This window comes from Oncorhynchus gorbuscha, linkage group LG24 (assembly GCF_021184085.1).
Source record: "Oncorhynchus gorbuscha isolate QuinsamMale2020 ecotype Even-year linkage group LG24, OgorEven_v1.0, whole genome shotgun sequence".
Classification (NCBI taxonomy): Eukaryota; Metazoa; Chordata; class Actinopteri; order Salmoniformes; family Salmonidae; genus Oncorhynchus; species Oncorhynchus gorbuscha.
Genome location: NC_060196.1, coordinates 28,619,958 through 28,743,673, shown reverse-complemented (window position 1 = coordinate 28,743,673; position 123,716 = coordinate 28,619,958). Strand labels below are relative to the sequence as shown.

General features: G+C 45.7%; 2 protein-coding genes across 3 annotated transcripts in view; both read right to left on the bottom strand.

The window, feature by feature from the left end:
- The window catches only part of LOC124012091 (voltage-dependent calcium channel gamma-7 subunit-like), a 32,434-nt gene extending 894 nt beyond the window's left edge, over positions 1–31,540 (bottom strand). The window contains exons 1-7 of one of the 2 annotated variants that reach the window (XM_046325492.1): positions 31,409–31,540; positions 28,653–28,827; positions 23,989–24,184; positions 9,557–9,646; positions 7,327–7,467; positions 4,676–4,821; positions 1–3,422 (exon numbers count right to left, since the gene is read on the bottom strand). The exon at positions 1–3,422 is cut by the window's left edge and continues 894 nt beyond it. In XM_046325492.1, coding sequence (XP_046181448.1) covers positions 2,946–3,422; positions 4,676–4,821; positions 7,327–7,467; positions 9,557–9,646; positions 23,989–24,178 — 1,044 coding nt within the window. In that variant the 5' untranslated portion in view covers positions 24,179–24,184; positions 28,653–28,827; positions 31,409–31,540 and the 3' untranslated portion in view covers positions 1–2,945. The remainder of the gene's footprint in view (positions 3,423–4,675; positions 4,822–7,326; positions 7,468–9,556; positions 9,647–23,988; positions 24,185–28,652; positions 28,828–31,408) is intronic. The other variant, XM_046325493.1, reaches the window with a different exon arrangement.
- Positions 31,541–54,558: 23,018 nt separating this feature from the next.
- On the bottom strand, positions 54,559–123,299 carry LOC124012203 (glutamate receptor ionotropic, NMDA 2D-like). Its single transcript, XM_046325680.1, has 14 exons — positions 122,916–123,299; positions 107,035–107,653; positions 101,847–102,113; positions 94,795–95,126; positions 82,758–82,872; positions 80,285–80,493; positions 77,008–77,176; positions 76,347–76,500; positions 69,273–69,398; positions 68,801–69,030; positions 61,726–61,886; positions 60,998–61,185; positions 58,546–58,778; positions 54,559–57,612 (listed from the first exon to the last, which is right to left on the bottom strand). The coding sequence occupies exons 1-14, from the start codon at positions 122,969–122,971 to the stop codon at positions 54,559–54,561; spliced, it is 5,913 nt and encodes a 1,970-aa protein (XP_046181636.1). The 5' UTR covers positions 122,972–123,299.
- Positions 123,300–123,716: the final 417 nt, after the last annotated feature.

Sequence of the window (123,716 nt, the reverse complement as noted above, 5' to 3'; positions counted from 1 at the left end):
CTCTCTCTCTCTCTCTCTCTCTCTCTCTCTCTCTCTCTCTTACTCAACCTCTCACACCAAATCAGAATAGGCCTACTATATTTTACACTATAGAGTTAATAAAACTACACCACTACACTATTCTACCTATTGTGATTACAGAACAAGCTACAAATATTATTTTGTTATAGTTTTCCCTCCAGCAGGAGCCAGTCCTGTTTGCTAATGCGTTCATATATTTGACTCTATACTATATTATTGGCTGTACATCGCTGTCCTGGGTCCCAAACAAACGAATGCTACCACTCATCACATGTGTATGTGCATCTGCTACATAAAAAAAACAATATAGATATTAAAAAACATTTGATCAAGTTTTCTGGTCGCATGAAAAGATCTGGAATTCGGAGAAACAACCACATCATACTAGGAAAACAATTGGAATGCAATTCAATGTCTCAAATTAAAATGAATGTACATTGATCGGGAATTAGTGCACTATTTGTAGGCAGATATTGCAAGACTTTGTTATAAGTCGTTCTTCTGTCCCCCAAGTCCAGAATTGCTATCGGTTCGCTAGAAGAAATGAGCAATGTCATGACACAAAAGGCAACGTTCAACCTCGATGGAGAGCAATCAGACTCACAACAAAAGCACTAGGTGGCGCTACAGAGACCCACTGGACATGTTTTGCTCTCGTTTAGACCTTCATTCACTAAGAGACGCTATTGTGAAATTCACTGAGTATGCAAAGCATTGGGAATATCTGCTCTTTCCATGACATAGACTTGACCAGGTGGAAAACGGTGATCCTTTATTCACGTCACTTGTTTAATCCACTTCTATCAGTGTAGATGAAGGGGAGGAGACGGGTTAAGGAAGGATTTTTAAGCCTGGAGATAATTGAGACACGGATTGTGTGCGTGTGCCATTCAGAGGGTGAACGGGCAAGACAAAAAAGACGTACTGTAAGTGCCTTTGAACAGGGCTATGGGAGCAGGGTTATCCCACGCTCGACAGTTTCCTGTGTGTATCAAGAATGGTCCACCACCCAAAGGACATCCAGCCAACGAGACCCGACTGTGGGAAGCGTTGGAGTCAACATGGTTCAGCATCCCTGTGGAGCACTTTCGACACCTGGTAGAGTCCCCGCCCCGACGAATTGAGGAGGGGTTTCTAATGTTTGGTACACTCAATGTTGATTTCTGTGCTTTATATTAGACATTGTTAAAGTCTTATCAACCTCTCACTTTGTTTCTCACACATCCTCTATGGTTTTATTATATATTCATATATAGTTGCATTTACTTACATTATTATAATACCGATGTTTATAAACATAGATAATGATAATGGTCACAATCTTTCTTTTGATATTAGTAGTAGAAATAGTAGTAAATGTAGTTATAGCAGGACTGTGGCAGCTGGTTTGTGTGTGTGTGTGTGTGCGTGTGTGTTGCATTTAGTATAAGGATACCAATAAACATCAGAATAGAATGTAAACATGTTGTGCATTAGGTAGGCTACATAGGCAGCATGTATTACATATACCGAGTCACAGTCAGAAGGAGAAAAGTAAACATTTCAAAACAAACACAGTCTTTACTTCATCAATCTACTCCATTGCTGTATGGGAAGCTCTTTTGGTAACTATGAATAGAAGGAAGATACTCTACTGGTAAGCAGCCATGTGCTACAGAATATGAACACTCAAGCTAATTAGCAATCAAAGGAGGATCATATGTCTCATGGAATCTGCATCTCATTCTTCCTAGTAAAATGGGTGCTTTTTGTATACTCTCAGAAATAAATATTTCTAAATGATGGAAAGTTATGGATTTTCTTTGTTACCATGACATTTTAGTCAAAAACATGAAACAACAATTCAAGTGTTTTTTTTTATGGATGCTGAAGCCTATGACCTGGACATTTATACACACACACACACACACACACACACACACACACACACACACACACACACACACACACACACACACACACACACACACACACACACACACACACACACACACACACACACACACACACACACACACACACACACACACACACAAAAGATGCTAGCTAGAACCTAAAGACTGTCCTCATTGGAGAAGAACCCTTTTTCTTTCCAGGTAGAACCCTTTTCGTTCCAGCTAGACCCCTTTTAGAATCCATGTTGAACCCTTTTCACAGAGGATTTTACATGGAACCAAAAAGGGTTGTCCTATGGGGAAAGCCGGAGAACCATTTTGGAACCCTTGCGGAGTCTGAGATGTTACAGTATGTGCAGATAAGTCACAGAACCCTGAATGATCTTCAGATGTCTCAGATTTCCGTCTTCGTACTCACAATTCTTGCCTCTCAAATACAAACGATGAATGAAATGATAGAACTAATCATACAGGAATACACATCTCATGAAAGACAAACATGGTTAAGATTTCAACATTTGTTTTTCCAGGACTTAAGAGAAAGAAAAATGTCTATACAGTTTAAGTATAAATCTCTATGCATATACAATTTGTTCTTGATTCTTGTGTGTGTTAGTGCTTGAAATGTAAAATTATTTTTCTTCTGAAACAGCATCACCCTTTCTTATAAACCCCCCCTCCTCCCTCTTTTTCTTGTTGTGTAAATGATGATCATATCCCTCCCTCTCTCTCTCCCTCTTTTAAAATATCTGTCTTCATTTTAAGCACAGCATCCATTGTGAATCATCCTCCACCCATCTCGTTTTCTTTCCTTCGTTCATTCCCTTCTTTCTCTTGATCTCCTAAATATCCTTCCTTCCTCCCCTCTTCCATCTCTCCTCCCACACTTCTGTGTGTGCACGTATGTGTGCATGTGTGTGTGTGTGTGTGTGTTTGCATCTGTCTCTGTGTGTTGGATGTACGACAGAGCCAACCCCTGCTCTGTCTATCCCCCCCTCCCCTCCCTCCCTCATCCCTCACTCCCCCCTTCTAGCACGGCGAGGCACTCATGTGCATGTGTTGGTGGTATCGGGGAGGGGGCTGGGCAGAGGGGGGCATGGCCATGGGCATGGACTGGGGAGGGGGCCCGCTGGGGTGGGAGGACATGGTGTGGTGGCTGGAGTGGAGGGGGTGGGAGGACATGGAGTGGTGGGGGTAGGAGGAGGAGGAGGAGGACGGCTGGTAGCTGGCGCCCGAGGAGGGGCCAGAGGACGGGGCCTGCTGCTGCTGCATGGAGCTGCCCTTGGGCGGCGGGGGCGTCTGGTTCAGCTGGATGGAGATGTCGCTGGAGACTTCAGACGCGCTGCGGCCCCTCTTTGGAGGAGGCCACGACTCGGGATGAAGGTATTGGCCGCTGTAGTCGCTGCACTCGGACAGGCGGGGGCGGTAGAGGGATGGGTGGGGCCGGTACATCTCCTCCTCGGCGTAGCGCTTCATGAAGAGGTACACTGACATCACCCCAGCCCCCTGGGAGAGAGCAGCGCAAACACACTATGAGATACCATGACTCATATTAACGCATGACATGAAACTGAAACAACATCATAAAGAAGTCATAAGTGACACATTGGGCCATCATACATACATCAGGCACACTCTGAACCACAGCAAAAAGAAGTCTAACTAAAAATAAATCATATTATATAAAAATGACATACAGTACTGGGCCATGAAATACAATACATACTGGAACATTTAAAGGTCCAATGCAGCCATTTTTATCTCAATATCAAATAGTTTGTGGGTAACAATTAAGTACCTTACTGTGATTGTTTTCAATGCAAATGTTTAAAAAAGAAAGAACAATTGCTTCAAAGCAAAGAGCCATTTCGCAAGCAACAATTTTGCTAGGACTGTCTGGGAGTGGTCTGAGTGGGAAGGGGAAAACTGAAAACAACTTTCTTTCTGATTGGTATATTAACTAATTGATCACCAGGCAGGCCAAAACTCCATCCCACCCAAACAGGATGGCATTTCATGAGTTCTTTTCATATAGCCCTTACAGTAAAATGGCATTGTAATAATTTTCACAATTTCACAGTATTATTCCAACCTCACAGTTTAGAAATATATATAAAACACATGAAATCTCGTTTTTGACTGCACTGGGCCTTTAATAAAGCACAATACGCCTCAATACAACACGATGTAATATCGCATCCTGAAAGATCAACAAATATTTTTTTTGAATCAATATAAATTATGAAACATTTTAATAATATGATGCACAAACCTCTTAGTGTCTTAGCAACCTACCCTGCAATGCACTGAAGAGACAATAATGCTCAGACTCAACCAAATCGCTCCTCCGTGTAATAACTCATTATCAAAAATCCATTCATGTTGCGCCAAGCATTTACACCTCATCCACTATTCATCGCTGACATCTTGATACAACATCCTTGAAACTTGAGCACATCGGTGCTGGTGCTAAGCACTATTCCCTCTCTCCTCTTCCTCCTGCCGCCGCAGAGGGGCTGGAGAAAAACAAAAGCCCTCTAGTGAACTGTATATTCATGTGACGACAGCAGCGTTTTAAGCTGCCGCTGTGACAGAGCTGTCACCATAAAGTGTGCGCTATTAACATTTATGAATGTTGACGCGAGGTGGTTGGGGGGGGGGGGGGATCCTAACAGTGAAGTACTGCGCTAGACGTTGGTTAGCAGTTAGCAGAGGTTAGTGGTCTGGCGCTACGCTAGCAGGCACACTGGTGTGCTGACCTCTTTGAGGAGGAAGGAGCTGGCAGCGAAGGCGAAGGACCAGCCGTAGTGGTAGTGGAAGAAGTGCTCGGGCTCACGTGGCCGGTTCATCACCTCGTCGTTGATGCTGCTGATGTAGAGGACCAGGCCCACCACCAGGCTCAGCCCTGAGAAGGGGGAGAGGAGGGTGATGGAGAGAAAAAGAGAGGGAGGGAAAGCGGGGGAGAGAGAGGCAATGGAGAGGCATAGAAGCAGAGAAAGACGTGAGAAGGAGCAGGTGAAAGAGAGCGAGATGGAATGGAGAGTGGGAGAGAAGAGGGGAGAGAAAGGAGGAGGGAAGAAGAGGTGAGCCAGTGGAGGGTGAGAGAGGAAGAGGAGAGAGAAGGAGTGTACAGGGTTGGGAAGATTATATGAAACAGTGAGTGAGAGAGAAAGGGTATTGTAAATTAGAATTAGAGAGGGAGAAAAGGGTAGAGGAAAGAGAGAGGAAGGGAGGAGGGAAGGGACAAATGCCAGGGGCAAGAGTGGATGGGGGAATGGGTCAGAGAGTGTGAACGTGAAGGGGAGGGTGGGTGGTAGGGAGAGCGAGAGAGAGATTTGGAGACAGGAGGATACACAGTGGGCAAGATGGAGGGAGAGAGTTGGAATGTTCATATGAGTACATCTCTGACTGTTTGTTGCCTTGGCATCCAAATAGATCCTCTTGACGTAAAGGGCGAGACAGCTGGAAAGTGGGACAGTATGTGGCCTATAGTCACACCGCTGGAATGGGATCAAAAACACCATATTTCGAGCCAAAGTCAATAGTCTACTCAAAGGGCATAGGATACAGACAGGAGCTTTGAGGACAACCCATTGTTCCTGTTCTTTTATGAGAACATTATTTTACGAAAACAAGAATCATAAATTATAGATGGTAAATGTGATTACGATACACTGCAAATGACCAACCATTGCTACTACTACTACTACCACGGCTGTATTACACTAGACTAGCTAAAATAGTGTCAACACTGCAAAAAAAATATCATTGTTTCTCAAATGTTTTACTCAGTTAGCCTTCCAAAAGCCACCATTTTTGCTACGTGTTTCTGCCTTCACACGGAAAAGAGCTCGTATGGCCAAACATTTGAGCACATTTACCCTGACGCATTAAAAAGCAACAAGAAAACAACTGAATCATGTCCTCAAAACTTCCTCTTGAAGCACATGTTAACGATTCATTTTTTGGAATAAATTAGCCTCATTATACTAAATGGAAACCAAATCCCAACCGCTGCCTGTGAATCTGTGATAAACAAAGACAACAGACAAGAGCAGTGGTGGAAGAGAAAGAAAACCTAATTAAAGGACGTGTCTGTGCTTTTCCCCAGCCGGCCAGCCTCAGCTGCTGCTGTCTCTGACCCTGAAATCCTCCTCCACCATTAACCAGCACAACAGCCCCACTGCATAATCAACCCTGACCAGCACCACAACAACAACAACAGCAGGAGGAGATTCAGGCAGCAGGCTCGAGCAGGCAGCAGTAGCAGCAGCAGCAGCAGATGCAGTGGCCAAAGCTCTTGGGAACCAGCGACCTGGCTTCCCCTTACTGGGTCAGCAGGGGGAGCTGTGTGGCTAGCTGCTGCTAGCTCCTCGCCTCGCCTGCTTCCATCTCAGCAGCAGTCAGCCGTTCTGCGTGGGCGTGCTAGAGAACACTGTCCCTCTCTGAAGAAAGGCAGGCTGCACCGGGAGCCAGTTTGAAGCGTCGTCCATTCTGTTTCTTCAGAATAGTTTGGGTTAGGAGAAGGTGTATGGAGAGCTGGTCCTGAATCAGGATGTGAAAACATTTTGTTTGCGAGGACTTTTTTAGTCATTTGTGTTGTGAAATTATGATGAAATGTAATTCCATGGCAAGCACATTTTTATAGAACAGACATTGAGAACAATGTCATGCAGGAAAAACTAGAGAGCTGTCAGTTTGTTGAAATGGTTTCAGAATAACATAATATTTTCTCAAGTCCAGTGGATTTCAGCAAGTCGTTTTTTGAGGACATTACCTGAAGCCTTTGTGGTTTTACAATATTTTAAGTTTTATTTGTAAAAAAAAACAAAAATCTCAGCTCACAGCCCAGAAAGTTTCAAGTTGTATAAGTTGTATGTACATGATATACACGGTCTACACCGTCCAACGAAAGGCTTACTTGCAGGTTCATTCTCGACAATGCAACAACAATAAGAAATAAGAAAAGATAAGAATACGAACATAAAGTAAATGGCCCAGTAGAAAAATAAGAAACAGAAAATACCTTTCATCGAGTTAACTACTAGAAAAGACTGAAATTCGCGCCTGAAACAGTGCAATCGTTCACTGCTGCAGGTCAGTGACATGTAATAAGGACAAGATGGGCACATAACTGCTCTGTCAGCAGCGTCTCATGCTAGGCTAGCATCTGTGAGCAAGACATGCAAGACCCCCAAATAGAAAATGATGTAATCTTATAGACAACTGAGGATCAGGATAAACTGTTAGCCAAGCTACTAAATCAGAAACCCATCACGAGGGTTCCAGACCCAGATCACACTGAACGTATTTTAGATACCATTGGCAGCTTTCATCAACCAATAAGCATCTTGAATACTGAACATCATTAAAACAACAGCCAATAGGAAACGTTTATGTGGCTCCTTACCTGAGAGGATGAAGAAGATTCCAGAGATGAAGGCTAGGATGGTGCGCTGGGGCCGGATGTGTCCGATGTTACTGATGACGAAGGCGGTGAAGACGAAAAGCAGCGAAACCATGGGGAACGGTGTGGCCGTCCGTACCATCTCTGATGAAGGAAACCGGTCAAGAGAAATACAGAAGAAGAGGGAAAGATATATTGAGGGAGAGTTAAATTCAACATGAAACATTTCTTTCATCCGTTTTAATCCAAGTTTCAGTGTCCCACTGGGATAATGAAGCCGCGTTCAGTGAAAAAAAGCTTTATGTTACACGTGTCCTCTATTGATGAATAATTAAGTTAATAAATACAATACCAGTCAAAAGTTTGGGCACCTTCTCATTCAATGGTTTTTCTTTATATTTACTATTTTCTACATTGTAGAATAATAGTGAAGACATCAAAACTATGAAATAACATATATGGAATCATGTAGTAACCAAAAAAGAAGAAGAAAAGACTCAACACACTATTTGGGCTATAAGGGCTATTTGACCAAGAAGGAGAGTGACGGAGTGCTGCATCAGATGACCTGGCCTCCACAATCCCCCGACCTCAACCCAAGTGAGATGGTTTGGGATGAGTCGGACCGCAGAGTGAAAGAAAAGCAGCCAAGAGGTGCTCAGCATATGTGGGAACTCCTTCAAGACTGTTGGAAAAGCATTGCAGGTGAAGCTGGCTGAGAGAATGCCAAGAGTGTGCAAAGCTGTCATCAAGGCAAAGGGTGGCTACTTTGAAGATCTTCAAATATTAAATACATTTGGATTTGTTTAACACTTTTCTTGTTTACTACATGATTCCATACGTGTTATTTCATAGTTTTGATTTCTTCACTATTATTCTACAAAGTAGAAAATAGTTTTTTTTTAAGAAATAAAGAAAGACCCTTGAATGAGTAGGTGTTCTAAAACTTTACCAGTACTGTAAATGAATACACAGTACATAACACATGGAGAGAAAAAACAAGAATGGTCGAAATTGTTATATACGTGCACGAACGATTTGTAACTGTTATGTTTGAGCTGTTTTACGCAAACCAATAACTAAGGCTATGTGTCTTTTTTCATGTCTGTCTGCTTGCGCTGCAATTATTTGTTACCTTGTCTATTTGTCTATTCAGTAGTGCTATGTTACTTGTATTGTAGTCTGACACTTTTTCTTCTAACAGGGTTTTCCTGTTACACTTTGCTACCCGTGCTGCCTACTTTGTTTCTCGTGCTATTGCCTGTTCCTACAACGTTTTGCACTGTTGCCATAGATCTCCTGTCATGTAGTGTTGCGGTGGTCTCTATTGTCGTGATGTGCGTCGTCTCTGCCTATTTTGTGCCCCGTGCTGTTGTTGTCTGCGCTTAACAGTGTTTGTGCCATGTTGAGCTGTTGCCATGTTGAGCTGTTGCCATAGGTGTCGTATGATGGTATCTCTCCTTGCTTTATTTCCACTGTCTGTCTGCTGATGTTTCTGTGCTGTTGCCAAGTGTCTGCCAGGCCGTCATTGTAAATGATCATTTGCTTTTAATTGACCTGCCTTGGAACATAAGGTTAAAGAAAAAGAAAAGGACAATGGAAAACGTCACGAGTGAACACTTGAATTATACAGAAGAAGAAAAATCTTCCTTCACTTCCTTTCTTACGTGACTATAAAGTCTTTCTGGAGTAGTCACAGAGGTTGACTTGAACTGAGGTTGGGAGCAATTTTGTACCGACATAAATACTTTATGTAATACTAGCCCCCACCATTCTAAATTCAATTGTTTCACTTGTCAATCACGAAGAAAGGAAATCATACAAAATAAGGATCAAGTAACATTTCCCAAGAACACATTTCCTGCATCAGTTTATCCTTCCCTACAGGTTGTTATGCCTGCAGCCAGCTGTACAAAACAATACTCTGTAGTAATGATAATGTCCTTTGTCGTAGCGTGTCAGGTCCCATTGTGGTCTATATAGTCCACTTTTGGTCCACAATGTTCTACGCCTTACAAGGTTTTCCCAAGTTTCCATATCTTGAATCACTTAAATAGTTGATAAATAAAGAACGGGGATCTTCAGCAGTGTTCAACACAGGTTTTAAATGAGTGAGGTTGGGAACCATTTTGCCTCACCATGTTTCCTGGATAGAGCCATAAGGTGCATAAAGCAATGACACAATGACATGCAGGGGTTATTTTCCTGCACGTTTCTCGCTGTTGTCACTCACTTAGTATATTTGCAGTGTTTTCGGTCACGATGTCTATCTCAGCTTCAGTGGTGAAGTATTCCGATGCTACACATCTCCCCTTTTCAGGTCCTGAGAGAGACAGAGACAGATGAGCAGAAGAAACACTTGGGGTGGAATAGGGAGTAAGTCGTTAACCTGGAATTTGGACAGGGGGCGGGACACCTAATCAGAGTGGCACAGAGGTGGACAGTCGGCGAGGAAAGCCACATTCCACCTTGTGTACCAGGCACCAGCGCAAACAACGCCATTCTGCTGGAAGGCCACCAGTATAACTTTGGCTAAAGGAGCTGTGTGTGTGTGTGTGTGTGTGTGTGTGTGTGTGTGTGTGTGTGTGTGTGTGTGTGTGTGTGTGTGTGTGTGTGTGTGTGTGTGTGTGTGTGTGTGTGTGTGTGTGTGTGTGTGTGTGTGTGTGTGTGTGTGTGTGTGTGTGTGTGTGTGTGTGTGTGTGTGTGTACATTCTTCCTTAAGCGTTCCTTTCAACTTTAGCAGACTGATGCCTCTGAGTCATGGGTAACAATCATCGTCTTACGTCAGATAGCGCGTCGATTCCGCCAGCACTGATCTGTCGAATAAAATGTATCGTCGGACTGCAGTAACTACACGCTGGGACCACTAACCCCGACCATTACGCCATTAGCATTATGTCACTACATGCATTATGTCCAGTGGCGGCCGGTGCCATTTAAGATGCGGGAGGACAATTTTTGTTTTTCATGAGCATGGCCTTATTTATATTAGAGCATATTGGATGACTGTCATTCATATTCCACTCACCCAGTTCAGTGTAACGGTGATAGGTTTAGGCTACTACATGATACTACTACTACATGATAGATTTCCCTCTACCCATCATGAGGTTGCTACAATCTAGCCTATGAATGAAAGTTTACAATGTAGGTGCACACGAGTCTAGAGAAAAATTTGAGGCAACAGGCATTGATAAATGGACAGGTCTACAGTTTAATTTTAATTTTATTTTTTTTATTTCACCTTCATTTAACCAGGTAGGCTAGTTGAGAACAAGTTCTCGTTTGCAACTGCGACCTGGCTAAGATAAAGCGTAGCAATTCGACACATATAACAACACAGAGTTACACATGGAATAAACAAAACATACAGTCAATAATACAGTAGAACAAAAGAAAACAAAAAGTCTATATACAGTGGGTGCAAATGAGGTAAGTTAAGGAAATAAATAGGCCATGGTGGCGAAGTAATTACAATATAGCAATTAAACACTGGAATGGTAGATCGGCAGAAGATGAATATGCAGGTAGAGATACTGGGGTGCAATGGAGCAAAATAAATAAATACCAGTATGGGGATGAGATAGGTAGATAGATGGGCTATTTACAGATAGGCTAAGTACAGGTGCAGTGATCTGTAAAATGCTCCGACACCTGGTGCTTAAAGCTAGTGAGGGAGATGTGAGTCTCCAGCTTCAGAGATTTTTGCAATTCGTTCCAGTCATGGGCAGCAGAGAACTGGAAGGAAAGACGACCAAAGAAGGAATTGGCTTTGGGGGTGACCAGTGAGATATACCTGCTGGAGCGCATGCTACGAGTGGGTGGTGCTATGGTGACCAGTGAACTGAGATAAAGTGGGGCTTTACCTAGCAGAGACTTGTAGATAACCTGTAGCCAGTGGGTTTGGCGACGAGTATGAAGCGAGGGCCAACCAACGAGAGCGTACAGGTCGAAATGGTGGGTAGTGTATGGTGCTTTGGTGACAAAACGGATTGCACTGTGATAGACTGCATACAGTTTGTTGAGTAGAGTGTTGGAGGATATTTTATAGATGACATCACCGAAGTCGAGGATCGGTATGATGGTCAGTTTTACGAGGGTATGTTTGGCAGTATGAGTGAAGGATGCTTTGTTGACACATTCAATACCGCTACTCTAGACTGCATCTTGCTTAATTTGGGTGTAATTATTAATTTAACAGTTGCAACAAGAGTTTGCGTTTAAGAAACATTTTTCAACAGAATTGCCCATGATCACACGTAACACAGTTCACTTTCATAGCAGCCACGTTGTATTACTTCTGGCATTTACGCGCTCTACTCCTCTCACCTTTTCTCTTCGCTTGTGGGATTCAACACACAACACATCAGCTGTATGTGACCAGGCAAAAAAAAACATTTCCAAGCCAAACCATATCATAACCCCTACTCACAGCCTACATAATTTTCACCATATTAGCTAAAGTAACATCATTGTCAACATACCTAATAGAAATAACACGTTACAATCATGCACTAACGTTACAGTTACAGTGTACAGTCAGTAAGCAGTTTAGCACTTACACCGGCAGGCCAAGGTGGCATTGAATTAGTAAAACCAAAAGCTTACCTTGATTTGGAAAAGTTCCAGTGTTGTGTTGGATAGTCAGAGCCAGCTAGCTAACATAGCATCCCTTGGTTTGAGCAGAGTGTTTGAGTAGGCTAAACTAGCTAGCTGTATTTGCTAACTTAGTAAGTACAAAATGTTCTTCTCAGACCATTTATATATATATGATCACACTTGTAAAGAAGAGAGAGAGAGAGAGAGAGAGAGAGAGAGAGAGAGAGAGAGAGAGAGAGAGAGAGAGAGAGAGAGAGAGAGAGAGAGAGAGAAACAGCAGCAGAGAACTCCACTGAGTGCTGCTGATTGACTGAAAATGGGGCACCGTCTTCGAGCTGATGGCAAAAACTCGAGTCGCACTTCATTATTTCTGACACATGCACCAATTCATGTTGTTACTCGTCTGACCGGAGAACGTGAAATACTCATCGATATTAAATAGACACAAGCCGCTAACAATAACAACGCAAGTCAATCAATACACGTTGTATCGCGAGTGGACAGGGAGAGGGCGTTTTATGGCTTATAAAAGTATTCAATTAGTGCTTCATTTGAGCCGGATCCTGGCACTTCTCCGTTTTGGACTGTTTTGTTCAAGAAGCTATTTGGTCGGATCCGGCAACTCTTGTGGCATGAAAAATAATTGTCACTTTTTGTCATGTAAAAATCAAAGTTCATTCAAGTTGCCTCTTCATTAATTCTCCTGCCCCCACACAAAAAAAACGTAATGTTAAAAAGTAGATTTCTGCACAGGCATTGTAACCTACTGTAGGCCTATGTGTGAGACCAGCGCGTGGCTGTGATTGTGTTATAGAAGCGTGCCTGTACCTCTTACATAACTAAAATGAGATTCACTTTCTATGATCTCTCCCTCTCTGCCCTGATAGACATGAGCCTGTGTCTCTCATCCTCCAGCGTTGACACCACCCTTTATTTCCTAGAATCAAGGACCTGCAGCACCCCTAATAAATTGAAATACTGTCATGCAGGTGAAAGAGGACCCAAAAGCGACTTAACAGAAACAGAGTTTATTTAAGTCCAAACAGGGAATAACAAAAATCCTCTAGTCTGTAGAGGGGAATAACTGGAGAAGCGGCCACAGACTGCAGGTCGCTTCGGGTAGGCGCAGGCCGTAGTTGACAGAGACACCTGCTCACACGCAGCATCTGATGAAGGCAAAAAACACGACAGGACAGGGCGATACACAATCACAGCAAAAACACGACAGGACAGGGCGAAACGCAATCACAGCATGGTGAATACTAAACAAGGAACCGACGGGACAGGAACGGAACACAAAGGAATAAATAGGGACTCTAATCAGGGGAAAGGATCGGGAACAGGTGTGGGAAGACTAAATGATGATTAGGGGAATAGGAACAGCTGGGAGCAGGAACGGAACGATAGAGAGAAGAGAGAGCGAGAGAGTGAGAGAGGGAGGGGGAGAGAGAGGGATAGAAGGAGGGAAAGAACCAAATAAGACCAGCAGAGGGAAACGAATAGAATGGGGAGCACAGGGACAAGACATGATAATAAATGACAAACATGACAGTACCCCCCACTCACCGAGCGCCTCCTGGCGCACTCGAGGAGGAATCCTGGCGGCAACGGAGGAAATCATCGATGAGTGAACGGTCCAGCACGTCCCGAGACGGAACCCAACTCCTCTCCTCAGGACCGTAACCCTCCCAATCCACTAAGTATTGGTGACCCCGTCCCCGAGAACGCATGTCCATGATCTTATGTACCTTGTAAATAGGTGCGCTCTCGACAAGGACGGGAGGGGGAGGGAAGACGAACGGGGGTGCGAAGAAAGGGCTTAACACAGGAGACATGGAAGACAGGATGGACGCGACGAAGATGTCGCGGAAGAAGCAGTCGCACAGCGACAGGATTGACGACCTGGGAGACACGGAACGGACCAATGAACCGCGGAGTCAACTTACGAGAAGCTGTCGTAAGAGGAAGGTTGCGAGTGGAAAGCCACACTCTCTGGCCGCAACAATACCTTGGACTCTTAATCCTGCGTTTATTGGCGGCTCTCACCGTCTGTGCCCTGTAACGGCAAAGTGCAGACCTCACCCTCCTCCAGGTGCGCTCACAACGTTGGACAAACGCTTGAGCGGAGGGAACGCTGGACTCGGCAAGCTGGGATGAGAACAGAGGAGGCTGGTAACCCAGACTACTCTGAAACGGAGATAACCCGGTAGCAGACGAAGGAAGCGAATTGTGAGCGTATTCTGCCCAGGGGAGCTGTTCTGCCCAAGACGCAGGGTTTCTGAAAGAAAGGCTGCGTAGTATGCGACCAATCGTCTGATTGGCCCTCTCTGCTTGACCGTTAGACTGGGGATGAAACCCGGAAGAGAGACTGACGGACGCACCAATCAAACGACAGAACTCCCTCCAAAACTGTGACGTGAATTGCGGGCCTCTGTCTGAAACGGCGTCTAACGGGAGGCCATGAATTCTGAATACATTCTCAATAATGATTTGTGCCGTCTCCTTAGCGGAAGGAAGTTTAGCGAGGGGAATGAAATGTGCCGCCTTAGAGAACCTATCGACAACCGTCAGAATCACAGTCTTCCCCGCAGACAAAGGCAGACCGGTAATGAAGTCTAAGGCAATGTGAGACCATGGTCGAGAAGGAATGGGGAGCGGTCTGAGACGACCGGCAGGAGGAGAGTTACCCGACTTAGTCTGCGCGCAGTCCGAACAAGCAGCCACGAAACGGCGCGTGTCACGCTCCTGAGTCGGCCACCAAAAGCGCTGGCGAATAGACGCAAGAGTGCCTCGAACACCGGGATGACCAGCTAACTTGGCAGAGTGAGCCCACTGAAGAACAGCCAGACGAGTGGAAACAGGAACGAAAAGGAGGTTACTAGGACAAGCGCGCGGCGACGCAGTGTGCGTGAGTGCTTGCTTAACCTGTCTTTCAATTCCCCAGACTGTTAACCCGACAACACGCCCATAAGGAAGAATCCCCTCGGGATCAGTAGAAGCCACAGAAGAACTAAACAGACGGGATAAGGCATCAGGCTTGGTGTTCTTGCTACCCGGACGGTAAGAAATCACAAACTCGAAACGAGCGAAAAACAACGCCCAACGAGCTTGACGGGCATTAAGTCGTTTGGCAGAACGGATGTACTCAAGGTTCTTATGGTCTGTCCAAACGACAAAGGAACGGTCGCCCCCTCCAACCACTGTCGCCATTCGCCTAGGGCTAAGCGGATGGCGAGCAGTTCACGGTTACCCACATCATAGTTGCGCTCAGATGGCGACAGGCGATGAGAAAAATAAGCGCAAGGATGAACCTTATCGTCAGACTGGAAGCGCTGGGATAGAATGGCTCCCACGCCTACCTCTGAAGCGTCAACCTCGACAATGAATTGTCTAGTGACGTCAGGAGTAACGAGGATAGGAGCGGACGTAAAACGTTCCTTTAGAAGATCAAAAGCTCCCTGGGCGGAACCGGACCACTTAAAACACGTCTTGACAGAAGTAAGAGCTGTGAGAGGGGCAGCAACTTGACCGAAATTACGAATGAAACGCCGATAGAAATTAGCGAAACCTAAAAAGCGCTGCAACTCGACACGTGACCTTGGAACGGGCCAATCACTGACAGCTTGGACCTTAGCGGAATCCATCTGAATGCCTTCAGCGGAAATAACGGAACCGAGAAAAGTAACGGAGGAGACATGAAAAGAGCACTTCTCAGCCTTTACGTAGAGACAATTCTCTAAAAGGCGCTGTAGAACACGTCGAACGTGCTGAACATGAATCTCGAGTGACGGAGAAAAAATCAGGATATCGTCAAGATAGACAAAAACAAAAATGTTCAGCATGTCTCTCAGAACATCATTAACTAATGCCTGAAAAACAGCTGGCGCATTGGCGAGACCGAACGGCAGAACCCGGTACTCAAAATGCCCTAACGGAGTGTTAAACGCCGTTTTCCACTCGTCCCCCTCTCTGATGCGCACGAGATGGTAAGCGTTACGAAGGTCCAACTTAGTAAAGCACCTGGCTCCCTGCAGAATCTCGAAGGCTGATGACATAAGGGGAAGCGGATAACGATTCTTAACCGTTATGTCATTCAGCCCTCGATAATCCACGCAGGGGCGCAGAGTACCGTCCTTCTTCTTAACAAAAAGAACCCCGCCCCGGCCGGAGAAGAAGAAGGCACTATGGTACCGGCGTCAAGAGACACAGACAAATAATCCTCGAGAGCCTTACGTTCGGGAGCCGACAGAGAGTATAGTCTACCTCGAGGAGGAGTGGTCCCCGGAAGGAGATCAATACTACAATCATACGACCGGTGAGGAGGAAGGGAGTTGGCTCGGGACCGACTGAAGACCGTGCGCAGATCATGATATTCCTCCGGCACTCCTGTCAAATCGCCAGGTTCCTCCTGAGAAGTAGGGACAGAAGAAACGGGAGGGATGGCAGACATTAAACACTTCACATGACAAGAAACGTTCCAGGATAGGATAGAATTACTAGACCAATTAATAGAAGGATTATGACATACTAGCCAGGGATGACCCAAAACAACAGGTGTAAACGGTGAACGGAAAATCAAAAAAGAAATAGTCTCACTGTGGTTACCAGATACTGTGAGGGTTAAAGGTAGTGTCTCAAATCTGATACTGGGAAGATGACTACCATCTAAGGCGAACATGGGCGTAGGCTTCTCTAACTCTCTGAAAGGAATGTCATGTTTCCGAACCCATGCTTCGTCCATGAAACAACCCTCAGCCCCAGAGTCTATCAAGGCACTACATGTAGCACCCGAACCGGTCCAGCGTAGGTGGACCGACAAAGTAGTACAGGACTTTGATGGAGAGACTTGAGTAGTTGCGCTCACCTGTAGCCCTCCGCTTACAGATGAGCTCTGGCTTTTACTGGACATGAATTAACAAAATGTCCAGCAACTCCGCAATAGAGGCACAGGCGGTTGGTGATCCTCCGTTCCCTCTCCTTATTCGAGATGCGAATCCCTCCCAGCTGCATGGGCTCAGTCTCAAAGCCAGAGGAGGGAGATGGTTGCGATGCGGAGCAGGGAAACACCGTTGATGCGAGCTCTCTTCCACGAGCCCGGTGACGAAGATCTACCCGTCGTTCTATGCGGATGGCGAGAGCAATCAAAGAGTCCACATCTGAAGGAACCTCCCGGGAGAGAATCTCATCCTTAACCACTGCGTGGAGTCCCTCCAGAAAACGAGCGAGCAGCGCCGGCTCGTTCCACTCACTAGAGGCAGCAAGAGTGCGAAACTCAATAGAATAATCCGTTATGGACCGTTCACCTTGGCATAAGGAAGCCAGGGCCCTAGAAGCCTCCCCACCAAAAACTGAACGGTCAAAAACCCGAATCATCTCCTCTTTAAAGTTCTGGAACTTGTTAGAGCAACCAGCCCTTGCCTCCCAGATAGCTGTGCCCCATTCTCGAGCCCGGCCAGTAAGGAGTGAAATGACGTAAGCAACCCGAGCTCTCTCTCTAGAGTATGTGTTGGGTTGGAGAGAGAACACAATCTCACACTGCGTGAGAAAGGAGCGGCACTCAGTGGGCTGCCCGGAGTAGCAAGGTGGGTTATTAACCCTAGGTTCTGGAGGCTCGGCAGGCCAGGAAGTAACAGGTGGCACGAGACGTAGACTCTGGAACTGTCCAGAGAGGTCGGAAACCTGAGCGGCCAGGTTCTCCACGGCATGGCGAGCAGCAGACAATTCCTGCTCGTGTCTGCCGAGCATGGCTCCTTGGATCTCGACGGCAGTGTAACGAGCGTCAGAAGTCGCTGGGTCCATTCCTTGGTCGGTTCCTTCTGTCATGCAGGTGAAAGAGGACCCAAAAGCGACTTAACAGAAACAGAGTTTATTTAAGTCCAAACAGGGAATAACAAAAATCCTCTAGTCTGTAGAGGGGAATAACTGGAGAAGCGGCCACAGACTGCAGGTCGCTTCGGGTAGGCGCAGGCCGTAGTTGACAGAGACACCTGCTCACACGCAGCATCTGATGAAGGCAAAAACACGACAGGACAGGGCGATACACAATCACAGCAAAAACACGACAGGACAGGGCGAAACGCAATCACAGCATGGTGAATACTAAACAAGGAACCGACGGGACAGGAACGGAACACAAAGGAATAAATAGGGACTCTAATCAGGGGAAAGGATCGGGAACAGGTGTGGGAAGACTAAATGATGATTAGGGGAATAGGAACAGCTGGGAGCAGGAACGGAACGATAGAGAGAAGAGAGAGCGAGAGAGTGAGAGAGGGAGGGGGAGAGAGAGGGATAGAAGGAGGGAAAGAACCAAATAAGACCAGCAGAGGGAAACGAATAGAATGGGGAGCACAGGGACAAGACATGATAATAAATGACAAACATGACAAATACAGTACATTTGCCAAAGTTATAGAATAACTGCTGTCTGTTCAGAAAGTAATGGAATCATCCAGAATAACCTACTACACCACGAGAAGGACTATAATTTAGCCACGGAGGATAAATAGCTTCTTTTCAAAATAGCCTAGCTGTGGATTGTAGCCCAATAACAAGGAATAGCCTACAGTCGGGAACGTGTGGCAAATCTGTCCGTGACACAAACAGCATGCAGAAAAAACTATTTCAAATACAATCAAGGGAAAACACCGGTTGGAAAGCAATAGGCTACTGCTGAAAAGAGAAGACTCTATGCTGTAGGCTACCAAAAGATTTGATCAACTTCCAGATATTGTTATACAAAGTAAAACAAGGAGCGAGGCTTTTGGCATGCGCGCATCGGCCATCAACAGCGAGTGAGATGCGCATCATTGGGTAAATCAGTGAAACTGTCATTTTTAGGACTAAAATGTCCTCCTCGTATTGTAGCCTACAATATGTCTCCACACACCTAGGCCTTTGATAGATTCAAGACAAGGTCGTTTTTATTGATGTCAGTTTGTCAGTGTCAAAGAGGCCTGCCATCTCGATCATTTGTGCGGTATTAAAAAAGATTCCGCCAGAGATTCTGCCAAATGATGTAGAATTGCATGAAATACATTTCTAAGAAGACACATTTTTCCCAGACCCCATGTGTGCAACTTCTGTAAGTGCCTCGACTCTACTGCTCTATGGTACTACGCAAATGCGACCATATGCATGCAATGCTGATGGTACCTCAGAACTCCCCCTCTCGAGCTCAATTTTGGTTCCGGCACCTCTCATTTAGCAACTTATGCTCTGTTGTACGGATAAAAATGGTAGATTATCAGATACTCAACCAGGTCTGATTTCATTATTACTGAAACAGGACCCAAGTGGTAAATACTGTATAAAGATCCAGTCCATCTAAAACATTTATAATATCAGACAAGTACTGGAAACAATAGAACTATGAAAAATCCATCAAACCAGTTATGGTATTGGTAGCTGACTTTGAAAAGGCTTTTGATAAAGTATGACTGGAATGTATATTAAATGCCTGGAATATTTCAATATTGGAGAATCTCTTATACAATGGGTTAACATTATATATAGTAACCTTAGGTGTAAAATAGTAAAAAAAATGGCTACTTCTCAGTCATTTTGAAACTGTCAAGAGGAGTAAAACAATGTTGTCCACTATCGCATATCTACCTATTAGGGCCATCGAAGTGTTACCTATTCAAATCAGATCCAACACTAATATCAAGGGCCTAGAAATCCAGGGATTATAAACAAAGGCGCCATTGTACGCTGATGATTCATGTTTTCTTTTAAATCCACAATTTGGATCCCATCCACATCCTCATAGATGATCTAGATACTTGTTCTAACCTCTCTGGGTCACAAAAAAAATGCACCTTTTACATTACCATGTACATTACCAATACAACGGTCTGACGGTAAAGCAGACATACTCGGTTTTCATATCCCGAAAGAAAGAAGTGATCTCATTACAATATGTTTTAATAGAAAGTTAACAAACATAGATTACCTATTGAAGCATTGGAAGCACTTTTGAAGCACTCCCTGTTCACCCAGGACTGCGTGGCCAAGCACGCCTCCAACTCAATCATCAAGTTTGAAAAACCCTGACAAACTTTTACAGATGCACAATCGAGAGCATCCTGTCGCGCTGTATCACCACCTGGCACGGCAACTGCTCCGCCCACAACTGTAAGGCGCTCCAGAGGGTAGTGAGGTCTGCACAACGCATCACCGGGTGTAAACTACCTGCCCTCCAGGACACCTACACCACCTGATGTAACTAGAAGGCCAAAAAGCTAATCAAGGACAACAACCACCCGAGCCACTGCCTGTTCAACCCGCTAATGTCACGCCCTGATCTTAGAGAGCCTTTTTATGTCTCTATTTGGTTTGGCCAGGGTGTGATTTGGGTGGGCATTCTATGTTCTGTTTTCTATGTTTTTGTGTTTCTATGTTTTGGCCGGGTATGGTTCTCAATCAGGGACAGCTGTCTATCATTGTCTCTGATTGGGTATCATACTTAAGCAGCTTTTTTCCCTTTTGTATTTGTGGGAAGTTGTCTTTGTTAGTGGCACTATAGCCCTTGTAAGCGTCACGGTCGTTTCTTTGTTTCTTGTTTTGTTGGCGACATTTACAAAATAAAAGTAACGTACGCTCACCACGCTGCACCTTGGTCTACTTCTTCAGACGGTCGTGACAGCTATCATCCAGAAGGCGAGGCCAGTACAGGTGGATCAAAGCTGGGACCGAGAGACTGAAAAACAGATTCTATCTCAAGGCCATCAGACTGTTAAACAGCCCTCACCAACATTGAGTGGCTGCTGCCAACATACTGACGCAAATCTCTAAACACTTTTCTAATTAAAAATTGGATGTAATAAATGTATCACTAGTCACTTTAAACAATTCCACTTTATATAATGTTTACATATCCTACATTACTCATCTCATATGTATATACTGTATTCAATACCATCTACTGCATCTTGCCTATGCCGCATGGCCATCGCTCATCCATATATTTATATGTACATATTCTTATTCGTCCCCTTACATTGTGTGTATAAGGTAGTTGTTGTGAAATTGGTAGATTACTTGTTAGATATTACTGCACGGTCCGAACTCGAAGCACAAGCATTTCGCTACATTCGCATTAACATTTATAATATATATAAGTAAGCAATGTGTTGAATAAAGTGTTGACAGTGCTGAATATAATCTTAAACATGAACTCACTCATAAAAACAGCAGCTCTTTGCTGTATTTGTCAGTCTTTAGTGATGTTTTTTAAAGATTTGAAATCTCACACAGTAGAGTTGACTATCGACTTTGCCGTGGGCTCGTGAAAGCTGCAGACCAATGACATACCGTATTTTCTGCAGACACTGGGATCGGAGCTATCTGATTGGCCAGCGGTAGGTCAATCTGTGCACTTCATTTGGTCTCAGTGCCTGCCGGGTAGGTGCAGTTTGTACCGTCAGACGCAATGAAATGGTTAAAAATCCATGGCAACCCGAAACACGTGCCGCTACCGCAAGCAGCGCAAAACGAATAAAAAACAGGAAAGCAAGGCTATCGTTGGGCTATTTACTGAAGTATTTGGCGATTGACTAGGAAAGCCTTGGAGACCACTGCCCAAGTCCATGTAGATGTCAGAATAAAATTCTACTTTAGGTGTTGCATCAACCCGCGCGGATCCATATGACAAGTCCTCCACACACATCGTTTTGGCCCCAGCCATAGGGCTCTCTACCGTAACAGTGACCTCTGGCGTAGCCAAAACTACTCTTTTTCTGCAAAAAAATGAAACGGCTTCTCACTGTCAACTGTGTTTATTTTCAGCAAACTTAATGTGTAAATATTTGTATGCACATAACAAAATTCATCACCTGAGACATAAACTGAACATGTTCCACAGACATGTGACTAACAGAAATGGAAGAATGTGTCCCTGAACAAAGGGGGGGAGTCAAAATCAAAAGTAACAGTTAGTATGTGGTGTGGCCACCAGCTGCATTAAGTACTGCAGCGCATCTCCTCCTCAAGGATTGCACCAGATTTGCCAGTTCTTGCTGTGAGATGTTACCCTACTCTTCTACCAAGGCAACTGCAAGTTCCCAGACATTTCTGGGGGGAATGGCCCTAGTGGCATTGTCATGCTGGAGGGTCATGTCAGGATGAGCCTGCCGGAAGGGTACCACATGAGGGAGGAGGATGTCTTCCCTGTAACGCACAGCGTGGAGATTGTCTGCAATGACAACAAGCTCTGTCTGACGATGCTGTGACACACCGCCCCAGACCATGACGGACCCTCCACCTCCAAATCGGTCCCCCTCCTGTTAGTGTCTTAACGACCGTTCCACAGGTGCATGTTAATGAATTGTTTATGGTTCATTGAAGAAGCATGGGAAACAGTGTTTAAACCCTTTACAATGAAGATCTGTGAAGTTATTTGGATTTTTACTAATTATCTTTGACAGACAGGGTCCTGAAAAAGGGACGTTTCTTTTTTTGCTGAGTTTATGTATAGTATGATAGCACCAGCAGTTAGCTACCAACAGCTGGCAGACATGTTAACATTTGGTTGGTTTTATCAGTGTTATTTAGATGGAAGTCGTGAGCTAACTGCGGTAGCTCTATAGCTAGATAACGTTAGCATAGAGGTACAGTAGCTCTTTCACTTACCCAGTTCACTTCCATGCTCACTGAAGCCCGTGATAATGCTCAGGTGATAATGCTCAGGTGATAATGCTCGGGTGATAATGCTCATGTGATAATGCTCAGGTGATAATGCACGCTCAAATACACCTGCCTCATTCTTACTAATTTTGCCCACTTTTCACAACGTTTTTTCAATCCCTGTGTGACCATGAGCTGCTTTAGAGAAAACCTCATTATAATACTATAGCAATTGATTTAAGAGTTTTTAATTAGAGTTTTGTTTGGGTGCTCTAAGTTACTATTCTTCGTCTCGGGTGTAACGGCACCCGTGCCAATATATCCTCCAAAACACTGTCTTCTCAGGCCTTATCACTTAATTATACACTGAGTGTACAAAACATTAGGAATGCCTTCCTAATATTGAGTTTACACACCCTTTTGCCCTCAGAACAGTCTCAACTGGTTGGGACATTGACTCAATGTGTTGAAAACGTTCCAAAGAGCAGGTTTCTTGATGCTTTGTATACTCAGTGTATTACTCTTTAAATACACAATATAAGTATACAGTGCATTCGGAAACTATTCAGACCCCTTGAATTTTTCCACATTTTGTTACGTTGCAGTCTAATTCTAAAATGGATTAAATAAATGTTTTCCCTCATCAATCTACACACAATACCGCATAATGACAAAGCAAAAACATGGTGTGGTATAAAGGTTTAGCAGTGTATATTAACCCCACTGCTAACATTATGCTTAACCCTAACCCTAAATTAAGACCAAAAAGAACATTTTTGTTTTTTAAGAATTTTTACAATATAGCCAATTCTGACTTTGTGGCTTTGGTAACTAGTGACAACCATTGAGGGATGAGCTCCGTGTATGAGTGATGCGATCTGACGCAAGTCAATGGGGTAACAATAAAACACGTGTGTGTGTGTGTGTGTGTGTGTGTGTGTGTGTGTGTGTGTGTGTGTGTGTGTGTGTGTGTGTGTGTGTGTGTGTGTGTGTGTGTGTGTGTGTGTGTGTGTGTGTGTGTGTGTGTGTGTGTGTGTGTGTGTGTGTGTGTGTGTGTGTGTGTGTGTGTGACAGAACGAAATGTGAAATATAGCCTATGTTGATTCCAGTATCTGCCACAAAGCATTACAGTAAGGTACTGTGTGCCTCTACATATGAACTACTGTTTATACGTAGCGCTTTCCTCACGTGAAACCTGCCACAAAGCATTACAGTAAGGTACTGTGTGCCTCTACATATGAACTACTGTTTATACGTAGCGCTTTCCTCACGTGAAACCTGCCACAAAGCATTACAGTAAGGTACTGTGTGCCTCTACATATGAACTACTGTTTATACGTAGCGCTTTCCTCACGTGAAACCTGCCACAATGCATTATGTGTACAATATGTTCATGTGTGTTTCTGTACATATAAACAAAATGTGTCTATTCCAGCATACCTGCCACGAAGCAGACCCTCCACATGCCAGAGTGCAGGGCCATCCTGACCTCCATGCTCTGGTTCTGCTGCAGAACCACGCCCTCCTCCATCAGCAGCCAATAGTCTGTGGACACAGCCACGCCCACCAGGAGCAGGCCGCAAGCCCCAAACACAGAGGACAGGAGCGTGAGTGCCCGCGTGCTGAACATGCTCGTCTGAGGGAGAGAGGAGAGAGGATAAGAAAGAAGAGAGAGGGAGGTGAGAGGACAGGTGAGGTTCGGGGTCGAGTCGATTTCAGTGCAGCTAATTCGGCAGATGAATGGGAAAGCCTGGTTGAAATGGAGATGGCCTCTCCCCTGGTGGGTTTTCTCATCAGAATAACTGAACAGAGACCAATTTACAGTAGAGGAACCACTTGGTTAGTTTTATCACTTGGTTAGTTTTAGAGGAAGAGAAAGCTTCTCCACGTGACTGAATGATCCCTTTTATGACATTGCTTCACGTTTCATTGAAGATAATTAGCCAAAGAACAGTTTTCTGTCTTCAACTCATCTTAAAAGAGAAACAGACAGAGGAAAGTGGAGGATTATCTGCCAGTGTCTTTGGATACATAGCGGTGACTACTGGTACATATCCTGTACATACTAACCTGGTTAAACCAAGCTGAATGTTGCAGTCAGTCTGGTTTAACTACCCCCCTGGGCACACACGGGTTGAATCGACGTTGTTTCCACACCATTCCGACGAAATGACGTTGAACCAACACGGAATAGACGTCGAGTTGACGTCTGTGTGCAGCGGGTAGGCTATAGGTAGCATAAGCAGTGGTAAAAATGCAACACAGGACCGCACAGCCCGCTATGCCAGTGAATGGGAACGACCGCACCGCCACAGAGCAGCGTGCTGCAAATTACAGGTGAGGCTCCTCCACTGATGACAGTGTGGCTTTACCCACTCAAACCGTTTCACTGGCGAGAAGAAAGAAAAAGAGAAAACCTGCACGAGGAAAAGTGGAGAGGAGGAGAGCAACTGTGGTGCCCGAAAAAACCAATGACCTCATCACCGATTTGAGATGCACTGCACATTCACGAGTGTCACAATGGATTTTTCTCACTCATGATGACTCACCAGTTACAAATATTTGATATGGTAAGAAGCAGCCACCCCCCCCCCATCCTGTCTCCCTCGCGTGAATAGAGTCTACCCAGACCTTCAGAAATCCGTTGAATAAACATTGTCAACTCAAGAGGACAGTGACCAAGGGTAAAAGGAGGACTGTGTACGTGTCAAGATTCCCTCACAAGATTCCCTCAAGGCGACCGATGATGGTGGTAAGGAGGTGAAACCGTTAGCATCTGTTGTGCTCGGGAGTTGTGTATTTGTGTCTGCAAGGTCAAACAGAATGTGAAGATGAGGCACGCCATCGAATTTGGATGGGAGCTGAGAAGAGGCTTCTTTATAAACAGTGTTGACTGTGAGTGCTAGACACGGCAGCCAGAGAGAGGGAAAACACCATTCTCAAACAGATACTATGACAATTTGCAGTAAAATGTCCTTCACACTACTGAGCAACCGAACCAAGCCAAACCAACCTACAGTGCATAATGACGGAACAAAAACAGGTTTTTATACATTTTAAGGACATTAATGACAAATTCAAAACTGAAATATCACATTTACATAAGTATTCAGACCTTTTACCCAATACTTTGTTGAAGTACCTTTGGCAGCGATTACAGCCTCAAGTCTTCCTGGGTATGACGCTACAAGCTTGGCACACTTGTATTTGGGGAGTTTCTTCCATTCTACTTTGCAGATCCTCTCAAGCTCTGTCAGGTTGGATGGGGAGCGTCACTGCACATCTATTTTCAGGTCTCTCCAGAGATGTTCGATCAGGTTCAAGTCTGTGCTCTAGCTGGGCCACTCAAGGACATTCAGAGATTTGTTTTCCAAAGCCACTCCTGCGTTGTCTTGGCTGTGTGCTTAGGGTCATTGTTACTGTTGGAAGGTGAACCTTCACCCCAATCTAAGGTCCTGGGTGCTCTGGAGCAGGTTTTCATCAATGATCTCTCTGTACTTTGCTCTGTTCATCTTTCCCTTGATCCTGACAAGTCTCCCCAGTCCCTGCCGCTGAAAAAAATCCCCACAGCATGATGCTGCTACCAGTATGCTTCATCTTAGGGATGCTGCCAGGTTTCCTCCAGACGGGCGGCCAGCTCTTTGGCCGGGCGGCCAGCTCTAGGAAGAGTCTTGGGGATTCCAAACTTCTTCCATTTAAGAAATGTTTTGGTACCCTTCCCCAGATCAGTGCCTCAACACAATCCTATCTCTGTGTTTTACAGACAATTCCTTCAACATCAAGGCTTGATTTTTGCTCTGACATACATTGTCAACTGTGGGACCTTATATAGACAGGTGTGTGCCTTTCCAAATCATGTCCTATCAATTGAATTTACCACAGGTGGACTCCAATCAAGTTGTTGAAACATCTCAAGGATGATCAATGGAAACAGGATGCACCGGAGCTCAATTTCGAGTCTCATAGCAAAGGGTCTGAATAGTTATGTAAATAAGGTTTTTCTGTTTTTTATTTTCAATAAATTTGCAAAAAAAATCTAAGAACTGGTTTTCACTTTGTCATTATGGGGTATTGTGTGTAGATTTATGAGGAAAACATTAATTTAAGATATTTTATAATATGGCTATAACGTAACAAAATGGGGAAAAAGACAAGGGGTCTGAATACTTATGGAATGCACAGTATACATAGTTGTTGGAACCGTTCTGAAAAGGGCAAGGTAAAAAATAAAATATCCAAGCCTGCAGTTTGGTTGGGGTCGGCATGATGTGTGGAAAGGGTAATAGATACCATCTGGCCTTACGAAGAGTAAGAGGCATGGATCGTGGACCGGGTCAATCCCTCATGGATCATTCATTTTGGGTTCTCACATTTTGAAGCGAGGAAAGAGACGAGAAAGAACAATTCCCTTGATTCTTCATTCCCTTGAAACACTCTGGACTTCAGTAACATGAAGATACCTATGTTTCTCTAAGATAGGGCATTGGGGTGGATGAGATTCCCTTTGTAGTTAAAGCCTACAGAATAAACCACAATTCCCATGCTGCACCCATTACAGCTAGGCAATTTGGACATTCATCTATATTGCAATGAATTGCCTGAATTGATGTGATAACGAGAAATAGAATGATAAGTTTATAACATGAATTTGCACCACAGTTTTTTTATGATCCTTTAAACTACTACTGCTAGTTTGATGGTTGGTCAAATCAATTGTCCCATTATAAATTACCAATATTAGCAAACTTATTTCTTGTCAAAACTTCACATTTCTCTAGTATAGGCTACTTATCATATTGATCAGCAAAAAGCCTGCGTAAAGTGATGGGTGCGGTCAGTGTCGATTATTTTTAGTCTATCGTCCCAGCTCTAGACTCCACCACTTTGTGTTGGGACTGGGAGAGCTTAGGTCTCTGGGAGCAAATGTACGGAATGCCACTTGAATGTGAATGGTGGCTTATGTTATAGCATGGATGGGGGAGGGAATCCATGAAGAGATAAATAAAAGGAGGGATCAGTAGAGGGAGAGTTTGGAGAGAGAGAGAGAGAAATAGAGAGGAGCTTCAAAGGAAAAATGTTTGAGGTCAGTGAGAGTGTGGATCTGTCCACTAGTATGGTGCTGAAATAACAGAATAATAGAACGCTTAAAACTAAGAGAGAGAGAGAGAGAGAGAGAGAGAGAGAGAGAGAGAGAGAGAGAGAGAGAGAGAGAGAGAGAGAGAGAGAGAGAGAGAGAGACTGGCTAAGGGGGAATATGTTTGAGGTCATGGTTAGAGTGTGGAGCTGTCCACGAGTGAGGTGCTGAAATACCAAAAAACTAGATAGCGTAAAACCAAGGACACTATTAGCCTATAGTCTCATGTATGGGTCCAAGCACACTACTGTACTGGGTCAGATTATTTTCTTTTTTTTAGCTTAAATAACAAACGTCACACTTCATTAATTAGATAGGTTTATTCATTAAGGTAGTAATGTTGGGTCATTAGCATACAGGTGTTAATAAGTATGTAATAATATTAATATTTTTGAATAATTGAGACCTTCCACCAGTGAGAAATGGAGTCTGGGAATAGGCACTTTACTTGAGGTATTGTGCCCTGCAGCAATGCAGCATATAGGGCTGTCATACGAATAGCATGACCCATTATCTTAACATGTCATTGATGGGACATTAGTGGCGAATCCAATGTCAGCCTGCATGACAACATTGGTGTTGAAAACGTCCCCACGTGTCATGACAAAATGATATAGCTTGACATGAACCGTCATAGCGTGTTATGACAGGTCTCGTAATTCTATTGAGTGTGTGATGACATGCGTGTAGGTACAGTCCAATGGGACTAGGCTTCTCTCAATGAAATGTGGCCGATACAGCGACTTTCAAGGACACACGGCAGTTTATAGAATCCAATAGGGAGAAATACTTGGAATACTACGGAGAGTCAGAGTGCTTCATTGTGCCGTTGTCTCCCTAGAGCAGCATTGGTATGATGGAAAGAAGAAGGGATGGATGGGTAAGGCAATTTGGAGCGATCGTGGGTCAAGTGGACAAAGACAACTGCTGAGTGGTACAGAAACTACAACTCCCAACACCCACTACTCACTCTTTCTGACCAGCCCCACAGTTGATATTCCCAGCTAAGCGGCCAATGAAGGCTCAGGAAGGGTGTCGTTTTCTGTTGAGGCGGCAATATGTTCCACTGTCAGCAGGCTCAGCCAACTGGCATGAAGAATGCAGTATTTAAAGCAGGGACAGGAAAGTAGGTCTGACATCAGCTTCTTGAGTGAGAAAAACCATGCACAGGAGAAAGCACATGAAAAACACAGTAATGTACAGAGTGCAGTACATTGTATGGATGTACAGAGTGCAGTACATTGTATGAATGTACAGAGTGCAGTACATTGTATGAATGTACAGAGTGTAGTACATTGTATGAATGTACAGAGTGCAGTACATTGTATGAATGTACAGAGTGTAGTACATTGTATGAATGTACAGAGTGTAATACATTATATGAATGTACAGAGTGCAGTACATTGTATGAATGTACAGAGTGTAGTACATTGTATGGATGTACAGAGTGCAGTACATTGTATGGATGTACAGAGTGTAGTACATTGTATGGATGTACAGAGTGTAGTACATTGTATGGATGTACAGAGTGTAGTACATCGTATGGATGTACAGAGTGCAGTACATTGTATGGATGTACAGAGTGCAGTACATTGTATGGATGTACAGAGTGCAGTACATTGTATGGATGTACAGAGTGCAGTACATTGTATGGATGTACAGAGTGCAGTACATTGTATGAATGTACAGAGTGTAGTACATTGTATGGATGTACAGAGTGCAGTAGATTGTATGGATGTACAGAGTGCAGTACATTGTATGAATGTACAGAGTGCAGTACATTGTATGAATGTACAGAGTGCAGTACATTGTATGGATGTACAGAGTGCAGTACATTGTATGGATGTACAGAGTGCAGTACATTGTAAGGATGTACAGAGTGCAGTACATTGTAAGGATGTACAGAGTGCAGTACATTGTATGGATGTACAGAGTGTAGTACATTGTATGAATGTACAGAGTGCAGTACATTGTATGGATGTACAGAGTGTAGTACATTGTAAGGATGTACAGAGTGCAGTACATTGTATGAATGTACAGAGTGCAGTACATTGTATGGATGTACAGAGTGCAGTACATTGTATGAATGTACAGAGTGCAGTACATTGTATGGATGTACAGAGTGCAGTACATTGTATGAATGTACAGAGTGCAGTACATTGTATGGATGTACAGAGTGCAGTACATTGTATGAATGTACAAAGTGCAGTACATTGTATGGATGTACAGAGTGCAGTACATTGTATGGATGTACAGAGTGAAGTACATTGTATGAATGTACAGAGTGCAGTACATTGTAAGGATGTACAGAGTGCAGTACATTGTATGAATGTACAGAGTGCAGTACATTGTATGAATGTACAGAGTGCAGTACATTGTATGAATGTACAAAGTGCAGTACATTGTATGGATGTACAGAGTGCAGTACATTGTATGGATGTACAGAGTGCAGTACATTGTATGAATGTACAGAGTGCAGTACATTGTAAGGATGTACAGAGTGCAGTACATTGTATGAATGTACAGAGTGCAGTACATTGTATGAATGTACAGAGTGCAGTACATTGTATGGATGTACAGAGTGCAGTACATTGGAATCCATGAATGATACAGAGATAACGAACATCAAATGTGCTCAATGAGGGAAGAAGATAAACTGTAGGGAGAGAGTGATGGAGAGAGGGGCGGGGAGGAGACATGTCTGGGGGGGGGGGGGACATGTCTAGTGAAAGACCTTGGCCCCCCAAAAATGTAGGAGCATCCAAGAGCTCTGACTGAACCTACACATGCCTGTACAAGCGCCAACCATTCTTACAGTTACGGGCATCAACCACCATTCACAAATACATCCAGGCTCTATAAACAGACATGTCTGTTTTCTTTAGCATTATATGCAGAGGCATTGAAAGCTATTAAAACTGACTGATGGAGACAGGGATAACCTATCTGAGCATTTAAATTGGACACCCAGAGCCACACCCCCCCTCTCTAGCTCTACTCCTCCTCTCCATCTCTTTCCTCCTGCCCCCCCCCCCCCCCCCAATCACACACACACACAATTTTAAACATGCACATGGACCCAGATACAGAACAACTAGGCTACTGCAGCACACATCATATACCATCACCTTCCCCCCAGGTTTCACCAAGTAACAGGCATTACTTTTAGTCTCCCATACCAACTACATACCAACATTGTCGTGATTCCCATTCCCTTCACACTTCCACACAGAGCTTCACCACACACTACAGTGCGCTGTTGCACTGCAGTGAACAACGCTCACCAGTGGCAAAAGCGACACGAAAATGATTCTAATCATCAAGAAATGTCACGGGAAGGAAATATTCACGAAGGTAACATTCTCAGAGCCTGCCACACGCACATCTTGCGGGGAGCGAGAGAGAGAGAGAGCGAGAGAGAGACCGAAGGCACTATATTATAGAATGGTTGACTTTTTTTCCCAGATTTTTCAAAACCAAATGTCAGTCGCATGCATTTCTTGTGTGTATTCAGCTAGACTAAATAGATGCCGCAAATGTTACAGACAGACTGACTGTAGCCCACAACACACTGACAGACGGACATCATCATGAAACGTGTGAAATGCTATAACCCAAAATGAAAACAATGATGATGTATGATGAGACATTTTTCAAGACGGTTTATGAAACGAATGGTCATTTGTATAGCGTAATGATGACATATAAGCAACAGGCACTACTCACTCTTTCCGACCGTCCAAATTAATGGTGCAGCCGTCGAAAGATCCGCGCGCTAGGGAGCTTTGACGGATTGTGCAATTTTCCTTTTGCACCCCCCCCCCCCTCTCTCTCCCGCTCTCTCTCTCTTTCTCTCCCTCTCTCTCTCTCTCTCTCTGACTCTTTCTCGTGCGTTTCCCCGTATCGCCCCCTTGCTCCTCTCTCTCTCTCTCTCTCTCTCTCTCTCTCTCTCTCTCTCTCTCTCTCTCTCTCTCTCTCTCTCTCTCTCTTTTGCAACCCTCCTTTCACTCACTCTCTATTTCAGCACTGCGGAGAATAGGTTGAATGGGCTACACCGAGGAACGCGCAGAAGAAGCATTGAAGCGCGGGGGAAAGCGCCACACAGATCGAGGGACAGAAAGACCGCGGAGAGTTGCGAGCGGAAGACGTGCTACTTTTGCAAGGAGACAGCCAAAATCCTACGACACAGAAGCAGGCAGGGACACGCAGTTGGGTTGGCTATCGCACTCACGCAAGCACGAGCCCGCACGCAACTAGCAACACGTACACACACATTGCATTCAACGTGGTATGGAGAGGGTAATGAGGACAGTGGTTATTCTACCAGTCTCGCGCAACAACACAAGTGCTAATTGGAAACATTGCATTGGTTCATCCAATTAATGTATCATTTGAATTGAAACAGAGAGCATTGAGTCATCTGTGGCATTGTGTGACAAAACTGCACATTTTAGAGTGGCCTTTTATTGTCCCCAGCACAAGGTGCACCTGTGTAATGATCATGCCATGCAGGTACTTCTACACCTGCATTGCTTGCTGTTTGGGGTTTTAGGCTGGGTTTCTGTACAGCACTTTGAGATAACAGCTGATCTAAGAATGTCTATATAAATAAATAAATACCTATAAAATCACATTCTTGGTATGCCACACCTGTCAGGTGGATGGATGATCTTGGCGAAGGAGAAATGCCAACATAACAGGGATTCAAACAAATGTGTGCATTAAATCTGAGAGAAACAAGCTTGTTGTTCTGGGCTCTTTTATTTCAGCTCATGAAACATGGAACAAACACTTTCCATGTTGCCTTTATATTTTTCTTCAGTGTATATTTGATGCATGCTTAAAATGGCAAGCGAGTGAGCTGCGCTAGCTTGCAGAGGGAGCTGAAGTTGTATAAGGGAAGGGGAGGAGGGATTGGCAGTAGTAGCTCAGTTCAGCCTGCTGCTCCACCACATGACGTACACCGCTCTGCTTCTATGCCTACAGCCAACTGCACAGCCGCACACACACACTGGGCATACCTGACTTCGTGGTCATCCAGATGTATAAATCGCCATGGTGTGTGTGTGTGTGTGTGTGTGTGTGTGTGTGTGTGTGTGTGTGTGTGTGTGTGTGTGTGTGTGTGTGTGTGTGTGTGTGTGTGTGTGTGTGTGTGTGTGTGTGTGTGTGTGTGTGTGTGTGTGTGTGTGTGTGTGTGTGTGTGTGTGTGTGTGTGTGTGTGTGTGTGTGTGTGTGTTCATGCTTGCATGCGCCCATTCATGCCAGAGTAGCCACAATAACCTTAACAGACTGATGGGAATGGCTGTGAGTCACAGAGGTGTGTGCTTAGCATTGGACTCTATCCCTTTCCAAGCCACACACAACCACACACAGGACCGACTGTACCGCCTGTCCTGCATAATAGACCGAAAGGTCACAAAGTAGAACAGAGATTATTTTATTGATGGGGGAAATTAGACCTTTCAACCCTACGGATGCTATCACCATAGCTGTCAATCATTGGTCCGATCTGATGCTCTTTGACATTTAGTCAAGTTTTCATTGAGTTGCATGAGTAGTTAGCCGTTAGCTATTTCCAGGTTCTCTGTGGCTTATATTTACGCAATGAGGCCAGGGGATGTGTGGTATATGGCCAATGTACCACGGTTAAGGGCTGTTCTTATTGGCCATATACCACAAACCCATGAGGTGCCTTATTGTTATTATAAACTGGTTACAAACGTAATTAGAACAGTAAGAATACATGTTTTGTCATACCTGTGGTATATGGTCTGATATACAGCTTTCAGCTTTCACAGCTTTCAGCCAATCAGCATTCTGGGCTCGAACCACCCAGTTTATAAAAATGGGTAACTCCCTGTTTGCTGTACTTGAGTATAACTGTTTACTGCTATGGCACCAATGCATTAGAACAAGGCGATTGGGAACTGCAGAACTTGCTTGGTCACAGAACTGTTTTGTGCTCTCATCCCAACTCCTAAGGTGACAATGACCAAAGGAGTTGGCAAAACAGCACAAACAGATCTTGGACCAGGCTAGTAGAATCATCAAGCACTTGGAGGGGAAAAAAAACAGAAAATCTGAGATGACAAAATAGGATTCAAAAACCAGAAAAAAACTCCATATGTTTCTGAAATATGTCAAAAAGAAGCCTTCATTTGAATACAGCCCCCTTGAGAGAGGGGCAAGTGGGCCTCATTGACCCAAACACCCCAAGCCAGCTCATAGAACACCAACAACACTAAGAGGACATATTCTTTTAATCGTTCATCATCCCTCCCTCTTCCTTCCCCTTTTGTATTTATTTTTGGTCCCCCCTCCCTCCTCCTTTCTCTATTTTTTTTCAGTCTATTTTTAGATGCATGCTGGGGAAATCCAACACATGAACAGTGATATAAATAGCATGCTGTACATTGACCGCCACACATGAAATAAAAGGTGACACAGTCACAGCCATGTTATCATATGTCATAGCAACGGATATAACTTGTCATAACCTGTCATAATAATGTCATAACACAGTCATGACCCATATGCTTGCACATATATTGTGTTATTTTATGGCTGGCGATGACACCTACATACGACTGTCAAAACCCACATTCATTAAATGTGTTTGTTTTTGTTCAATGCCAAGAAGTTTCCATGAGTTTGTTTCTTAAGCCCTTTTCTATTGTTGCAATGAATTCTTTACAGTCATGTTTTTTTTTTAAATCCGAAATAACTCGTAGAAAATACACTTTATGACACTGTCATTAAACATTATGACCATCCTGTGTCGCTTTACTTGGACTAAGAAAGTGCACTTTTTATGACACTGTCAAGAAGCATTATGATCCTCACAATCATTTAAGCCAGATAGGCCTATCACATACATGCCCTTATGTCAATCCTCAGTCACAAAGAGGGTGTCTTGTCCTGCTCCTAAAATATGCTCCTGCATTCATCCCAATCATTGGGGGTAGGTGCACATCTGACATCAATGTTTGTGCAATTACAATGATCATTTAATATGGTCATTTTCAGAAAATGTTACAATAACAAAAACATACTGGTGACAAGTAGGCTATGGTGTAATGGAACGTTTTGCCTTGTGTGGGTGTCATAACCAGCCATAGGATAACTACCATGGTAGGTTTAATGGGTTTTGACACTCTTACGTAGGTGTCATAACCAGCCATAGGATAACTACCATGGTAGGTTTAATGGGTTTTGACACTCTTACGTAGGTGTCATAACCAGCCATAGGATAAATACCATGGTAGGTTTTATGGGTTTTGACACTCTTATGTAGGTGTCATAACCAGCCATAGAGTAACACAAGATATGTCACAACAGGTCTAAAAATGTGTGTCATGACAGTGTTATGACCATGACAAGTTATGTCAAGTTATGTCAGCTGTTATGACATATTATGACATGGTTTCCAAATTGGCATGTAAGGAACAGAGACACCTGCTTAGAATTCCAGGTCAATGTTGATGCTTGAACCTAATGCCAATGAATATGTCCAGTGTGGCATGATAAATAAAACAAAGCTAGAACAGGAATGTTACACTATAATTCTGCCTACCTTGATGTATATGAAGACGTGTGATCCGTGTGTTTGTTTTGGGGGGCTGCGTCCTGTTGGAAATTCCCACTCTCCTTATAAAGATGGTCTTGAATACTTCCATTATCTTGTTGCTGTGACAACCATGACTTCAAAGAAATTCTGTCAGAAGAAAAAGGTGGGGTGGGAGAGGGAGCGAGGGGGAGAGGGAGAGAGGGAGAGAAAAAAAATGTGTTCAGCAAAAAAAAAATAGCAGAGGGGGTTTGACAGTGAGCTGTGAGTTCGTGATGGGGAGGGAGGTGAAGAGGAGAGTGAAGCTGTTGAGGTGCGGTCTACGGAGAGAAAGGGGGAGGGAGGTGAAGAGGAGAGTGAAGCTGTTGAGGTGCGGTCTACGGAGAGAAAGGGGGAGGGAGGTGAAGAGGAGAGTGAAGCTGTTGAGGTGCGGTCTACGGAGAGAAAGGGGGAGGGAGGTGAAGAGGAGAGTGAAGCTGTTGAGGTGCGGTCTACGGAGAGAAAGGGGGAGGGAGGTGAAGAGGAGAGAGGAGCAGTTGAGGTGCGGTCTACGGAGAGAAAGGGGGAGGGAGGTGAAGAGGAGAGGAAAGCAGTTGAGGTGCGGTCTACGGAGAGAAAGGGGGAGGGAGGTGAAGAGGAGAGGGAAGCAGTTGAGGTGCGGTCTACGGAGAGAAAGGGGGAGGGAGGTGAAGAGGAGAGGGAAGCAGTTTAGGTGCGGTCTACGGAGAGAAAGGGGGTGGGGGTTGAAGAGGAGAGGGAAGCAGTTGAGGTGCGGTCTACGGAGAGAAAGGGGGAGGGGGTTGAAGAGGAGAGGGAAGCAGTTGAGGTGCGGTCTACGGAGAGAAAGGGGGAGGGGGTGAAGAGGAGAGGGGAGTAGTTGAGGTGCGGTCTACGGAGAGAAAGGGGGCGGGGGTTGAAGAGGAGAGGGAAGCAGTTGAGGTGCAGTCTACAGAGAAAGGGGGCGGGGTTGAAGAGGAGAGGGAAGCAGTTGAGGTGCGGTCTACGGAGAGAAAGGGGGCGGGGGTTGAAGAGGAGAGGGAAGCAGTTGAGGTGCGGTCTACAGAGAAAGGGGGGTGAAGAGGAGAGGGAAGCAGTTTAGGTGCGGTCTACGGAGAGAAAGTGGGCGGGGGTTGAAGAGGAGAGGGAAGCAGTTGAGGTGCGGTCTACGGAGAGAAAGGGGGAGGGGGTGACATGTCCAAACAAGGTGGTGGGAAATGTGGGTGGGATGCAAACACTGAAATGAACAAGCAGAGAGAGATATACATCAACAGTAATGTATACAGCACAGCTGTATGTACACACAGAGAGGGAGAGAGAGAAAGAGAGAGAGAGAGAGGGGGACGACGATGAGAGAGGTGAGGGAGAGAGAGGGGGGGGCGAGAGAGGTGAGGGAGAGAGAGAGGGTGGGAGCGAAAGAGGTGAGGGAGAGAGAAAGAGACAGAGAGACAGAGAGAGAAAGAGAGAGGGGGGCGAGAGTGGTGAGGGAGAGAGAGAGGGAGAGAGAGAGGGGTGAGTGAGAGAAGTGAGGGAGAGAGAGAGGGGGGCGAGAGAGGTGAGGGAGAGAGAGAGAGACAGAGAGACAGAGAGAGAAAGAGAGAGAGAGAGGGTGGGGAGCGAGAGAGGTGAGGGAAAGAGGGGGTGGGAGAGAGGTGAGGGCGAGAGAGAGAGAGAGAGAGAGGTGAGGGAGACAGGTAGAGCAGTTTCGTTCAGACTTTTAGATCGAAATTTAGAAGGACAAGGAGAAGGAAGAAAGTGGTGGGGGGGGGGAGGGAGGGAGGGAGGGGGAAGGCTTGGGTTACTGAAAAAAGAGAGGTTTTGCTGTTTCAACCATTACTAAACGGAGTGGTCAGCATCTTATGACTGCAGACTGAGGAAGAGGGGAGGACAGAGAAGTTGCGATAGAGAAAGAGTGGGAGCGGAAGAGAGAAAATGGGAGGAGACCGGGTCAAATTGGAGGAGTGAGAGATGGAGGAATGCAGTAAAGGAATGAAGCTTGGAATAAGAGATGGGAAGAGGTAAGGGAGGATGAGGAGGGGTTGAATGAGAGGAAGACCAGAATGATGAGGAGAAGGAAAAGGTTACAGTGGCTGGTAAAGGAAGAGAGAAGAAATGAAAGATTGGGAAAATGGAGGAGGGAATTATGGAATCATTGGGGGGGGTGAGAAATTTGTCAAGGATTCAAAAGACGCATTAAGATTTGGCGCCATCTCTGTTGAAGTGCGCCTGAATCATTTCTTTAGGCTTTTAAAGCAATAACAAATCAAATCAAATTTATTTATATAGCCCTTCTGATGAGCTGATATATCAAAGTGATGTGCAGAAACCCAGCCTAAAACCCCGAACAGCAAGCAATGCAGGTGTAGAAGCACGGTGGCTAGGAAAAACTCCCTAGAAAGGCCCAAACCTAGGAAGAAACCTAGAGAGGAACCAGGCTATGAGGGGTGCCAGTCCTCTTCTTGTCACGCCTTGGTCATTGTATTTTGTGGTTTTGTTATATGTTTGGGTAGGCCAGGGTGTGACATGGGTTTATATGTTGTATTCGTATTGGGGTTTGTATTATTTGGGATCGCGGCTGATTAGGGGTGTTGTTAGGCTTGGCTGCCTGAGGCGGTTCTCAATTGGAGTCAGGTGATTCTCGTTGTCTCGGATTGGGAACCGTATTTAGGTAGCCTGAGTTCGCTTTGTATTTTGTGGGTGTTTGTTCCTGTCTCTGTGTTATAGTCACCAGATAGGCTGTAATTAGTTTTACGTTCCGTTCTGTTGTTTTGTATTTAGTATTCTGTTATTTTCATGTACCGCGTCTTCCTTCATTAAAGTCATGAGTAACCTACACGCTGCATTTCGGTCTGACTCTTCATACAACAGACGCACGTCGTTACAGGTGCACAGTGAACATACACAATCTGTCATACATGACATAGTCATGCACGTACACTACCGGTCCAAAGTTTTAGAACGCCTAGTCATTCAAGGGTTTTTCTTTATTTAAAAAAAACTATTTTCTACATTGTAGAATAATAGTGAAGACATCAATGCAGCACTCCATCACTCTCCTTCTTGGTCAAATAGCCCTTACACAACCTGGAGGTGTGTTTTGGGTCATTGTCCTGTTGAAAAACAAATGATTGTCCCAATAAGCCCAACCCAGATGGGATGGTGTATTTCTGCAGAATGCTGTGGTAGCCATGCTGGTTAAGTGTGCCTTGAATTCTAAATAAATCACTGACAGTGTCACCAACAAAGCACTCCCACACCATAACACCTCCTCCTCCATGCTTTACGGTGGGAAATACACATGTGGAGATCATCCGTTCACCCACACCAGGTCTCACAAAGACACTGCCACCATTGGAACCAAAAATCGCCAATTTGGACTCATCAGAACAAAGGACAGATTTCCGCTGGTCTAATGTCCATTGCTCGTGTTTCTTGGACCAAGCAAGTCTCTACTTCTTATCGGTGTCCTTTAGTAGTGGTTTCTATGCAGCAATTTGACCATAAAGGCCTGATTCACACAGTCTCCTCTGAACAGTTGATGTTGAGATGCGTCTGTTATTGAACTCTGTGAAGCATTTATCTGGGATGCAATTTCTGATGCTGGTGATTCTAATGAACGTATCCTCTGCAGCAGAGGTAACTCTGGTTCTTCCTTTCCTGTGGCGGTCCTCATGAGAGCCAGTTTCATCATAGCACTTGATGGTTTTTGCAACTGCACTTGAAGAAACTTTCAAACTTTCAAAGCTCAAATTTTCCAGACTGACTGACCTTCATGTCTTAAAGTAATGATGGACTGTCATTTCTCTTTGCTTATTTGAGGTGTTCTTGCCATAATATGGACTTGGTATTTTACCAAATAGGGCTATCTTCTGTATACCCTACCTTGTCACAACACCACTGATTGGCTCAAACATAGGAAAGAAATTCCACAAATGAACTTTTAAGAAGGCACACCTGTTAACCTCTTCAGTCGACCCTCTACTTTTTCGAACATTCTGTTAAAAATCGCGCAACATTTCAGCGCCCTGCTACTCATGCCAGGAATATAGTATATGCATATGATTAGTATGTGTGGATAGAAAACACTCAGACGTTTATAAAACTGGTTCAATCACGGCTGTGACTTTAACAGAACGTGCGTTTCATTGAAAAGTGCAGGAAAATCTGATCACTGAAAGTGGAAAAATATATCCATCCGCCGCTTCAACCCATTGTTATGGGCGAAAGACATTAAATAGGGCTGAGGTTGCAGTACCTACAGCTTCCACACGATGTCAACAGTCTTGTCATTTGCCAATTCTTTGTTTCTTGGTCAAACGAACAAGAGACAGGCTTTTTCTTCAGGTCTCCGACCGGATATTTTGGTTGAGAAATACACGGACAGTATTTCAAGACGGACCCCTATAGAAAACACTTCGTCTCGTGATTAATTTGATCGCTTATTAACGTTTACTAATACCTAAAGTTGCATTACAAAAGTATTTCGAAGTGTTTTGTGAAAGTTTATCGTCGACTTTTTGAATTTTAAAAAATGACGTTACGTTATGAAACGCTATGTTTTCCGTTTATCACACAGTCTTCATAGATCGATATCTAGGCTATATATGGACCGATTTAATTGAAAAAAAGACCCAATAGTGATTATGGGACATCTAGGAGTGCCAACAAAGAAGATGGTCAAAGGTAATGAATGTTTTATATTTTATTTGTGCGGTTTTGTCACGCCTTGGTCATTGTATTTTGTGTTTTTGTTATATGTTTGGGTAGGCCAGGGTGTGACATGGGTTTATATGTTGTGTTTCGTATTGGGGTTTGTATTAATTGGGATTGTGTAATATTAGGGGTGTGTCTAGTTAGGCTTGGCTGCCTGAGGTGATTCTCAATTGGAGTCAGGTGATTCTCGTTGTCTCGGATTGGGAACCGTATTTAGGTAGCCTGAGTTCGCGTTGTATTTTGTGGGTGTTTGTTCCTGTCTCTGTGTTGTAGTCACCAGATAGGCTGTAATTAGTTTCACGTTTCGTTTGTTGTTTTCTTATATCAGTTATTTCATGTACCGCGATACTTTCATTAAAGTTATGAGTAACCTACACGCTGCATTTCGGTCTGACTCTCTTCTTACAACAGACGAACGATGTTACAGGTTTGTGTAGCACCGACTATGCTAATTATTTTGTTTACGTCCCCTGCGGGTCTTTTGGGGTGTTACATGCTATCAGATAATAGCTTCTCATGCTTTCGCCGAAAAGCATTTTAAAAATCTGACTCGTTGCCTGGATTCACAACGAGTGTAGCTTTAATTCAATACCCTGCATGTGTATTTTAATGAACGTTTGAGTTTTAATTGAAATGTATTCCAGGTGACTACCTAATGAAGCTGGTTGTGTCACACCCTGATCTGTTTTCACCTGTCCTTGTGCTTATCTCCGCCCCCTCCAGGTGTCACCCATCTTCCCCATTTATCACCTGGGTATTTATACCTGTGTTTTCCGTCTGCCTGTGGCCAGTTCGTCTTGTATGTTCCAAGTCAACCAACGTGTTTTCCCCCGTGCTCCTACCTTTTCTATTCTCTTTTGCTAGTCCTCCCGGTTTTGACCCTTGCCTGTTTTTTGGACCCCGTACCCGTCTGCCTGACCATTCTGCCCGCTCTGACCTCGAGCCTGCCTGTCACACTGTACCTCCCGCACTCTGAACTGATTTTGACCTTTTGCCTGTCCACGACCATTCTCTTGCCTACTCATTTTGGATGATTAATAAATATCAAAGACTCAAACCACCTGCCTCTCGTGTCTGCGTCTGGGTCTCTCCTTGTGCCCGTATAGGTTGAGAGAATGCCAAAGAGTCTGCAAAGCTGCCATCAAGGCAAAAGGGTGGCTACTTGAAGAATCTCAAATATAAAATACATTTAGATTTGTTCAACACTTTTTTTGCTTACTATACATGATACCATACGTGTCATTCCATAGTTGTGATGTCTTCACTAACACAGTATTCCACAATGTAGAAAATAGTACAAATCTAGAAAAACCCTTGAATGAGTAGGCGTGTCCAAACATTTGACCGGCAGTGTACATACTGTCTAGCAGAAATGAACAGACGACACACACATATTTATAAGCATATTACGTATCCACACGGGGACACACATGACCGAACACACTGATCACACGCCCCACATTTCCACTAAAAACAGCAACTTCCTTCCTCCCGCGTTGGGCAGAAGCCACAGAAGCCATGTTCTATTGGCAGAAGGTGCAGGAGCCTACAGGGCATTGGCAGTGAACGTGACTGACTCCTCTCCATCTCTCTCTATCGAGAATATCCAGACACATCCACCTGTATCGGATTCGGATGTATTGCCTTAACGCACTTCCATGCACCTGGATCCACATGGATTCAATGACTACATACATTAGGGCTATTGAGGAATATTAAGTGGCTGTTAAGAGTGTTTTTTTGGCCTATTGACCCAGTTAGGGACTCTTGTCGGCGCAAGTGAGAGGTACTCTGGGAAGCTGTGTTTTTAGCCGCTAGCTACTCAGCTCAGGCACATCTGTGACAGAAGCCTTTTGGACCTCCAACATGTGTTTATGAGGACTTGGAGGCTTGAGTCCTCACTTTGCCATGTGTGGGATTGCGAGGACATAGGGATCTCATTTCTTGGCATCCTTACAGTGTGTCTTTGAGGACTCAATGACCCGTGTCCTCACTTTGCCATCTGTGGCTGTTTAGGTGTTTACGTTTACTGAAAGCCTTCGGTTACAGTGTGCTTGTGAGGACTCAATGACCCGTGTCTTCACTTTGATAGCCAGTGTGCTTGTGAGGACTCAATGACCCGCGTCTTCACTTTGATAGCCAGTGTGCTTGTGAGGACTTACTGACCCGTGTCTTCACTTTGATAGCCAGTGTGCTTGTGAGGACTCAATGACCCGTGTCTTCACTTTGATAGCCATTGTGCTTGTGAGGACTCAATGACCCGTGTCTTCACTTTGACAGCCAGTGTGCTTGTGAGGACACAATGACCTGTGTCTTCACTTTGATAGCCAGTGTACTTGTGAGGACTCAATGACCCGTGTCTTCACTTTGATAGCCAGTGTGCTTGTGAGGACTCAATGACCTGTGTCTTCACTTTGATAGCCAGTGTACTTGTGAGGACTCAATGACCCGTGTCTTCACTTTGATAGCCAGTGTGCTTGTGAGGACTCAATGACCCGTGTCTTCACTTTGATAGCCAGTGTGCTTGTGAGGACTCAATGACCAGTGTCTTCACTTTGATAGCCAGTGTGCTTGTGAGGACACAATGACCCGTGTCTTCACTTTGATAGCCAGTGTGTTTGTGAGGACTCAATGACCCGTGTCTTCACTTTGATAGCCAGTGTGTTTGTGAGGTCTCAATGACCCGTGTCTTCACTTTGATAGCCAGTGTGCTTGTGAGGACTCAATGACCCGTGTCTTCACTTTGATAGCCAGTGTGTTTGTGAGGACTTACTGACCCGTGTCCTCATTTTTTCCCCAGTGTGTCTTTGAGGACTGAATGAGCCATGTCCTCACTTTGCCGCCTGTGGCTGTTTAGATCTTACAGTTCTATGAAGGTCTTCATGTAGATCTTTCGGAAGGTCTTTCATTTAGCTACTGCTCCAATGGTGTATGTGGCATTGAAAATGACCTAATAATTATTCCAACTTTGCAGTTCATTCAAATATTTGGTACGAGACAGTTTCCAATAGTTTCCAATTCTTTAAAGGTTACGCCAAAAAGCAGTGCTTGCTACCACACCAGTCAAATACCAACTGAAAGGGAACTCTAATGAGCTGCAACAGGGACTCGAACCATTGCTCCTAAGGTGCAGAGGCATCTTGTGAACTGTGCCTCCGGGCCGAGGCAGTAAAATGTTACAAAGGTATTTACCATTTAGATTTCAGGTTTCCGAGTAATAGATTGATGTGTCAATGTCATCACATCAGTGAGCATGAAGATATATTATGAATATGTAATGACAGAGGTGGCTCTAAGAAATGTGAGATGTAATCAATCGTTAGATAACTATCTCGCCGTCACACACACACACGTATGCACGCGCACACACGCACACGCTCGCTTTTACACTCACATATCCGACACACACATTATGTAACGCGCTTGAGGTCAAAACGCAAGAGCAATCTGTTCTTGTTAAACACCCCAGCGCATGACTGTTAATAATGGCCTTGTTAGGAGACGCAGGCTCCTTTTAAAAATGAACTTGGTTTAATTAAAGCACTGAAGTGTGCCAGCGTTGAACATTAAAGTGGGTGGACTGACGGTGAAAAGGTACCCCTCGTTATCTGCCTGTTTACACGTATTACCCATACTACTGTCCCCATATTACCGGACAACAAGGGGTGATCAGTGTTCCCTTCTCTGCTTTCGTATATACATTGTCCCTCATTTCGTGTCGTGTAGTTGTTAAGCCTTTCGTAATGAGCCGTGTGTGTGTCCACACCCTCGCTATGACACTGACGATGATTTGGCAATTGCACCTCTTCCACTTTTTAGGGCATCATGTCCTCAATAAATAAGATGGATTTTTGCACCTGAGCCTCCATTTTGGTTTTCTCCTTGTTTTTCCGACAGTGTGTGGCTATCTATCCTTCCTACACTCTCAATTTCTCTGTCGTAGACAGGACAGGACATACAGTGTGTGTGTAATGCTTGAGTTCCTTCCCAGGACTGCTGACCTGGGACATTAACTTTAAAGGTCAAATGCAGCCGTTTTGATCTCAATATCAAATCATTTTTGGGTAACAATTAAATGCTTTCCTGTGATTGTTTTAAATTAAAATGGTTTTCAAAAAAACACAAAAATAACAGGCCTCCCGGGGGGGCGCAGTGGTTAAGGGCGCTGTACTGGGCGACGCACAATTGGCCTAGTGTCGTCCGGGTTAGGGAGGGTTTGGCCGGTAGGGATATCCTTGTCTCATCACGCACCAGCGACTCCTGTGGCGGGCTGGGCGCAGTGCACGCTAACCAACATTGCACGGTGTTTCCTCTGACACATTGGTGCGGCTGGCTTCCGGGTTGGATGTGCGCTGTGTTAAGAAGCAGTGCGACTTAGTTGGATTGTGTATTGGAGGATGCATGACTTTCAACCTTCGTCTCTCCCGAGCCCGTACGGGAGTTGTAAACATAGCTTCTAAGAAAAGAGCAATTTCTCAAGCAATCATTTTTCTAGGACTGTCTGGGTGTGGTCTTAGTGGGGAAGGGGAAATCTGAAAATGACCTGTTATTGGCAGAGGGGTTTGGAACCCTCTCTCTTATTGGTCTAATAACTAATTTACCACCCCTGGTTATGTCACCAGGCAGGTCGAAATTCCATCTCACCGAAACAGGCTGAAATTTCAGGCAACCTTTTCAAACAGCTCTTACGCTAAAACGCCATTATCCTAATTTTCACAATTTCAGAGTATTATTCCAACCCCATAGTGTGGAAATGTATATAAAACACCAGAAAATCACGTTTTTGACTGCAAAGGACCTTTTTATTCTGCTAGGAGACATCTGCTACATAAGTATGTATGCTGAGTATTTTGCATACAGAACATATACACTTGGTTTCGGTTTCCGTTGTCTGTTATGTAAATATATCCTCACACGCACACACACACACACACACACACACACACACACACACACACACACACACACACACACACACACACACACACACACACACACACACACACACACACACACACACACACACACACACACACACACACACACACACACACACTACCACTGCCTGTTGAAACACACACAGATTTACTTCTCATCATCAATCAACCTCACTCTCCAGCAGCCTCATGCTCATGGCCAGACACACTCTGCACACACTCTCTCTAGCTTGAACACAAGCCCACAATGACTCTCTTCGCCTCTCTGTCACATTCACACTCTCCTCTGCATAAACACACTCTGTTCCCCCTTGCCATGTGCACGCACACGCACCCGCACACACCCGCACACACACGCACACACACACACACACACACACACACACGCACACACACACCAGTGGAGGCTGCTGAGGGGAGGACGGCTCATAATAATGGCCGGAATGGAGCAAATGGAATGGTATCAAACACGTGGAAACCACTTGTTCAATAGATACAATTCCACTACTCTGCTCCAGCCATTACCACAAGCCACCAACCTCCTGTGACACACACATACTGTATGCACGCGCATGCACACAATATCCCCCTTTATCCCTCTGCCACATGCACACACACACACACACACACACACACATGTTCTGCGTAAACACACACTCTTCCTTGCCAGAATGTGCACTCATTCACGCACTCTCCATATCTCTCATTGTCACATTTTCACACCCCACCATCGTCCTCATTGGTCCTCCGCATCTCATATTCTCAGTGTGGTGCAGTGAGACCCTATCCGGGGGCACAGCACTGGATCGTTCTGTGACTGTTACCATCTGACGCTGTAGTCTACCTCCTCTTTCTCCCATCCCTCCTGCACAGGAGAAAATGTACCTAACTCCAAATGTGTGATCAATTCTGTATCTAAATCGATATAGACCTGGGCCCGAGTCGGCAGCATTTCAGTGGTGGCGTTGGCCAGATCCTTCGAAGGCGTCCAGGCGGCATGGGAACGGGGCTGAAATTAGCCTCATCGCCGTCGTGCGCCGGCAGTTCTCCAGGAATATGCGTATGGTGAGTGATTCATTCCACTGGCAACCGCCACGCTCTGCTGCAGAAGAGGACCCCACCTGCTCCATGGTGGCGGAAACAGAGTACTGCACCCTCCGCAGCGTTTTTCATACATACAAACTCCCAACACCAAATGAAATGTAATGTGTTCGGACAGCACAAGAGCTTTGACGTATCCGAGGTCGCTGGTGCTTGTGGGTCGTGAAGGCAGCCGAAGCCGCTCTTAGTAAAATCAGAGTTCAAAGGGAGAGAGGGCTAAGATAGTAATTACTAATTAGTGATCGAAACACTAATTTGATTTATTTGCATTAGGTCAGTACAGTAAGTGGGGATTCCCTGGTCCCATTCTGGTGGTTCTGCTGCCCTCTGGTGGAGTGAGGAGGACTGTGCAGCAGAACAGCAGACCACTATTATGACTCATACATAGTCAATGATCACCGGCTCGTCTGACCATCACATGTTAATTTCATGTAGTTTCTTTAATTACACTATAAATGATTTACAGTTCAGAGGCCTTGTTAAGGGACTGGATGTTATTCAATTGGTCCCAATTTTATATTCTGGTATATATTAAAAGAAAGAGATTAAAGGAGTATATCCAACAGAATATAATATTTTCGTGTGTGAAGTCTAGGTAGACGAGTAAAAATCTCCAACAGTGCAGTAATGCCTAGCAAGAAAAAACAATACACACACAATCCAAAAAGTTACATTCAGAAATATCAGAATAAACAATGTCAGTCTGGAATATGCACTGCATATATTTTTTTTTAACCTTTATTTAACTAGGCAAGTCAGTTAAGAACAATTTATTATTTTCAATGACGGCCTAGGAACAGTGGGTTAACTGCCTGTTCAGGGGCAGAACGACAGATTTGTACCTTGTCAGCTCAGCTCGGGGGGGGGGGGGGGTAAGCTCGGGGATTTTAACTTGCAACCTTTCGGTTACTCGTCCAATGATCTAACCACTAGGCTACCCTGTTGTGTATCGACAGCATGGACAATATATGAACAGCAAAAGGTGTGTACATTAGCACTTATATAGGATGAACCATGACTAGAATACACTATATACATATAAAGTGGGTTAAACAGTATGCAAACATTATTCAAGTGACCAGTGTTCAATGACTCTCTGTACATAGGGCAAAGTCTCAAAAATGCAGAGTAGAGTAGAGTATCGGGTGATAGCCGGCTAGTAACAGTGGCTAAGGTTCAGGTCAGGGTACTGGGTGGAGGGCAGTGGTGACTAACAGTCTGATGACCTGGAGATATAAGCCGTCTCTATGTCCCAGCTTTGATGCACCTGTATGCTCGCTGCATTCTAGATGCATTCTAGATGGTAGCGGGGTGAACAGGCCTTGGCTCGGGTAGCTGAGGTCCTTGATGATCGTCTTGACCTTCCTATGAAACCGGGTGCTGTAGGTGTCCTGGAGGGCAGGCAGTGTGCCCCCGGTGATGAGTAGGGCTAATCGCACCACCCTCTGGAGAGCCCTGCGGTTGCGGACGTTGCAATTGCTGTAGCAGGTGATACAGCAGTGATACAGACCGACAGGATGCTCTTTCCACCTCTCCACCCCCCACTTCTCTCCCGTCTCTGAACCCTTCTCTCTGTCTGTCAAAGTCCCCCTCTCCCTTCCTCTCCATGTCTTTCTTGGGTTCTAGCCTTTTCCTCCCCCCACCCTCTTCGTGTGTGTGACTCTCTCTCTCTTTTCCCCCTCTTCTCTTTGTGTGTGTGACTCTCTCTCTTTCCCCCCTCTTCTCTTTGTGTGTGACTCTCTCTCTTTTCCCCCTCTTCTCTTTGTGTGTGTGTGACTCTCTCTCTTTTCCCCCTCTTCTCTTTGTGTGTGTGTGACTCTCTCTCTCTTTTCCCCCTCTTCTCTTTGTGTGTGTGACTCTCTCTCTTTCCCCCCTCTTCTCTTTGTGTGTGACTCTCTCTCTTTTCCCCCTCTTCTCTTTGTGTGTGTGTGACTCTCTCTCTTTTCCCCCTCTTCTCTTTGTGTCTGACTCTCTCTCTCTGTTCCCCCTCTTCTCTTTGTGTGTGTGACTCTCTTTTCCCCCTCTCCTCTTTGTGTGTGTGACTCTCTCTCTTTGTGTGTGTGACTCACTCTCTTTTCCCCCTCTTCTCTTTGTGTGTCTCTCTCTCTCTCTTTCCCCCCTCTTCTCTGTGTGTGTGACTCTCTCTCTTTGTGTGTGTGACTCACTCTCTTTTCCCCCTCTTCTCTGTGTGTGTGACTCTCTCTTTGTGTGTGTGACTCTCTCTCTTTGTGTGTGTGACTCTCTCTCTTTGTGTGTGTGACTCTCTCTCTTTGTGTGTGTGACTCTCTCTCTTTGTGTGTGTGACTCTCTCTCTTTGTGTGTGTGACTCACTCTCTTTTCCCCGTCTTCTCTTTGTGTGACTCTCTCTCTCTTTTCCCCCTCTCCGCTTTGTCTCTCTCTCTCTCTCTCTCTCTCTCTCTCTCTCTCTCTCTCTCTCTCTCTCTCTCTCTCTCTCTCTCTCTCTCTCTCTCTCTCTCTCTCTCTCTCTCTCTCTCTCTCTCTCTCTCTCTCTCTCTCTCTCTCTCTCTCTCTCTCTCTCTCTCGCTCTCTCTCGCTCTCTCTCGCTCTCTCTCTCTCGCTCTCTCTCTCTCTCTCCTCGTGCGTCTCTCTCTCTATTTTCCCCTCTTCGTCTCTCTCTCCTCTCCTCTCCCCTAATGTGCGTCTCTCTCTCTCTCTGTTTTCCTGTCTCTCAACTCCTGTGCACTGTCAGGGTTTACATTGGCCTGGTTTCTGTTCTAGTTTGTCTAGCAGGAACAGGAGAGTGAACAGGCTGTTCAGACAATATGACAGGTGTTCTGTCATCTATACATAGAATAGAATACATTAACATTCATTACATACATATGTTACACAATAAACACGCCGTGAATTAATTAAGTGTTGACTCCCCCAATAATAGCGGAATTAGTGATATCATTTTAAGTGGTGATATAATTTAAGTATTGCAATAAAGGACAATTGTATTGTATCGTGTAATTGCGGTGTGACAACAATTCAGAGAATTTTAAGGGGCGACTATGGTGAAAGGCAGAACACAAGCACTTGCTGAGACAGGCAACAATGGCAACTCAGGGCGAGAGCCTATCTTCTTGGCAGATCATCACGTCTGCCTCGCCTTGGATCGTGGCTCTCACACCAAGAGTGTCTGCCTGAATACCAAGTCTGTCAGATGGTTGCATCAGAAAGTGAGGACCTTAGTAATGGAATAGAAATAGGCTACGTGCACATCCATCTCACGGGAGAAGACATTACTTCACGTACAGGGCATTCGGAAAGTATTCAGACCCCTTGACATTTCCCACGTTTTGTTACGCTACAGCCTTGTTCTAAAATGGATCAAATGAAAACATGTCCTCATCAATCTACACACAATACCCCTGAATGACAACGCAAAAAACAGGTTTGAGGACATTTTTGCACATTTCAAAAGATTGTAAATAAAAAAGTACCTTATTCACATAGGTATTCAGACCGTTTTCTATGAGAATTGAAATTGAGCTCAGGTGCATCCTGTTTCCATTGATCATCCTTAATTGGAGTCCACCTGTGGTAAATTCTATTGATTGGACATGATTTGGAAAGGCACACATCTGTCTATTTAAGGTCCCACAGTTGTATATCAGAGTTGTATATTTCAGAGCTACGAGACAGGGTTGTGTCGAGGCACAGATCTGGGGAAGGGTACCAAAGAATGCCTGTAGCATTGAAGAACACAGTGGCCTCCATCATTCCTAAATGGAAGAAGTTGGAACCATCAAGAGCTGGCCGCCCGGCCAAACTGAGCAATCGGGAGAGAAGGGCCTTGGTCAGGGAGGTGACCAAGAACCCAATGGTTACTCTGACAGAGCTCCAGAGTTCCTCTGTGGAGATGGGAGAAACTTCCCGAAGGACAACCATCACTGCAGCACTCCACCAATCAGGCGGAAGCCACTCCTCAGTAAAATGCACATGACAGCCAACTTGGAGTTTGCCAAAAGGCACCTAAAGGATTCTCAGACAACGAGAAACAAGATTCTCTGGTCGGATGAAACCAAGATTGAACTCTTTGGCCTGAATGCCAAGCGCCATGTCTGGAGGAAACCTGGCACCATCCCTACTATGGCAAAGCATGGTGGTAGCAGCATCATGCTGTGGGGATGTTTTTCAGAGGCAGGGACTGGGAGACTAGTCAGGATCGAGAGAAAGATGAATGAAGCAAAGTACAGAGAGATCCTTGATGAAAACCTGCTCCAGAGCACTCAGGACCTCAGACTGGGGCGAAGGTCACCTTCCAACAGGACAACGACCCTAAGTACACAACCAAGACAGCGCAGGAGTGGCGTCGGGACAAGTCTCTGAATGTCCTTGAGTGGCCCAGCCAGAGCCCGGAGTTGAACCCGATTGGACATCTCTGGAGAGACCTGAAAATAGCTGTGCCGCGACGCTCCCCATCCAACTTGACAGAGTTTGAGAGGATCTGCAGAGGAGAATGGGAGAAACTCCCCAAATACAGGTGTGCCAAGCTTGTAGCAGCATATCCAAGGAGACTCGAGGCTGTAATCGCTGCTAAAGGTGCTTCAACAAAGTACTGAGTAAAGGGTCTGAATACTTATGTAGTGATGAAGGTATTTATTCTGAACACGTTCGCAAAAATTTCTAAAAAACTGTTTTTGATTTGTCATTAAAAGGGGTGTTGTGTGTTGATAGATTAGGACAAAATATGATTTAATCAATTTTATAATACGGCTGTAACTTAACAAAATGTGGAAAAGGTAAAGGGGTCTGAATACTTCGCCAGCAGCATACCACCCTGCATACCACTGCTGGCTTGCTTCTGAAGCTAAGCAGGGTTGTTCCTGGTCAGTCCCTGGATGGGAGACCAGATGCTACTGGAAGTGGTGTTGGAGGGCCAGTAGGAGGCACTCTTTCCTCTGGTCTAAAAATATCCCAATGCCCCAGGGCAGTGATTGGGGACACTGCTCTGTGTAGGGTGACGTTAAACGGGTGTCCTGACTCTCTGAGGGCATTAAAGATCCCATGGCACTTATTGTAAGAGTAGTGGTGTTAACCCCAGTGTCCTGGCTAAATTCCTAATCTGTGTTCTCAGTCAACTTACCTGGTAAAATAACGGATAAATAAAAAAATGTTTAAAAACTTTCCACATGCACTGTCAAAGGCAAAATGTGAATATTAGATATGGACTGGAGCACCAAAACAACAAACTATAAATACATATATTTGATATTCAGAGGAAATCATGTTTATAAAATATATTTTATATCAGTACCCCTTATAAAACAAAATCCCATTCCTTCTCTTACAATATCTTATACAGATCTATCTAATCCCGTTTCACTTTAACTGTGTGGGTGATAACTGACCTTGCAGTGAGGGGTGATGGGAGAAAGGCACTCTGGCACAAAATGGCAGTCAACCAACATCCATGAAGGTGTTTATTAATGGCCCGAGCTAACTCGTAACAATGCACTGCTCTGTAAATGCGCCAACATCTGTTGAGGGGCTCCATCTCAATGAAATGCGTTATTGGCATTAATGAGCTTCCGTATTAATTGGTATGTGTGTGTGTGAGTGTTCCTAGTCCAGAGTTGGTACGTGGTAAAAACACATTTGAGTCAACACTTTGGACGTGAGCCTCGACGAACCCGCCTTTCCCTCCCTATTGCCGTTGCATTGTTGAGAGGTGAACCTGCAAGTAAGAATTGAATTGTAATTGTGTACACAATGTGTTCCTGTGCAATATGACACATGAACTTGACCTGTAAAATAATTGAACTGGACGTGGACCCTAACCACGGGCTGCAGCTGTGTGTGTGAATGAGAACACCTCATTCTATTAGTCTCTCCACCACAGTGTCACTCGCTGTGATAAAAACGTCGCTCCACGTTTTCCCAATCATCCCTCTCGCACCCGCTTCTCTGAGGCCGACACAAAGGAAAAAAATGGAAATGAACGGAAGAGGTTTTAATACGAAAATTATTTTTTTATTCTGTTCTGCTTGCAGTACAGCACAGTATTGTCTTTCCAGTGGCGCGGCAGCCCAACGTAGCCACTGCGTCCTGCCCTAAGTATGGCACATTGATTCTCACACAGTGACGCAGTGCAAGTCCGCCTGGACACAGTGTGGCGTAAAGACCGCGCAGGGTTAGCGGACGGAGACAGCGCTGGACGGAGCGCTACAGTGGGGATTATTATGGAGGAACACAGTGTGTTTTTGTTTGTTGTTTAGTTCAGCACGACAGACACAGGTTTGCAGAGAGGGAACACACGACACCGTCCTGGTATGGCTCACCATGGATAGTAAACTGCTGCATGACGCAACAAAAAGCCTGTTGCTGCCCGCTCGACCACATTGCGTTTTGGTGTTTAAAGAAGTTGAAATCCATGCTCAGTTCTCATTGGTGTTACTGAGCAGACTATGCCCTGGTAAAAAATACCTAATATATTAGAATGGTTATTAATAATGTGTTACAGCCCAGGCCCAAACTTACACTACTACAGTGACTCGGTCGTCAGACACACACCTCCATCACATGGCGAATATCATTGTTAACTAATCGTGGTGGATGGTCGGTAAGGACACAGTCAGGTACTGGTCTCTGATTTCACTGGGTTTTGAGACAAGGTAAGACAGACAAAAAGCCAGCTTCCTAGATAATACTGTAAATTTAGTGGACAAACTTAACAGATAAGATATTATCTTTGAGATATATTATTATACATAGATATGCTATTATTGAGATGAAAGAAATATTCACAGATACATAATAAAAAATAGAACGGTTTACAGTTGCAGACACTCATCAACACAACAAATAGACGAGGAGAAGGGACAGGGATTTCGGTTCAATTGTGGCACAAACACCTTAGCAGGTAACATTTCGCCCACGATTAGCCCCGCCATTGGATTCTTGCAAGCTGTTGATTGTAACAAGCAAAGCACTGCTTCCATTGTGTTCCTGTCACTCTCGGGTCAACTAGGTTTTAAGAATAAAAACCTAGACTTTTAGCAACAAAGAGCGCTCTCAATTGCAGATGAAAAAAAGGGAGATATTTCCTTCACATGGAATATTCGTATCTTATCTAATGGCACTGGAATGATAAACAATATCCCCATATCAAGATGCTAAACAACAATTACTCTAATGCTACCCAACTACACAAATATATATGCGATATATATATCTAGATATTCAAAGAAATGCAGACAAACTTTACACAACAATTTTGTGTTAACTAAGGTTACTCTTTTTTTCTTCAGCTGAAGTATGGCTCAGATGCAGTCAGAGGCAGATGAATGAGCTTAACAGACTATATGGAGAAGATGGAACTCGCCTTGTGGGTTACTGACAACACACACACAAAAAACTGGCTGATTTGAAAGTACATCTGACTGTGCAGGTATCAGCTTTTACCATCAAATTGCTACGAGCAAGCTAGCTCGTGGTTACGGATTTTCAAACGCATCTCTGGTAGCATCATTCAGGCACCTATCATGTTGACATCATTACTGGGACACAGAATGAATCCTGGCCACCTGTGAGGCCACATGTCCAACAATTCCATCTAGTCCCCCCCCCCCCCCAAAAAAAAATGCTACAATCTTATAGTGTCTTCATAGTTGCAGCAGACTAGGTCAAGGCTACATTCTGTCTTATGGGGGAGGGGGAGGCTGCCAATGATGTTAGGTAGTTGAAAACATTTTGCTTGTACCCAATATTGTACAGCACAGTGCTCACATTTTGTCAAAATTAAAACATTTGTCTCATATTATAATAACACTATAGTAAAATAACCTTTTCAAATATAAAATGCATGAACTGTTGGTCTGCAGGTAATGTATTGCTCAAGAGGGTCATGAATGGGGGAGTACCTGTGGTATCAATGAAACAGCATTGTATGTAAGCTCCACTGAAGTTTGGCACAGTATAAGATCAGTCACAGTCGACTTACCCTGTTGTCAAGGATACAAACACGGTAAAACACAGACACAGAACATCAAATGTGAGTTTGAGAGGGTGAATGGAGAAAACCGAGAGAGCTAGCTACTCTTCTATTCTCCCTAAACGTGACACATAGAACATACACAACTATGACCCTCAGATCTCACAGGCCTGTGAGGTGTAAACCGATTGGTAAAGGAACGTGGGAGGTTCATGTTTCAGGGACGTGAGTCAAGTGTTCCTGCATTGGAGGCCTCAGTAGGGAGGTCTATGAACGAGTACCTGAGCCCTCGTGAACAAATATAACTGAACAATGACAACCACTTCACTTCAAGACCCAAAGACGCGGCCGTGTCAGGAGGACGGCCCCATTTCGGGAGATCCCACTTCTGACACCAATTTCAGTTCACCAACAATACATGTAGTCTCACAGATACTCTGACCAGAATGAAGAGAGCCCCAGTAAACATGACATTACTGTGCACTCCCTTTGACTGGACAATGGGGGTTGTGCAAGAGTTACAGGGGGCTGAGATACAAAACTGCGGTGGCCAAACAGTCATGACCCAAGGTTGTCTGAATAGGTCGGTGTTTCCGACCCAGGTAGGTGTCTATGATTCGCCTCACACCTCGCTCTCCACACTGGAGAAGTGTGCGGACCCCCTCCGTGAGCAGAGGCTCTTGGCCTTGAGGGGCAGGTGAGGTGACTGTAACCTTTGGGGCGGAGGCACTGAGCGCAGTCTCTGGTACAGGAGTTTGGCACTAGCAGAAGCCATAGACGACGGCTGGGGGGCGCCCGGGGTGGAGGATACTACAGAGGGAGACGAGACCGAAGAGGAGGAGTTCGGAGGAGGGATGTGGATGGGATGGGATGAGGAGGGAGGGGCAGGAAGGGCTGGGAGTGTTGCTGGAGGGAGGGAGGGGATGAGGACCTGCGATGTAGAAGGCTGCCGAATGCGGTCTGTCCGCTGGATGCTGAGGTTGGACTGGCTTCCCGATTTGGGTTGATTCTGGGTCCGGTCGGGTTTGAAGGAATGCCGTTTGGAATTGGCGCTGGTCACAAAGCTTTGACAGTGTAGAAATAGTTCCTCCTGGCTAGGGGAGCTCACCTTGGCCAATTTAGAGTGAGCGTGTTGATGTTCGAGGGCAGATTGGCAGTTGCAAGCCACATCACCTCGCCCTTTGTCCTTGTCCTTCCGTCTCTCTTTCTTCTCCTCCTTCACGGGAAGCTTGTCCACGGACCAGTATCTTCGAGAAGCTGGTGGTGTCAATGGAGGTGGAGGCCACTGTGTACCACCTATCCTCCCTGATCCCCAGCCACCTTCCCCTACTCCCCCTGCTCCGCCCCATCCCTCCCCACGGCCCAATAACGAGCCATCCCTACTGTTTATGCTGCCGGCTTTTTCTCTGGCGGGATAAGTGCCGAAAAACCAGCCTCCCCCTCCTATTCCCCCAACCGCTCTACCCTCATGACCCTCCCAGTACCTTTCGAACTTTCCAAATTCTCCCGAGGAGCCGTCGTCGTCTGAGTAGATGCCCACCATCTTATCACTTTCCCTTTCGGACTCTGATGCGGTCCTTCGTCTTCTTTCGTGTCTCTTCTCTTGCTCCACTTTTCTCCTTTCCTCCTCGGAATCTTCATCCTCATCTTCGGAGTCCCACTCGTGAAACGACAGACCTTCTTTGGAGTGAACCTCCACTCTCTCGTTCCTGCCCAACAGGGGGCGCGTCTCCCCTTCTTTCCCTAGGGCCGCTCTACCTGAACCCTTACTCCTGCGCCTGGACGAGAGAGGGATCAGTGGCAGAAATGCAGACGAAGGAATCTCGGACGATGGGTTCCCCGCTCCCCAGAACTTGACAGCGGTTGAGGGTTTTCTGGGGCTCTGGCACTGCTTGCTGGAACTGGAAGGCCTACCTGCATGCCTGTGGCGAGAGTAAGGACTTCTGTGCCTTTCCTTGCCTCTAGTGTCCTCTCCATCTCTTGCCTTGTCCTCGCTGTCCCTCCTCTCTTCCTCCCTTGGAATATCCCATCCGTAACTTCTGATAGAACATTCACTCTTTTTCCTCATAGAGTCACGCCTCGGAGCCGGGTAGGAGGAGTAGGCCTCTTGCATTATCGCTTTGAGCTGCCCTCTCTGCTCACCACCTCCCTCCTCGTGCTCTGACCGCTTGCCCCGGTCTCTTCTCTTCACCTTGTCCTCTCTCTTCTTCTTCTTCTCCTTCACTTTACGCCGCTTGCGCTCCCGCTCCCTCTCCTTCTCCTCTCTCTTTTTTTTCTTCCGGCCTTTCTTCCTCCTCTTTCTCTCCCTTTCTCGCTCTTTGTGATGCCGTTTCTCCCCCTTCCCCTCGGCCCTGGTTCCTGTTCCTCTGCGTCTTTCTCTCTCGCCCCAGGAGGCCCACCACTCCTGCAGCTGGGCTAGCTGGCTCCCAGCCCTCTCTCTCTCATACTGCAGACGAGGCTTGCGGGGTGGTACAGGCGGAGGGGGCGGACTGCAAGGCAGTGAGCGAGAGGACATGCGTCGGGATTTGCCCTTTCTCCGTCCTAGCAGGAGGCTAGACTCCTCTGTCAGCTCATCAGAGTCATAGACGTCCTCAACATCCCTACTGCCAGCCCTGTACTTAAAACTCTGGGACGATGTGTATGTGATGGTGGAGGATGAGGGGGAGTTGGAGCGTGAGGGGGAGACGGAGGATGAGGACGAGGATGAACTGGATGAGGTGGAGGAGCAGGAGCTGGAGGTGTAGAGGGCGGAGTGAGAGGGAGAGGTAGGGGTAGTGAGGGCAGGGGATGCGACAGGGACAGGCAATGGGAGTGGGTGAGGGCGACGGCCTCGCCTGCCACCTCCATCCCTTACTCCGTACCGCCCTCCCCCTCTTCTCCCCAAGGGGAGGATGTTCTCATATAGAGGCCCCCCGGAGCCCTTTCTTTTGGGGAGGCTGCCTCTTCTCCAAAATGGCGGTGGATGTGGGGATGAGGGGAGCGGTAAAGGGGGCTTGGACATTAAGTGACCAGGGGGCGGTCCTTTAGAAGGTAGCCGTGGCATTCCTGAGGACTTTGTCCCCCTCTGGTTCATTTTGGGGGTTTGAGAGCCACCTGTTTGTGGGTCAGCATTTGCCCCTAAGCCCTCTGGATCGATCGGGCCATAGTATCGCTTGTATTCATCCAGACTACCGTCCCCTACACTGGCTCCCCCAGCCCAGTGAGGTGGCAAGCCCTGTTGAAACTGTGCCATGTCTGGGATCCCACCGCTGCCACCAATAGGCTTGTCCGTGCCGGGCTTTGGACGGTTCCAGCGGTCTACCACAGCCAATCTGCGGTCATGGCGAGGCAGAAAAGTGGAGCACGGCATAGGACCCTCCAAAAGGGGACTGTTTGATGGCCCAAGGGCCATTGCAGAGTGCCCAGTAGTTGGAGGAGATCCAGCAGGAAACATGCTGTATGCTTGCTGCTGCTGCTGCTGCTGCTGCTGCTGCTGCTGCTGCTGCTGCTCATGCTGCTGGTGATGATGCCTCTGCTGCTGCTGCACCATGGCAAGAGTGGTGTTACAGGTTACAGCCGCTGAGATGTGGGACTGGGGTGGAGGCGGCATTGTGGGAACACTCTGATAAAGGGGCAGTGTGTTTCGGAGGCCTCCAGGGACGGTTTCATCTTCAAACTTGCAGCAACTGTACATACCCTGTGTAGACATAGAAGGGGAAGCTAGTTAGGATACAGCTAGCAAACTCCACATCCCAGTATCCCTAGACGAGAACATGGACACGGAAAGTCACGCAAGTCTCGTAAAGTCTCGTAAAAATAGGTTACATATGTACATAAGTTGTGTCAGAAATGTGTCCCCGTAGAGGTCTGCATACACTTACCGCAGTGTCTGCCATTACGGTGCACTCAAGCTTCAGTTCGACTGATCTTTCTAAATGACCACCACACGGGAGCTCCTAGCGCACTGGTCAAACAGTAAGTTCGAACTGACTCTTTAAAAGAGAATCATTTGTCCTCTCTTTCCTCTCTAGCGCAAAACGTGACGTGCAATGAATGATGGCGGGTGCCCCTCTATGCAATCTCTCTCTACTTTGTACTCTCGGAGAGGAGGCAACTGACCACAAAATACTAATGAGGGCAGAGGAGGAACTCGTGTTCTAAATGCAGGTCATTTACAGCCTTGAAAGACTGATAGGCCACCATTATTGGTTAAGTGTGTTGAATGGGCGGAGCGTGTAAACCATAACAGCTTTATCACCTTTACTTGAAGAGGATTCATTCAATACCAATATGTCTTATTGAAAATCAAGAGTCATCCCACTGAAATCGCAATTAACAGCGGGACAGAAATCCGATGGACGTGAATCAACATTCGGTGAAATTGAAAGCGGGAGTAACTGTCGGAGATATCCCGGAACGTCGACGTAGAACGCAGCAGGAGGAGGAAGACACAATGTCATCTGAAATCGTGGAGAAAACTACGTCACTTTTAAAAACGAGGTACGAGGACCTACCTTTTGAACAGTACTGCCTAAACATAGCCTGTGATGTGTTGATGCACCAAGCCCTTTCCCTTTCACCACCACTAGGGGACATCACTTCCATCACTATAACTCAGTCAGTAACTCACCCTGCTGAGAGCCAATAGGAAGTCCATGCCACCGGAACGGCCCAGGCAGTGCCTGATCTTCCAGTACACCAGGTGCTCCCAGGCGAAAACCAGCAGACTGAGCCCCATGGCCACCAGCAGCATGTAGAAGACCCCCGCCATGTTGTCGATGTCCAGCTTGGAGCTCATCACCTCAATCTTGTCGTTGTGACAGATCCCCGAGAGCCACAGGCGCTCGAGCATGTCGATCTCGTCTGACGGTGGGAGAAGAGGAGATGGGAGAGACATTTTTAAAAACTACAAGGAGGGATTATCTGCTGTTGTTATGGGACAGGCATCGTTTTATACCTTAAGGGGGAAGCTGGGAAGGTAATAGTTGAGAGGTCAGGAGGAAGAGGGGTGAAAGTGTGTCCAGCTCAGAGCTGTTGCATGATGACAAAAAGAAAGCTGAAAATGGAGAAAATAGTGTGTGTGGGGGAAGGGGAGGGGGGGGTGAGAATGTGAGAGAGTAAGCCTGTGTGTGTGTGAGAGAGAGGGGAGGGGGGGGGGTGGAGGAAAGGGGGAGAGAGAGAAGCCGCATAGCTTTGATGGATGTCGGAAATGGCCTGGATACAGTCTCCCGTGTTAAGAGTGACCTCGACAGATGAAAGGCAGCGGACACTATTAGGAGTCCCAACACAAGCCATTAATTCCATACAGCAAAAACAACTGTTACACTGTGAAGGGGGAAAAAATGGAGGAAAACCCAGAGTTTGTGCTGAGCGAAGAGCAGACAACGTGTATTGAAATGACAGCCACGTCTTGCGGCTAAAGCACCCTGCATTGTAAGGGTAGCTACTTCAAGTGCGTTTCAAAATCCCTGGTCATCAGAGTTAAAACAGTGAGACATTCAACTATATTAAACTTAGGTCAACTGCCCTGTGTGGAAATTGTAAAGCCCAAACTACATGGATTAGAAAAACATGAATTAACCATGTTGACTGGAATGTCATAATCCACTCCAATAAAATAAAATAAAAAGGAACCTACCCAACAGAAATATTCTTCCCAGAATGTGTAGCTAAGAGTTCACAGTCAGGAGCTAAAGTGATCTCTATGATTACATTTTAGTCATTTAGCAGATACTCTTATCCAGAGTGATTTACAGTTATTGCATTCATATTCAAATAGCGAGGTGGGACACCCACAGTCATAGTAAGCCCCCCAATAAAGTATCGATCCGCAAAGTCAGTGGAAAAATTCAAGAGCTAGACGACGAAAATCACTTCACCGCCAATTATGTTGCGGTTGTTTTTTTAACAATAGATGCTAATTTGCGTGATCATAAACTGTGACAGACTCCTAATCCCACTCATCACATTTCAATAAGCCCCCCCGCTCCCTTTCATATTCGACCGTTACTCGTGACCAAACTCAGGGCCTCGTAGAGCTGCTTTGAGCTGAGACGGAGCTGCAACATCCTCAGCACAAGCCGAAGGAACAACGCCACCTTCTAATCACAGAACCAGACCAAATGAGAGACAGTCTCACAAAGATGTGTAACAAAGTAAGTCCCCGATTGTGAAATTAGCAACGCAACGTATGACACAGTGCTTGAGAACACATATATGGAGCCTTTAAGACCTTTTAGGATGTTAGGATTTGTGAAACATTCTTGGGGGGGGGGGGGGGGGGGGGGGTGATTGCACAGAAGACATACTGGTAACTGCCAAAATAATGGAAACACTTGAGTAAACGAGGGACACAAAGAGTCTATTGAAAGCAAATGCTTCCACACAGGTGTGGTTCCTGAGTTAAGCAATTCACATCCCATCATGCTTAGGGTGATGCATACAAATATTGTTTGCCAATATTTTGGCCACCATGACCGTAGGACGAAAATGCCCCCATCCACAGGGCACAAGTGGTCAATGAATGGTTTGTTCAGCATGAAAATGATGTAAACCATATGCCATACGCATCTCAGGCCAGATTTCAACCCAATTGAACACTTATGGGAGATTCTGGAGTGTCGCCTGATACGGTGTTTTCCACCACCATCAACAAAACACCAAATTATGGAATTTCTCGTGGAAGAATGGTGTCACATCCCTCCAATAGAGTTCCAGACACTTGTAGAATCTATGCCAAGGTGCATTGAAGCTGTTCTGACTCGTGGTGCCCCAACGCCCTATTAAGACACTTTATGTTTGTGTTTCCTTTCATTTGGCAGTTACTTGTAGTATGTAGGTCTACTGTACAATGTACAGTATGCAAGACAAACTGTAAAACTGTGAATGTGTACAGCATTCAACTGAATTAAGCAGAAGGTACTGCAGGAAAGTGGTCCCCCCCCCCCTCACTTCAATCCACCACTAAAAGCAGAGACAGATTGATGCTGCCAGCCCGCCGCTAACAAGCCAGCACATTTATCAACTTCTCCTGCCTGTCCCCAACCCCCCCCCCCCACACACACTCCTTTCTCTCTCCTCACCGTCTCCCACCAGCTGCAGGAGGGCCAAGTCCACGGGGCGTTTCCAGCGGGTGTTCTTATGCAGGGCGATGCCGTAGCCCGTGGTGGCAAACACCTTGCCCGAGCCAATGGTCATCACCTTACAGCCCTCGTCTTTCCTCGCCATGTAGTTTAGCACAGCCGCATCATAGATGAAGGCATCTAGTTTACTGACGGGGAGGGAGGGAGGGAGGGAGGGGAGGAGAGAAAGAGAAGAGGGGATGAGGGTGAAATGATAAGTGAGAATGTGAGGTTTAATAACGCGGTACGTCAAGTCCGGCTGAGGACTAAGCTTCTGGTGGTCAAGTCGTCTTGGGGAAGTGTCTCCCCTCGGCATGAGGCGCACAATTTGTGACAACTACTCTAATAAGTGTGTGTTTATCGTTTATCTAATGTAAGCATAATTCATACAGTAGAGTTTGCACTATAAACCCCAGCAGAGACATAAACACACATACAGTAGGACAGGACTGCATGGGGAGATAACTGTTACTAAGAGGCTGCTATGCTGGGTCATGTTCATTAGGGCACACAACAGAAAACGTATATAAAAATACATTTTTGCAACGGAAAACGAAAAGTAGCGTTTCTTATTGGACAAGTCTAGGTAGTCCCTCCATGTTTCCTCCGTTTGGTGCCTAATGAACATGGTCCTGGTTGAATGCAATGAAATGAACGGGGATGTCATCTTCGGAAACACACAAACTGACCCAGTCTTGAGGTTGTCGATGGCCTCCTCCACGCCCTTCTGGTTGTTGCGGATCATGAAGTTGTGCATGTTGGCGTAGTTGCTGCGGATGTTCTCCTCGGTGCTCCCGTTGGGGACGGTGCCAAATCGGAGCGGGGGGTACTGCTCAGTGGGCTGCTGGAACTGGGGGGATAGAGGGGGAACTAGAGGTTGATGTGGGGATTCAGGGTAAGTGTTGAGTGACAACAGTGCATTACAACGTAAATAATGCATGCATCGTGATCTAAGGAAGTCGGACAGTTGGAAAGAGACATCAAGACAACATGTCAAAAATCATAGAACTGCCAAAATGCAAGAACATTCGAAAAGATTGGTGCTCAAATCTCCAAAAACCAACTCAACAAGTTGAGCATCTATCTTTTGAGATGTTCTTGTGATTTTGGGCTGCATCTCGTCCGGTGTCCACCCAACTTCCTTAGATCTCATTTAAAAGACGGTTTCTTCTTCTCCCCCCCAAAGAGAACAGAATTCTGCTCTCCTTGCATTTTTATTACAAAGATCTTTAGAAAGGGAGAGAAGTGAGAGGGATGAACATTAGGGATGGATCAATGCATAAATTGTCATGACAGAAGACATGAGATGTACATTTCATAATACCACACAAATGACCAAAATAAGTGGCTACTCTGACTGACAAACTGAGGACAATCTGGTCTTGAATTCAAACAATCAATGGCCCAGGCCAATGAAGCGACACACAGATTGTACAATGTTAGGAGGAAATATATATACAGTTGAAGTGGGAAGTTTACATACACCTAGGTTGGAGTCATTAAAACTCGTTTTTCAACCACTCCACAAACGTATGGTTAACAAACTATAGTTTTGGCAAGTTGGTTAGGACATCTACTTTGTGCATGACACAAGTCATTTTTCCAACAATTGTTTACAGACAGATTATTTCACTTATAATTCACTGTATCACAATTCCAGTGGGTCAGACGTTTACATGCACTAAAGTTGACTGTGTCTCTAAACAGCTTGGAAAAATCCAGAAAATGATGTCATGGCTTTAGAAGCTTATGATAGGCTAATTGACATCATTTGAGTCAATTGGAGGTGTACCTGTGGATGTATTTCAAGGCCAACCTTCAAACTCAGTGCCTCTTTGCTTGACATCATGGGAAAATCAAAAGAAATCAGCCAAGACTTCAGAAAAAACTGTGTAGAACTCCTCAAGTCTGGTTCATCCTTGGGAGCAATTTCCAATTGTCTGAAGGTACCACGTTCATCTGTACAAACAATAGTACGCAAAAGTATAAACACCATGGGACCACGCAGCCGTCATACCGCTCAGGAAGGAGACGCGTTCTGTCTCCTAGAGATGAATGTACTTTGGTGCCAAAAGTGCAAATCATTCCCAGAACAACAGCAAAGGACCTTGTGAAGATGCTGGAGGAAACAGGTACAAAAGTATCTATATCCACAGTAAAACGAGTCCTATATCGACATAACCTGAAAGGCCACTCAGCAAGGAAGAAGCCACTGCTCCAAAACAGTCATAAAAAAGCCAGACTACCGTTTGCACCTGCACATGGGGACAAAGATCATACTTTTTGGAGAAATGTCTTCTGCTCTGATGAAACAAAAATAGAACTGCTCACAAGTCGAAAAAACACCATCCCTATCGTGAAGCATGGGGGTGGCAGCATCATGTTGTGTGGGTGCATTGCTGTAGGAGGGACAAGAGCACTTCACAAAATAGATGGCATCATGGGGCGGGGAAATTACGTGGATATATTGAAGCAACATCTCAAGATATCAGTCAGGAAGTTAAAGCTTGGTTGCAAATGAGTCTTCCTAATGGACAATTACCCCAAGCATACTTCCAAAGTTGTGGCAAAATGGCTTAAGGACAACAAAGTCAATGTATTGGAGTGGCCATCACAAAGCCCTGACCTCAACCAATGGAACATTTGTGGGCTGAACTGAAAAAGCGTGTGCGAGCAAGGAGGCCTAGAAACCTGATTAAGTTACACCAGCTCTGTCAGGAGGAATGGGCCAAAATTCACCCAACTTATTGTGGGAAGCTTGTGGAAGGCTACCTGAAACACTTGACCCAAGTTAAACAATTTAAAGGCAATGCTACCCAATACTAATTGACTGTATGTAGACTTATGACCCACTGGGAATGTGATGAAAGAAATAAAAGCTGAAATAAATCATTATCTACTAATTCTGAAATTTCACATTTTTAAAATAAAATGGTGATCCTAACTGACCTGAGACAGGGAATTTTTACTAGAATTAAATGTCAGGAATTGTGAAAAACTGAGTTTAAATGTATTTGGCGAAGGTGTATGTAAACTTCCGACTTCAACTGTACAGTGTATACACTACATGTCCAAAAGTACCTAGATGCTCATCAAACATCTCATTCCTAAATCATGGGCATTAATATGGAGTTGGTCTCACCGTTTGCTGCTTTAACAGCCTCCACTCTTCAGGAAAGGTTTTCCACTCAATGTTGGAACAATGCTGCAGGGATTTGCTTCCATTCAGCCACAACAGCATTAGTGAGGCTGGACACTGATGTTGGGCCTGATTTAGGCCTGGCTCGCAGTCGGCGTTCCAATTCATCCCAAAGGTGTTCAATGGGGTTGAGGTCAGGGCTCTGCAGGCCAGTCAAGTACTTCCACACCGAACTCAAAAAACATTACTGAATGGACCTCGCATTGTCATGCTGAAACAGGAAAGGGCCTTCCCCAAACTGTTGCCACAAAGTTGGAAGCACATAATTGTCTAGAACGTCATTGTATGCTGTAGCGTTAAGATTTCCCTTCACTGGAACTAAGAGGCCTAGCCTGAACCATGAAAAACAGCCCCAGACCATTATTCCTCATCCACCAAACTTTACAGTTGGTACTATGCATTCGAGCAGATAGCATTCTCCAGGCATCTGGCAAATCCAGATTTGTCCTGTCAGACTGCCATATGGTGAAGCGTGATTCACCACTCTTGAGAATGTGCTTCCACTGCTCCAGAGTACAGTGGCGGCGAGCTTTACACCAATCCAGCCGACGCTTGGCATTGCTCATGGTGATCTTAGGCTTGACCTGCGGCTGCTCGGTCATAGACACCCATTTCATGAAGCTCCCGACGAACACTTATTGTGCCGAGTTGCTTCCAGAGGCAGTTTGGAACTCGATGGTGAGTGTTGCAACCGAGGAAAGACGATTTTTACATGGTACACACCTCAGCACTCGGCAGTCCCGTTCTGTGAGCTTGTGTGGCCTACCTCTTCGCGGCTGAGCCGTTGTTGCTCCTAGACGTTTCCACTTCACAATAACAGTACTTACAGTTGACCGGGGGAGCTCTAACAGGGCAGAAATTTGATTAACTGACTTGTTGGAAAGGTGGCATCCTGCGACGGTGCCACGTTGAAAGTCACTGAGCTCTTCAGTAAGGCCATTCTACTGCCAATGTTTGTCTATGGAGATTGCATGGTTGTGTACTTGATTTTATACACCTGTCAGCAACAGATATGGCTGATATAGCTGAATCCACTAATTTGAAGGGGTGTCCACATACTTTTGTATATATAGTGTATATACCATTGCCTACAGTAGGCTACATAATAACATTTCCAGTGGGACAATGTCTCACCTAATGGCTCAGTTGGTAGAGCATGGCACTTGTAACGCCAGGGTAGTGGGTTCGATCCCCGGGACCACCCATACGTAGAATGTATGCACACATGACTGTAAGTCGCTTTGGATAAAAGCGTCTGCTAAATGGAATATATTATTATTATTATAAAGATTAAGCCATAGGCTACTCACAGTGATGGCCGATGCGCTCATCGTGGCAATAGCCTATCTCACGATGAGCTACTTTGATAAACAGCGCTGCTGTTCGCAAAACAAAATGGGAGTTGTTGAGAAAAAATGTGTTTCTATCGGTTTTACAGACAGATCAGTCTTTTCAGAAGTAGGGATTTGCTTTCCAAACTGTACATTTTTCCCACAATTGTATTTTGAAATCTTCATAAAGGCAAAATGACAACCGCAAACAACCATAGACATATAATCCATAGATGGCAGTTCAAGTCTGGACTGGCATCCATTGCTAGAGTACCCATGAGTTTAACAGTCAAATTGCCAGGGTAAGAAGTTATAAAACCTTTCTATGGATTATATGTCTATGGCCACAATGGAACAAGCTGTATATTTGGCACGCATGCTGGCCAAAGAGCAGCATTCCTGACTGGAGGCATACCGGTAACTGCCAAAATAAAGGAAACACTAGAGTAAACGAGGGATACAAAGTATGTGAATTTTCCTGGCATGGTTTAGGTCCACTTGTAGAATTTATGCCAAGGCGCATTGAAGATGTTCTGACAGCTTTTGGTGGCCCAACACCATTTTCATAAAGACACTTTATGTTGGTGTTTCCTTTATTTTGGCAGATACCTGCATGTGAATGTGGTAAAAAAAATACATCCACAATAATTTTTTTGTAACTATTGATCCTCTGTGCCAAAATGATGCTCTCTGGTGTGGTGTGATAAAACTATTCAATATTACAAAAAAATAACAATTTTATTTGTGTTTTTTTTTTCTTTGCATCTTGGGCTTAGGCACAAAATATATATACTAATACTGAACAAAAATATAAACGCAAAATACAACAATTTCAACGACTTTACTGAGTTATAGTTCATATAAGGAAATCAGTCAATTGAAATCAATTCATTAGGCCCAAATCTATAGTATTTCACATGACTGGGCAGGGGCACAGCCATGGGTGAGCCTGGAAGGGCATAGACCCACCCACTGGAGAGCCAGGCCCAGCCAATCCAAACAGAAATACTCCTCAGTTTCATCAGCTGTCTGTTTGGCTGGTCTCAGATGATTCCACAGGTGAAGAAATTGGATGTGGAGGTCCTGGGCTGGCGTGGCAAAAAAAACCTGTTGGAGGTGGCTTATGATATTGAAATGAACATTCAATTCTCTGGCAACACCTCTGGTGAAGATTCCTGCAGTCAGCATGCCAATTGCACGCTCCCTCAAAACTTGAGACTTCAGTGGCATTGTGTTGTGTGACAAAACTGCACATTTTAGAGTGCCGTTTTATTGTCCCCAACACAAGGTGCACCTGTGTAATGATCATGCTGTTTAATCAGCTTCTTGATATTACACACCTTTCAGGTGGATGGAGTATCTTGGCAAAGTTAAAATGCTCAATAACAGTGATGTAAACAAATTTGTCCACAAAATTTGAGAGAAATAAGCTTTTTGTGCGTATGGAACATTTCCAGGATCTCTTATTTCAGTTGATGAAACATGGGACAAACACTTTACATGTTGCGTTTATATTTCTGTTCTGTATAAATATATACAGTTGAAGTCGGAAGTTTACATACACCTTAGCCAAATACATTTAAACTCAGTTTTTCACAATTCCTGACATTTAATCCTAGTCAAAATTCCCTGTCTTAGGAATTAAGAATGTGAAATGTCAGAATAATAGTAAAGATAATGATTTATTTAAGCTTTTATTGACATTCCCAGTGGGTCAGCAGTTTACATACACTCAATTAGTATTTGGTAGCATTGCCTTTAAATTGTTTAACTTGGGTCAAACATTTCAGGTAGCCTTCCACAAGCTTCCCACAATAAGTTGGATGAATTTTGGCCCATTCCTCCTGACAGAGCTGGTGTAACTGAGTCAGGTTTGTAGGCCTCCTTGCTCACACACGCCTTTTCAGTTCTGCCCAAACATTTTCTATAGGATTGAGGTCAGGGCTTTGTGACGGCCACTCCAATACCTTGACTTTGTTGTCCATAAGCCATTTTGCCACAACTTTGGAAGTATGCTTGGGGTCATTGTCCATTTGGAAGACCCATTTGTGACCAAGCTTTAACTTCCTGACTGATGTCTTGAGATGTTGCTTCAATATATCCACATAAGTTTCCCTCCCCATGATGCCAACTATTTTGTGAAATTCACTAGTCCCTCATGCAGCAAAGCACCCCCACAACATGATGCTGCCACCCCCGTGCTTCATGGTTGGGATGGTGTTCTCCCCCCTTTTCCTCCAAACATAACAATGGTCATTATGGCCAAACAGTGCTATTTTTGTTTCATCAGACCAGAGGACATTTCTCCAAGAAGTACAATCTTTGTCCCCCTGTGCAGGTGCAAAATGTAGTCTGGCTTTTTGATGGCAGTTTTGGAGCAGTGGCTTCTTCCTTGCTGAGCAGCCTTTCAGGTTATGTCAAAATAGGACTAATTTTACTGTGGATACAGATACTTTTGTACCTGTTTCCTCCAGCATCTTCACAAGGTCCTTTGCTGTTGTTCTGGGATTGATTTGCACTTTTGGCACCAAAGTACGTTCATCTCTAGGAGACAGAACGCGTCTCCTTCCTGAGCGGTATGACAGCTGCATGGTCCCATGGTGTTTATACTTGCGTACTATTTTTTGTACAGATGAACGTGGTACCTTCAGGCATTTGGAAATTGCTCCCAAGGATGAACCAGACTTGTGGAGGTCTACACATTTTTTGTTCTGAAGTCTTGGCTGATTTCTTTTGATTTTCTCATGGTGATTCTCATGGTTCTCTTAGTGTATGTAAACTTCTGACCCACTGGAATTGTGATACAGTGAATTATATGTGAAATAATCTGTCTAAACAATTGTTGGAAAGATTTATTGTGTCATGCACAAAGTAGATGTCCTAACCTACTTGCCAAAACTATAGTTTGTTAACAAGAAATGTATGGAGTGGTTGAAAAATTAGTTTTAATGATTTCCAACCTAAGTGTATGTAAACTTCAACTGTAAAACATATATAATTGTTTGATTCCTCTTGGGCCCCCCAAAGGGCTGGGCCAAGGGGCTACAGCCCTGGTAAGCCCCCGCATGAATCCGGCCCTGCCTTCCCCAACGCAATGCTTTTAAATCCATAGACCGGTAATGTGCAAGTGCACACATTGGGAGAAGTGTGAAGAATTGAGGCGTCACTGTGCTATGGAAAAAGACATTATAGCCATCTTGGCCTTGGATCAGAATGGCCTCCTTGCTCACACACCTTCTTGTCGCTGAGGCCAGACACAGTGTCGATGTACTCCTCCTGGATCATGAAGGCTGCCAGGTTGGCCGTGTAGGAGGCCAGGAAGATGACCGCAAAGAAGGCCCACACCAGCACCATGATCTTACTGGTGGTTCCTCTGGGGTTCTCCACAGGCACTGAGTTATTGAAGACCAACGCCCACAGCAGCCAGATAGACTTCCCTATGGTGAATTTAGAGCCCCCTGTCTCTGGATAGAGAGAGGTCGGGGGGAAGAGAGAGGGGGAGTGGGAGAGACAATGAGAGAGCGAGAGAGAGAGTGAAAGAGCGAGAGAGAGAGAGAGAGAGAGAGACAGGGAGAGAGAGAAATGGACATTGAATGGAATAGAAACATCCCCAGGGTACTACTCACACTGGTATGTAAACTCATCACGACTACTTCAATGGAGATAACCTGAAATAAGAATGACCATACTGTAATAAATGACTTACTCTTTGCACTTTGCAGGCTGCGGTTGTAGCCGACGGGACTGAAGAACTCGAAAATAAAGACTGTGACAGCGACCACGGAGAGGCACATGACGAACATCATCACCCACACAGCTGGGCTGTATGGCTCTGAAACATCGCATCAGAAAGACAAGGGTTCTGTTCCAAGGATGTCGCTAGCTTGCTACTTAGAATGAAGCTATTGACGCTTCCCAAATGGTACCCTAAAATGTCCTGTATATGGTTGGGTCCGAAATGATCGACACCCTTGATAAAGATGAGCAATAATGATTGCATAAAATAAATAATCAGAACCGTGAGCTATATTGTATGCTCCCAAAAATTGGGTAATTATATTATTTTATACTAATAAAACTGCTTAGAGAAAAATATTTAGTTAGTCAAACCTTTTTTCTCAAAAAGATAGGGTTGTCAATCATTTTGCCCCCTAAATATTATTGTAAATAAAGTAGTCAAGGGTTACTAAACCTTTGACTACTTTATTTGAAATAATATTTAGGGGTGTCAATCATTTTGCCCCCTACCTTTTTGAGAAAAAAAATATGACTTGTTAAACAAAATCTCTTTCTCTGAGCAGTATTAGTATAAAATAAAATACTTTCAACATTTTTCTACATTAGATCCCATATTCTACATTGGGTCCAAATATTCCTAGCACACAACGTCTACACGAAGCTTGTGACTCTACTAACTTGTTGGAGACATTTTGCATTTTGGTTTTGTTTCAGATTGTTTTGTGCCCAATAGAAATCCATTGTAAATATTGTAATGTGTCATTTTGGATTCACTTTTATTGTAAATAAGAATAGAATATGTTCCTAAACCCTTCTACGTTAATGTGGATAATCCTAAATGAATCGTGAATAATGATGAGTGAGAAGGTTACAGCGGGTCAAAGACCATACCCCCAAGACATGCTCACTTCTCACCATTACCAACAACAGGGCAGGTTAGCATCCCCCAAGACATGCTCACTTCTCACCATTACCAACAACAGGGGAGGTTAGCATCCCCCAAGACATGCTCACTTCTCACCATTACCAACAACAGGGGAGGTTAGCATCCCCCAAGACATGCTCACTTCTCACCATTACCAACAACAGGGGAGGTTAGCATCCCCCAAGACATGCTCACTTCTCACCATTACCAACAACAGGGGAGGTTAGCATCCCCCAAGACATGCTAACTTCTCACCATTACCAACAACAGGGGAGGTTAGCATTACCCAAGACATGCTAACTTCTCACCATTACCAACAACAGGGGAGGTTAGCATTACCCAAGACATGCTCACTTCTCACCATTACCAACAACAGGGGAGGTTAGCATCCCCCAAGACATGCTCACTTCTCACCATTACCAACAACAAGGGAGGTTAGCATCCCCCAAGACATGCTCACTTCTCACCATAACCAACAACAGGGGAGGTTAGCATCCCCCAAGACCTGCTCACTTCTCACCATAACCAACAACAGGGGAGGTTAGCATCCCCCAAGACATGCTCACTTCTCACCATTACCAACAACATGGGAGGTTAGCATCCCCCAAGACATGCTCACTTCTCACCATTACCAACAACAGGGTAGGTTAGCATCCCCCAAGACATGCTCACTTCTCACCATTACCAACAACAGGGGAGGTTAGCATGTCTTGGGGGTATAGATCTTTGACCTGCTGTAACTTTCTCACTCATCATTATTCACGATTCATTCAGGATTGTCCCTAATCATGGTAGCATCCACGTGAATGTAGAAGTGTTTAGAAACAGATTATATTCTTATTTACAATAAAAGTGACTCCGAAATGACACAATAATCACCTGAAATGCAACCAAAACGAACTGCAAATGCATCCAACAAGTTTGTAAAGCATGATGCAGTCCTTGCATGCGAGGATTATGGGACCAAATACTCAACTTTTGACTCGTTTTTATTTACAAGAACCTTTAGGGGTGTCATTATATATATTTTCAAATACAATATAGCTCAGTATTTCAATTATTTATTTTATACAATCATTAATCGCTCATATTTATCAAGGGTGTCAATAATTTGGGACCCCACTGTAGTGCACTACATTTTTGGTAGAGCCCATTGAGCCCTCCGTCAAAAGTAGTACACTACATAGGTAACAGGGTGCCATTGGGACACAGACAATGTATTGGACACGCATTAGACGGTCGCTCGACCTCATCCCTTTAATAAGGCTGGTAAATGGACAAAAGTTTCGATCCAAGAGTGGATGCACATTGTGCATTTACTAGCCTTATTAAATATATAAGTGTGTGTGGTGGAGCATTTGTGTATGTTAGAGGGTTGCTGGGCCATGTAAAAACTAACAGGTGATGTGTGTTTAACAATACAGACAGATTACAGGCATGCATTCTAAGTGGTATGCTAGCATTGACATTGGAACATAGCCAAGGAGGGAATTCAACAACAAAAAAAGCCATTCTCAAACCACTACACTCGTGCCATCGAATCCCCAAGCCGTCAAGGTAAAAATCTGTCCTTCTGCCCCTGAACAAGGCAGTTAACCCACTGTTCCTAGGCCGTCATTGAAAGTAATAATTTGTTCATAACTGACTTGCCTAGTTAAATAAAGGTAAAATATATATATTTTTTAAATAGGTAAAGATAGGCATTTAAAGGGCTTGTTTTGTGGTAACACGATGTTGATTGGATACCTGTGACGTAACTAATTATACATGTTTATTACAAAGCAATGAAGCAATTGCTCTGTAATGGTAATGAAATCAAGCCGTTTTTGTTATTACACAAGAGGAATCGGGAATGGTCTTTAAATCATTGTTGGAGGTTCAGATTCTGTCTTGACCTTAGTCATAGAGGAGTAACCTACAATATCAAAAATATTAAGGTCAAAACAGGATGGTTGAGAAAATGGTTGAAGGTCTCAAGAAAACAGCCTTACAAAAAGAGTCAGGCTTGAAGAGCCAAGATTTTCTTGGCAAGAGATTACTCTGGGCTCTGGCCAGCTAATACACACTAAGAGCAAACCAATGACCCTTAGGTTACCATCAAATCAGTGACCCTTGATTCAGACTAAAAGGCCTTGGGGAAAAAATAAAAAAAACTTCTGGGTGGCCATTGGATACATGTCCAGACTGTCTACTAAATCTTTGTTGACAGACAGATATAAGTCTGACATGAATCATTCAGGGGGGAAACGACATCCAGCCTGTGTTGTTTGAGTGTCTGAAACTAAGACGACATCCAGTCTGTGTTGTTTGAGTGTCTGAAACTAAGACTACATCCAGTCTGTGTTGCTTGAGTGTCTGAAACTAAGACTACATCCAGTCTGTGTTGTTTGAGTGTCTGAAACTAAGACGACATCCAGCCTGTGTTGTTTGAGTGTCTGAAACTAAGACTACATCCAGTCTGTGTTGTTTGAGTGTCTGAAACTAAGACGACATCCAGTCTGTGTTGTTTGAGTGTCTGTGTCATGTTTTGTCATATATTGTCTTGTCCTTGTGCTTTCCCTTCTGTTCGTTTCCCCCTGCTGGTCTTATTAGGTTCGTTCCCTTTTTCTATCCCTCTCTCTCCCCCTCCCTCTCTCTCTTCTCTCTATCGTTCCGTTCCTGCTCCCAGCTGTTCCTCATTCTCCTAACTCACTCATTTAGTATTTTCACACCTGTCCCCTATCTTGTCCTCTGATTAGAGTCCCTATTTCTCCCCTTGTTTTCCGCTTCTGTCCTTGTCGGATCCTTGTATGATGTTCGCTGTGCTGTGTCCTTGTCTCGCCCTGTCGTGTCTTGCCTCCTTCAGATGCTGCGTGTGAGCAGGTGTCTTAGTCTGCTACGGTCGGTGCCTTCCCGAAGCAACCTGCAGTCAATGGTCGAGTCTCCAGTCTGTCCTCGTTACTACGAGTGGATTTTAGTTTTTTCCTGTTTTGTTTTCTTCTTGAGTGTTCCAGAATTATTACTTTTGCCTTTTACTGACATAAAGACTCTGTTTTCGCTAAGTCGCTTTTGGGTCCTCATTCACCTGCATAACAGTCTGAAACTAAGACGACATCCAGTCTGTGTTGTTTGAGTGTCTGAAACTAAGACTACATCCAGTCTGTGTTGTTTGAGTGTCTGAAACTAAGACTACATTCAGTCTGTGTTGTTTGAGTGTCTGAAACTAAGACGACATCCAGTCTGTGTTGTTTGAGTGTCTGAAACTAAGACTACATCCAGTCTGTGTTGTTTGAGTGTCTGAAACTAAGACTACATCCAGTCTGTGTTGTTTGAGTGTCTGAAACTAAGACTACATCCAGTCTGTGTTGTTTGAGTGTCTGAAACTAAGACGACATCCAGTCTGTGTTGTTTGAGTGTCTGAAACTAAGACTACATCCAGTCTGTGTTGTTTGAGTGTCTGAAACTAAGACTACATCCAGTCTGTGTTGTTTGAGTGTCTGAAAATAAGACTACATCCAGTCTGTGTTGTTTGAGTGTCTGAAACTAAGACTACATCCAGCCTGTGTTGTTTGAGTGTCTGAAACTAAGACTACATCCAGTCTGTGTTGTTTGAGTGTCTGAAACTAAGACTACATCCAGCCTGTGTTGTTTGAGTGTCTGAAACTAAGACTACATCCAGTCTGTGTTGTTTGAGTGTCTGAAACTAAGACTACATCCAGTCTGTGTTGTTTGAGTGTCTGAAACTAAGACTACATCCAGCCTGTGTTGTTTGAGTGTCTGAAACTAAGACTACATCCAGTCTGTGTTGTTTGAGTGTCTGAAACTAAGACTACATCCAGTCTGTGTTGTTTGAGTGTCTGAAACTAAGACTACATCCAGTCTGTGTTGTTTGAGTGTCTGAAACTAAGACGACATCCAGTCTGTGTTGTTTGAGTGTCTGAAACTAAGACTACATCCAGTCTGTGTTGTTTGAGTGTCTGAAACTAAGACTACATCCAGTCTGTGTTGTTTGAGTGTCTGAAACTAAGACTACATCCAGTCTGTGTTGTTTGAGTGTCTGAAACTAAGACGACATCCAGTCTGTGTTGTTTGAGTGTCTGAAACTAAGACTACATCCAGTCTGTGTTGTTTGAGTGTCTGAAACTAAGACTACATCCAGTCTGTGTTGTTTGAGTGTCTGAAACTAAGACTACATCCAGCCTGTGTTGTTTGAGTGTCTGAAACTAAGACTACATCCAGCCTGTGTTGTTTGAGTGTCTGAAACTAAGACTACATCCAGCCTGTGTTGTTTGAGTGTCTGAAACTAAGACTACATCCAGTCTGTGTTGTTTGAGTGTCTGAAACTAAGACTACATCCAGTCTGTGTTGTTTGAGTGTCTGAAACTAAGACTACATCCAGCCTGTGTTGTTTGAGTGTCTGAAACTAAGACTACATCCAGTCTGTGTTGTTTGAGTGTCTGAAACTAAGACTACATCCAGTCTGTGTTGTTTGAGTGTCTGAAACTAAGACGACATCCAGTCTGTGTTGTTTGAGTGTCTGAAACTAAGACTACATCCAGTCTGTGTTGTTTGAGGGTCTGAAACTAAGACTACATCCAGTCTGTGTTGTTTGAGGGTCTGAAACTAAGACTACATCCAGTCTGTGTTGTTTGAGGGTCTGAAACTAAGACTACATCCAGTCTGTGTTGTTTGAGGGTCTGAAACTAAGACTACATCCAGTCTGTGTTGTTTGAGGGTCTGAAACTAAGACTACATCCAGTCTGTGTTGTTTGAGGGTCTGAAACTAAGACGACATCCAGTCTGTGTTGTTTGAGGGTCTGAAACTAAGACTACATCCAGTCTGTGTTGTTTGAGGGTCTGAAACTAAGACTACATCCAGTCTGTGTTGTTTGACTTCATACCTGAACTCGCTAGTTTTACGACAGCCGTCTCCAATGGCCAGATTGCTGTGTACTACTGAGTCATATCTAATGAGCTGCCATTACCTCGGTGCATTTCACACTGTATAATCTAAGATCCGGCTGCAGATTTAAACGTACCATCCCGTCTCAATCGACAGCTGTAGGATTAAAATGTCTGCCTTGTTTGCAGACTTTATTTAACCAGGAAGGGCTCATTGAGATTAAAATCTCTTTTTCAAGAGCGCCCTGGCCAAGATAGGCAGCACCAAGTCATTACGAAAAACTACAGACAGACAACATGAAAAACTACATGTAATCTAGTAAAAACCATTGAATTCACATGAGTACAACAAAATTTAAAAAACAGCTATTAAAAACATTGACAGGTCAGGGAATCAACCTCAAAATCCTTCATCGGTGATTTAAAAAACACCAATCGGGACAAGTTCTTCCAGTTTAAAAGTATTTTGTAAGGCGTTCCAAGACAATGGCGTAGAGTACATAAAAGCCCTTTTACCAAATTCAGTTTGGACATTTGGAACAGTTAGCAGGATATAGTCCAGCGAACGAAGAGACGACCCACCACATTTCTGAACAATAAAAATGCCCAAATAAAAAGGTGGTAAACCCAAGAGTATACCAGTGACTGAGCCTACGAGTGACTAGTGAAGGCCAGCCAACCCTGGTATACAAAGTGCAGTGGTGCGTAAGGGTTTTGCAGTTTAAAATAAATCTCTAAGTGCCATGGTAAAGAGTGTCAATTGATGTCAAACACTGAGCGGAAGCATTCATATAAAGTATCCCCATAGTCTAGTAAAGGCGTAAATGTAGCTGATACTAGTCTCCTTCTGGCTTCAAAAGAAAAACAGACTGAGTCTCTCTACATGGTTGAACAAAGACTAGAATTACGCTAAGGCGATTTGAAATGTCGAGGCGTTACCTTAGAGACATATTTTACTCTGAAATATTTTCACCATTCATTACCGAGGAGCGACACAGCCCATTGGAATACTGAATGGGTTTATGGATTTTATTTGAGAAGCCTGTGAAACATTGCTTGACAACTTTGATACTAAACCAAGAGAGAGAAATCAAGGTTTTCCTTGTTGGTTGGATTGTCAGGTGTTGTGTGTTACCATAGACCCTTCATAGCCCATCAGAAGCCCTTCACAGCCCGTCGTAGGCCCTTCATAGCACATCATATGCCCTTCATAAGCTCTTAGTCAGCCCTGCTCACCAAGGAAGGCCGACGGCGAGACAGTGCCGTTGCTACGGGAGACCATGACGCTGATGCCCGTCTCCACGAAGGGCACTGAGAACTCCACAACCTCCGACCTCTCCTTGTTGACGGTCAGGGAGCCAATGGCCATGTCGGCCCGTTTATAAACCACCTGGTGGGCGGGAGGGGAACTGCAGTTAGGAACAGAAAAAAACGGTCCCATTCACGTTCACAGGCACTCACTTCCAGCTGTCTCAGTAGTGAAATGGTTACGGTAACGAGATCCGAGAGCGAGTTGAGCGACTGTGGAGCCTCGCGGCGAGAGAAAAGGGACACCGGCACCTCGTAGAAGGAGCCTAGCACCCGGTGGCTGTGTAAGTACAACAACACACCCTTAGCCGTGTTGGTATATAACATCCCCTTCTCTGTTAACCACCCGTATTAATCCCGGCCCTCAGAGGGGGATTGGCTTCCCTGGAAATAACGAGGCATCTGCCCAAGACTCCAAGCCAAACACTCCACTTACTCTTCCATGGGAATACTAATCTATTTGACAGTTCTTAGTCTCATTCTGTCTCCACATTTACTTTTAGGGGATTTCGAGGAGGAATTGCATGGTACCCCTTGAATAGGTTTTTGAATAGGAAAAGAAAAGAAGAAGAAATGTATGACCCCTGACCTCCCCGACCATGCCATTCCACTGCCCATCACTCCCCCTCTTCCCGTGTCTGCCATTGGTCACCAGGTAGAGGTCATAGGAGAAGCCCACTATTTTGGCCAATCGCTTGAGGACGTCAATGCAGAAGCCTTTGCAGCAGTGCTTCGACGATTTCTCATCCACCGGCACACTGTGGTTACAGAGAGAGAGAGGGGGAGGGAAGGAGAGAAAGACAAGGAGGGAGAGGGTAGAGACAAGAGGCAGAGGGGAGAGAGAGAAACAGAAGGGAGACACAGTAGGGCAAGGAGGAATGTATGAATTATTAGCAAGAGCTGTAGTAGCTGGATCAATACTGCCTGTAGTTGGACTGCTCAGTTTTAGAGAGGGGGGAGGCACATCAGGACAGACAGGAGGACTGCATTAAAACAGGATTAAATGCTATTTTTCTGTGTGGTTTAACCTCAGCAGGGGACAAGGAGATTTAACAGGACATACGTGGACTCTTTCCAAGCATGTAGCTTTACAACAGGTAAGTTGACAGAAAAGGCCTGTTGGTAGATCAAAAGCTACATTTATCTGGGCAAATATCAATGTGTGATCCCTCCCTGTGTGCCCACTGTGATAACCCACCAGTGTAGGTTTTAAGATTCTGATGGAATGTTCAAAGTAGGCTGATTAAAATGGGCCAATCTCCCCGAGCAAATCAAATTGATGGACCTTTCGGCGGGCCTTGTTACCAGGCATCAGAGACAGACTGGCGGAACACACAAACACACTCATCAGACCGTCAGAGACCAGGGCAGACTGTGAAACACTGAGTGAGAGTTTAGAAAAGAGGACCAGAGAGAATACACAGGATGTCAATAAGTAAAACGGGCAAAGCACGTGTTTACCGGTTAGACTAGGCTGCATCCAAAACAGTTACTCTAAGGGGAAACTTCAATCAGAAAGTTACTCTAAGGGGAAACTTCAATCAGAAAGTTACTCTAAGGGGAAACTTCAATCAGAAAGTTACTCTAAGGGGAAACTTCAATCAGAAAGTTACTCTAAGGGGAAACTTCAATCAGAAAGTTACTCTAAGGGGAAACTTCAATCAGAAAGTTACTCTAAGGGGAAACTTCAATCAGAAAGTTACTCTAAGGGGAAACTTCAATCAGAAAGTTACTCTAAGGGGAAACTTCAATCAGAAAGTTACTCTAAGGGGAAACTTCAATCAGAAAGTTACTCTAAGGGGAAACTTCAATCAGAAAGTTACTCTAAGGGGAAACTTCAATCAGAAAGTTACTCTAAGGGGAAACTTCAATCAGAAAGTTACTCTAAGGGGAAACTTCAATCAGAAAGTTACTCTAAGGGGAAACTTCAATCAGAAAGTTACTCTAAGGGGAAACTTCAATCAGAAAGTTACTCTAAGGGGAAACTTCAATCAGAAAGTTACTCTAAGGGGAAACTTCAATCAGAAAGTTACTCTAAGGGGAAACTTCAATCAGAAAGTTACTCTAAGGAGAAACTTCAATCAAAAAGTTCACATTTGAGGTTTTGTTTGGAACCTTTTAATATTTCAAATGATCATGTTTTGAGTGTGCAAAACATTAGGAACACCTTCCTATTATTGAGTTGCACCCCTTTTGCCCTCAGAACAGCCTCGATTCGTCGAGGCACGGACTCCACAAGATGTCGAAAGCGTTCCACAGGGATGCTGGCCCATGTCGACTCCAATGCTTCCCACAGTTGTGTCATTTACATTTACATTTAAGTCATTTAGCAGACGCTCTTATCCAGAGCGACTTACAAATTGGCCATGTTGGCTGGATGTCCTTTGGGTGGGGGGCCATTCTTGATACACATGGCAAACTGTTGAGCATGAAAGACCCAGCAGCGTTGCAGTTCTTGACACACTTAACCCGGTGCGCCTGGCACCTACTACCATTCCCCCTGTTCAAAGGCAGTTAAGTCTTTTGTCTTGCCCGTTCACCCTCTGAATGGCAGACATGCACAATCCATGTCTCAGTTGTCTCAAGGCTTAAAAATCCTTTAACCTGTCTTCTCCTCCCCTTCATCTACACTGATTGACGTGGATTTAACAAGTGACATCAATAAGGGATCATAGCTTTCATCTGGTCAGTCTATGTCATGGAAAGAGCAGTTGTTCCTAAGGTTTTGTACACTTCAGTGTATAGAGACATTTTTAAGTTCAAAGGCTTTATTATTTATTTACCACAATTCAGATGCTAAATCTTTACAAATTCTTTCCAATTATTTTCCCTGAATGGCTCGAGGAGAGGGTATGTAACCCTGTGACATCATACTATTAGGAGTTATGTCCTTTTTAGTTAGTGTGGAGGAAAGCATTGTATATGAAACACACTCTCAATAAACTATATGAATAATGAGGATCAACATGGCCGACCACGATTTTTGAATGAAATTCCCCTTTACACTTATGATAGTTACAACATTTAAACTACGTTGGTTACATGTTGGTCATGGTTAAAACATCTGAATGGTTAGACCACGGCCGGTCATGGTAAAACATCTGAATGGTTAGACCACGGCCGGTCATGGTAAAACATCTGAATGGTTAGACCACGGCCGGTCATGGTAAAACATCTGAATGGTTAAACCTCGGCCGGTCATGGTAAAACATCTGAATGGTTAAACCTCGGCCGGTCATGGTAAAACATCTGAATGGTTAGACCACGGTCGGTCATGGTAAAAACATCTGCATGGTTAGACCACGGTCGGTCATGGTAAAAACATCTGAATGGTTAGACCACGGTCGGTCATGGTAAAACATCTGAATGGTTAGACCACGGTCGGTCATGGTAAAACATCTGAATGGTTAGACCACAGTCGGTCATGGTAAAACATCTGAATGGTTAGACCACAGTCGGTCATGGTAAAACATCTGAATGGTTAGACCACAGTCGGTCATGGTAAAACATCTGAATGGTTAGACCACGGCCGGTCATGGTAAAACATCTGAATGGTTAGACCACGGTCGGTCATGGTAAAACATCTGAATGGTTAGACCACGGTCGGTCATGGTAAAACATCTGCATGGTTAGACCACGGTCGGTCATGGTAAAACATCTGCATGGTTAGACCACGGTCGGTCATGGTAAAACATCTGCATGGTTAGACCACGGTCGGTCATGGTAAAACATCTGCATGGTTAGACCACGGCCGGTCATGGTAAAACATCTGCATGGTTAGACCGCGGTCGGTCATGGTAAAAACATCTGAATGGTTAGACCATGGTCGGTCATGGTAAAACATCCGCCCCAGTAGCAGGCCTTACTTGGTGGTGTTGAGCGGTAGTCTGCAGGGCACCGAGTCCCGGATGCAGGAGTTGGTGCCTGGGTCGGCTGGCTCCACAATGACAAAGGGCCTCTCCTCCAGGGTGACCACCTTGAGGTGCTGGGTGTCATCCAGCGGCTTGAGGAAGGAGCCGTAGCGTGAAAAGGGCTGAATGATGAGATCCAGAACACCGTTCTGCCACGTGCCAACCTGCGGTAGATCATTCAGAGACACTTAGGAAGTATCCAGAGCGCGAGGTGGAAAAAGGAAGCCTTTCTGCGACGCAGTGTCTCTTTTGTTCACCACTGTGGTAAGTGGGGCATGTACTAAACCCGTTGAGGGTGTTCCAGTGTCTCAGCGGTCAGGCTAACATAGGAGACTGCATACTGGGGGGAATTCAAACCAGAAGCGACCGCGACCCGTGTTGAAGTGATTCACAAATTAATTGAAGTAAGTCACTGTTTTCTGAAGCACCAATTCATCAGTTCTCCTTCTGGGGTCACTTGAAGTGGTCTGGTTCGAATATGACCAGCTACAATGTATTAGTACGTGTACATGTCGACCATGGAATGGCCTACATTTGTATATTATTATCTTCATATTTGGAACTGTGGTTATGATATACTATACTATAGGGAACAGTAAGTTACAGTACTATGGAGACTATGAACGCACTGTAAATCATACGTGGTCTGACTTTCCCATTATATAATGGTCTGGGGTCAGAAACTGGTCCCAGAGCTCAATCATCCACTGCTTGATCACTCCCCTCACCTGATCTGAGCCCAGAGCGCTCAGTAAATATACTTGGAGGAGATGGGAAATGAACTGAAGGAGCCCCACCCTAGGGACCATGTTATCGTTCAGCTGCAACTGGGTCAGATTAGCCCACCTTGACACTGACAGTATGGAGGCAGTGGTGTAAAGTAAATATGTTTTTTTTCTAAATACTTTAAAGTACTACTTAAGATGTTTTTTTTGGGGTGTCTATACTTTACTTGACTATTTATATTTTGGACAACTTTTACTTTACTACACGCCTAAAGAAAATAATGTACTTTTTACTCCATACGTTTTCCCTGACACCCAAAAGTACTCTTTTCAATTTTGAATGCTTAGCAGGACAGAAAAAATAACACACACTTGGACATCCCTGGTCATCCCTACAGACGATCTGGTGGAATCACTAAACACACATGTTTGGTTTGTAAATGATGTCTGAGTGTTGGAGTGTGCCCCTGGCTATCCGTAAAAAACAAGAGCATCTTGCCATCTGGTTTGCTTAATATAAGGAATTTGAAATTATTAATAGTTGAACTATGGACACTTAAGTATATTTTAGCAATTACATTTACTTTTGACACGTATGTATATTTAAAACCTAATCATTTTAGACTTTTACCCAGTAGTATTTTAATGGATGACATTCACCTTTACTTGAGTCATTTTCTACGAAGACATCTTTAATTCTACTCAAGTATGACGTCTGGGGACTTTTTCTACCACCGTATGAAGGAGTATATCACGATTCACGCTGAACAAATTCTGGTTGTTGTGAATGGATATCCATGGAATCGCTAGGCCTTGAGGCAACGACGTGGGTAAACATACAGAGCACTGAAAGGTTAGTTGAAAACAGCAGGAACGGAGTGAACGGAGAGCTGAGGCAAGAGCATTAGACGTCGAGTTAGCCTGTTAACGAAAGCTAACAAGGTTTCCAAAACGTGAAGGAGGGGTACACGTAGGCACATCCGATGGACTGTTGTAGTGCAGTTAGTGTGGTTAGCAAGGTGAGGGGAGAGTGTGTGTGTGTGTGTGTGTGTGTGTGTGTGTGTGTGTGTGTGTGTGTGTGTGTGTGTGTGTGTGTGTGTGTGTGTGTGTGTGTGTGTGTGTGTGTGTGTGTGTGTGTGTGTGTGTGTGTGTGTGTGTGTGTGTGTGTGTGTGCAAAGTGAGGGGAGAGTGTGTGTGTGTGTGTGTGTGTGTGTGTGTGTGTGTGTGTGTGTGTGTGTGTGTGTGTGTGTGTGTGTGTGTGTGTGTGTGTGTGTGTGTGTGTGTGTGTGTGTGTGTGTGTGTGTGTGTGTGTGTGTGTGTGTTAGCAAGGTGAGGGGAGAGTGTGTGTGTGTGTGTGTGTGTGTTAGCAAGGTGAGGGGAGAGTGTGTGTGTGTGTGTGTGTGAGGATGTGTTAGCAAGGTGAGGGGAGAGTGTGTGTGTGTGTGTGTCTGTGAGGATGTGTTAGCAAGGTGAGGGGAGTGTGTGTGTGTGTGTGTGTGTGTGTGTGTGTGTGTGTGTGTGTGTGTGTGTGTGTGTGTGTGTGTGTGTGTGTGTGTGTGTGTGTGTGTGTGTGTGTGTGTGTGTGTGTGTGTGTGTGTGTGTGTGTGTGTGTGTGTGTGTGTGTGAGCAAGACTTGATGGGGTGTGGGATGGTGGTTAGCGAGCGTGTCAGCTAATTAGAGGCTAGCGGGCTAACTCACTGACCTCCTCCCAGCCTTTCCCCTCGGTGTAGGAAATCACATCCAGCACTGGATTGGACAGGTAGCCGTCACTGTTGAACGAGTAGTCCCGGCCACTCAGCGTAATGTTACTGAAGAACCTGGAAGACAGGGAATGGAGTGAGAGAATGGCAGACAGAAAGAGAAAAATAGAAACAGGGAAAAAGAGAGAAATAGAGGGGACCGACGGACCGACAGACACACAGACAGTCAGACAGACAGACAAAGAAACTGAGAAATGGACAAACGTAAAAACAAAGAAATGGAGAAGCAAGCTTCATTTTTTAGCTGGAAGTGACAATGAAGGCAATGAGAGTGGCAGAGAGAAAGAGAGAGCGAGCACACAGCCATGCAATCTCCATAGACAAACGTTGGCATTAAAATGGCCTTACTGAAGACCTTTCAATGTGGCACCATCAAAGGATGCCACCTTTCCAACAAGTCAGTTCATCAAATTTCTGCCCTGCTAGAGCTGCCCAGGTCAACTGTAAGTGCTCTTATTGTGAAGTGGAAACTTCTAGGAGCAACAACAGGTCAGCCGCAAAGTGGTAGGCCACATAAGCTGAATCTTGTAGCGTGTTAAAATCATCTGTCCTCATTTGCAACACTCACTACCGAGTTCCAAACTGCCTCTGGAAGCAAAGTCAGCACAATAACTGTTCATAGGGAGCTTCATGAAATATGTTTCCATGGCCGAGAAGCCGCACACAAGCATAAGATCACCATGCGCAATGCCAAGCATCGGCGAGAGTGGTGTAAAGCTCGCCGCCATTGGACTCTGGAGCAGTGGAAACGCGTTCTCTGGGCCAGGCCTAATTGCCCAACATCAGTGCCCGACCTCACCGATGCTCTTGTTGCCGAACGGCAGCAAGTCCCCGCAGCAATGCTACAACATCTCGCCGAAAGCCTTCCCAGAAGAGTGGAGGCTGTCATAGCAGCAAAGGGGGGGGGGACTAACTCCACGTTAATGCCCATGATTTTGGAATGAAATGTTCGATGAGCCGGCGTCCACATACTTTTGTCATGTATCTTCCATGCGTCTTCAGCTGCAAGCTACAACAAATGGAAGTGGGAGAGTGGCAGAGTGGCAGGGTGGCAGGATGGCAGGGTGGCAGAGTGGCAGAGTGGCAGGGTGGCAGGGTGGCAGAGTGGCAGAGTGGCAGGGTGGCAGGGTGGCAGAGTGGCAGGGTGGCAGAGTGGCAGGGTGGCAGGGTGGCAGAGTGGCAGAGTGGCAGGGTGGCAGGGTGGCAGAGTGGCAGGGTGGCAGAGTGGCAGGGTGGCAGGATGGCAGAGTGGCAGGGTGGCAGGGTGGCAGAGTGGCAGGGTGGCAGGGTGGCAGAGTGGCAGGGTGGCAGAGTGGCAGGGTGGCAGGGTGGCAGAGTGGCAGAGTGGCAGAGTGTCAGGGTGGCAGAGTGGCAGAGTGGCAGGGTGGCAGGGTGGCAGAGTGGCAGGGTGGCAGGGTGGCAGGGTGGCAGGGTGGCAGAGTGGCAGGGTGGCAGAGTGGCAGGGTGGCAGGGTGGCAGAGTGGCAGGCTGGCAGGGTGGCAGGGTGGCAGAGTGGCAGGGTGGCAGAGTGGCAGGGTGGCAGAGTGGCAGGGTGGCAGAGTGGCAGGGTGGCAGAGTGGCAGGGTGGCAGGATGGCAGGGTGGCAGAGTGGCAGGGTGGCAGAGTGGCAGGGTGGCAGAGTGGCAGAGTGGCAGGGTGGCAGAGTGGCAGAGTGGCAGGGTGGCAGAGTGGCAGGATGGCAGAGTGGCAGGGTGGCAGAGTGGCAGGGTGGCAGGGTGGCAGAGTGGCAGGGTGGCAGAGTGGCAGGGTGGCAGAGTGGCAGGGTGGCAGAGTGGCAGGGTGGCAGGGTGGCAGGGTGGCAGAGTGGCAGGGTGGCAGAGTGGCAGGGTGGCAGGGTGGCAGAGTGGCAGGGTGGCAGAGTGGCAGAGTGGCAGGGTGGCAGTGTGGCAGGGTGGCAGAGTGGCAGGGTGGCAGGGTGGCAGGGTGACAGAGTGGCAGGGTGAGAGACAGCGGGCTGCAGGTGGGCTGTTAGAGATCTCTAGTGTAGTACCTATGTCCCAAGCGGCTTGTTATTATGTTCCAGTCATGTACAGTTACAGGCAAGCTGCTTGTTATTATGTTCCAGTCATGTACAGTTACAGGCAAGCGACGTGACATGAAATAAATCAAGGACTTGATGAACCAAACATGTGAACTTGCCTCTCAAGAGAGGGGCTTTAGAGTAACCAGAGTTCAACAAAAAGGCAGGTCGTTTCTGAATATCACATGGATACTGTGCAGTGTGTGTGGGACTTGCAACGACTGCGGTATGCAGAGAGGTATGGTAGGCAGGCCATTTTCCCTAATCTTCAACGCATCTGTAACTCTTTGATATCGAGAGTGCTAATGGCTTCCTAGCCCCACTCTGATAATCAGGGGTACAAGCTATGAAGCAAACCACACTAGTTGTTGGCTTTCATGTGGAATATTTTGCTGTTAGGGGTAGTCTGTCTGTTGCAGAGTCTGAGATGCTTCTGTGTCACCATGACAACACTGCACCTAAAAGCCCCATTCACAGAGGACGCCGCCAGTCAGATAGAATGTTAAAAAACCCAACACCGGTTTTGTTTTTCTCTCCTGTCCTTTCCAAAGGCATTTGGAATTTGTCGGCAGTGCTTTCTTGTTTTCATGACGCAGCAATTGTTGATCGAAGATGCCCTCATTTCATTTTCCACTTTCCTATTTATTTTGGCCATTAATGTATACGAGGCTGTCACATAAAAAGCCTACTACACAATATGAGATTTTTTTATTTACGCCTTAAACACTGCCCTCTCGTTGACTTCCCAAGAGAAATGAGCTGAACTATGATTTATAATTGATGGGTTTTCAATATCATACAGTCGGAGGAATTATATGCATCCCGGCACATGGTCAGACTGGCTGGAGCCCTATGGTGTGGCTTTGGGCTATGTTGCTTTTCATATCCATCCTGTTGCTACTGTACATAAAACGGGCAATGCTGCCATGCAAAGTAATGCAGTGCAATACAAATGAGCTAGAGGGCCTTATACAGGAAGGGCTGTGTGTAGAAGACATAAAGGGTTTCATGACTTTTTTTTTAACGACACCCATACCCTAATACACACAATCACGGTCACGCGCGATTCGTCAAAGCAAGTCCACGAAGGGAACACTGACCCAAGCATGGAGAAATGAACGTAGGAAACGCCCTTGGTGTCTATTCTACATTCAAATGATCCTTTTATTGTTTGGGGGGGGGGAAAAAAGAGATCTGCTGACCAACATGGAACTATTCATCCCACCGTATGGATGTTGCCTTTCTTATTTGATGAAAAAAAGACAATGTTAGCATTCACTTCAACTCTGCAATGCCACTGATCGCTCTTGGTGAGTGCCATGTTGTCATGGCGACACACAGTCATTGACATTACATGTGTTTCCTCTGATGCCGAACACTGTGAGGTGAACAAACAACCAGACGCTGCGGACTATTTGAATGTAGATTTGTCTCCCGTGTCGGAAACAAAAGACAACTCATAATGGCTAACGCAGTCAGACAGAGAGAGGAGTCAGGGATAGAGAGAGCGAGAGGATAGGCAAAGAGGGGAGAGAGAGAGAGAGAGAGAGAGAGAGAGAGAGAGAGAGAGAGAGAGAGAGAGAGAGAGAGAGAGAGAAGGGATGGAGGGTTTGGGGGGATGACTAGCTGTTTAAACATCAGACAACATTCAGTCGGATTTTAATGTACTCTCTTTTGAGCTACATTAGTATGTGCCCTCTATTAGATTCTCCCATGCCTTACGGATGCCCGCTTCTTCATTAGAAGGAAACTGGACGGGCCTAGTGGTGGTGGTGGTGGTAGTGGGGGGGGGGGGCTGTTTGCGGCTGTCTGTAACAGCCTCCGTTATTTCTACCCTGCATTACACCACCATAACCAATTATCCAATTTACATGTAAAACGATGCCGCATCAGATCCCTTTTAGAGTCGGGCCAAGGGAAGAGAGAGGGGGAGGGAGGAAGAGAAGGGGGAGTGATGAGAAAAAGAGAGCGAGCCAGGGAGAAAGAGAGGAGAGAGAGGGCTGCGAACTGACAATAAGATGGGAGAGCGTGGGAGGGACGGAGCGGCGATGGGACGGAGGGGAGAGAGAATGAGATTAGATTGAGGATGAAATTGAATGGCGGAATAAAAACAAAGCATAAAGAGCAGAGCAGTGGGAGAGACAGAGGGAGGAGGGAGGGGTGAAGGGATAAGAGAGGAGCAGAGCAGTGGGAGAGACAGAGGGAGGAGGGAGGGGTGAAGGGATAAGAGAGGAGCAGAGCAGTGGGAGAGACAGAGGGAGGAGGGAGGGGTGAAGGGATAAGAGAGGAGCAGAGCAGTGGGAGAGACAGAGGGAGGAGGGAGGGGTGAAGGGATAAGAGAGGAGCAGAGCAGTGGGAGAGACAGAGGGAGGAGGGAGGGGTGACGGGATAAGAGAGGAGCAGAGCAGTGGGAGAGACAGAGGGAGGAGGGAGGGGTGAAGGGATAAGAGAGGAGCAGAGCAGTGGGAGAGACAGAGGGAGGAGGGAGGGGTGAAGGGATAAGAGAGGAGCAGAGCAGTGGGAGAGAGAGGGAGGAGGGAGGGGTGAAGGGATAAGAGAGGAGCAGAGCAGTGGGAGAGACAGAGGGAGGAGGGAGGGGTGACGGGATAAGAGAGGAGCAGAGCAGTGGGAGAGACAGAGGGAGGAGGGAGGGGTGAAGGGATAAGAGAGGAGCAGAGCAGTGGGAGAGACAGAGGGAGGAGGGAGGGGTGAAGGGATAAGAGAGGAGCAGAGCAGTGGGAGAGACAGAGGGAGGAGGGAGGGGTGAAGGGATAAGAGAGGAGCAGAGCAGTGGGAGAGACAGAGGGAGGAGGGAGGGGTGAAGGGATAAGAGAGGAGCAGAGCAGTGGGAGAGACAGAGGGAGGAGGGAGGGGTGAAGGGATAAGAGAGGAGCAGAGCAGTGGGAGAGACAGAGGGAGGAGGGAGGGGTGACGGGATAAGAGAGGAGCAGAGCAGTGGGAGAGACAGAGGGAGGAGGGAGGGGTGAAGGGATAAGAGAGGAGCAGAGCAGTGGGAGAGACAGAGGGAGGAGGGAGGGGTGAAGGGATAAGAGAGGAGCAGAGCAGTGGGAGAGACAGAGGGAGGAGGGAGGGGTGACGGGATAAGAGAGGAGCAGAGCAGTGGGAGAGACAGAGGGAGGAGGGAGGGGTGACGGGATAAGAGAGGAGCAGAGCAGTGGGAGAGACAGAGGGAGGAGGGAGGGGTGACGGGATAAGAGAGGAGCAGAGCAGTGGGAGAGACAGAGGGAGGAGGGAGGGGTGACGGGATAAGAGAGGAGCAGAGCAGTGGGAGAGACAGAGGGAGGAGGGAGGGGTGACGGGATAAGAGAGGAGCAGAGCAGTGGGAGAGACAGAGGGAGGAGGGAGGGGTGAAGGGATAAGAGAGGAGCAGAGCAGTGGGAGAGACAGAGGGAGGAGGGAGGGGTGAAGGGATAAGAGAGGAGCAGAGCAGTGGGAGAGACAGAGGGAGGAGGGAGGGGTGAAGGGATAAGAGAGGAGCAGAGCAGTGGGAGAGACAGAGGGAGGAGGGAGGGGTGAAGGGATAAGAGAGGAGCAGAGCAGTGGGAGAGACAGAGGGAGGAGGGAGGGGTGAAGGGATAAGAGAGGAGCAGAGCAGTGGGAGAGACAGAGGGAGGAGGGAGGGGTGACGGGATAAGAGAGGAGCAGAGCAGTGGGAGAGACAGAGGGAGGAGGGAGGGGTGAAGGGATAAGAGAGGAGCAGAGCAGTGGGAGAGACAGAGGGAGGAGGGAGGGGTGAAGGGATAAGAGAGGAGCAGAGCAGTGGGAGAGAGAGGGAGGAGGGAGGGGTGAAGGGATAAGAGAGGAGCAGAGCAGTGGGAGAGACAGAGGGAGGAGGGAGGGGTGACGGGATAAGAGAGGAGCAGAGCAGTGGGAGAGACAGAGGGAGGAGGGAGGGGTGAAGGGATAAGAGAGGAGCAGAGCAGTGGGAGAGACAGAGGGAGGAGGGAGGGGTGAAGGGATAAGAGAGGAGCAGAGCAGTGGGAGAGACAGAGGGAGGAGGGAGGGGTGAAGGGATAAGAGAGGAGCAGAGCAGTGGGAGAGACAGAGGGAGGAGGGAGGGGTGAAGGGATAAGAGAGGAGCAGAGCAGTGGGAGAGACAGAGGGAGGAGGGAGGGGTGAAGGGATAAGAGAGGAGCAGAGCAGTGGGAGAGACAGAGGGAGGAGGGAGGGGTGACGGGATAAGAGAGGAGCAGAGCAGTGGGAGAGACAGAGGAGGAGGGAGGGGTGAAGCGATAAGAGAGGAGCAGAGCAGTGGGAGAGACAGAGGGAGGAGGGAGGGGTGAAGGGATAAGAGAGGAGCAGAGCAGTGGGAGAGACAGAGGGAGGAGGGAGGGGTGAAGGGATAAGAGAGGAGCAGAGCAGTGGGAGAGACAGAGGGAGGAGGGAGGGGTGAAGGGATAAGAGAGGAGCAGAGCAGTGGGAGAGACAGAGGGAGGAGGGAGGGGTGAAGGGATAAGAGAGGAGCAGAGCAGTGGGAGAGACAGAGGGAGGAGGGAGGGGTGAAGGGATAAGAGAGGAGCAGAGCAGTGGGAGAGACAGAGGGAGGAGGGAGGGGTGACGGGATAAGAGAGGAGCAGAGCAGTGGGAGAGACAGGGGTAGGAGGGAGTGGTGAAGCGATAAGAGAGGAGCAGAGCAGTGGGAGAGACAGAGGGAGGAGGGAGGGGTGAAGGGTTAAGAGAGGAGCAGAGCAGTGGGAGAGACAGAGGGAGGGAGGAGGGGTGAAGGGATAAGAGAGGAGCAGAGCAGTGGGAGAGACAGAGGGAGGAGGGAGGGGTGAAGGGATAAGAGAGGAGCAGAGCAGTGGGAGAGACAGAGGGAGGAGGGAGGGGTGAAGGGATAAGAGAGGAGCAGAGCAGTGGGAGAGACAGAGGGAGGAGGGAGGGGTGAAGGGATAAGAGAGGAGCAGAGCAGTGGGAGAGACAGAGGGAGGAGGGAGGGGTGAAGGGATAAGAGAGGAGCAGAGAGGTTCAGAAGGGGATGCAGGAAGAATTATTGTGAGATAAAGAGGGGAGAGTGGTGGGAGGTAGATAATTGTAGTATTACCCTGACTGGTCAAAGAAATGCATTAAAAGAGACCCATTATAGCTGAGACGTTAACCATGAATGTGGACAGTAAGTGGATATTCATTTGTTTTTGGTTACACTTTATTTGGATAGTCCATCTGTAGATGCTCTATAGACTATAGTTCCTTCAGAAAGCACTCACACCCCTGGACTTTTCCCACATTTTGATGTGTTACAGACTGGATTTAAAATGGATTCAATTGAAAAAAATGTGTTGTTGTAATTAACGTCAGGTTTTCGGTAATAACGTCAAAGTGGAAGAATTGTGTTTTTAGACATTTTTACAAATGAATTCAAAATGAAAAGCTTAAATGTCTTGTCGATAAGTATCCAACCGCTTTGTTATGGTAAGCCTAAATTCGTTCAGGAGTAAAAAAAAAAAAACATCTTAAAAAGTCGCACAATAAGTTGCACTCTGTGTGTAAGGTCCCTGAGTCGAGCAGTGAATTTCAAACACAGATTCAACCACAAAGACCAGCGATGTCTTCCAATGGCTCGCAAAGAAGACCTCCTATTGGATAAAACATTTGGTAAAAAAGGCAGGCATTGAATATCCTTTTAGGCATCGTGAAGTTATGAATTACACTTTGGATGGTGTATCAATACACCCAGTCACTGCAAAGATACAGGCGTCCTTCCTAACTCCGTTGTCGGAGAGGAAGTCAACCGCTCGGGGATTTCACCATGAGGCCCATGGTGACTAAAACAGTTACAGAGTTTCGTTACAGAGTTTAATGGCTGTGATAGGAGAAAACTGAGGATGGATCAACAACATTGTAGTTACTCTACAAAACTAACCTAATTCACTGAGTGAAAAGAAGGACGCCTGTTCAGAATACAATTTTCCCTAAACATGCCGTCAGTTTGCAACAAGGCACTAAAGTAATACTGCAGAAAATGTGGCAAAGCAATTCACTTGTTGTCCTGAATACAAAAGTGTTACACAATACACAATACAACCACTCTCGCTACTAAATTATAGTGGTGACTGCATCGTGCAATGAAAAGCTTGTAATCACTAAGGACTGGGCAGTTTTTCAGGATCACAAATGAACAGACTGGAGCTAAGCACCGGCAAACCTGGTTCAGTCTGCTTTCCACCAGACACTGGGAGATGAATTCACCTTTCAGCAGGACAACAACCTAAAACACAAGGTCAAAATCTACAATGTAGTTGCTTACCAAGAAGGCAGTGAATGTTCTTGAGTGGCTGAGTTACAGTTTTGACTTAAATCTGCTTGGAAATATACGGAAAGACCTAAACATTATTGTCTCGCATTGATCAACAACCAATTTGACAGAGCTTGAAGAGTTTTGAAAAAAGTTAATGGACAAATGTTGCACAACCAAGGTGTGGAAAGCTCTTAGAGACTTACCCAGAAAGACTCACAGCTGTAACTGCTGCCAAAGGTGCTCCTACAACGTAATAACTCAGGGGTTTGAATAATTATGTAAATGAGATATTTCAGTATTTCATTTTCAATAACTTTGCCAACATTTTGTCAACATTGCCAACACTTTGTCATCATGGAGTAGGTTGTGTAGATGGGGGACAAACAATATAAATGTTGAATTGAGGCTGTCGCGCAACTAAATGTGGAATAAGGAAAGGGGTATGAATACTTTCTGAAGGCACTGTATCTACAGACTATCAGTCTCTTTTCAACTAACAGCCTACTAACCCAGACCCTGACCCTCTCTTTTCAACTAACAACCTACTAACCCTGACCCTCTCTTTTCAACTAACAACCTACTAACCCTGACCCTAACCCTGACCCTGACCCTCTCTTTTCAACTAACAACCTTCTAACCCTGACCCTGACCCTTTTTTCAACTAACAACCTACTAACCCTGACCATAACCCTAACCCTGACCCTCTCTTTTCAACTAACAACCTACTAACCCTGACCCTGACCCTCTCTTTTCAACTCACAACCTACTAACCCTGACCCTGACCCTCTCTTTTCAACTAACAACCTACTAACCCTGACCCTCTCTTTTCAACTAACAACCTCCTAACCCTTACCCTAAACCTGACCCTAACCCTGACCCTAACTCTAACCCTCTCTTTTCAACTAACAACCTACTAACCCTGACCCTCTCTTTTCAATTAACAACCTACTAAGCCTGACCCTAACCCTCTCTTTTCAACTAACAACCTACTAACCCTGACCCTAACCCTCTCTTTTCAACTAACAACCTCCTAACCCTGACCCTTACCCTAAACCTGACCCTAACCTAACCCTGACCCTTACCCTAAACCTGACCCTAACCTAACCCTGACCCTTACCCTAAACCTGACCCTAACCTAACCCTGACCCTAACCCTGACCCGCTCTTTTCAACTAACAACCTACTAACCCTGACCCTAACCCTGACCGTGACCCTCTCTTTTCAATTAACAACCTACTAACCCTGACCCTAACCCTGACCCTGACCCTTACCCTAAACTTAATCCTAGCCCAGTGGTCACCAACCGGTCCCAATCGACTGGTCATCTCCAAGGAATTCCTAGTTGATCACCAAACATTTCTGTAAAAAAACAATGATAACGCCTTGCGTTCTTCAATTTGTTATTTGTTTCGCGCCATTGGTAGTAGGTGCACTTGATTCAGCAGCCCTAGTTCTGTTGGTGGTAGGTGCACTTGATTCAGCAGCCCTAGTTCTGTTGGTGGTAGGTGCACTTGATTCAGCAGCCCTAGTTCTGTTGGTGGTAGGTGCACTTGATTCAGCAGCCCTAGTTCTGTTGGTGGTAGGTGCACTTGATTCAGCAGCCCTAGCTAGTTATGTTGGTGGTAGGTGCACTTGATTCAGCAGTAGTGCCGGGAAGGCAAAGTGTTCCCATTTTGAACCATTTAATGTGTCTGAAGGTAGAACTCTGCCTACCCGGCAGGCCCAGGGAGCAAATCAAGTGCACCTACAGGCCTACCGCTGGCTATTCAAATAGCTCAGATCACCATGTCTGCACAGTTTCCTCGAGCCATAGACTGTAAAAAGAAGAATACAGCAAGAGTGGATGTTTTGACGAGTAATTTCATGTTTAAGTAATTTCATGTTTAAGTAATTTCATGTTTAAGTTATTGAGCACTGTCAACACTTTTACAAGCCACAAAATGCACAATCTTCCTACTTCCACTTACGCTACAACCAGCACCGCAGCTGCAATTAACGAGTACATCAACGTGTTCCGACTTTCTCTGGTCAAAGGAGTAACAACATGAATTGGCGCATGAGGCAAAAAATAATGCAGTGCGACTTGAGTTTTGCCATCAGCTAGAAGGCTGTGTCAGAATCAGGCCATCAGTCCAGTAAAAAAAATTAAGAAGCTAATTATTATGCTGTGCCTCACAAAGAATACAACAAATTATCATCTGATCATATACCATTCTTTAAAAAAATATCATTTCAAATTGGTCTGAGAAGAACAACATTGGCAGGGCAATTCAAGAGTCTTGGGCCTATAGCTTACTGCACAAACCTCATTGCTAAAGAACTGGATTAAAACATTTTGGGGGGGTGTATTTTACCCCTTTATCTCCCCAATTACAATCTTGTCTCATTGCTGAAACTCCCCAACGGCCTTGGGAGAGGCGAAGGTCGAGTCATGGTTCCTCCGAAACATAACCCACCAAACCGCACTTCTTATCACCCTCCAATGAACCCCCCTCGGCCAATTGTGCACCGCCCTATGGGACTCCCGGTCAGTTGCGACACAGACTGGGAATTGAACCCGGGTGCCTCAAGCACTGCGATGCGGTGCCTTAGACCGCCTCACCACTCTGGTGGCCCCACTACAGAACTGTTATTAATAAGTTAACGTTGCTTACGTTTTTTTTTTAAACTCATGTTTAAAAGAAATCTAGCTTGATTCACGTAGAAAAGTCACGCATCTTCAACTTGATTAGCAGGGACTCAACAAGGCTTGTATCTTCAACTTGATTAGCAGGGACTCAACAAGGCTTGTATCTTTAACTTGATTCACAAATTAACAAGGTTCACGCTTTGTTAATTCAACACAGGAACATGGCTCATGACTTTATTCTGACACGTACTCTATATGGACGGACACGGACATACAGCATGTACACATGGCTCATCTATCTTTCAGCCAAGTGTACTGAATGAACGACATGAGAGGGACTTGGAGGAGTCAACTATGAGACACGGCTGACAGGCAGCAAAAGACAGGAGGAGGGAGATACAGAGACTTCTCATACACAACCGGGAACCAGTCATGGAGAGAGAGAGAGACAATGAGAGAGAGAGACAATGAGAGAGGGAGAGAGAGAGAGAGAGACAATGAGAGAGAGAGACAATGAGAGAGGGAGAGAGAGAGAGAGACAATGAGAGAGGGAGAGAGAGAGAGGGGGGCAACTTCTCATACACAACCGGGAACCAGTCATGGAGAGAGAGAGAGACAATGAGAGAGGGAGAGAGAGAGATAGAGCGAGAAAGGGGTTGAGGTGTTCCAGCTGTTGATGGGGAGAGAGAGGCAGACAAGGGGGAGAAACAGAGAAAGAGAGAGAGAGAGGGGGGCAGAGACCGACAGAGAGAGAATCACAGACGACAGAGTAAGGCAGACCGAGAGAGAGAGGAAGAGATGAAAAGTGAGAGGGGGGAGAAAGAGAAGAGAGAGAGAAGGAAAGGCATAGACACACTGAGGATAGAGGATAGAGAGAAGCAGATGGACAGAAAGAGGCAGGCAGAGAAATAGAGAGAGAAGGAGATGGCGAGAAAGAAGCAGAGAGCGAGAGAGAGAAAGGAGCAGCCAGCAGTAGCAAGTGACACTCCTCCGCCACAGAGGAGAAGTTCTGAAGGAGAAGTTCTGAAGGAACACATAACGCTGTCCTCACCTGATCCTGTCTGGCACCCTTTGCGTCTGGTTGCCATCTGTCTGGCAGTTGCCTGCGAAGTAGTGTGGCCCTCGGGCCCAGCCGTACTCCTTCCTCAGAGCCATGGCTCCGTGGGTTAGCACAGACACCCCTTTGGCAATCCTCCGACGGGGCTCGTCTCTCCAGCCCTGCGGCCGCACTGCGAACAGGGCCCTGGGGAGGCCCTCCAGGCCAAGGCCGGACAGGGCTGGCCCCACGGCGAACCACATGTGGGAGTGTCCGGCCTGACCCGAGGCCCAGGCTGCCTTGAAGATCAGAGCGGCCTCCTCCTGGGAGCAGTAGAGGAGACGCACCTGGAAGGAGCGGGGGAGGAGGGAGAGGGGGACAGAGCGAGTGGTTAAGTGGGAGTCTTGTTGCACCGAACTGGGTCAAATGATGTCAGTCACACTGTGGCAGTTTTGGGGTTGCTGACCCCATTCACTGCCTTCTTTGAAAAAAAATCTAAACTCAGACCATTTCCCATTCAGGCTGCAGCAGTGGACAGTATTTGGCATGAAATGTTATATCGTCACATAATTTCTGTTTATTTTTGTCCATTCTCCGATTTCTTATTTACATACACTATATATACAAAAGTATGTGGACACCCCTTCAAATTAGTGGATGCGGCTGTTTCAGCCACACCCATTCCTGACAAGTGTATAAAATTGAGCACACAGCCATGCTCAGTACCGAGTTCCAAACTGCCTCTGGAAGCAACGTCAGCACAAGAGCTGTTCGTCGGGAGCTTCATGAAATGGGTTTCCTTGGCCGAGCATTCACACACAAACCTAAGATCACCATGAGCAATGCCAAGTGTCGGCTGGATTGGCGTAAAGCTCACCGCCATTGGACTCTGGAGCAGTGGAAACGCGTTCTCTGGAGTGATGAATCACACGTCACCATCTGGCAGTCCGACGGACGAATCTGGGTTTGGCGGATACCAGGAGAACGCTACCTGCCCCAATGCACAGTGCCAACTGTAAGGTTTGGTGGAGGAGGAATAATGGTCTGGGGCTGTTTTTCATGGTTTGGGCTAGGCCCCTTAGTTCCAGTGAAGAGAAATCTTAACACTACAGCATACAATGAAATTCTAGGCGATTCTGTGCTTCCAACTTTGTGGCAACAGTTTGGAGAAGGCCTTGACTGGCCTGCACAGAGCCCTGACCTCAACCCCATCGAACACCTTTGGGATTAATTGGAACGGCGACTGCGAACCAGGCCTTATCTCCTAACATGAGTGCCTGACCTCCCTAATGCTCTTGTGGCTGAATGGAAGCAATTCCCTGCAGCAATGTTCCAACATCTAGTGGAAAGCCTTCCCAGAAGAGTAGAGGCTGTTATGGCAGTAAAGCGGGCACCAACTCCATATTAATTCCCATAATTTTGGAATGAGATGTTCGACGAGCAGGTGTCCACATATTGTTGGTCATGTAGTGTATGTCAAAAACACCATCTACAGCTGGATCTCAATTACATGTGTTGCAGGTTTACATTTTTTTTCATTTATGTTCTGAGGTTGGACTTTAGCACGTACTGCACGTTAGCACGTAGGGTGCACCGATTGGTGTCACCTCGTTAGTCAGTATGTTTTACACCTGTGCTGGTTGCAGTCTCATTAGTGGGTAGGTGTTTCACCTGTGCTGGCCCAAGTGCTATTTAAGAGTGGTTAGCCCAGTTTTTCTGTGGTCTCGAGAGACGTGGGATGGTTAACACCTTTAGTTGGATCGCCCTACTGCTAGAAAAAACAATCCTTTATCTGATCTTCCCTGTTTTTGTTTTGCTCCACTTTTATGCTTGGCTTCCTGACTTTAAAAGTCTGGTGTGAGTTTTGTTTGCCTCTAAGTGGGCAGATTTAGTGGGAGCTCATGGTGAGAGTCTTTCAGGTTGCAGTTGTTGTTGCTAGACAACATTCAGTGGACACCCTCATGAGTGTCTTTTGGAACCCCTCCTAAATCCCCACCTGGGTTGGTTGTTGTCAGTGACTCTTGGTTAGTTCCCTTTTTTGAGCAACAATTTTTGGTTTTCTTGCTGGGGAATTTAACAACATGGGGAGGCACATCCAGGATCTTGTTTCCCATGAGTATAGTAGTCGCTCTAATCACCTACTCTGAAGCTCTGCTGTGTTCAGAATAGCCTTTTGTGGTAGCATTTCTGTCACTGCCATCCACCCTGAGGGGTAATGAGAATGGTAGAATCAGTTTGAAAGTTGCACAAACACACCGGCTTATAAAACTAAAGCCATGGACTGTAAGTTGGAAGTATTTGTGGAAAACAATATGAAATACTAGATAAATGTACAAAGGTGAATCTGGTCATCATTGCAAAGCATTATGCCAAAGTGACATCTGGCGATCCAAAAGCAGTAGTCAAAGAGTTGATTGGTACTGCTTTGGTGGAGGAGGACATCTTTCCGGAGAGGGAGGCTGATGAAAAGGGTCCTACGGGTGGCAGAGTATACCCCGTAGATCTGCAACTAAGAGAGCGATAGAACTAAGGGCAAAGTTGGAGCAACAACAATTAGAGCGTGAACAACAGAAATTAGAGTGTGAACAACAGACATTAGAGCGTGAACAAACAGACAGAGCGTGAACAAACAGACATTAGAGCGTGAACAACAGAAATTAGAGTGTGAACAACAGACATTAGAGCGTGAACAAACAGACATTAGAGCGTGAACAAACAGACATTAGAGTGTGAACAACAGACATTAGAGCGTGAACAAACAGAAATTAGAGCGTGAACAAACAGACATTAGAGCGTGAACAACAGAAATTAGAGAGTGAACAACAGACATTAGAGCATGAACAAACAGACATTAGAGTGTGAACAACAGACATTAGAGCGTGAACAACAGAAATTAGAGCGTGAACAAACAGAAATTAGAGTGTGAACAACAGATATTAGAGCGTGAACAAACAGACATTAGAGCGTGAACAACAGAAATTAGAGCGTGAACAACAGACATTAGAGCATGAACAAACAGACATTAGAGCGTGAACAACAGAAATTAGAGCGTGAACAAACAGACATTAGAGCGTGAACAACATAAATTAGAGTGTGAACAACAGACATTAGAGCATGAACAAACAATAGAGCGTGAACAACAGAAATTAGAGTGTGAACAACAGACATTAGAGCGTGAACAACAGAAATTAGAGCGTGAACAAACAGACATTAGAGCGTGAACAACAGAAATTAGAGCGTGAACAAACAGACATTAGAGTGTGAACAAACAGACATTAGAGTGTGAACAACATAAATTAGAGCGTGAACAACAGAAATTAGAGCGTGAACAACAGACATTAGAGCGTGAACAAACAGACAGAGCGTGAACAAACAGACATTAGAGCGTGAACAACAGAAATTAGAGTGTGGACAACAGACATTAGAGCTGGAACAAACAGACATTAGAGCGTGAACAACAGAAATTAGAGCGTGAACAAACAGACATTAGAGCGTGAACAACAGAAATTAGAGCGTGAACAAACAGACATTAGAGCGTGAACAACAGAAATTAGAGCGTGAACAAACAGACATTAGAGCGTGAACAACAGAAATTAGAGAGTGAACAACAGACATTAGAGCATGAACAAACAGACATTAGAGTGTGAACAACAGACATTAGAGCGTGAACAACAGAAATTAGAGTGTGAACAACAGACATTAGAGCGGGAACAAACAGACATTAGAGCGTGAACAACAGAAATTAGAGCGTGAACAAACAGACATTAGAGCGTGAACAAACAGACATTGGAGCGTGAACAACAGAAATTAGAGCGTGAACAAACAGACATTAGAGCGTGAACAACAGAAATTAGAGTGTGAACAACAGACATTAGAGCATGAACAAACAGACATTAGAGCGTGAACAACAGAAATTAGAGCGTGAACAAACAGACATTAGAGCGTGAACAACAGAAATTAGAGTGTGAACAACAGACATTAGAGCATGAACAAACAAACATTAGAGCGTGAACAACAGAAATTAGAGTGTGAACAACAGACATTAGAGCGTGAACAAACAGACAGAGCGTGAACAACAGAAATTAGAGTGTGAACAAACAGACATTAGAGCGTGAACAACAGAAATTAGAGCGTGAACAAACAGACATTAGTGTGAACAACATAAATTAGAGCGTGAACAACAGAAATTAGAGCGTGAACAACAGAAATTACAGTGTGAACAAACAGACAGGGCGTGAACAACAGAAATTAGAGCGTGAACAAACAGACAGAGCGTGAACAAACAGACATTAGAGCGTGAACAACAGAAATTAGAGTGTGGACAACAGACATTAGAGCTGGAACAAACAGACATTAGGGCGTGAACAACAGAAATTAGAGCGTGAACAAACAGACATTAGAGCGTGAACAACAGAAATTAGAGCGTGAACAAACAGACATTAGAGCTTGAACAAACAGACATTAGAGCGTGAACAACAGAAATTAGAGCGTGAACAAACAGACATTAGAGCGTGAACAACAGAAATTAGAGCGTGAACAACAGACATTAGAGCGTGAACAAACAGACATTAGAGCGTGAACAACAGAAATTAGAGTGTGAACAACAGACATTAGAGCGTGAACAACAGACATTAGAGCGTGAACAACAGAAATTAGAGTGAACAACAGACATTAGAGCGTGAACAACAGAAATTAGAGTGAACAACAGACATTAGAGCGTGAACAAACAAACATTAGAGCGTGAACAACAGAAATTAGAGTGAACAACAGACATTAGAGCGTGAACAAACAGACAGAGCGTGAACAACAGAAATTAGAGCCTGAACAAACAGACATTAGAGCGTGAACAAACAGACATTAGAGTGTGAACAACATAAATTAGAGCGTGAACAACAGAAATTAGAGCGTGAACAACAGAAATTACAGTGTGAACAAACAGACAGGGCGTGAACAACAGAAATTAGAGCGTGAACAAACAGATAGAGCGTGAACAGCAGAAATGAGAGCATGGACAAACAGACATTAGAGCGTGAACAACAGAAATTAGAGCGTGAACAAACAGACATTAGAGCATGAACAACATAAATTAGAGCGTGAACAAACAGAAATTAGAGCGTGAACAACAGACATTAGAGCGTGAACAAACAGACATTAGAGCGTGAACAAACAGACATTTGAGCGTGAACAAACAGACAGAGCGTGAACAACAGAAATTAGAGCGTGAACAACAGACAGAGCGTGAACAAACAGACATTAGAGCGTGAACAACAAATTAGAGCGTGAACAAACAGACAGAGCGTAAACAACAGAAATTCGAGCGTGAACAAACAGACAGAGCGTGAACAACAGAAATTAGAGCGTGAACAAACAGACAGAGCGTGAACAACAGAAATTAGAGCGTGAACAACAGAAATTAGAGCGTGAACAAACAGATAGAGCGTGAACAACAGAAATTAGAGCATGGACAAACAGACATTAGAGCGTGAACAAACAGACATTAGAGCGTGAACAAACAGATATTAGAGCATGAACAACATAAATTAGAGTGTAAACAACAAAAAGTAGTGCTTGAGCACAAATAAAAGGGAACGTGCAGGCAGACTAGAGCAAGAACAAGAAGAACCTGTGCATGCCATTTGATTAAGAGAGATGGATCTGGAAGTGCTCCCAATCTAGTCAGGCCACCCCGCACCCTCCACAGAGTTTCATCTTGGTCGGAACAGCCGGCTTGTACCGCCTTTCAACGAAAAGGAGGTGGATCTATATTTGTGCTCTGTCTGAGCGGATTGCCACGTCCCTAAAAATGGCTGCAAGATATTTGGTCACTGCTCCTTCGAAGTTTTCTCGTGGGAAAGGCTCAGAATGTGTCCGCCGCTTCATCTCTTGACCAGAGTTCAGATGATGAAAAGGTTAAAGCAGGTGAAAGCGTCAGGCTTACGAGTTGGTCCCAGAAGCACACAGACGACAGTTCCATACAGCTTATACTGCCCTGAGAAAGGACACAGGGTCTCTGTGTCCTACGTTGAAACAGACCAACGAGAGGGAGAAAAATACATTTCATTCTCGTGAGAGCACTGCAGCCCATTACGTCCCTGGTTGGGACTGGTGTCTCCTAAACAAGAGGGGGGGGGGGGTCGTGCCAAATCCTGCCATTTGTACGGAACCCAGAGTAGAGGAACCTGATGGGTTATCAGAAAAGTACCATAGAGTGCTCCCGTGTGCCGTTACACATTTCGTTACACGTTTCGGTTGTTGTCGGTGACTATTTGTTAGACCCCCACCCCCCCTTCTGTTTGAACAAAATGTTTGGTTTCCTTGATTGTTAACGTAACGAAGACCACACTGAATTCAATGTCCCAAATCAAACTATTTGAAGTATGCCAGGTATCTTATTAAGTATTCCTAAAGATGGGTGATTGGAGTGTCTTTCAGGTGATTGGCTACCAAGACAATACTGTACTAATCAGTGTCAAATCATTTCTCAGCAGCGGGGGGGGGGGGGGGGTCCGGCATCGGCATGTCCCGCACAGCAGGGTCCCATGGAACACGGTGGAGAAAAACTGCCCTGCAATACAGGTCCACTGCAAAGACGGGACGACGGCATGAAACACAGCAAAGGTCCCACAGACCTGGGGCTGGCATAGCGGGTCGAGCTACCATCTGCAGCACATCCATACAGTCCGATGGTCCGTGGAGCTTTTAGTGCGGACCGGGAATGTGCAGGACTGGGGGGGCGTAAACACAACTGCATGTTTACCCCTTCAGTGTGGGATCAAATCCCAGTCCCACAGCTATTCTGTATTCTCTCCCCGTCTCCCTTCTACCTTAAATTCTCTCTCAATGAATAAATGATTAAGAAGAGTGAATTAAAAGATCCCCAATGTCGACTCCTTGGTCTAGTGGTAACAAACCCGCTGCTAGTACATATACATACCTCCCCCATCAGAAACCTGGGTTCAACCCCCCAGTGTCTGTCCATCCTGCTGTGTCTCCCCTCTTCATCAGTATCCCCCTCCACTTCTGTACCATCAGACAAACGATGGTAAAGCATAACAAGACGGTCTCACCTGCGCCTCGTTCTCCTTGAGCAGCCTGCTCGCGCGCGTCCCTCCCGGGTCGTCGGTGACGTTGAGCATGACCACACCCTTCTTCTCCCAGCCGATGAAGGATCCGTCCGTCAGTGCCTCCACCATGGCCAGGAAGTCCTCGTAGCCGTGGTGACGCGTGGCCACCACGGAGAAGGAGGTCCAGTCGAACTCTTCCAGCACCTCAAAGACCACGTCCAGCTGCATGGCTGTGGAGCAGGTGAACTGGAGGTAGATGGAGCCGCTTTCCTGGGGGAGGAAACAGTTTGTTAAGGAGTGAAATGGGTTTTCAGGACAGGGAGGGGGAAAGAGGGAGTGAGAGAGTGCAGTGAACTGAAGGATGGAGGTAGTATCTGTCCATAAGAACACAGAATTTCATTTTCTGCTATAGACAGGAGGAATCCAGGCCTCATATTCACAGAGTCTCAGAGTAGGAGAGCTGATCTAGGACCCGTTTTGACTTTTAGATCATAACGCGTAAGATACATGGACAGCCGATCTGATCCTAGATCAGCACTCCTATGCTGAGACACTTTATGAATACAGTGGAGTCAAAATTGTATTTAATAGGGAGAAAACATTTTGTAACAGAGTTCAACGGGAAGGTGGCACCTGAACTTGTCGAATAAGAACACAGATTTTCCCTACTGAACACGTCCAATGTTAGGAGTAACGTAAAATTTCAATGACAGTGTGAGCCTAATCCAGGCCTACACGCATTGCGGTGGCTTAGTCTGATGAAGGCCTATTTAGACCATAACGTTGGTTAAGAAAGATACATTAAACTTGTGGTGCATCAAGTTTCTTACCTATTCAGTGGCTTACATTCATGCCATAGCAATATTACCCATGGTTAAATAGGCTTATAATTACACAATGTCTCAGGGTACTTATAAACTCCTTGGGGTAGCAGCTTCCTGTTTTCAGGGTAAGAAAAGCTTACCGTTTTCAGAGTAAGAAAAGCTTCCCGTTTTCTGAGTAAGAAAAGCTTCCCCTTTTTCAGAGTAAGAAAAGTTTCCCCTTTTTCAGAGTAAGAAAAGTTTCCCCTTTTTCAGAGTAAGAAAAGTTCCCCCTTTTTCAGAGTAAGAAAAGCTTCCCCTTTTTCAGAGAAAGAAAAGCTTCCCCTTTTTCCGAGTAAGAAAAGCTTCCCCTTTTTCCGAGTAAGAAAAGCTTCCCCTTTTTCAGAGTAAGAAAAGCTTCCCCTTTTTCAGAGTAAGAAAAGCTTCCCGTTTTCAGAGTAAGAAAAGCTTCCCGTTTTCAGAGTAAGAAAAGCATCCTGTTTTCAGAGTAAGAAAAGCATCCTGTTTTCAGAGTAAGAACTTCATGCCTGGGTAGGAGTTTTTAAACAAAGACAGCGGAAACATCGATATGGCCATTTGTAATTGAATTCCAGTCTCAATACCATCCCTTTCTTTTTATTTTCCCTTTGTCTGTCTTGTCTACTGTGAAGGCTTTCCAGTAGGGTCCACCAGCACGGTCCCAAATGGCACCCTATTCCCTTTATAGTGCACTACTTTTGACCAGAACCTTATGGGCCCCTGGTTAAAAGCGGTGCACTATGTAGGGAACAGGGTGGATTTATGGGACACGGCCGATATGTCCCTGTGTTTGGCCAGAAGTACGTTCAATTATTCTTTATTCACTGCGCAATTATTTCTATTTTTATTACATTTATAATCTGATCTCTGTATTGTTAGAAAAGGACTGTTAGTCTACACGTGTTGTCTGTAAAGCATGTGACAGATCATTTTGATTTGATTTGAGATTCTGTATTGCACTGCAGACCGTGATTTTTTTTTTATGAAAAAGACTAGCCCTCCTCTCCATGTCTCCTTTCCTTCATCTTCACTGATCTGGCCAGACTGGAAAGCCTATGCTTGTTCAGTTCTTTTAGATTATATTAGGATAAAAACAGATAAGGGAATGGAGAGAGGAAAGGGAGATACTCTACTGAAAGGTTCATGTACAAGTTGAGGATACGATTTCTAGAGTCGTATACATAAGACAGACAAGATAACAGACACAGAGATGGGCAAAGATACTTTTCAAAAATGTTCTTGTTACAAAATATCTAAGTAAAATACTAAATACTTTTGCCAAGTCATGTATTTAATAGCAATCCTTGTAAGTAGCCCCATTACTGTAACTACAACAACATTGTCGGTAACAGTTACAAAAACATTTGACTTGCTATGATTGTGATGTGGTTGGTTATCTACTTTAGTTGAATGCTCTGGATAAGAGTGTCTGCTAAATTAACTAAATGTAAATGTAAAAAAATGTGCACTTGCATGCTGGGTATTATTCTAATGAGCTCCACCCCCAAACAATTTGTATTTGAATAAAATGTGGCCCATTGTACTATGCAAGTGTTCATTTTCCAATTGACATTTTGGTCATTTAGCAAACGCTCTTTTCCCACCATAGTGCCAACAGACTTCTGATACCAATGCCGCAAATTTGGGGTGATAGGGGGCCACAAAATTGTGAACCACTATATTTTTTTTTTTAGCGGAAAAGTATTTTGTATTTTGAAAATACACAAATGTAGCTCTCTAAAGCAGCATTTCCCAAACTCTGTCCTGGGGATCCCAAGGGGTGCACGTTTAGTTTTTCGTCCCTAGCACTACACAGCTGATTCAAATAATTACATCTTGATGATTATTTGAATCAGCTGTGTGGTGTTACGGGGGGGGGGGGGGCCTTGGGGTCCCCAGGACCGAGGTTGGGAAACAGCTCTAAAGTATCTTGTTACAAAATACATTGGACTGGTAGTTCAGGCCAGTGAAATACAAATGACAAAAAAATCAAAAAGGTCATTTAAATACGTATTTCATATACATGTAACAGAAATACTGCCCATCTCTGAACAGAAGGATACAATGTAGATGGAACTAGATTATGCACATGTAAATGCCCACCGTTGAACTCCCCTCGCTATATTAATTATTCAGTGAGCGATGCACAATTAACAAGGCCAAGTGAGACTTGAATGGGGCCTGTAATTGTAGAAACGTTCACAGTTGGATATGTGTGCAAAAATAGGTTAAGTATCAAATGACACATTTGTGTTTGAGAAGAAAGGACTGATGAAAGGCGATGGAACTGAAGGGGTTGGCTGTATTTATCCCCAATGAGACTGTGTGGAGAACATAAGTATACAGTGCATTCGGAAAGTATTCAGACCCCTTGACTTTCTGCACATTTGTTACAGCCTTATTCTAAAATGTATTACATCAAATCTACACACAATACCCCAACATGACAAAGCAAAAACGGATTTTTAGAAATGTTTGTAAACGTTTTGAAAAAAAAAAAACCTGAAATATTTACATAAGTATTCAGACCGTTTGCTAAGAGACGTGAAATTGAGCTCAGGTGCATCCCGTTTCCATTGATCATCCTTGAGATGTTTCTACAACTTGAGTGGAGTCCACCTGTGGTAAATTCAATTGATTTGACATGATTTGGAAAAGCACACACCTGTCTATATAAGGTCCCGCAGTTGACAGTGTATTTCAGAGCAAAAACCAAGCCATGAGGTCGAAGGAATTGTCCGTAGAGTTCAGAGACAGGATTGTGTCGAGGCACAGATCTGGGGAAGGGTACCAAAAAATGTCTGCAGCATTGAAGGTCCCCAAGAACACAGTGGCCTCCATCATTCTTAAATGGAAGAAGTTTGAAACCACCAAACTGAGCAACCGGGGGAGAAGGGCCTTGTTCAGGGAGGTGACCAAGAACCCGATGGTCACTCTGACAGAGCTACAGAGTTCCTCTGTGGAGATGGGAGAACCTTCCAGAAGGACAATCATCTCTGTGGCACTTCACCAATCAGGCCTTTATGGTAGAGTGGTCAGACGGAAGCCACTCGTCAGTACCTTTTACAGAGATGGTTGTCCTTCTGGAAGGTTCTCCCATGCCCACAGAGGAACTCTGGATCTCTGTCAGAGTAACCATCGGGTTCTTGGTCACCTCCTTGACCAAGGCCCTTCTCCCCCGATTGTTCAGTTTGGCCAGGCGGCCAGCACTAGGAAGAGTCTTGGTGGTTCCAAACTTCTTCCATTTAAGAATTTTGGAGGCCACTGTGTCCTTGAAGAACTTCAATGCTGCAGAAATGTTTTGGTACCCATCCCCAGATCTGTGCCTCGACACAATCCTGTCTCGGAGCTCTACGGACAATTCCTTCAACATAATAGCTTGGTTTTTGCTCTTACATGCACTGTCAACTGTGGGACCTTATACAGGTGTGTGCCTTTCCAAATCATGTCCAATCAATTGAATTTACCACAGGTGGACTCCAATCAAGATGTAGAAACATCTCAAGGATGATCAATGGAAACAGGATGCACCTGAGCTCAGTTTCGAGTCTCACAGCAAAGGGTCTGAATACTTATGTAAATAAGGTATTTCTGTCATTTTTTAATTATACATTTGCAAACATTTCTAAAAACCTGTTACTGCTTTGTTGTTATGGGGTATTGGGTGTAGATTGATGAGGATTTTTATTTTTTTTCAATACATTACAAATGCACTGTAGGACCCTTTTCACAGAGTGTTTTACATGGAACTCATAATAGTTCTACCTGCAACCAAAAAGGGGACATCCGAAGAACCCTTCTGGAACCCTTTTTTCTAAGAGTGTAGAGTTGCACAACTCCAGTCCTCGAGGGCCACTCTCTCTGTTTTCGGTCTTATCAAATGGCCTTTGGAAACCAAGTGTTGAACCTTCTCAGCAATCAGTGACATTAATTGTTACATTACAGGAAGTGCCAGGCAGACACAGAAAGCAGCAGGACTGCAGCCACTCGAGGACTGAAGTACTGTTCTCCTACTCAGACCACACCGCAAAGATGACATCCTCATACTAGTTGTAAATGGAGGAAGTTTTGTAAACATCTTTTTAGCAACCAGATAACAACCAAAATACAACGTCTTTTCCATGATGTTTTGAAAAAGACATCTTTACCTGGTTGTAACAGAGACCAGCTGGTTGCAATCTGGTTTTAAGGCGTCTTCTCAACCAGAAACCCAGTTTCCAACCAGAAAATGAAGACGTCATGTGCCAAATTCTGCCCACTGGGTAAGATGAGGCTTCCAACACACAGTAACTTAGGACTGATTCATTACTTGAAATCCATTAAGAAGGGAACGTTCTCAGCCAGGTAGTTACCTGTGGCTCCCTGCCCAGGCCGGCCCCTCCTCCCACGGCCACAACAGGCACTCCGGTCTGGGCCGAGACAAACTCCAGCATGGGGGCCAGGGGAGCCTGGTCGGGTGGCGGTGGCCTCTCCTCCTCGAACACCAGCCCCTGGAGCGGCGTAGTGGCCAGCAGCTCACACAGCTGCAGCAGAAGGCTCGCCGGGCTGCTCTCGTTCACCGTCAGGTAGATCACGTTGGCTGGGCCATACTGCGTCATCACGCTACCGCCCACCAGAGCCGCCGAAGCAGAAGCCAGTGGCGCAGACGCCGCCACCATAGCCAATGACGACGAGGCCCCCCTCCCCTGAGGACCCCCGTTCGTGGCGCCCGTTCCCCCAGCAGCGGCCGTCTCCGGGAGCAGGGAGGAGCCCGAGTGGACCACAGCGATGTTGACTACACCCAAGTCCCTCTCTCTCTCCCGGGGGCGGAGCAAGAGGGGAGGGGAGGAGCGGGCGGGCCCCGTGCAGGCCAACACGGCCAACAGGAGGGAGAGGGCGGGCTTGGCTGCCATGGGGGGGGGGAGGGGAGGGGAGGGGGCGCAGTTCGGTGGGCAGAGCAGCGACGGCGTCAGTTCACAGGCGAAGAAGGACCTGGAGTGGAGAGGAGAGGTGAGAAAAAAGGATTCAGGGGGGGAAAGTCTGAAGAATGAAAGGCCTGTAAGTAAGTGAGGAGAGGAGCAAAGATACGCATAGAAGTAAGTAGGAGCTACAGTGGCGAGGGGTACTATTGAAAAACAATCAAGTGGAAGAGAGAGGGGGGTGTAGGCGTAATGGGAAACGGGGTGCTACACACTGAGCCTCATTTAAAAAGAGCAGGTTTCAAAAGGAGAGAGAGAGAGAGAGAGAGAGAGAGAGAGAGAGAGAGAGAGAGAGAGAGAGAGAGATTGCACTAGACAGAGGGGTGGATGGAGTGGGCCTGCATCACCTACCATACAATCAATCAACATCTTAAGGTCAGTGTAAGCGTAAAGCCAAGTACAGTGAACTACAGAGGAACATAAACCCACTGCTTGGGGACTAGAGTAGGAGTGTTCACCCCTTGAACTCAACCCCCCCCCCCCCGGACATCAGAATTAATTAGCCCAGGAGCTGATTCATGGTTTGATCCCACATCATTGGAGAGCTTTGAAGCTGAGCTATAAATCTTTGCAGCCATAAACCACCAATGGGTACTGTACATCTAAATGGACAGGGCTAAATTACAGTACAAATAAAACTGGGGAGGGGTGGTGAGTTTGGTCGAGGTAGTTGTGTGTATGCATGTTATTATAAACAATTGTGATTGAGGTGGGGAAATGCTCTGTGCAGTTGAGTGACACTATGGGACTGTACACGAAATGTAAGGAGATGTAACGCAAGCAACACTTAATTAATCATTTTGAAGTCGCTTAGCGTGCCAACCCAGCCCCCCCCCCCCCCCCCTCCTTCTCATCACCCCCCTTTCCATTCACTCTCTTTAATTAACCCTCCCTCTCCCCCTGGGGCACACACAAATATACACAGAGTCAAAAACCCACTCTCTCCGGATTACTAACACGCAGAACAACAATCAGTATCTGTCACTCCCTCTCATATTGCCCGTTTTCTCTCATAGCGTCCGTGGCTTAATGTCATTGCTTTGAACCAGAAGGCTTGCTGATGGCTTCCTCTTCACTGCCCCAAACAAACAGCTTCTTTCTGCCTTGTTCTCTCGCTCTCCCTCTCTCTTTCTCTCTAATTCCGTTTTCACATTCCTACATCGCTCCTTTTGACGCCGAGTTATCATCTGAGGAAAAAAATAGAGGGATTACGATGACGAAAAGTGCTCAATTTGGGGCGAAACGGAGGGGGGGGGGTAGAGAAATTAAAAGATACTGTGGCTGTCGGGGAAGACAGAGAGCAAATAGGGGATTGAGCCAGTGAGCCAGATAGCCACAGCGGCTGTAAAGTGGGAAAACAATAAAAGTATTGAGAGAGGATATAACAAATATATTTTACAAAATATATATATTTTATTGTCACATACACCAGATAGATGCAGTCAAATGTGTTGTTTTACAGTGTCAGCCATAGTAGAATGGTTCCCCTGGCGTTAATTAGGGTTAAGTGCCTTGCTGAAGTATATCTAAGGGACGGTAGTATGGGGTAGGCAAGAAAGATAAGTATTTAACACTGCCCTCAATATACCATTCAGACAAAGCCAGACCTCGGCTTGAATGGCTCATCCGAGCCCCGTTGCATAATTCAATTGGATATTACTACCTCGGTTAAGCCTATGGGCAGAGCCCGCCATGGAACCTAACGGCCTCAGCATTTTTCAGCGTGAGAAAGACTGGAATGGCGTGCGGCTTAATCCTGTTCAGACTCTATGAAACAAATACAGATCTGATGAAACCAGTACAGACCACACAGGTTCTGTACTCAGTTCGAAGGACATACGGCTGAATCCAGTACAAACCGCCCTACTGACCATACAGATTCCGGATCAATCATTCCAGGCTAGCAGTCCATCCGCTGGCCCTGAACCACTCAGCTTGTGTTGTCAATCCCCAGGGCTCTCGTACTCCCCAGGGCTCTCGTACTCCCCAGGGCTCTCGTACTCCCCAGGGCTCTCGTACTCCCCAGGGCTCTCGTACTCCCCAGGGCTCTCGTACTCCCCAGGGCTCTCATACTCCCCAGGGCTCTCATACTCCCCAGGGCTCTCATACTCCCCAGGGCTCTCATACTCCCCAGGGCTCTCATACTCCCCAGGGCTCTCATACTCCCCAGGGCTCTCATACTCCCCAGGGCTCTCATACTCCCCAAGGCTCTCATACTCCCCAGGGCTCTCATACTCCCCAGGGCTCTCATACTCCCCAGGGCTCTCATACTCCCCAGGGCTCTCATACTCCCCAGGGCTCTCATACTCCCCAGGGCTCTCATACTCCCCAGGGCTCTCATACTCCCCAGGGCTCTCATACTCCCCAGGGCTCTCATACTCCCCAGGGCTCTCATACTCCCCAGGGCTCTCATACTCCCCAGGGCTCTCATACTCCCCAGGGCTCTCATACTCCCCAGGGCTCTCATACTCCCCAGGGCTCTCATACGGCAGTCTTATGGTCTTCCCTTGATATAGTAGTGCATTGTTTGTTGCCTATGTTAAATGGGCCCTGCGGTATCATGGCCGTGGAGTGGTATAGTGGTTAGGGAAATGGCGTTGGGAGAAGACTGGTTAGTAGTTCAGAGTACAGGTCAGAGGTTACTGTAAAACACACAGCTGGGTGAATGGATCGTGCGTATCCTGGCTGACGGAAACAGTGTCAGCTGTACAGTACCGTACGGGAACTCTGTAGCCATGTTAACTGACCAGGCATTAGCATAGAGGCTATACATCCGTGAACTCCTCCCCCATATCTATTGGTTGTCAACGGCTTACTGGGTAATACACCAGGAACGGACGTCCTCATACAGTATTTTCACTCAAAAAACAAAAAAAACCTGCATCTTGTGTGAGGGGTTGTATGGCACATTCAGCTCCAACGTGAATCTTCTGTGATGATCATATAGCACGGTCAGCGCAAAACCCGATCTGGACCACGGGATAACCGGTAGGCAGAAGTAACTGTACTGACCATGAGGGAGACAGAGAGTGATTATGTCGAGTCTCTCTTTATGGCCGTCTAAGTGTTGGCAGACTCTCAGAGCAGTGCGAGCGTCATGAGGAACTGCCTGGCCCTGTCTTACTCCAAGCGGTATCCGCTGGCGCTTTGGCACACAGAGACACCATAAGCAGGAGTGTGATGGTCCGTCACGTATGCTCAAAATATTTCAGTCCCATGACCCAAAAGTCAGGGCCCTCCTGACTACCCCTGTCTCACACACACACACACACACACACACACACACACACACACACACACACACACACACACACACACACACACACACACACACACACACACACACACACACACACACACACACACACACACACACGCACGCACACACGCACACACGCACACACACACACAATCTTATACACACTCACACAGAGTAAGAATCAATGCAATTTTGTCAAAGCCAACTGCTTTTCAAGGCACTCCGTGACTCCATGTCTGACAGAAAAGGAATTCCACGCAGTTAAAGAGGTCTTCCTCCCACTACAACACCTAGTGTAGGTACAGTTTGAAGCACTTGTAATATATACACTGAGTGTACAAAACATGAACACCTGCTCTTTCCATGACATCGACTGACCAGGTGAATCCAGGTGAAAGCTATGATCCCTTATTGATGTCACTTGTTAAATCCACGTCAATCAGTGTAGATGAAGGGGAGGAGACAGGTTAACGATGGATTTTTAAGCCTTGAGACAATTGAGACATTGAGGGAGATTGGGCAAGACAAAAGATTCAAGTGCCTTTGAACGGGGTATGGCATAGGTGCCAGGCGCACCGGTTTGTGTCAAGAACGCTGCTGGGGTTTTTCACACTCAACAGTTTCCCCTGTGCAACAAGAATGGTCCCCCACCAAAAACGACATCCAGCAAACTTGACACAACCGTGGGAAGCATTGGCGTCAACATGGCCAGCATCCCTGTGGAACGCTTTCGACACCTTGTAGAGTCAACGCCACAATGAAATTGAGGCTGTTCTGAGGGCAAAAGGGTGGTGCAACTCAATATTAGGAAGGTTTTTTTTAAAGTTTTGTACTCTGTGCATTGCCAGACAGACGGTTACTATTTTTACAGTGCATTCGGAAAGTATTGAGACTCCTTTCCCTTCTTTTTACACATTTTGTTACGTTACAGCCTTATAATAAAATTGATCAAATACTTTTTTCCCCCTCATCAATATACACATCCCCCATCATGACAAAGTGAAAACAGGTTTTTCGCAATTTCTACAAATGTATTTAGAATAAAAAACCTAAATATTGTTTTTTTTTATACACATTTGCAACATTTAAAAAACAAATGTATGTTTTGCTTTGTCTTTATGGGGTATTGTGTGAAGATTGATGAGAGAAAAAAACGATCTAATTAAGGCTGTAACGTAACAAAATGGGGGAAAAGTCAAGGGGTCTGAATACTTTCTGAATGCACTGTATCTTCTTCTATTTCTACATATTCCACATAGGATAAATCCCCTTGAGGTGACCGGTCTTGTTTCCAAAGAAGTGCCAGGAGAACAACAGAACCGATACAGGACTCCTTGAGCTTTAACCAGAAAGATTCCCTCACAGTCAGCAGCACAGCAGTTACTTTCAGGAGGCTATTTAAGATTAAACGGTATAAAGTATTTGCCTGGATGAAATGCAATCATTACTTTATACATTTTGTTTTCCTCTTTCAATTTTACACCAAATATGTACAAACAAGAAGCAATATTTGCCACTTCCTACTATACCTCCAAATCACCACTGATTGTGTGGCTGAAAATAAGGAATATCGCATTCCAATTTATTGGGGGATGTGATGCTTTACCTCATGCATCGTCTTCGCATGAAAGTCATTTGGTGGCGAAAATTGTACTGGGATCAAACTTTGCCCCATAGCACTCTGCACACAAAGAAGCAATATCAGTTATAGAAATAATTGCTACTCTAAAAATACCTACCACAATGCATTTGCTGACGGTCATTGGTGGCATTCTTCATTTCCCATATGCTGCGGCTATGGATGGTGGGAGGGGAAGGAACGAATGAACGCGGGCCTGCTCGGCTCAGCACACAGCACCGAGGAGGAAGCACAGAGGTATTTAAGAGCATCTGCTCTCTCTGCAGAAGAAGCAATCAACAGGCTGGCCGGTGACCTCGCTAATAATGTTTTTAATAAACATGACCTTCATTAGATTGAAAGAGAAGCTGGTGAAGGGAGTTACGGATAAAGGGGCAGAGGAACAGATTTCGGCTATATTTTTTCAGGAAATTACAGATTGGGGAGAAGGAAAAACAGGCAGTGAGAGAGAGAAAAAGGGGTGGGGGGGGTGGATTAGCTAATGTCATGGTCCTTTGTAGTTCAGTTGGCAAATCATGGCACAGATAACACCAGGGTAGTAGGTTCGAGTCCCAGTACCATCCATATGTAAAATCTTTGCGTGCGGGACTGTAAGTTACATTGGATAAACGCGTCTGCTAAATGACTTTTCTATGAAGGAGAGACATGAGGACAAAAAATGAGCCGCGGAATGGATCCCATTGGGCACAGACGTCAATTCAACATCTAATCCATGTTGGATCCATGCAATTTCATTAAAATGGTGAGGAACTGACATTGATTCAACCAGTGTGTGACCAGTGGGATATAGGATTCTGAGGGTGTCTGATGCTCCCTCGACTCCCCCTGGTATGTTGCTCATGTTTGTTCTGACGCCTTCTATCTCTCTCTCCTCTATCGACCAGTCCATCTCCCGCTCCCACTCCCTCTCCATCTATCCCTGGCCTGTCCCGCTCTCCATCTATCCATGGCCTGTCCCGCTCTCCCTCTCTATCTTTCCCTGGCCTGTCCCGTTCTCCCTCTCCATCTATCCCTCTCCCTCTCTATCTATCCCTGGCCTGTCCCGTTCTCCCTCTCCATCTATCCCTCTCCCTCTCTATCTATCCCTGGCCTGTCCCGTTCTCCCTCTCCATCTATCCCTCCCTCTCTATCTATCCCTGGCCTGTCCCGTTCTCCCTCTCCATCTATCCCTCTCCCTCTCTATCTATCCCTGGCCTGTCCCGTTCTCCCTCTCCATCTATCCCTCTCCCTCTCTATCTATCCCTGGCCTGTCCCGTTCTCCCTCTCCATCTATCCCTCTCCCTCTCTATCTATCCCTGGCCTGTCCCGTTCTCCCTCTCCATCTATCCCTCTCCCTCTCCCACTTCCTCTCCATCTATCCCTCTCCATCTATCCCTCTCCCTCTATCCCTCTCCCTCTATCCCTCTATCCCTCTCCCTCTATCCCTCTATCCCTCTCCCTCTATCCCTCTACATCGATCCCTCTACATCGATCCCTCTACATCGATCCCTCTACATCGATCCCTCTCCCTCTCCATCTATCCCTCTCCATCTCCATCTCTCCATCTATCCCTCTCCCTCTCCCTCTCCCACTCCATCTATCCCTCTCCCTCTATCCCTCTCCTTCTCCATTTATCACTCTCCATCTATCTCTCTCCATCTATCCCTCTCCATATATCCCTCTCCATATATCCCTCTCCATATATCCCTCTCCATCTATTCCTCTCCCTCTCCATCTATCCCTCTCCCTCTCCATCTATCCCTCTCCCTCTATCCCTCTCCATCTATCCCTCTCCCTCTCTATCTATCCCTGGCCTGTCCCGTTCTCCCTCTCCATCTATCCCTCTCCCTCTCTATCTATCCCTGGCCTGTCCCGTTCTCCCTCTCCATCTATCCCTGGCCTGTCCCGTTCTCCCTCTCCATCTATCCCTCTCCCTCTCCCACTTCCTCTCCATCTATCCCTCTCCCTCTCCATCTATCCCTCTCCCTCTCCATCTATCCCTCTCCATCTATCCCTCTCCCTCTCCATCTATCCCTCTCCCACTCCCTCTATCCCTCTCCCTCTATCCCTCTCCCTCTATCCCTCTCCCTCTATCCCTCTCCCTCTATCCCTCTATCCCTCTACATCGATCCCTCTACATCGATCCCTCTACATCGATCCCTCTCCCTCTCCATCTATCCCTCTCCATCTATCCCTCTCCATCTCCATCTCTCCATCTATCCCTCTCCCTCTCCCACTCCATCTATCCCTCTCCCTCTATCCCTCTCCATATATCCCTCTCCATATATCCCTCTCAATATATCCCTCTCCATCTATTCCTCTCCCTCTCCATCTATCCCTCTCCCTCTCCATCTATCCCTCTCTCCCTCTCCATCTATCCCTCCATCTATCCCTCTCCCTCTCCATCTATCCCTCTCCATCTATCCCTCTCCCTCTCCATCTATCCCTCTCCATCTATCCCTCTCCCTCTATCCCTCTCCCTCTATCCCTCTCCCTCTATCCCTCTCCCTCTATCCCTCTCCCTCTATCCCTCTCCCTCTATCCCTCTCCCTCTATCCCTCTCCCTCTATCCCTCTCCATCTATCCCTCTCCCTCTCCCTCTATCCCTCTCCCTCTATCCCTCTCCCTCTATCCCTCTCCCTCTATCCCTCTCCCTCTATCCCTCTCCCTCTCCATCTATCCCTTTCCCTCTCCATCTATCCCTTTCCCTCTCCATCTATCCCTTTCCCTCTCCATCTATCCCTCTCCATCTCCATCTATCCCTCTCCATCTATCCCTCTCCCTCTCCATCTATCCCTCTCCATCTCCATCTATCCCTCTCCATCTCCATCTATCCCTCTCCCTCTCCCACTTCCTCTCCATCTATCCCTCTCCATCTATCCCTCTCCCTCTATCCCTCTCCCTCTATCCCTCTCCCTCTATCCCTATCCATCTATCCCTCTCCCTCTATCCCTCTCCCTCTATCCCTCTCCCTCTATCCCTCTCCCTCTATCCCTCTCCCTCTATCCCTCTCCCTCTATCCCTCTCCCTCTATCCCTCTCCCTCTCCCTCTATCCCTCTCCCTCTATCCCTCTCCCTCTATCCCTCTCCCTCTATCCCTCTCCCTCTCCATCTATCCCTCTCCATCTATCCCTCTCCCTCTCCATCTATCCCTCTCCCTCTATCCCTCTCCCTCTATCCCTCTCCCTCTCCATCTATCCCTCTCCCTCTATCCCTCTCCCTCTATCCCTCTCCCTCTATCCCTATCCCCCTCTCCCTCTCCATCTATCCCTCTCCATCTATCCCTCTCCATCTATCCCTCTCCCTCTATCCCTCTCCCTCTATCCCTCTCCCTCTATCCCTCTCCCTCTATATCTTATTCTCCATATTTCTCTCTTTCTCCCTCAGTCTCTCTTCCATTATCTCTTCCCTGTCCCTCTTTCCCTAACCTCTTTCTTCCTCTCGCTCTCCTTCTAAAATCAAATCCAACTCAATTGTATTGGTCGCATACACATGTTGAAGATGTTATTGCAGGTGTAGCAAAATGCTTGTGTTTCTAGCTCCAACAGTGCAGTAATATCTAACAATTCACAATAATATACACAAATCTAAAATAAATATTAGGACGAGCAATGTTGGAGTCCGGAGTCCGGGTGTGTGTGTGTGTGTGTGTGTGTGTGTGTGTGTGTGTGTGTGTGTGTGTGTGTGTGTGTGTGTGTGTGTGTGTGTGTGTGTGTGTGTGTGTGTGTGTGTGTGTGTGTGTGTGTGTGTGGGTAGATGTATAGACATTATGTGAATAGAATATTTAGTATATCTGTAGAATATATAGGATAGAATAGTATTATATACAGCATTAGTTGAACAGGATGGCATTTACTAGAATACAGTATATACATATGAAATGAGTAAAACAGTATGTAAACATTATTAAAGTGACAAGTGATTCCATGTCTATGTACATAGGGCAGCAGCCTCAAGGTGCAGGGTTGAGTAGCTGGGTGGTAGTCAGCTAGTGACAGTGTCTAAGCTCAGGCCAGGGTACTGGGTGGAGACTGGCTAGTGATGGCTATTTAACAGTCTGATGGCCTTGAGATAGAAGCTGTTTTTTAGTCTCTCTGTCCCAGCTTTGATGCACCTGTACTGACCTCGCCTTCTGGATGACAGCTGGGTGAACAGGCCATGGCTCGGGTTGTTGATGTCCTTTTGGCCTTCCTGTGACATCGGGTGCTGTAGGTGTCCTGGAGGGTGGGTAGTTTGCCCCCGGTGAAGCCTTGGGCAGACCGCACCACCCTCTGGAGAGCCTTGCGGTTGGGGGCGGTGCAGTTGCTGTACCAGGCAGTGATACAGCCCGACTTGATACTTTCAATGGTGCATCTGTAAAAGTTTGTGAGGCTCTTAGGGGCCAAGCCAAATTTCTTCAGCCTCCTGAGGTTGAAGAGACGCTGTTGCAAAGTGATGTGTTTGCCGAGAAACTTGGAAGATTTTCACCTTCTCCAATGCTGTCTCCTGAATTCCACGATCAGCTCCTTCGTTGGTCTAGGGTGTCAGGTAAGGTGGAGGGGATATGATCCTTAACTATCCTCTCAAAGCACTTCATGATGACAGAAGTGAATGCTATGGGGAGATAGGTATTTCGTTCAGTTACCTTTGCTTTCTTGGGTACAGGAACAATGGTGGACATCTTGAAGCAAGTAGGGAAAGCAGACTGTGATAGGGAGAGATTGAGTATGTCCATAAACACTCCAACCAGCAGGTCTGTGGATGCTCTGAGGACGCGGCTAGGGATGCCGTCTGGGACGGCATCTTTGCTAGGGTTAACACGCTTAAATGTCTTACGTCGGCCACAGAGAAGGAGAGTGGCCCGCGTCAGGGCCACTGTGTTATAACTGCACTATTCCCAGTCACCTTGCCGTGGTTAAATGTGGGGGTTCACACTTTCTGTTTTGCACGAATGCTGTCATCTATCCACAGTTTTTGGTTTGGGTAGATTTTTATAGTCACAGTGGGAACAACATCCCCAATACACTTCCTGATGAACTCAGTCCCCTTGTCAGTGTATACATCAAAGTTATTCTCAGAGGCAACCCGGAACATATCCGCGAGGTCAAAACAATCTTGAAGCATGGATTCCGGATTGGTCAGAACAGCTTTGAATAGACCGTAGCACAGGTGCTTCCTGTTTGAGTTTCTGCCTATAGGAAGGATGGAGCAGAATGTAGCTGTGATCTGATTTGCCAAAGGGAGGGCAGGGGAGGGCCTTCTAGCCATCCCGGAAGGGATAGTAACAATGGTTGAGAGTTTTTGAAGCGTGAGTACTACGGGCAATATGTAAATAGAACTTCGGTTGCGTTTTCCTCGGATTTGCTTTGTTCAAATCCCCAGCTACAATAAATGCAGCCTTAGGATATGTGGTTTCCAGTTTGCACAAAGCCCAGTGTAGATCCTTGTTCCTTGAGGGCCGTTGTGGTATCGGCTTGAGGGGGAATATACACAGCTGTGTCTATAACCAAAGAAAATGATCTTGGGAGATAATATGGTCTGCATTTGATTGTGAAGTATTCTAGGTTGGGTGAACAAATGGACTTGAGTTTCTTTACGTTATCACAATCACACCAAGAGCAGTTAATCATAAAACATACACCTCAGCCTTTCTTCTTTCCCGAGAGTTCTTTATTCCTGTCTGCGCGATGTACTGAGAACCCAGCTGGCTGTATGGACGGGGACAGTATATCCGGAGAGAGTCGTGATTCCTTGAAACAGAGTATGTTACAGTCCTTGATGTCTCTCTGGAAGGAGATCCTTGCCCTGAGCTCGTCTACTTTATTGTCCATGGACTGAACATTAGCGAGTAATAAACTCGGAAATGGTGGATGGTGTTCAATCTGGGATAAGTTAAATTGCCTTGGAGAGTACGAACAAAGGATCCGATTCTGGAAAGTCATATTTCTGGTCGAAATGCTGGTTATCGCGGTTCTGATACCCAAAAGTTATTTCCGGCTGTATGTAAGAAATAACACCAAATTTGTTTTACAAATACTCTTGTACAAATACTCTCTTATACGCTCCCGCTCCCACTAACTCTCTATCCCTCTCCCTCCCTTGTGTCTCCTTCTCCCCTCTCCTATTTCTTGCTCCCTCAGCCTCTCACATGCTTCTAAGGGTTTTATTTTCTCCAGAGCCTCATTTGGCCAAGCCTAATGAGTTGGTATTTAGCTGGCTCACGATCCTCAACTTTGACCCCAGGGGAGCTGGCGGATTACAGGTCTCCTCCAGTGGGTGTCTAGGTTGTCACGCCACAGTAAAGAACTGGCAAAGGTGCCTATCTACATGCCCAATGCGGTGTCACTGCAGATTAACGACCTGTTGCATTCCCGGGCACAATGGAAACTCCCAAATGAGCGGCCATATTGTTACACAAAGCTCTATGACCAGCTTTATTAAATCCATGTGTCTGACAGTAGGCCTATTTATTTCAGATAGAAGTATGTAAAAATCCCTTGGCTGTTGTTTTGTTGTTGGATGGTTTGGTGCTAAGGTAGAATAAAAGTTTTAACAGAGTAAACAGAGACAAAGAAATCGTCAGGGTCTGTACACAAACACAGCTTTTGCGGGGAAGGTACGCCTGGGGTACACGAAAGAATAGAGAAAATAAAACAAAATGTATAGCAGAGGCAACGCACACACGTCAACTCTTTATTTTGGTCTCTATACACTGTCTTTCTCTTATGCCTCATTCAGCTCCCTCTCTCTCTCTATTCCTAGACATGTACTGCACATACTGTACAGGGGTTTTGTGCCAAAAACCTGCCTGTGTGTATAAGGTCCACAGACTGATTCATCAAACGGTATTCATCGGCTCTGTCAGATTCGTCCAACCAGCTACCAATCAAGCAACTGAACACTAAACCTGCCTGTCAGTAGAACTGACTCAGAGAGAAATACAAAAACACAGCTGATCCGAGATGTGTAATCATTTGTGCCGGTCAGAGTCGTAGTGTAGCTGACTGAAGCTCAATTGCTCTCCTCAGAGGAAGCGAAATGAAGACAGACGTTTCCGGGTGCACTGGTAGAAGAGGCTGTGGCCTAGCAGGTAGAAGCAGTAACTTCATCAAGCCAAAAGGTGCAAATGCAATGTCAATTTACATTTGATCGAAAGGGATTTACAATCGATGCCATTAGCCAAACGTTAGCTCTCTCTGCTAAGGGAGATGGAATTTATGACCCGATTAAAACGCAATGTTAACAGAAAGCAAAGCAATCCGTTCCACGATGTCCACCAAGCATTATCGCTAGCATTATATATTTAGAAAGTATCAGCCCCACCATAGTCAAGTACAAAGTCCCTCCAAACCAAACTGTTTGCCCAAGCCTAAAAAAAGAGAAATTAAATAAATAACCACCAAGGTTATATGGCCCCCTGAATGTACTAGATCAAGACGACAGCCGACGGACGTTTCTTTTAACCTGAAGACTTTTTGGAAAGAGCGCTCAGCTCACAGTAAAGGCAAATGATTCACCCATGAACATTCCGCCGGACATTGTCAGGTTTTGTGCTTTAGACGTAGAGTAGAAATGGCAACACCGACACCATAGCCGTGATATACCACGGGCCTATCTGCAACGGATAGACACTGGCTGGCTGCAATGTGGACATGGAAACAGTGACAGAAAAGGCACCGTTAAAACACTAGTTCGGTGAGTCGCCGAGGCAAGAAGCTTGAGTCGGTTATCATTGCAGCCCTCATTTATTTATGACCTCCCAAACTACACAACAGCCGGAAAAAAAACAGATAAGGAGCATTTCTTTGTTTTGAAAGTTAATTGGAACATTGGACATATCGTCTCCCAGATATATGCTTGTGATAAACGAGAGGGTCGCCTTCTTTGGTCACTGCGCTCTGATACTGAGAACGATAGCCTTTAGGCCTACCTTTAGCCGAGCATATTGTAAGCTATCTGAATAGGCCAGGCGTATTCAACTCTTACCCTAAGAGGTCTGGAGCCTGCTGGTTTTCTGTTATACCTTAGAATTAATTGCACACACACCTGGTGTCCCAGGTCTATATCAGTCCCTGATTAGAGGGGAACCCACGAAAAAAGTGCGGAACTGGCTTCGAGGTCCATAGTTGATTTTGAAGGGACTAGGCTATGCAGCGGTCCTAGCTCGGCTAATCCAGACAAGGACTACAGAACACTTGGAATGAAGATATGGCTCAGAAGTTTCAGAGTGGCCTTCAAACAGGGTCTGGGTGTGTCGAAGGCGAGGTTCGGATCACATGATTCTGTCACGTACATTCAGGCGGTCGGTCGTCTTTGGATGCAACCTCGTGGCAGGCCTCTCGCCTCCAGCTCACTACTTTAACGTTAAGTTGGATCCAAGGCTTTAATCCATTTTTTTTTCCCAGCCAGGAAAGTTGAGCAAGTTTCAAGGTGGCTCCCCCGGGCGTAGCCAAACCAACCAACACTTTGACCACCGTCGCCATTGAGGAAAGCCAGGGCCACTTGGCTTGTCTCTAAAGAAGATGAAGCTAAAATGGCCTCAGTTCCCCCTCTTAACAGAACAGGGGATTTCAGTCCAAGGCTGCCAGCGTAACTGATAATGTCACACAGCCAGCAACCATTCGTTTCTACACGAACGACTCAATGGAACAACTCAGACTGAGTGCAATTCTCAGGGATGAAGAATAACTTTTCTAAAGGAGCTCGATATGCAAGGAGCATCAGGCATCAAATGGAAGAAAACAGACAAACAGGAAGGAACTACCTGGACTTGTCCATAAAGAAAAAAGGTTTTCTGTTGCTTGAAAACGTTTAACTGGAAGTTGGAAGCACAGAGCTGAATCCCAAGGTGACGCTACAGGTGCAGCCCTTCTCCTCCACCTCCTCTGTCTCCTACTCAGTGGACCTGCACTTCTGAGTGTCACATTAGTCTGATGATTTAATGGGACACGTCCCCACAAGTCCAGAGTTACTCAAGAGCTGAAACAACGGCCTGAAAGAAGCTTCCCCTGAGCAACTTGGGCCTGTCATTGTCAGATTTGTTTCTCTCCATAAAGGAATCCCTCAGAGATTGCTTTGCCGAAGTCATTCGGAGGCCATGATATCAGCCGACGACAAAGTAACACGTGTTTTCAACATCCTTCCAGGATTAACTGGATGAAATGGTGCATTTTGGATTAGGACGAGTTCCACAATCGGTTTCACTGAAAACGACCTGAATCAGACTGTATGGCCCTGGTGCACATTGTGTGTGTGTGTGTGGAAACGTATGACACATGAAACTAGGTCCATTATAATCCAATTGCAAATCCCACCCTCTTTCGTGCTCACAGGTCCAGTCCAGAACAACTGACAAAAGAAAACGTGTACGGTACAGTGTCGTCAACTGAACAATGGGTTTTCAGGCAGACAGTCTCGAGATCCCATGCCGTCAAGCACTTGAGAACCCCAAACATGGAGGGTGTCCCTTCAAGGCTACATATTATATAATGATCCTCGAAGAAGAAAAAACGTGTTTAAACTTGCTCTAGGATAGAATTAAAAGGCCTGCAATATTGGTTTTCAAAAGAATCAGAATATATGCATGGCCCGGTTAAGGATGCAAACATGCCACCAGCCAATAGATAAAGCTATTTACTCAATATACACCCAACAGTGCACGTGGGATAGTTTTGCCGAAGCAATTCTGATAAGATCAGAGCAAATCACCTTCTGCACAGTTCAGAATTGCAATTCAAAGAGCTGTCTTCCAATAAATTCACACAAAGTCGGGAGCACAGCTGACAGATGGGTACGTACAGAAAGCTCAAGGATTGATTCAACATCTGAAAGCTGCCTTTTGGGCAAATACCAAGAGATGTGTCATGAACAAAAAAAGAAGGCTACAACGTGTTCTCCGTGGACAAGAAAACGATCGAAAAGGACAAATGCGCATAAACCGGTTTCAAGCGAAGGCAATGTGTATCACTATCCGCGACTGGTAATGTACCCAGATTAAAAACGCCGATTTGGGGGAGATAAGAAAAGGTCCACATTTCTTTCATCACTAATGTAAGTTATGTGTGGTGACTCAGAATGTGTGTGTGTGTGTGTGTGTTTGAGTGTGAACAAATGCCCGTGCCAGTGTGTGTATGTACAGTAGGTTATGCCTGTGCAGTGTTCGTCTGGAAATCAGTCAGAGCACTTGGAGTATGCAAGCGCATCAATGACAGAGGGGTCAAAGCCTCGCTCACCGGTCCGGTTGTTGCCTATCCATCAAACTAGCTGCCAATAAGAACACATTTAGCCTCGAGAAACACCACGCCACTATTCCGGTCCCCCGTGCATAACATTCAGCACATTTTTGAAGGGCAAATCTTGGAACACTTCTTAAAGGAAACCTAAACATATCACCCTCACAGCAAGGAGTAAAATACTCACTGTTTTTCAGGAGCCCGAGACTCTCTTCTCCCCTCGTCTCTCCATCCACAATACATCCATTCCTCTCCTGGCCATATCCTGCGGGTTATCTCCCGTTGTGTAGCCTATGTATTCAAATGTTGCACCTATACACAGTATCGACCTTTTCTTTACTCAGCGAGTCTACCTACATGTTGCTGACTACATCCCTCTTTCCCCTCTCACCAGTTATTTTGTTAAAATTCAGTATATACGCCTCGTCACCTAGCAACCTCCCTCTTCATCACTCCCGCGACACGTGTTGAATACTAAACTTGTCGTTGTGGATTTTTTTTGTTTTGTTACGATGGAGTGGATGGATACACACTCTCAGTGGTGTATCAGTATGCTGTCAAGATATTTATTAGAACTCTCCCTCCCTGTCTCACTCCCTCCCTCCCTTCCCTCTCTCTTTTCCCCTCCCTTCCCTCTCTCTTTTCCCCTCCCTTCCCTCTCTCTTTTCCCCTCCCCTTAAACCCATAACCCATCTGTAAACCTATATTCCTCCTCCTTGCTCCCTCACCCACATCTCTTCTCTCTCTCTCCAAGCAAAAAAGAAGTCAGTTTATAGATACCTTTATAAAAACATATTTTAAAAAAATAAAAAACAACACTAAAGAGAATTCAAGCCTTGCACTTTGCGGTTATGTGTGCCTTAGGGGAATACATGATCATTGCTATTGTTTGCTATAATATTGCTATCATTGCTATAATATTCAACTCTGGGCTGAACTTTTTCCACTGTAAGGGAATTTGGGGACTTGAAACTGTTACACACGGATA

Bases quoted from the DNA above. Each gene is read 5' to 3' on its own strand.
- LOC124012203 (XM_046325680.1), bottom strand. From the start codon at position 122,971: ATGTATTGTGGATGGAGAGACGAGGGGAGAAGAGAGTCTCGGGCTCCT. The intron at 95,127-101,846 runs GTGAGACCGTCT...CGCTCCTTCCAG, and splicing joins TCAAGGAGAACGAGGCGCAG to GTGCGTCTCCTCTACTGCTC. The intron at 61,887-68,800 runs GTGTGTGAGCAA...CTATCCCCCCAG, and splicing joins CTGGCCTCAGCGACAAGAAG to TTCCAGCAGCCCACTGAGCA.